This window comes from Scardinius erythrophthalmus (genome assembly GCF_964197995.2).
Source record: "Scardinius erythrophthalmus genome assembly, chromosome: 2".
Classification (NCBI taxonomy): domain Eukaryota; kingdom Metazoa; phylum Chordata; class Actinopteri; order Cypriniformes; family Leuciscidae; genus Scardinius; species Scardinius erythrophthalmus.
The window spans coordinates 44,110,943-44,218,194 of NC_138222.1; the positions used below are offsets into that span (position 1 = coordinate 44,110,943).

At 37.3% G+C, this 107,252-nt stretch overlaps 9 protein-coding genes across 13 annotated transcripts; 5 read left to right on the forward strand and 4 right to left on the reverse strand.

Moving 5' to 3' along the window:
- Nucleotides 1–4,318: 4,318 nt before the first annotated feature.
- On the reverse strand, nucleotides 4,319–8,312 carry polr2m (RNA polymerase II subunit M). The gene is made up of 5 exons (XM_081348624.1): nucleotides 8,180–8,312; nucleotides 6,921–7,038; nucleotides 5,895–6,461; nucleotides 5,183–5,390; nucleotides 4,319–4,932 (listed from the first exon to the last, which is right to left on the reverse strand). Exons 1-5 carry the CDS (start codon nucleotides 8,220–8,222, stop codon nucleotides 4,789–4,791), a joined length of 1,080 nt encoding a protein of 359 aa, XP_081204750.1. The 5' UTR covers nucleotides 8,223–8,312; the 3' UTR covers nucleotides 4,319–4,788.
- serf2b (small EDRK-rich factor 2b) lies at nucleotides 8,249–9,714 on the forward strand. The gene is made up of 3 exons (XM_081348635.1): nucleotides 8,249–8,395; nucleotides 9,119–9,227; nucleotides 9,321–9,714. The coding sequence occupies exons 1-3, from the start codon at nucleotides 8,389–8,391 to the stop codon at nucleotides 9,385–9,387; spliced, it is 183 nt and encodes a 60-aa protein (XP_081204761.1). The 5' UTR covers nucleotides 8,249–8,388; the 3' UTR covers nucleotides 9,388–9,714.
- A 2,503-nt stretch (nucleotides 9,715–12,217) lies between these two features.
- Nucleotides 12,218–13,893, forward strand: harbi2 (harbinger transposase derived 2). The gene is made up of 4 exons (XM_081348658.1): nucleotides 12,218–12,714; nucleotides 12,793–12,908; nucleotides 12,997–13,108; nucleotides 13,191–13,893. The coding sequence occupies exons 1-4, from the start codon at nucleotides 12,282–12,284 to the stop codon at nucleotides 13,595–13,597; spliced, it is 1,068 nt and encodes a 355-aa protein (XP_081204784.1). The 5' UTR covers nucleotides 12,218–12,281; the 3' UTR covers nucleotides 13,598–13,893.
- On the reverse strand, nucleotides 13,836–28,664 carry sema4bb (sema domain, immunoglobulin domain (Ig), transmembrane domain (TM) and short cytoplasmic domain, (semaphorin) 4Bb). Its single transcript, XM_081348645.1, has 15 exons — nucleotides 28,472–28,664; nucleotides 24,847–25,261; nucleotides 21,993–22,153; nucleotides 21,849–21,911; nucleotides 21,659–21,757; nucleotides 20,898–21,009; nucleotides 20,661–20,777; nucleotides 20,128–20,273; nucleotides 18,606–18,781; nucleotides 18,278–18,428; nucleotides 17,959–18,169; nucleotides 17,755–17,870; nucleotides 16,685–16,842; nucleotides 16,516–16,598; nucleotides 13,836–16,432 (listed from the first exon to the last, which is right to left on the reverse strand). Exons 2-15 carry the CDS (start codon nucleotides 25,001–25,003, stop codon nucleotides 15,633–15,635), a joined length of 2,550 nt encoding a protein of 849 aa, XP_081204771.1. The 5' UTR covers nucleotides 25,004–25,261; nucleotides 28,472–28,664; the 3' UTR covers nucleotides 13,836–15,632.
- Nucleotides 28,665–35,790: 7,126 nt separating this feature from the next.
- On the forward strand, nucleotides 35,791–48,962 carry znf710b (zinc finger protein 710b). 3 transcript variants are annotated; one of them, XM_081359025.1, is made up of 5 exons: nucleotides 35,791–35,917; nucleotides 44,756–46,285; nucleotides 47,158–47,349; nucleotides 47,434–47,605; nucleotides 47,696–48,962. In XM_081359025.1, the coding sequence occupies exons 2-5, from the start codon at nucleotides 44,798–44,800 to the stop codon at nucleotides 47,872–47,874; spliced, it is 2,031 nt and encodes a 676-aa protein (XP_081215151.1). In that variant the 5' UTR covers nucleotides 35,791–35,917; nucleotides 44,756–44,797; the 3' UTR covers nucleotides 47,875–48,962. The 3 variants fall into 3 exon arrangements, with proteins under 3 accessions (XP_081215151.1, XP_081215150.1, XP_081215149.1); XM_081359024.1 differs by lacking the exon at nucleotides 35,791–35,917 and adding an exon at nucleotides 43,231–43,528; XM_081359023.1 differs by lacking the exon at nucleotides 35,791–35,917 and adding an exon at nucleotides 44,258–44,465.
- Nucleotides 48,753–56,298, reverse strand: wdr76 (WD repeat domain 76). 2 transcript variants are annotated; one of them, XM_081359027.1, is made up of 16 exons: nucleotides 56,053–56,191; nucleotides 55,343–55,501; nucleotides 55,200–55,268; nucleotides 55,016–55,108; nucleotides 54,847–54,899; nucleotides 54,490–54,601; nucleotides 54,286–54,387; nucleotides 53,469–53,509; nucleotides 53,160–53,313; nucleotides 52,823–52,978; nucleotides 51,341–51,456; nucleotides 51,149–51,244; nucleotides 50,856–51,008; nucleotides 50,433–50,486; nucleotides 49,634–49,742; nucleotides 48,863–49,557 (listed from the first exon to the last, which is right to left on the reverse strand). In XM_081359027.1, exons 1-16 carry the CDS (start codon nucleotides 56,101–56,103, stop codon nucleotides 49,405–49,407), a joined length of 1,671 nt encoding a protein of 556 aa, XP_081215153.1. In that variant the 5' UTR covers nucleotides 56,104–56,191; the 3' UTR covers nucleotides 48,863–49,404. The 2 variants fall into 2 exon arrangements, with proteins under 2 accessions (XP_081215152.1, XP_081215153.1); XM_081359026.1 differs by having other exon boundaries at nucleotides 48,753–49,742; nucleotides 56,053–56,298.
- A 6,570-nt stretch (nucleotides 56,299–62,868) lies between these two features.
- LOC308687046 (retinol dehydrogenase 11) lies at nucleotides 62,869–69,069 on the reverse strand. Of its 2 annotated transcripts, XM_081359262.1 has the most exons (8): nucleotides 68,963–69,069; nucleotides 68,713–68,827; nucleotides 67,535–67,675; nucleotides 64,881–65,072; nucleotides 64,547–64,708; nucleotides 64,090–64,206; nucleotides 63,782–63,986; nucleotides 62,869–63,509 (listed from the first exon to the last, which is right to left on the reverse strand). In XM_081359262.1, exons 2-8 carry the CDS (start codon nucleotides 68,786–68,788, stop codon nucleotides 63,413–63,415), a joined length of 990 nt encoding a protein of 329 aa, XP_081215388.1. In that variant the 5' UTR covers nucleotides 68,789–68,827; nucleotides 68,963–69,069; the 3' UTR covers nucleotides 62,869–63,412. The 2 variants fall into 2 exon arrangements, with proteins under 2 accessions (XP_081215388.1, XP_081215387.1); XM_081359261.1 differs by lacking the exon at nucleotides 68,963–69,069 and having other exon boundaries at nucleotides 68,713–68,920.
- Nucleotides 69,070–70,079: 1,010 nt separating this feature from the next.
- tmed3 (transmembrane p24 trafficking protein 3) lies at nucleotides 70,080–73,191 on the forward strand. Its single transcript, XM_081359263.1, has 3 exons — nucleotides 70,080–70,353; nucleotides 70,566–70,811; nucleotides 70,898–73,191. The coding sequence occupies exons 1-3, from the start codon at nucleotides 70,210–70,212 to the stop codon at nucleotides 71,129–71,131; spliced, it is 624 nt and encodes a 207-aa protein (XP_081215389.1). The 5' UTR covers nucleotides 70,080–70,209; the 3' UTR covers nucleotides 71,132–73,191.
- A 581-nt stretch (nucleotides 73,192–73,772) lies between these two features.
- Nucleotides 73,773–103,135, forward strand: frmd5b (FERM domain containing 5b; the record flags this gene model as incomplete). Its single annotated transcript, XM_081349233.1, has 14 exons — nucleotides 73,773–73,874; nucleotides 88,261–88,365; nucleotides 89,253–89,295; nucleotides 89,441–89,519; nucleotides 89,678–89,775; nucleotides 89,931–90,054; nucleotides 90,204–90,291; nucleotides 90,439–90,527; nucleotides 90,634–90,697; nucleotides 90,860–90,951; nucleotides 94,893–94,967; nucleotides 95,104–95,172; nucleotides 95,265–95,371; nucleotides 101,870–103,135. 14 exons carry the CDS (start codon nucleotides 73,773–73,775, stop codon nucleotides 102,448–102,450), a joined length of 1,716 nt encoding a protein of 571 aa, XP_081205359.1. The 3' UTR covers nucleotides 102,451–103,135.
- Nucleotides 103,136–107,252: the final 4,117 nt, after the last annotated feature.

A 107,252-nucleotide genomic window follows, 5' to 3' on the forward strand; every position in this document is an offset into this window, starting at 1 on the left:
CATACAACCATAATTTCAGCATACATGTGTATCAAATTACCCATAACACTTTCAAGATGATTTAGCCTATGAAAGGAATGGCAAAAAGCTGGAGCCATTAATGGCGACTAAATGATGCTGAAGCATCTCAATGAGCTCACATCAGTAAATTGCGCTAAATGGCAATATAAAAAAAGATCTCATGGCTTGGAATAATTACATTAAAAATCTACTCAGACAAAATACATACAAGATATGAACCCTCTCAATCGAAAAGAGGGTTTTGTTCAGCATGTGAAACACAGAAGCACTGCTGCCATCTGCTGTCTCATCAAAAAACAGTTTTGGCTTGCCAGGGTAGCAAAACACTTTATGATACTGTAAGAAAAGGACACATATTGCAAACAAAGTGGCTAAATAATCATGCTTTTAGGTTCATTAATCTGTCATGCATCCACTCAACTCAACTCAACTAAAAAAGGAACATTCTGCTATTGTTTATTCGCTCTTGATCTTTTTTTTTTTTTCTGTGGAAGCAGTGGAACACAGAAGAAGATATTTTAAGATACATGAGGGTGAGTAAATTATGACAGAAAAGAAAAAACTCTTGATTTGATTCGACTTGGAATTAGTAGCAGGGTATCACCATTTTTATTGGACGTGGTATGATAGTAAAATAATGGTGTTCAATCAATAATTACCTTAGAGTGCTATGTAAATAAAAAGGCATGACAATATGATATACCAAAGATCTATGGCATAATTGTCTGAATCAATCATGGTGCTGCCACCACAGAATTTTTGTCAGGATTGTTAGTAAAGTCAAGTACTAAAGATAGCAGAGATAATCATTTTTGTGTACTTAAATATTCCCATCACAGCACTTATTTGCATGGACTAGGTGAAGGAGCAGATGTGGAATCATGATGTCTTTCCTAATCATATGACAGCACTGCTGGAAGACATCAGGAATGATATAAGCAGTGTTTCTCTCAACAGCAGCAACCTCATTCACAACATTTCCAAAACCAATCCTAGGCTACAGCATAAATCCAGACATCTTTACAGCCAACAGTCAATATTGAGGTTTCTCATTCTAAGCACTGACACACCCTCCCCTTCCTGCAATAACCGCTGTATCAAAACCACACACAAATCAGATTTAAAAGCAAATATATTTATAAAAATGATTCATTGCCATTGTCTTAATTAGTCTATATCCGGTACAGATTTCTGTGTTGGCAACTAAGCACTGTAAAATTAATTATTTCTATCAAACACATTTGAACTACAGAATTAAATGTGGGGGGAAAACAGCACATTACATAGATTTAAGTGATTAGATTAGAGCAGCACGGTTCTCAAATAGGGGGCCGGGCTACTATAGGGGGCCTCAACTAACTTCTAGTGGGGCCCCAATAACATTATATAATAATTACAACAAAAAACAACACCACCACCACATTAAAAATAAGCTGAATTTTGGGGTTTGTTTGTTTTATTACAACAGCAGTACCAGAGGTACATATCAGATTAGATGGGAGGGCCTTTGAATATTGTCTCGGACAAAGGGGGCCTTGGAGTCAAAAAAAGGTTGTGAACCACTGCATTAGAGTATGTGACCTGCTCTGAGCAGTCTTATTAGAGCCCAGATTTACTGTGAAACTGGACCTATAGATAGACAGAGAAAAGATTAAGGTGAGGGACAATGACAGATTTATGTCTCAAAGCAGTGATGTGTCAAAATGCCTTTAAGAGCAGAGCATTATCAAAACTAGGGGTGTAAAGCGGACATTTCATCATGATAAGATTTGATATCAATTCTCACAGCCAGCGATACGATATTTGCCAATACCTCAAACAATTCTGCAATAAGATTATGATTTGATTAGATTCAGGGGTATATTGATTGATTTCTCGTTATTATGATATTATGTGCCTGTTTAACACAACCAGTACATTTTTTTATAAGCTCACAAATGCAACCAAAATATATAACATGAACATTTCTCTGGAAATTGCACATCCTGTACCCTAATTGGGACATCCACAACAACAACAAAAAGTTAAATTTAGTTTTTTAAATAATAAAGAAAAATTAATAGTGGGGAAAAAATCAAGTCACAAATGAGATCAGTGATCTAATGACATGACAAGAGTCAAGAAAGTCTTTCAGGCTTGCTAAAATGGGCAGTGTGTAAAATCTAGTGCAAATCCTCATTAGGAAACAGCAAAAATTAGGTACTCCAGTTGTAGAAAAATACATTAATTTACAAAAATAAATATATATAAAAAGCTGTTGGCAGGGCTCAAAGATAAGGATTTTTCTCTACAGATAATCAAATTACAAGCAATAGCGCAAATAAATAACCTACTGTACAATAGAACAAAGATACAAATTAAATAAACAGCGCTTTTCAGGTTTTTCAGCTAGGTCTAACAGAAGTTTTCAGGGACAGAAATCGAATAAAGTAAATCAAATGTAAAATAACACTACAGTCTTCACTATATACATTAAATATAGATTAATCCCTATTAGAGTTACAAAAGTTAACTTTAAGAGCTAATGCAAATTTACTTACTGAAACACGTGTTGTCTTTCTCGACTGTTTAGATTCACTTACGACATAACCGACTGTTTACGAGAATACTCGCTTGGACATTTTTACATAATTTTGTCTGTACTTTATCCATTCAAGCACAAAAAGAAGGGAAAGATAACTCACTTCAGTAAGTATTTGCGCTCTATCTGAGAGGTGGCTCTCTGTGTACGTGCTTTTGATGTGTGCGCACTGAAAACTTCTCACACAGCGTGGGAGTACCAAAATGAGTTCTCTTTCGTGTCTTCTTTGCTTGAATGTTTAAATTGGCAAGGCTTAAAATACAGGCAACTGATAAAGTTTTGTGAGGATTCAAGCACTGGTCCGATTGGGACAGTGACAGATCTGTCAACTGTCCAGATCGCTGTCCAGTCTTTCACGGTGGCCCTGGACCATCGGGCAGTCCTTATTGTCGAGCCCTGACAGGTGAGTTTAAACGAGAATTAACATTTTGGGGGTAATAGATGGACATTGCGCAAAGTTGAGGAGAGTGTCAAAATAAAGGTGCCTTAAAAATATATATAGGTATAATTTTTTTACGCGTTGTTCGTCATTTGATCGTACTGTTACAACCTTTTTATGTCCTGCACAATTATAATTTAGATCTTCTACCGCAATAAGATGTGTTTTTATTGGCAAGTCTGTTAAAAGGGCACCTCAAGAAAAAAACAACAACTGTATCCTTGAATCCCCCTGACAGCTCAAAAATGTTGCTCATTCTCTCAGGGCACAATTTCACACTTTTGGTAGATCATTTGATAGTTATCTGCAAGACCACTTGCAGATGACTTCACGAGCCGTTCATTGATCCGAGACGATGGGTGTGAGGGTATGTGGAAAGCAAACACTGCAGCTAAAAAGAAACAACTTAAAGACACAGTCAGAACGCATGTCCAACTCAAGCATATCTATGTACTCGCGAGCGAATCTGATCAGCACAGGAATCTAGTGTGTAATTGATAACAGTCTTTTTTCCTCTGTATGCAAGTTAGACTTAATTAATACCAGTAGAGAGGAGATTCTTGGAGATTTAAAGTCTGACATATTTATCACGAGACGTCTGGGTAAAGCACTCTGGAGTTCGTCACACACGGTGTCTAAACACTAACCTGCCAGATGTGTTAGGATCTTTTTTCTGAGGCAGCAGTTCCCATCAACGGGCAGAAGCAATTACTAGAGGTTATCACAGGTCATCAACAGCAGAGCGGCAAGGATTTGGATTTCCTTCCTTCAAACTCCTTTTTCTCCATCTAAATATAAAGATTCCTGAAAAAAAAAAACATTTTTACATCCTAAGAGGATAAAATAGTGAATTTTAGGAATTCTTTATCAGTGTTGATGGCTTTGGAAATTGCATTTACCATATGTCACGTCTGTCTATTTTTGCCATCCCAGAATGCATTGCCACTTCGTGCAGTAACACGATCTAAATACAATCCAGATGTACTCCACCAATTGGTCTAATTCCTTCAAGCCTCGATATTTCACATTACATATATTAATCATCTGAGGCATGTCACAGATTTCTGCACTGATAACAACATCCCTCCCTTCAAACGACGGCTGACTCATTCCAATCAAACCAGTGGGGCGGTTATCAAAACAATGCTCCAAAAAGGGAGGGAGACAGACGTCTCCCAAGCTGTTGCGCTCAAGTGACAAAACACTAAGTGCTTCCACCTTTAGTTTATGAAACTGCGGTTTTTGTTATCCGATTCAAAGAACCAATCACAAGCTTTGGAGGTCAATTCAGAGGGTTTTGTTTTAAATAAACACTAAGAAAGGTCATACAAAAATATTCTATTACCATCTTCACAATAACACATGAAGTACACCCTTGAAGGTACAGCTGATAAAAGCTTCAAATTATATTATTCTATACAAGACAACAGGTGTGGACCTGCCAAGGTAGATTTTCAGATTTGGCTTGCCAAAATAATCTGTTACTGTTGGATAGTAACATTTCCACATGCAAAAATGTTCGGGTTTTCAACACAATAACTCTCAACTTGATTCAACCTGCTGTTTTATCTTCCTTGGCAGAATCTGAAAGCATTGTCAATGCAGTTCATGAAGAGACATCCTCTTGTCGTCGGGCTTAAAAGCCTCTCTCCAGGGTCCTGAAGCATGGGCTCAAGGCCGAGAGCTGGTCCAGGGCAAGAGGCCAAACATATCAGCAAGCCAGTACCCTGCCTGTAGGGCCCCACGGTCAGTCCTCCTCTGAGGAAAGCTGGGCCCCATCATCATGCACCTCTCTGTAGGCCTCCAGTGGGCCTCCTTCTGGGTTGTAACTCTCCATCCTGATACTCAGACCATCTGCCAGCTTCTGGGCAGCTTGTTTGGCCTGCAACTCCTGAAATGAACAGTATACACAATTACATGAATGTACTACTTCCTGAATACACAATGAGGCAGGAACAAAAACACACAAGAGGCAAAAACATATAGGTTTTATACTCTCAGCCAGGAATATTCAAGTAGTACTTCCTCTCAATCTTCCAAAAAGGTTGAGATTTTTGAGGCCTCAGATGCTTAGAAATGTCATTTATCACTTTGATCATTCACATCTCACTTTATCTATGAGAAAGACATCTTCAACCTACCAGGTGCCTTCTGGTCTGCTCTTGCTGAAGGTCAGATGACTCCTCTAATGACAGCAGCTGGGCAGGACTGTAGTGCAGGGGTGGAAGCTTAGCCGAAGTAACGTCATCCAGGTGTTTTCGGTCTTGTTGTCTTCTGGCCTCTGCAGTAAGTGGTGTGGTGCTGCCAGAGGCCTGACTGGGTGATGAAGATGTCGATTTTACACTTAACCTAAAGAAAGCACAGACACTTTTATCCAGAGTGACTTACAGAGCATTTAAACTATGGATTTTAAAAGTTTAAGTATTTCCTGGGACTTGAACCCATGACTTGGCTTTTACTAGCACCATGCAAGGGCAAATTAACCTGAGACCCAAAGCTATATAAGTAAAGTGTTTAATGTTAAACATCCATAAAATCATATTCCTCACATTCTAGATCAGAGCTCTTATTTGGAATTGAAGAAGATTGATGTAAGATTACCCAGACACATTTTTACCCATTTTTTTAGTGCATTAATTTGCAGATTCATTCACAGCGTAATGTGCACCAACAAAGTAAAAAGTCCATTTTTATTACAACTGGACCAATATTCGCATTACAACTATAAAAAACTATAAAGAAACTTAATTTGTAAAGGAAATAAGAAGTGTATTCATGTAGTATTCAATTTCAGCTTATTTAAAAAAGTAAAATAAATACAAAGCCATGCAATGACAGTGTAGTTCCACTAACTGGTTTGGTTTGAATCTGGGCTTCCTCATATTCACACTTTTCTCTGTCCTCTCCAGGACCTCTATGTAATGTAGTTTCTTCTGATGCTGATTACCCAGAAAGGGCTTACTAGAAGGCAGGGTTTTGATGGTGCCTTGGTTGGAGGCGTTGTTACTTTCAGCAAGTGTTACTCGTCCAAACGCCTCCACAAGCTCTGTGTCTTTCATCAGTGAGGCTGGTGCATTCCCACCGGCTGTTCCTAGTGTTTCAGCAGCCTGTGGCCGGGATGTCAAAGACTCTTCTCGGCCAAACAAATCACCATTTTCCTGTATGTTAGCCTCATCAATATTAACATTGGCTTCCTTTCCGTCATGGGATGGAATAATTATGTCCAAATTTGAGCCTGAATGCTTATCTGTGCTTCGATTGGCAAGGGCTTGCTGATATTTAGCCTGTAACTCTGTCCGGACAGAGATTAAATTTGCTTGTTTTCTCTCTTCCTCCTCCAGATGTCCAAGTGCAAGGTGTACTTTCACCACAAAGTCAGCAATCTTCTTTCCCTTATCTGGGAGGCTCTGAACAAATCTCCTGAAAAGATCACAAAAGTACAATTCATATTTAGATATATTTATTTATATAACACTTTAACATTAGAATTTTTTCAAAGCAGCTTGATAGTAATAAATAGGACAATAACAGTGTTGCAAAATTCATCAAATACTTCAACAATGTAACATATTCATTTGTATAACATATAAGGGGTGTTTTTGCTTTGAATTATAAATTGCCCCAACTTTTGTGTGTAGAAGTGTATACTGCCATTCATGGGATGGATGATGCACGTATCTATGATATTTACACGACTAATAAGAAAGTTTACTGTGGGGGCGCCAGTGAGTGAGTGGACCTGGAATGATCCAGAATATTTAAGCAGCACAGTATTCTAGCCAGCAGTAATCTTAATGTAGTTTTATATACATATACTATGATTATATATCCAGGGTAATGGGGCTAAAATCAAATAAAAAGGTAGAGGACATCACTTACTTATTAGACAGTAACTTTTCTTGTCGAGAGAGTATCTCAAGGAGCTCATCTTTACTCTTGCTTCTCAGATCACCCACTTCCCCCTGGCGCGCTGTCCACGCTGCCGACATGATAAGATCTGTGAAGAATGAGTAAACCAAGTACAAATCTTACACTGACATGTTCCCTCTATAAAGCTTCATGACTGATGTGGCGCTAGATATCCACTTATACCGCCATGTGTCAAAATAAGCAACGACAATGAATGAAGTAATCAACGATAATACCGCACAATATTACAAAATAAAAGACCCAAAGCAAAAACTGGCGTCTACCGGCGTCTACGGTTGAACACAGGCATTCTCAAAAAAATAAAATAAAAAAATAATAATGATTGAATAAATAAACGTAATAATAACAACAATTTGTTTAAACATTTTAATAAATAAATAGTTTGGTGTGAGTATTTTATTGTTAAAATGGTCGTTTACACAATTATTCATGAAAGACACAAAAGGTTGTGTGAATTGAAGAAAAAAGCTTTCGGAAGAAAGAAAGAAAGAAAGAAAGAAAGAAAGAAAGAAAGAAAGAAAGAAAGAAAGAAAGAAAGAAAGAAAGAAAGAAAGAAAGAAAGAAAGAAAGAAAGAAAGAAAGAAAGAAAGAAAGAAAGAAAGAAAGAACGACTATTGCACTGGCGCCACCTGCTGGGCAAAGTTATGCACTCCACTGTGAAGGTTCAAAATAACACTAAATGAAATTACATTTATTACAATAAATTACATATTTAATTTTGTCGTATATGACGGATATGGCTATGTCGCTCTGTTGAATTGAGCAGAAATTCACATTCATATAGTTCCATAAATACCATACAAAAATGAATTGTATGCAATATTTCAGTCACTTTCATTGAACAAATTTTTAATAGATATAAATATATTTTAGAATTTAAATATTTTGATTTTGATGAGAAATAATGTTTTGGAAAATATTACCCATGTGGCGCAGGAATACAAAATATTTAAATGTTGCTGTAATACAAAAATAGATATTTGAGATGTATGACGGTACAAATTATTATTTTTAAATGGCAAAATCAAGTAGATCAGAGCTCGTCAACGAGATTCAGAGAATAAAGCGAAATTATTAGTCCCTATTTTAATTCATATTATCTCTGAATAAACGTGCAGAAGTGTGTTTATTTATTTATTTAGTAAAATGTGTTTTTTTTTTTTTTGGTTGTATTGCAAAAATACAAAAATTACATTTTTATAATATACTTAAAATAAAATACGTTGTTGACTCATCTTCATGTGACGTCATGACGTCCACAAGAATCACGAGGGATGTTCACATGGAAACGCGCTGCTGTGTTCCGACACTGCGTTGTCGTAAATCTTCCGAGTAGACTCGGGTCCGCCAGCCATCACAAGTACCAGAGGTAACGCCTGGTTGAGCTTTGCGCTCCGGCGACAACAAAAGAGCGATCATGACGAGTGGGTATTGATTTTTATTAAATCGGTTGACATTATATCAAGCTTCTACTGTTACTAATGTAAGTACATAAGTGGAATCCATGTTTCAGGAGCAATACAATAGCAAGGCTAACTAACTAGCCAGCTAGCTTATTCTGTTTAAAGTTCACGAAAGGAAATCACAAGATTAAGCTTCTAAACCAGGCAAAATGCAGATTTAGGGTGACGTTAGTGAAAACTAATTATTTGTATATATACTACGACACGGAAAACTTTTTAAAACATTGTCAAAAAGTTGAAAAGTTGACCGATGTTTAACGTTAGCAAACTTAAATTATATCGTCAATTGTAATGCAGCATTAATGCCACCCTGGTAAAATACAGCGAAAGTATTTTTTATCTTATAAGACAACAGGATGTTGTTTTTTTTGTGATATCGGCGATAGTAGGTAGTCTTTCGTTTTGTGCGGATGTTGTTATTTTGAAGGCTCTCTGGCGCCTTCATTGCCACGTCGCCTCACTGCGTCTGCCACACATGATTATACTGTACACAGATTTTGATTTACGTGTTATACTGTACACAGCATCAACCTTCCTCGTTCTCTAAATACACTTCTAAAGAGATTTTAAACAAAGTGCCATCTTCTTGTTGATACATGTCCAATCCTGTCTGCAATCTTTGTCTTTTCAAGGGAGTAGAGCATGAACAAGCTATTAAGAGTGTTGAAATCTCTCGTCCTGCAGGGGGAAATCAGCGTGAGCTTGCCCGTCAAAAGAATGCGAAGAAGCAAACTGATAATACCAAAGGGAAGAGAAATGAAGATGGCCTCTCAGCAGCCGCCCGTAAGCAAAGGTACATCTAAAGAGAACAATAACATATAGATGCTTTGAATTACAAAGCGCATCCTACTGAATGCGAATATGATTTATTTTTTTTGTATTTCAGAGATGCTGAAATCATGCAGCAGAAGCAAAAAAAGGCAAGTGAGAAAGGAGACCCTAAAGCCAAATAACCAGTGGATGGGGTTGTGACCGACATGGCATCCAAGATCTTTTTTCCTTTAGTCAAGAAAAAAAAAAAAATCTTTCATTGTGTAGATGTGGAGACTTTGATTCTTTAATGTTTCATCCCAAACTCCATAATGTGCTTGAAAGGGCATATCAACCTCACAGTACATAATGATTTGTGTTCAGCTATGGAGGAGGAGAGAGTTTCTTATGTTCAAATAATCCGAGCAAGCCCAAATAAATGGGAGTCTAAAAATGTCTGGACTGGACTTATAATCTTGTATTTTTGTATAAAGTGCCCTTCTTAATAAAAATGTACATTTTAATTCACACCTACCAATTAAACTGTTATCCCTATAATACTATATGCATGTGTGTTTTAGAATTTAAGGTTTTTAACAACTCACATTTTTTTCTTATCTTTTTTTTACGGAATTGTTGAGGGTTGAAAAGCGTTGAGGGCAAATTTCTCTAAACCATATCACTGTTAAGCAGTTCCAACATGATTATTGACTATTCAAATAATGCAGTACATGTTTCTAATCAGATTTGATGTTAAAAAGCGATGCTTAAAAGCAGTAGTGAACTCTCAGTGCCAGCTTCTCTACTGGCATAAAAGGTACATAAGTAATTTTTTTCTCATTCATCATTATTTGTTTTCTACTTATTCAGAATGTCAATAATTTCTTCATATACTATTAAAGTTGGCTTTGACAACTGTTGGAACGGACTAATAATGCATATGTCACCACTGTTAGTATATTTACATTTATGCATTTGGCAGACTCTTTTATCCAAAGCGACTTGCATTGCGTTTCAAGGTTAGATTTTACATTCTTATCAGTTCTTGCTGTCCCTGAGAATCAAACCCATGACTTTGGCGTTGCAAGCACCAATACTCTACTGTTTGAGCTACAGGAAAGCCTTTTGCTTATTAATTTATATGAATAATCCTGTGTGGGCAGGAAAAAGCATAAAATATGAGGCCTGTGTCACAAAAACAGAAATGTGTGGATTTGCTGACATGTCTTCGGGGGGCGGGGTTTTGCAGAGAGAAGGCGGGGCTAGCGAATCAGTTAACTACACCGAATCGGTTCTTTCGAACAGCTCGTGATCGCTGACATCCTGGCGTTGCCCATATTTACAACAACAAAGCCACGTGTACACATTTTCCTGTTTATTACGGTTTCAATTAAGTTTTAGTAATAAGAGTATTGTAACTGATTGTGTCTAAGTTCAGTTTATTGCAGCAATCAAAATAATTAAGAGTATAAATGTGTCTAACAATAGGAGGATCTTTGTTGACATCTTTGTACGCATGCGCGAGTGGTTGTGTGGCAACAAATCAAACAGTATTGCGGGCTGTAAAGACGCGACGAGCACTTTCAAGAGAGTTAGCGGGCAAAATCCACAATATATAAGCACTTTAACATCTGAAGACCGGAGGAGGTTTGGAGAGAAGCTCAAAATTTGTATTGGTGACAAAATCGAAGTTATTCAAAGCCCATATGAGATCTCCGCTGACTGTGCGTGCAACTCCCCAAACAGACGAGGCATTTATACTTGACGCAACTGTTTTGTTTTAAACTGAACACCAGACCATACAACTGATTTAGACGCGCAAACTGGGTGATGATGAGATGTACTAATATCCGTCTGCTCGGGCAGATTCGGCTCAAAGTCGTGCATCTGCGGGGGCGCGCGCGCTGTTAAGCCGAATCTGCCCGAGCAGACGGATATTAGTTTTTTTTATTACCTTCGCGCTCATGCGGACGCGTCGAGTATAAACAAGGTTTTACAGCTCAGCCACTTGTTTTTTTCATATTTTTTTGCAAGTGGAAGATCTTGGTTTACATTTGGACTTGGATGTGATCTTATAAGCTTGAAAAGGTTGGTGACCATTGCATAACGCAAACCCAGTCAAACATTTGACTGCAGTATCTTCTATTCTATGCGCTTTATAATCCGGTGCGCCCTATATATGAAAACAGTTATAAAAATGGCCATTCATTGAAGGTGCGCCTCTGCTTATAGTGCGGAAAATACGGTAGTCTGGGTGCTGTGGATCGCGGTTTGGGACACCTGAATCAGAACGCGAAAACATATGACTCGGTTGATTTGACTCAGTTTTATTATTTTTTATTTTATTCAATCTTCTATAAATACATCACTAAGACGTAGGCCTACCATGAACAAAATGAGCCTCACAAACTCGATCAGTAACGTTAGGAATCCAGGCTTCGGAGCGTCCAGGTTCAATCGCCTAATTGCACGCAACCATTTCTTTCGGTTTTCGCAATCCTTTTCGGAGGAAATTCGAAAAAACTTTTTATCAGGTCCCCAACGAGCCGTACAATCGACCACACAGCAAGAGTGAACCATCCTCTTCTCTAAATCCTCCTCCAAACGTGCAAAACAATCAAATTACAGGTATCTAGCGGTGTTTCCTGCCACACGATTCCCGTGATGCAACGCGGCAAACATAAACAATGACGTCACAAAAGATCCGCCTATAAACAATGTGTGTGTGGACAAGTTTCATACAAGCAGGTTTAACATTTCTGCTATTAAACATTTACCCCAGTGAAATCTGATTCTTAGTGAATCAGTCTGATTTATAAATCGTTCAGACCAGAAAAAAATATCCGATTCAATAAAAAATCAACTACAGCAGCCTTCTCAACTCAAGAAAGATGACTTTTTATTTTAAAAAGCCATGGTAAAAATAAATGCTACACGTTAAACTGCTCTGGGACAGGTTTTGTTCAAGACACCTCTTGTTCATCGTTCATTCATGATAACAGCTCGTAAACAGACAATAGACCAATCAGCTGTGAGCAAAGTGACACAACTCTGACGTAACCAAGTCCATTCTCATAGTGAGCGTACTAGTAGCAAAATGGCTTCACCGTTTCTGGATAATCCTGTAGATATCGGAGCCCAAATTGTACAAAGGGCTTTACGCAGAGAAAGAGTTCTTAGGGATAAACAAAACCCCCTCGCATTCTCTGACGCGAACTTACACGAGAAATACCGATTTTCGGCGGAGGGAATGTTGTATCTGTGTCGGCTTCTAGAACCCCATATTAAAAACCCGACGCGGCGGAGCCACGCGACCACTGTCCCGCAAATGATTTGTATTGCTTTGCGTTTCTTTGCGAGTGGTACATACTTGTATGAAGTGGGCGATGCCGAGAAGCTCAGCAAGAACACAGTTTGCCGAACAATTCGTAGAGTAGTTCTCGCACTCCAGAGATATCTGAACACTTTCGTTGTGTTTCCCGGTCATTTACCCACTGTGGCCATAAAAGAGGGCTTCTCCAATATAGCTGGTAAGATTGATCAACACACTAATACACCATCAATAATTATCGATATTAAGAGATGGTAATGCTGTGATCTTTTGCAAGGATTCCCTAGAGCTATTGGAGTAATAGATTGCACACACATTCCAATCTCGACTCCAATAAAAGAAATTGAGGCTAATTATCTTAACAGAAAGGCTACTCACAGCCTCAATGTTCAGGTTGGTATATTGCATTTAACCAACATGCATCCACTTTAATTATTGCAATGGTAAAACGTGGGACTCACCAGCAGTATGTTCATTACAGATTACTTGTGACCATCAGTGTATGATCACAAGCCTGGATGCCAGATGGCCTGGCTCAATGCATGACAACCAGATTTTCGAGAACTCGTCGTTGTGCCAGCGTTTACAGGAAGGTATGGTAAAATGGCAACAGTACACAACACTTTACAAAAATGGACTGTTATTGTGACGCGTCTTTTTTCTGTTCATTGACAGGGCTGTTTGACGGTCTGCTGGTGGGAGACGAGACTTACACATGTCAGAGCTTTCTGATGACTCCCTACCCTTACCCTGAGACAACACCACAGCATGACTTTAACATGGCCCTCAGTCAAACCAGGCTCAAGATTGACACGACTCTTGCCATTTTAAAGGCACGGTTTAACTGTCTTCGTGACCTGAGAGTGTCACCAGAGCGGGCATCTCAGATTGTGGGTGCATGTGTTGTCCTTCACAACATAGCCACTATAAGGAAGGAGCGAGTGCCAGATGAATATTATCTCCCCCCTGATGATGATGATGATGATGTTGACCCCATTAATCGGGACCATCCTGCTGGCAGAGCTGTCAGAGATGCCATCACTGCAGAATATTTCACTGACCACCTAAATAATTTTGTTTGAGAGAAATGTTTCATATTAGGCCGTATCAATGCATTCACCTTTATTGTAATTACATTTGTTTCCATCATGTTGATGTTAAAAATGCTCAATGGAAAAGCAATGTCTGGATAATAATAAATTTATCTTGCACATTAATTATGCATTATTCTAAATCTCTGTAAAACCAACTCCACATGTTGTGAATTCTCATATGTAATGTAATATAATATATTCTTCAATCTGATGATATCAGTAAGAATCCTGCTTCTGTTATAATTTTTATACATTTCTTTTTCAATAAAAATTATATTATCCACATTTTTGATTGAATTTGATTTTTCAACTGCATATGAAATGACCTTAATTCAAAAGACGGATACTCGTTCAAGTTTATGCAAAATTTTATTTTGCATGTCAGACGGTGGAGACACTCTTTTCAGACCTATTTTACAATTTCTTTTAATGTACAAACCTTGACTACGAAACCAAGACATTGACAGTGGCCTACCTCATTTACAGCTTACAAATACTGGTAGAAAAAATAAAGTGCGTGAATGTACAATGTAAAACAACAGCAAAACAGTGTCAAAGTATATAAAATCACAATCTACTTTACATTTTCCATTCAAACACACAAGCTGAAAACACATTGGAATGTAACACATGATTAAACAACATCAAACATGTCACAGTTAATGTGGATTAAAAAGATTTTTCCAAGTGGAAGTCTATAATAGCGAAGTTAGTGTTTGTGTCAGAGAGGGTTTGTTTTAAGTCTGGATGACCCATTAACGTAACCATGTTCTTCTACATTTTCTTTTTTAACCCTAAAGCAGATTGCAAATTTGCAGATGTTTTCAGCCTTTCCAACTGGAATCTCCAAATTATCTCACTGTATTAGCCACGTATGATTTCCTTGTACATGCTGTACTGTACATTTACATCAAATTCATCCACAATGTGTATCATTCTTTTCTCTTGCAGTATACCTCACTCTTTACCAAATGCCAACAATACTGTTTCGACTGTAATTTTGTTATATTGTACCGTGTCATTGTCTTTTGTTTCTGTCTGTTTAGACTCCATCCACTGCACTATATGCTGCACCGAACACAAATTACCACCAACCTGTGTGGCAAGACATAACCTCGTACTTGTGCTCTTCAAATGTACATTCAAAAGTATTAAGAAACATTGTTTCTTGATGCTCATACACGCTTGCTACATTTTATCTAAAAGCAAATATAATTTTTTTTCGCATTTAAAATTTCCATACACATCATACCATTATTTAACACCAGGCACTTAACTAATAAGAACACATTTGAATCACAGAATAGAAAACACTAACATACTAATTCCTCAAAAAGGCTAAGAAATTAAAAATTGATTTAAAAAAAAAAAGAAGAAATAAATAAAAATGATAGCAGATTTCTAAAAATGTTTAGAAAGTTGCCAAGTTCTGCGACGCTAACAAGCTCTCTGGTTTGAACTGCCTGGTGTTCAATGCTGGTATAATGACTATTTGCAGAGGATGGGTTGTTGTTTTCATAGTCGGCTTTTAAGATTAAAATACCCTCATTAAACATGCATTGAATCTTTGCACAAAAATGGGAAAGTAATACAAATAGACATATAAAACCTTTTTTTTTTTCACCTTGAGTGAAGCATCATTACTCAAGTCTTGGCAGTGATAAAGCACCAGTACCAGTCACACAAGAAGGCTTGTTGCCCGTTTCTCTCCTGCTCATCCATCTGGTCCACTCTTTCTCCAGTTGTTGTCTCTGACGGCATCTCTGTACCAACACTTATTCAACACAATAAACTGTCATAACTTAAAGTTTAACATTAAAGAGTGAAGAAGATGTGAGAGTGGATTTGAGGGCATTGTCTTGAATAACTCAAATTTGGCAATTCGCACACTGAGCACGTCACATCTACTCTTAATACTCAGGGCTCAGTACGCTTAGTCTTCATGAAAGCTGCCCAAGTGAACATTAAGACTGTTAGATTGTTTATGCATAAATCATATAAACTCATTGGCAATGTCTATGTTTTACACCACAGAGTCTCTGATCTCAGAGCCCAGTCGTACCCGGGGGCGAGGGCTAATGTCACTGACCTCCACATGACTTTCTTTGAACCCATTCTGTGGCGTTTGGGCGAGTGTCTGTGCTTCCTTGGAGTTGAGCTGCGTGCTTGTCTCTGATGGAGCGATTATGTAACCGCAGTTTTCCTCCAAAGTCTGGTAGCATTTGTGGTCGGATGGGGAGGTTGGAAGCACACCAGCATTGAGGGGCACACTCTCCCCAGGCCTGACTGTGCTCTTTTGGGATCCTCCAGTTTGTTCTCCCCCTCTTAGTACCTCCTTCATCCGGCCCCTGTGTCTATAGGCTACCGACAGCCCGAACGAAAGCACACACACAGCTAACAAAACACACACTACTGCCAGCTCTGTGCCATACGTCTTTATGCGAGGTTGAGCAGAGCGTGCCGATTCACCGGACAGGATGTCCGACGATATGCTTTGGATTATAAGAGGTGTATCTATCTGCCCAGTATTGGTTGTGGTCTCGGATAAAGGCTCTGCCTTTACACAGTAATTGGCCAAAAGTTGCCAGAAGCCACGTTCTCCTGACCAACAAGAGAAGACCTCATCTCCGCCTGGTCGGCCGCTGACTACCAATCCACCATCTGAGCTGGGGAACAGGAAGTGACTTACATCTGGCTTGTATAACCATTTTCTGTGGGCATGATTGGAGCGAAGATTGCAGGGCAGCAGGCGAAGGGTGTTAGCTGGGACGATGATGATCTCACAATTAGATGCTTGGGAATTTGGGAAAGAACATGGTAACACTAGAAAGAGAGAAGAAATATATACTATAACATATTCAGACGGATGATAAGATGCTTGTATATGTAAGGATTTGCAGGTTTACCTGAGCTTTCAGAGTCCACACTGAACATTGTGCCGTTACATTTTGATGAAGTGTCAGCCTTCTCAATATCTTGCTGCCATTGTCTGAAACACACATAGGATGGTAAAAGATTGGTATTGGTACTGAAAATGATTCATTCAATAGATCATTTGAAACAGGGAAGACTTACTTTTGTGGTGTGATTCGTGTGACGTCAGTACAGTGTGTTCCTGTCCAAGCACAGTATGGGTCTCTGGCCAAAACACACTCGCCACAGTTGTTATGGTAACTGCAGTTTGCTACAGGCAACTGCACAATACCAGAGTGTGACGACATAAATAACAAACCCTGTTTGTTGAGAGAGAGAGGATTGAGAGTTAGAGAGTGAAATACAATCTTTGTAGAGAACAAGTGAAAGTAAATGTGTAGTTCAAATACACTACTGTGCAAAAGTTTGGTGCGAGTAATAAGTAACATTTTCTTTCTGAACGAGGATACATTAAACTGATCAAAAGGGACGAATTGTTAAGAAAAAAAAAGATACACAAAAAAATAAGCATTATGATAATACTAAGAAATGTTTCTTGAGCAGCAAATCAGCATATTTGAATGATTTATGATATATGAAGGATCATGTGAAACTGAAGAGTGGAGTAAAAGCTGCTGAAAATTCAGCTTTGCCATCACAGAAATAAAATTACATTTTGTCCTGTTTTTTTAACAAATTAAATATAGCTTTGGCAAGTATAAGACAATAGTATATGACTAAAAAAATATTACTGAGCCCTAACTTTTGAATGGTAGTGTATAAAATGAATGCACCTTTTCATAAGTACAAATAAACAGTAACACGTTTTGTTCACATTAGTTAATGCATTAGTTATCAAGAACCTACAAGTAACAATCATTTTACAGCATTTATTAAAATAGCTTCGTTAAATATACCACATATTGTTGTTAATTATTCATGCTAATGAATATTAAATGTAGTATATGCAGAAATTAACATTAATTAACATTAACCTAGGTTAATAAATGCTGTAAAAGTATTTTTTATTATTAGTTCATAGTATTTAATACATTAGTTAATAGTAACAGATTGATCCTCTTTGTAAAGTGTTACTACATAAACACACACACACACACACACACACACACACACACACACACACACACACACACACACACACACACACACACACACACACACACACACACACACACACACACACAAACACAAACACACACACACACACACACCTTAGCTGAATCCAGCTCAATGTGTTGTACAGGCTGTTTTTCTGGGAACAGTTGGATCTCCTCAATGATGTGCATCGTACCAGCAACATTCACAGCCTTTTGCAAACGTCCATCATCTGTCAAATCACAGAGCACAACATCAACAGCTAATTAGAAAACAAATTGAAATCAGAGAAAATCAGACACTCAAAAAACACAACATACCTGTGCCGATGAACATCACATCGTAAGCTCTGTGGAGGCCTTGCACGTGGTGTACAGCGATTTGTGTGTAGTGCACGGAGTGCGTGAAGAGCACAGGCTGACTTTTGACAGCTCTGTCCATCAGGAAGTGGTCTTTCACAAAGTTTAGTACCTTGTCTGGCATATCTAGGGACGAGTCTATTCCCAGCTGCCTTGAAGCATTAGTAATACACTGTAGAGAAAAAAAAAAAAGCTTCACAAAAAGCTTCACAGACACTCAAAGATCCTCCACTTATACAGAACTGGTAAAGTGTATATGTGGGAGTGTGTGTCATCTTACCATTCCAGGTCGTGGTTCAGGTACAGAGAGAGTGTGTGTGTACCACTGCTGTGTCTCTCGGTTCACCTCTTTATAACGGCCAGTAAACGCTTGTTCTACCTGATCCATGCTGAACACACACACTGCTGAACTACCTGCTAGACCTTTACTCCTACAAAACATAGAGAAACAAATTAGAAAAAAAAATTACATTTTAGAACGGACACACTAGAATTTGCAGTGTTAAATTAGAGCAAACAGTTTCTAGTATATTGTATTAGTATAGTATTACTAGTATTAGTACAGAAAAACATTATCTTCCTGTGCCCCTCTCTATTTTTCCGCTCACCATTGAGAAGTGAACACTGCATAGAGGAGTGTGTTTTTCTTGTGTTGGGCTGGAAGCACATATACATCCTGAATGATGTTGAAAGGAAAACCGTCATCGGGTAGCGAACACAAGAGTTGAGCTTTAAGAAATGTGGTCCATTTCTTCTGCAGAACTCTCTCTCCACCTTGATCCTCCTGAGGTTATACACACAAACACACACAAGCAGCTGATTAACACTTTCAACATATTTTCCTCACTTACAATATTTTATAATACCCTGAAAGACCACTAGGAGGCATCAGAACTCCAGCCCTGGTTTCAGAGCATCTTGGGGGGGAAAAAAAGGGATTGTTGCAGTCCTAATGATACAGTGACAGTTTTAGATAGTGACACCACAGTACTGAACGATTATCATATTCATATACTATAGTATTTATTTAATTATCCAGGGTATTTCAAATAATAATATTGTAATGCCTTAGTACATGTCAAAAAACAAACAAGCATGGCATTATCAATGTACTCCCATGGAAGTCAAGGAGGCAGGGAGTGTCAATGGGTGGGAAATTAACACATATGTGAACATTAATTGGGCAGAGTTCACAGCCTTCTGTGATTCACCTTGTTCATCTGCTTCTTAAATTAACATGAAACTAGGGTGACCAGACGCCCCGGTTTCAGAAGTGTCCCAACAATTTACTAAAAAATATGTAAATGTGTGCCAGTTTCATCTGTTAGGCTCAATGACTTCTAATTAAATGACAAGTGTGCAGATTTTCAACCAGCTTTGTCAATCCCAATAGTATATGTAAATGAACAATGTGTATTCTTTCCCCATGTTATCTGCACCAAGATCTCCTGGTTTATTTGTCTGCTAAAGTCCACTGGATAATGCAAAACATGTCATCTGGCTGACTTTTGTTAAAACTTCAAATTGTACATCCGCATTTTTGTATCCCTCATCCATCCATAATATAGTTTAGTAAAGGGACCACCACCAACACCTCTTTTTTGTCTGATTAAAAGAAAGGCTAGCTACTGCATAAACCGTCTAGTTTTAGTTAAAGCACATCTTTCCAGAGGTGAATTACCCCTTTAAGTCAATGCCTTTCTAGGTACCGTCCCTGCCATCATTTGTGCTTCTCAATAGGGTTCTCAAAATGGAGAATGGAGCAATGTTGACTGGCTAGCTATTGGTTTACAATATCTAATGAGTGTACAAAAAAGTTCATACAAAGCCAGAACAAATTATTACACTTAAATTAAAGATTATGAAGACTTCATAATATAATGTGAACTAATGGATTTTGCATTATAACACCAGGAAACATGTATAAAGAAAGTAAACAGTCGATTTTTATTTTTATTTTGACCTTTAGTGCTAAACAAAAAATGAGATGAGGAATCTTTAGAAGATATGAATATACTTAGTGTATACTGATAGTGGATATATTGGGATTTCTGTATGCGTGTTCTTTTCTTTTCAGGTTTATGCTGACTTTATCAACACGGTGTGAACTGCTTAAACACTCCATCTTACCTTACACACACGTGCAATCCTGGACACTATGGTGTTATCAAAGAAGTCGAACTCCTTTCCCATCTCACTGAAGAAAAAATAGATCTGATCATCACTTCTCTCACTGTCTTGACCTGTAATATGAGCAGAACCTACAAACGCTGGGTCTGACGGACCACAGCGCGCACACACACACACACACACACACACACACACACACACACACACACACACACACACACACACACACACACACACACACACACACACACACACACACACACACACACACACACACACACACACACACACACACACACACACACACACACACACACACACACACACACACACACACACACACACATTTACCATATTCCAGAAAACAAAACTGTACAACTGTTTATTTACCATCAGTATCAGTCAGTAATTTTCTGTTTCCAACATGCGTGAGAAAGCATGGTTCTGTAATCACTGATGCTGGCATTTATTTTTAGATATTAATCTCTTAGAAGGTCCCTTGTGAGGAAGTGTGTGTGTTTGTATATATTTACCCTGGAGCCAGTTGAGAGAGTTCTCCGTTTTGAGAGGGGTGCCAGTCCCTAGACTCCTATATATGGTGGGTTCATTTCCCTGGAAGTTACTGACAGTAGCAGTGTACAGTTCCCCATCTATAACAAAACATTCAAGTGCTCATTAACACTAAATCAACCTTTTCATCAAACTTAATGATGTTTATATATGAAGTTCAAACAAAAAGATTGCATTGTTTTTTGCATGGGTATACTCACCCACTGTAATAGCTGTAGATCTGTATTCTGGATTAAATGGACAGCGTCCACGGCCATCCTCCATAACGGGTTCCCCCTTTTCATCTCTTTCCAGAGAGAAACTTGAAATGTTCTACAAATTTCATGAAAAACACAAACACGTCATTCGTTAAATCAAATGACACCAGACACACTTGGACAAATGGGTCAATTACATAAAGCTCAGGTTTTTGTCCTATATATTATTTTATTCAAAAATACATTAGAAAAGCATTTTAAATACACAATGACTTAAATACACCTCATTTTTTAATTTCCATTTTCCATTTAAATATTTCTTTTTGGGGAAAAAGGTAAAAAAAAAATACAGTGAAATAACGGTCCCAAAATATATTATGGTGCCCTGATCAACATCATGAAGAAACACAGCTATATATATATATATATATATATATGTATATATGTATATACGTGTGTGTGTGTGTGTGTGTGTGTGTGTGTGTGTGTGTGTGTGTGTGAAAAAACAACAATAATACAAATTAAATAAATGACACCATAGAGAAACTGTCAATAGACCTTCATGACCATCAGATATATATGAATATCAGATTAGTTTTACTTTTATATTAATACTGTTTATGTAATACCACATTTTTAGAGACATTAAATTTAAATCCTCAAGTTTTTCCAAAACTATGTGAATCCGACATGCATATAGAGAGTACATTTCTAAGAACTTAGTTTTTAAAATAGATTTAAAAAAAGAAGAAGAGATGTCTCACAATGTAAGCGCAGATGGGGCTGAAGGCATATGTTCCACACACATACAGGTGTGTGCTGTTCAAATGCAGTAAAATCTTGATGTAGTTGAAACAGTCAGTCTGAAACACATAAAGGCAGATTATCTTTTAGTTTGTTGTTTTAATATATTATGGCACATTTACATTAACTATAACCGCAACACACTTATACCTGGGGGTCCTTTCCCTTGAAGATACACTCCTTCCTCTTCTTTTCTGGAGTGCTCCATGTGAGCTGCAGAAGAGACAAAACAATGCTGAGTACCATCAAAATGCACTCCTACACACTACTACAAACATTCTCGCACACACTTACTGTTTTTTGTAGATACGTCACACTGATGTTGTCCAGGCTGAGAGAGAATATGTTCTCCCTGGCTCCCACGTAGATCTTGTTTTCATCTGGGCTCAGCAGAAGAGTTGAATAGTTATACACACCATCCACAGAGAACTCTCTCACTGATCGCCCTTCTGCATCTGAACACACCCAGAGGCAAAAATATTACTTCGCACATCTCATAAAAAGAACAAAAATCAATGTTATCCAAAAAAATCTTAATGTTTCGCACACACACACACACACATACACACACATATATATATATATATATTTTTTTTTAAACAGTGTCTAAATAAAGTCTTACAGTACATTCAGAAAGCATCTTGCATTCCTCACATGGAATGCTCCTTCAAAACTACACAAACCTAGCAGACAAACCGACCCTTTAAAATTATGTCGGTTCGCATGTCCAGAAGGTTTTCCTGGCAAGGCACAGAGGTCACTAACGTCAGTGTTTACTGACATAAAACCTTTTACAAGCCATTTGTTCTAAGTACAACCATTACATTTGCATTTCAACCTCAAATGATTAATGAGTATAGCTGTTACTCTGATACAGTACACCAGCCAGGGTTTGCAAATGGTTCTAATAGCTCTTGTAAATGTTTACAATCAAGGATTAAACCCTCCTGTGTGTTTGGCTAAGATGAGTGAATGTGGAACATTTGGAACAGTCTCGTAATGGGTCTTTTGGGAATAAGAAACATCATGGCAGTTCAAGTAGCCCTAAAATTTAGCTAAATTATAGCAGATGAGTGGTAGTCTGAGGGAATCTGGGCCTGCAGAGCTTCTTCCACAGAATGCAGTGCTCATTACTGACATTGCTGCTTTTGTGAGCATAAAATGCCATTTATGCAACATTTCCATTCTTTTTAACTTTCTATTCTTCAAAGAAAAACGAATATCATGGCTTCCACAAAAAATATTAAGCAGCACAACTGTGACATTGATACTACAACATTGATAATAATAAGAAATGTTGCTTGAGCACCAGATCAGCATATTAAAATGATTTCTAAACGACCATGTGACACTGAAGACTGGAGTAATGATGCTGAAATTTCATCTTTGCCATCACAGGAATCTTTGCCATCACACTTTAAAATAGAAAACAGTTTAAAATTCTTATAATATTTCACAATATTATTGTTTACTGTATTAATATTAATATTTTACTGTATTTCTGATCAAATAAATGCAGCCTTGGTAAGAGTTCCTAAACATTTTTCCATTTCAAAATGCCATACTTTTCCAGACTCAAATTTCCAAACCTCTCTGTTTATCATAAACCATATTTAACATTAATGGTTCATACAACATTATTTTGAGCTTTAAATTTGGTATATAGTACTGCAATCTGTAAATATGTTTATTTTCTCAGGGGTCAACATATAGAGCCCCTAAAATACAAAAAAAATAGACTTTTGCATGCCCTTGAGAAACTATTCACATGCGCACGGGAATTTGTTTGCGTGCCAACGCATTACAATTTCTAGTTTTATATGTAATCTATTTCCTTTGAGCGTCACTGCCATCTTACTATAAAGAAAACGAGAGCATGGGTGCATATGAATTAATAGAGATCTATTTGCTCAAAATTTGGCTTTCCTTAGGGTAGTACCTCTAATATCAAGGCCTAATGTCCAATTTAATGCATCCTCTGGGGCGGCAGAGAAACTATGACGCTAAATGGGATGATGGCACAATACAGCTGTATGCATTGTCCTATTTGCCAAGTTCAAGGGTCTATTAAAAAAAGACTGGTATTGTAAAAAAAGTTCAAAAATTGGCTTTCGTTAGGAAAGTACATCATTTTTCAAAGCCTTAGGTCTGCTTTAACACGTACTCTGTGGCGGCCAAGAAACTACACAGCCAAATGGGCTGATGGCGCAATAATGGCAGTCGTGTTTGACAATCACTAAAGAATCACTAAACAGCTGCCATGAAAACACACTTCTTGTATGATACATTTATTTTCATTAAATTCTCAATTTTCTATTATAGAAAACTATAATTATAGAAAACAGGGGCAATAGTCTGGAAATGCAAATATTTTTCCATACACTGCTTTCTTTTTTCCATACCTTCCCAGGCCTGAAAATTACTCAAATCAAATGCCATACTTTTCCAAATTGCGTAGGAACCCTGTATAATATTGTTGCCACTTAAAATGTTCAAGCTCTTTCAAGCAGGATGGATTCTGATTGGCTGTCATTGTTTTATCGTTCATCAGCTGGAAAAAAACCTTCTGAAAGTGATTCCAACGATATCGTTTCTCTGTGCTGTTATCGTTATAGTTCTTCATCTGCTATTTTTTTAGGTTACAATTTATTTCGACGGTCCCCTTTAGACATTCTCTTGGGTATAAGTAGAGTTGCACTTACATGTCAAATAACTCACAGTAGAGTATTAGTTGAGTATTAGGAGTTAGTTGACTGTTAGAAGTTGGGGTAGTAGAATAAGGGGTTCTGGTTAGCAGAATAAGTTTACATGTACTTGCACAGTTACTTATGTCAGTAGAATGTGTGTTGGGGAACCATCAAAACAAAGTGTTAGCAGATAATGAGCAGATGCAGTCTACTAATACTCTGATGAGAGTTAGTTGACATGTAGGTGTAACGTACTTTATTGTCAACAAAATGTCTAAAAGGGACCATCAAAATAAAGTGTTACCTTCTTTTATATTTAGAATTTTTTTAGAACTAGCCTATATCTTTACAATTATAGTTTCATTCTTGGGTGTGAAAGGGCCTTTACAGTAGTAAGTGAAGTGTAAATAGCTTTGGATAAGAAAGCATCTGCTGAATAACTAATTATTTCATGCACTTACTATATGAGAAACTGATGCGTGCTGTGACATCATCTTCATTAACCACGGTTGCTTCTAAAACTCCAGCCAAAAAAGTCCATATGGTCCAAAACAAGAGCCAGAGAGAGTTTGTGGTTTCCATGGATACTTTCCATTGGACTTTCCATTTGGTCGCCATGGTCAACTGCTTTGCAATTGAAGATTGTAATATTCCAGGTATCTTTGGTATTCAAATGAAATGTTTACACCCTGTCGTTGATTCTTTCAGGGATACTTAAGGTCACAGAGACCTTGCCATACTGCAATTATGCCCTCAAAGAGGTCAAAGGTGGAGAGATATCAGATCCTTGTGGGCAAACACACGCTTATTTTAAACAACACATTCCTCCTAATAGAGACTATCCACGTTGCAAACTCCAATTAGACCGTCTGGAATCTGCAGAGGGAGAAACAGAAGCACATTTAAATCACATGATTAAACAGAAACGAACAGACTGAATGATGTGGTTTCCCTGGGAGGGAATAATAAGAATAATTTCATTTTGCTACAACCATGAGTTATAGCCATTCACAGCTGATAAAACCACCTCACGCCTGAATTAAAGAACTCAAGACAACTCATAGATGTTTCTCAGTTCAAAGGAGGCTGATCTCAACATCCACAGCACATGTTTCAGTGTTTTTGTGGGAAAGAGGCTGAATCTAATGTCCTCCTCTGCATGACTTTATCCAAACAGAATTTGGAAATGCATCAACTCCTCCCTTTTGGCCTGATCAGCTTTTAAGGGTGGTATGTCCTGAAAACAGGAAGGCTGTGTAGTCTCTGTAGTCTCAAACACAACACACAAATAAAATTACAAAATTCCATACTGATCACGCTTAGGCTATGTTCTCAATTTCTATTTATTTTGAATTTTTGTATTATTTATTTATTATTATTTTGGAGAAAATGAAAATCAACAGTCAATTCCGAATCTGGACTGCCAGTAAATAAGCTGTCAGTTAGCTCAGGTGACCATTTTGTCTTTAGCAATTCAAACCATAAAACGCAAACAGTTTAGACCATTAAACAGCCCAAAGTTTGGCCATGTAAACATATAACTACAGATGTATACATCAGCAATATAGCCTAAATCGTGCATAGATGTAACAAAGTTCCACCTAAATGCGTGTAGTACTGACATAAGTACGAGATGTACACAAACACCCATACAGTCTGCAGATGTCACATAACTGCCCTGTGCTGCTGCTAAGACTCAAGAGTCAGAATTGGAAGACAGGCACTTCTAAATGATTAAAGACAGAGATAAAAATAAATCAGACTGCGTATACTTTCATAAACTACTGCTACAGCAGACCGGTCATGTACACACACAAAAAATACAGCTCCCTTACTATGAGATCTTCTGCAAACTAATGACCCTCCATTAATGTTGAAATGATCTGACATGAAAGGGGGATTAATAATTTGACCTATCAACCTGAGGATTTTTGTACTCAGGATTATGATTGATTAAAAGTGTGATGTAACTTTTTAACAGCAGAAAATATTATGCAATGTGAACAAGTGTAAACACACAATAAAATCGAACATTCTTAGGACACTCTTAATGAAGCGTCTCACTGTCGCCATAGACAATTGAACATTCTGCCAAACATTACATCTAGAGAAGAATGACACAGATACCGAGGTCAAACTTGTTATCTTTTACTTCAAAAAGATCTCTGATATATGCAATAAAATTTACAAGCTGCCTAGCATCTTTCCACTAACACTTTTATTATACTACTTCCCTTTACATGGTGAGTCTTTAAGGCTTTTCCTCTGGCAAAGTGATAAACCAAATGGAGCTGGTTATCATCTGTTGACTCCCTACTGACTCAAAACAGGAGAACTCACACTATCTTTACCAAATAATATAAACATCAAAAGGTTCTTTGATAGGGCATACAAGGTATTCATTCTCTAGTCCTCTTAGTCTTTGATGCAAAAGGCTGATGCTGTTCTAAAGAGAGCAGATTTTATGTAAACAATAAAGGTCTGCTTTCATGTGCTCCCTTCACTCATCTAACCACCTAGAGGAACTACAGTTTTAACCTGTTTTTTTATATATTTATTTTTAGCAACACTCAATCTTCAGTCTTAGACTGAAAATATTACAACGTATCTCACAGTTTAGATTACGGTACTTGTTTTTTATTCTGTAACTAAAATGGTCTTTTGTGGAACAAAATGTCTTGATCACTCATTTCATTTAAATTGTTATCTTACATGTTAATCATTATCAAACTCCCTCATACTACACTCCAAAGTTACATGATCTGAAGCGTAAACAAAGTTAAAAGTCCACCCAACACAATTAAGCAAGATGATATCAGTTTTCAGATCCCACTCATAATTAAAATGATTAATATCAATGTTAAAGAATGCACTATTTGATTGAAATATCTTTGACATTCAAACAAAGAAAATTCACGTTGTAGGATGGGTTCAGCAAACGTGGGACAAGTAAATTTCAATATCAACTGCCCTTTAAATATCCAAGTAAACAAATGTAGGCTAATAGTCTTTTTTTCATTCTGTACATGCTTTCATTTGCCTGACATATTCATAGTGAACACTAGTAAGCTTCAGTATCAAACTGATTATTTATGAGGGTCTGCTTTATCAGTTTAACTGAATGGTTATTTTAATTGTTTAGAAGGTCATGAATCATTGGACTATTGAGAACATACATTACACTATGTGTATCCTTTGTGATGGTGGTTGGTTTTACATGGTTTCAGGCTGGACAATGCTGGTCATTTGTGGTCAACATGTCTGGCCCAAACTGTAGTTAACGGATTGCTGGACTACCAACTGATGGGCAGCGATTTACAATCTTGATGAAGGTCTAGTAGAGTTGTGTTTCCAACAGTGACCAAGACCTAATTTGACAAAAATCTCAAATCTATAACTGTAGTTTGTTATCAGAACATTGCTTTACTTTAAATGCAGTGGTCATATTTGCTGTAAACTTAAAACCGCTGCCCCAATTATAATGATGATCTGCTCCACGTGATATGATAATGAAACAACAGTTATGAAAAGCAACGCCTATACCATTGATATAAAATAGTCGCAATAATAAATGTTTTTTGATCAATTTAAAGAGGGTGGAAACACATTAAAAATACAGCTTTTATCAGCGCCCCCTTCACAAAAATGACTACTTTTCCATAGTTCACCTACATTTTTAACGTTTATTCTCCCTCACAAGTACTTGTAAGCTCTCGAGCTTTACTTTGCGTGACTGCATGATAACACATGCGCACAATCCAGCACCACCTTGTTTATTTGAGCCCTTTTCCCACCCACCTACCTACATACCCACCCCCAACTAACTCACCCACCCTCTAATACCACTACAAATACACGATACAGCCTGAATCCTAATACACCATATCGCTTATGTTAAACGAAAATAAATTACTGACTGATGGTAAAAAGTGATGTTTTGCAACAGGTGATTTTACGCACCCAGCATTCAACAGATAAACGTGGTCAGTCCTACATATTCATACGAACAATACTGAATCCTAGATCGCACCTCTTGGTCTACCCACTGCCCCCCTCTTTAACTTATTGTTTATATACGTAACTTACCACTAAAGCCAATACATCTCTCTCCGAAGAGACTGCCAGTTGGTGTGATTTGGAAATGAGCCTTTAGATTTGTATTCCAGCATGTTTCCTTCCTCTCGGTCCCGGTTAACTGTATAAAATTCAGCCGCTGATTTCTTTGCTCATGGATCTACCGCTGCGCTGACTGAGACACTCGACACTCCTCCTCCTCCTCAAACCATTGACTGGAGCCACACCTCTAACTAACACACACACACACACACACACACACACACACACACACACACACACACACACACACACACATCACCCTAGAGGTGCTCTCCCTTTATCCGACGAACTCTGATCTCAATTGTAACCAGTGGGAAACTAACAGTAAAAATTTCTCTCTGGTAAACAAGAACCAGAAAGTGTTTTTGTGTTTTACTATCAGGCAATTGTGGAGGACAAATAAATTACATGCTAATCCAAGAATAATTCTGTAATGTAACTTTATTTAATCTAGGCTTTTACTTTGAAATGTAAAATTTTAGAATTTGCTTAATTATAGCCTACTTAGTCTATTTGTTTTTTTTTTAGTTAGTTACTTTACAAAATGGTTTTCCACCGGTCATAAATGTGACCAGTAGCATGTTTACATTATATGATACAATGTATTATAATAAAAAAATAATAGGTCCTTATACCGTCTGTCCAAAATATGTATCTGTATTATTATGTTTAAAGGAATAGTTCTCTTAAAAATGAAAATTACAGGGTGAGCAAATGATGACAGAATTTTCATTTTTAAGTAAACTATACCTTTAACACATCACTTTCCTTTTATGGATATTTGAGGCATACAACTTTCAAGTTTCAGAGGAGCAAACAGGTCATGTGACTATTTAAAAGAGCCAAATAAAAATGTTCAAATCAAGACAAGTCAAGAATCTGCACTTTCATTTATAGTTGACCAAAAAAAATAAAAAATAAAAAATAATAATAATAATATATATATATATATATATATATGGATATATTGGATATATTCATATAGGGTGAACACTGGCAAAGTGGGACAATGGGTAAAGTGGGACAGTTAAGCTTCTTAATTTCTATCTTTACATGCATGTAAAGTTTTACATGATTCCATCACTAAAAATCAACACTGAGCTCATCATAAGCAAGTATGTGATAAAAAAAATATAGATTCTGTGGCTATATGACATCACTTCCGGGGGTGTGGCACACCATATTCAACAACCTTACAATGAACCATGATGGTAAAGTAAAATGACATAGCATTCTGAGGTGAATAATGTTAAGATTATAAAAATTAAAACACTCATGGATCATTTGTAATTGTTATATATTTTGTTATAGGATGTAATGGTGAATCAGAATTTGTAAAAATCACATTCATATGAATCTTTTTTTGTTGTTTTTTATGTGATTTTGACTCTGTCCCAGTTTTGGTCACCATTGTTATCTTGAAAACAAGAACTTTTTAAATGTAATCATATTGAGATCCTTGTTTGTTTGTTGTAGTTTTTTTTTTTAAGTTAAAAATTGTTTAATAGTTGAATAATAGTGCAGCCAACCAGGTGATATATTAGGTTTCTGGTTTTCTGGGACTCCCAAAGTTAGATAGTCCTTCAAATTGAGGAGAATAATTCATGCTCAAAGGAAATTACAGGGGATTAGAGGTAGATCAGCAGCAAGGGCCAGAGCTGAGCTCAGGCATCCATGAAATCTCTAGTAAAGTTACGACAGACTGGCATCAAATGCAGTTTAATGAGCAGTTGTGCTCTTAGACAGGAGTTAGTTATCAAAAGAATATTTTTCAGTCACGGGTACAGTCTTTTCCATCCTCTTTTTACTTACAATGACATTCTTTTGAACCGTTCACTCTATTGTGCACCCTGATAGAGATTCAAAGTTATAATGTTGCTTTGATCACTTGGTATTCATTCACCAACTGCACCCTGTTTGTGCAGAAATAACAGAATTCATGCCGTGGAGAACTTGTGTAAATATAAAACAGTGTTTCATCTATACCAGAGAGAAATATTCTTATACTTCTGCATCATGCTGTACTGTCTTCTTACTCTTACTGAAATAAGCTCAGTGTCTGTCCTTACCAGCATTTAGCTTGTCTCCTAGGTAACCTGTTCAGTCTACTCCACAATTGAACAAATGAGAAATGAGAGCCCTGAGTCATGTGCACACTCTTACACAGTGGACCACACCAGCTTCGTCTACAATTTTAGGTTTGCTATTTAAAGGTAAACTGCAGGTCTTATTCAACATTTTTCTTATGCTTTTGTTCCCTGAACTTCCGGTTTTATCATGTTGAGTCTTCTATCACAGTTGTGTCCACCTAAATTAATAAATGTCATGTGGTTTTGGAGTTAGGCTACACTGCTGCAGTATGGAGTACTGTGTAATTTCACATAAATCTCCCAACACATTCGTTTCTTAGGAAGAGATACAAATGCACAGCTAGATGGATGACTTATGACAATCTATCAAATGTGGTTTGGTGTGTGAAACAATGATAGAGCTGAGAGACCAAATGCATTCAGCAGATAGAGCAGACAACCAAAATAATCTAGACGTGACAGTGCAACTTAAGCACTCTATTGGAGTACCAAAGATATTAGAGAGAGACCTAAATCCTCCCTGCCTCATTCTTTTTTTCTCTCTTTCTCTTGCATATACACTGAGTCACATGCATTTGACTGAGCAAGCTGTCACATTCTCTTCTTCAAATTCAAACGAAACCACAACATCCAAGAGTCACTAAACTGTTAATACTTCTAGGACTCAAGCCAGTTCTAAATCTTGCTGCTGGGCAGTTCTGCCCCTCAGTGCATGGCGTGAACAGTCTGATGAGTTGTGGCAAGGAAGAGGGATATCTTGTGTAAACAGAGGGATTGCATTCCCAGGCTCGGAGACGTGGTGATTAAGAACTAATGTTAGTCAGAGTGACCAGCAGTCCATTTGACAAAATAAATTATGCCTCCAACCAGTTTACAGGACCAGCCACAATATGTCTTAGACTTTACCATAAGTCTTAAAGGGATAGTTCATCAAAAAATGAAACTTTTGTTTGTAATTCTTTCTTCTGTGGAACAAAAAAGAAGATTCTTTGGGGAAATTTTTTTAATCAATAGGGTTAGTAGGGTTCAGTGTTGTTTTGGACTGCACTGACTATTATTGTAAGGACAAAAACAACATAGCAACATTCTTTAAAATATATTATTTTGTGTTTTACTGAATAAAGTCAAGTCGCCTTCATTTATACAGCTCTTTATTGTTTCAAAGCAACTTCACAGCAATAAACAGGAAAATTAAAATCAATGATGCAATTATGAAATAAATTGAAATTCTGCAGCAAAGCAGCTCTAAAAACTACAATAGTGTCATGTTTCAGCTCAGGCAGTTCAGTGTTGATTCAGTTCACTTCAATGTGTAAAATTAATCAATTACGAAATGTGTTCAATTCAGCTGTAAGTAGTAGAAGGCAACAGTGTCGTTATTCAGCTCAGTCAGATGTTGCAAAATTCATCAGTTATGAAACTAATTTCGATTCAGCTATAAAGCTGTGGAGTTAAATAGATAATATTACTGACTATTTAATGTATTTAAACCTATTTTTTACAGTCTATGATTTAAACCCAGCTATGCAAGTTAAGGGGTGACAATAGCAAGGAACCCAAACTCCATAAACAAAGTCATACAGGTTTGGAATACATGAGGGTGAGAAAATAATGACAGATTTTTTATTTTTGAGTGAAGGATTATCCTTTAAATTATAATTTGAATGATAAAATTAGGATGAAATGAGGATGTGACTTTTATACGTATGCAATAAGGGAAAGGTAGTGGAATCTAACACAGTTTCATAGCAGTTTGGTTCTATAAGTGAAGTTTTTATCAAAATGAAACTTGACACTAATGTCAGATACAGGCCTTCATGGAGTCTATGTGGGTCAGCTGTATTCTTGAAATGTTAAAACAAGAAAAACAGTCTAATGATGACCTGACCATGCAGCAAACTCTATGAAATAATGAGCTGTCATAACTCAGTTTGTTTGTTTGTGAACTGTACACATAAAAATAAATTGTTATTTCAGAGTAAAAATGCTGATAATGTTGTCATTACTATGCAAAACCAAAGTATGGGCTTATTTTCTGCTCAGAGGACACTCTTTAAATCATTCAGGCTTGTTTGCAAGATATATTTGAATGAAAATTGAATGAGAATGGATAGTGCTCTAGGGACCGTTACCTCATCTCTCAGAGCAACAAAACAGGAATCAAGTGAGAGAAACGGTGAAAGAAAAAAGGGATGGGGGGTGGGAGGCTGAGAGAAGGAGAGAAAGAAAGAAACTGAGAGCAGGATGTTTAAAGTCAGTGCCCTGGCCTTTTTCTTTAGCTGCTCAACAAACTGATTCAGTTTCTCTGTCAGTAACAGGTTGGTTTCAAACAAGTAAACTGTATATCTGAACATCTTGACAGAAAAAAAAAAAAAATTCTCCGGATCTCTGAAATGAAAGTAGCACTGACCCTAATAAAAGACCAGTCAGGACATAAAGTGCTGTTTTAGACCTCACTTCTCATCATTAGTTCCACTCAGTATGCCCAGGCTTGATACTAATGAGAGTCTTGTCCTAAAACACTAGGCCAGCTCTGCATGATGGGAACTAGGCTAAAACAGACCTGTCAACCTAGCGCTGAATGCCACTCCATTCACATTGTACACAGGGGGTGTTGGGTCACTGAATGTGGGAGAGTGCATGTGCTTCATGTGTTGTGTGTGTGGATGTTCTTTTTATGATTCACACAGCACTGAATTACGGCCAGAAACTCTCAAGCTAATCTCTCCCACTGGATCTATACACACCCTGCTGTGGGTGTGGATACACACCCAGAGAAGGAGAAAGGATTCTTTCACACATTCAGATGTCAAGAGCTGAAGTAATGTTCTGGCTTATAGTACAGTAGCCACCTGTTAGTGTATGTGCTTGTGCACATGTAAACAAGATACTTGTATATGTGTATAAGCAAGCTGTATGTTATAATTCCTGCATTCAGGACACATTTTGAGTCACAATGATTACTCCTTCCACGTGCATCCCGATGGGATGTGAACACTTGAAGCCTAATAAAATTTCTGTAGGGTCAAATCACACGCTCAGTTTTCCAGCTTGGAGGTCCCAATGGTTACAGATGTTGAGGGGACATGATGCAATGCAAAGAAACAGATCTCTATCTCAGTCCAGATCAGCACTAACCCTGAGCAATAACTTCATGGGATTTCAGAAGAAAAAAAATCCATCAAATTATAACATCTTAATTTTGATCACAAATTATAATATGAACTTTTATGAAACACTGTATAAATAAACTTGAATCAAATATCAATATTCGATATATCACAGTTTTATGTGGCTTTACAATTGTTTGACACAACAAATGGTTTACAGAAAAAAAAAAATCTTGTCTGAAACCTTTACCTCACTTATTCTCATTATGAACTTCTCCACAAGCAACTGATCCACAATCATTAAAGCAACAACATGTAACTTTTCAACCTTCATAATATATTTCCAAGACCCTTGTGATAGTACATCGACTTACAATAGGTTGAATGAGACGTCTGCCAGAGCCTGACGGGGTCTGTATCGCTTTTACTGGCACTATGTAACTTCGGGGTGCGGGTAGTAACCAGAGCTCAAAAAGAACTACAAAATTCGACTGCTTTACGGCATACGTCACTTCGCCCACCACTTCCTCAAATGTGGCCAACCAGCGCGTATGTTTTCGTCATGGCTGAAGCAGCAGCGAAACGTAAGAAGTCCAAGGTTTTGTCGGAGTAGAGTCGGAAGAGGAAAAGGGAGAGTGATAAACTGAAAGGCAGGACGAGGATCAATATTGGTCGAGCGTTTGCTCGCTGGCGTTAGCTTATGGAGGAGGAGAGTTACCAGACCGATGCTGACTTGGCCGTCATGCTGTTGAACTAGTAAGTAACTGTAAATTGCTTGCATACGATCTTTAGTTTTTCTAATCTGTTGTCTGCCTGGCTACGTTACGGAAACTATCTGGTCCTCCATTTATTTATCTTCATGAATCAGCTAGTAGATGAGCGAATTATCAATCTGGTAGCTAGTAAACACTAACATGGTAGTTTTAGATGGTTAGGATGCTATCGCTATCATTCTCGTTCAGATTCTACTAAACATGTATAAATACTAAACATGTATAAATTACTAAACATGTATAAATTATGAAAGGGGGAAGATTAATAATATTGTCATTGCCCATATGAAAAAAACCTGCATGCTTCATATACAGTAACCGTAAATCATTTTACGACAGCGGTAATGGACAATTCCGCTTCCAACCTGTAGGGCGACCGCAGAGGAAAAGTTCCATGTTGTTGCTTTAATGCACTTTTTATTCTTCCACTAAACCCTTGCTTTGCACTGTTTTACTGTCACACCTAATACAATCTCTGTACAAGCATGTAATTTAGCCAATATTTGCCAACTTTGGAACCCTGAATTACAGCACTTTACACTCATATTGCTTTTTTTACACACTCAAACACGTCACATGGGTCCTTTACCACCAGTGCAAATGGGAATAAGAAGGAGGCCATGATTGATAAAAGACAATATGCAAATTGGCCAGGATGCCTAGGTTACACAATTGAACCCCCACAGACCAAACACCCTTCTTTCAACAGCAATCATCGTGTTCCCCAGGAGGTCTCCCATCCAGGAACTGGCCAGGATCAACCCTGCTTAGCTTGAATGGGAAACAAGGGGAGAGTTGTAGAGTGATAGCTGCTAGAAGACTTTTTTTTATTACATTAAATACACCAATGTATGGTAATTTAAAATACACTGCTCGCATTTTATGAAGTAATTCACAATATATAATGACAGGGCGACCTCTTCTGTTTGTGCGAGAAACTACACATGCTGCTCTAGCGATGCATAATAAGGGTAGTGAAGCGTCCTCTAACGTCCATTTCATGTAACATTATAAGTCTTCTAATTTATATAAATTACCCAAAACAAAAATGCTAATTGAACACAGATACAGAATAAACATAGGCCTACTGCTTTATGATTTAAATCTATAAATTAAGTGCTTTGAAAAGCATGTAATTTGATCATATTTCTCAATTTCTGTACATTTCTTTTACAAATAGCATTGTCTGTGTTGCCAATGTTTGCATTAAATGCAAAAGGTATGGGCACATATTTGTGTGCCCATGAGCTCCATCATTTACTTGTGACAGCGAGGAGGAGCCCGGGCTGTTTATTCGTTCACGTCACTCTTTCTCTCATTCCCTTCTTCCTTCCTTCCTTCCTGCCGAACACAGAGAACCAGACCAGCAACAATTCAAACTAGAAAGCGACATTCAAATCTTCCAAAGTGTTTTCAACGTATACACCCGATTTTTGGAGCGTGGTAAGTTCGACAACGGTCCGTTCATTATTGCCATAGAAACAGAAAACGAAACTGATCGAATAGCCCCCGAAAAAAAGCTGTCCCACTGTCTATCTATCCCAGCGAAACTCACCGATTTCTGTATAACTGGCCTCAAAATATAATGTGCACTCTGAACTGGATGCTGATATTTACATTTCCGCTTTTCATCTGGCATCTACATTTCGTATTTCCGAGGGAGCGATTCCGTATTTAGGTCATTTTATAGAGCCAAAATGTCGCGGTTTCTTTTTACTTACACATTCTCTCATGGCACAAACAGATGGCGTCGGGAGGGGAATGGAGGGAGTGAAAAAGAGCCGCATAAACGAATAGAGCAGGCCACACTCGCCTTCGGTTAGCCTAGCTCACTGTTTGACCGGAGCAAAACTTAAGGCAGGCCCATCCCCGTGCAGACTGGATTCAAGTTTCCGTCTCTGAAGTTTCTTTTCACAACTCTTTACATTTGGACTGAATGTAGCTGGTGATGCTGAAGAATGTGGGGAAGTTTTAAGATGCAGCTAAGTTAGCTGGCTAGTGAATTTGCTTGGGATTTGTCGTGGTGTGGTTCATGGGTATTCGTTTCCATTTTTATTTTAAAGATAGTGAGTGAATATATTAAACACCGATGATCACTGCGACTGTTTTCCAACATCTCTGAGCGCAAGTCAGGTGGATAATTGTCACGCATCTTCATATCATATGCTCTGCGTGCTTAAAGAAAAGTAACGTTAGCTGTTTAGCTACTTTTACCATTTGGATGACAGTTTGCATCTCATGTGTTCAGACTGACCTTGCATGAAGCATGATGTTTAAATCTGACTTTTGAAGACGATGCTGTCCAAAAATTCATTTATAGGACTATGAAGTGTATGCTTTTGTTAAGTGACAGACCAAAATGAAGATTTCGAAGATAAATTACTATATTACCTACTTAAGATCTGTTCACACCAATAATGATATTTATCACATGCAATTGATACATCGCTTTAAATGCTCAAGCTTTTTTTTCTTTCCAATAATATCATTCATTTGTGTCGTTAAAGGCTCTTCACACAAAGAACAATAACTAAAGTTTTATTAATAATTCTGAAGGCCTATTCACAACAAGCATGATAACTAATGTTTAACTAAAGTTTTAAAAATTATTCTAAATTTAAAAGAATAGCAGAGCCCACACTATATACGATAACTATAACGATAATGGCACAAAGGAACGGTATCGTTGGAATCACTTACAAAATTATTTTTTTTCTAGATGATGACTGATAAAAACATTGACATCCTATCAGAATTCACCCGACTTTAAAGAGTTTGTGAATTTACAGTGGAAGACAAGGTGAATGCTGCACGTGCTTATAATAAACAGTTCCTTATCCTTATACCTAATGTAGTTATAGCTATTCCCTTTCAATATTGGTCTCTCAACGTTGTGTCATCTGTGATGTTTTGGGAAACAAGCTCCCGCCCCCTTCCATCTCATTTGTAGCGCCCGGTGAGGAAAGGCCGCAGTAGACATGGCGTCTTCTGATACAGTGGACTGGTCTGCCAGTCCCATAGATTACTCCGCTACCCACCGCAGCAACACTGCATATGTGGATGAGGAGCTCTTCCGCGTGCCGTCTCAAGCAGTGGAGGAACTCAACCTGGAGTGGTCCCCCATATGGAACCAGAACGCAGCAGGTTGGACGAGTAGATCCTCCAGCCGGGCTACTGACCTCACCCTGCTGGCAACTAACGTGACGGCCCAATTCATCGGCCACATGATGGGGAGTTTGGTTGTGTTGGACTGCCATTAAACATTTTACACCAAAGCATGCCGAAGCCCCTCTTCCTTTTTCGCCCTCGCTTGTTTTCTGCGCAGCGCTCCTCACCCCAACAGCTACCGGTGCGTCCTAAGGACTCGTGGCCCAAATGTCATCCCTTCACAAAGCGTCAAGGTCCACACCTTCCTGGGAAAGCTGTCCCAGTTACTCAGTCTTGAGGAGACTACTGCTTGAGATTCACCATTTCCTTCCCACTGTCGCTGTAGCTTGATGCATCACTTAGTGTTATTCTATATCAGTAATGAGTTGTTTTAAGTGCTGAGATTCGCCGCGTCTATCTCTTGTATTATTCGCATTCTTGGCCGTGTAAGTGCTTGTGAGATATTGTGATTAGGGCTTGAGCACCCTTCACATAACACTGTGTGATTGGAGCACGTTCCCCATAACGTCACAGATGACGCAACGTTGAGATAACTGATGTAACCTCAGTTCCCTGAAATGAGGGAACAAGACTTTGCGTTCATGCAGTGTTACGACTATGCTCAGGGTTTTTCGTGAGTGGCTTATTCAGTAAATGTCGTTCAGTGCTGCATTAATTAGGAGGTGTTCCCACCTCTAATTCATGTGCTTGAATGCCACAAGCTGCAATTCCATTACAGATTTACACAAAACTTTTGCGAACTCTGTCTCGTCTTCTGTCCAAACATACCGCACCATCTATGTCACGTGACCTGTAAATGCGCAAAAACTCCTATCATTGCAGATTTACGAAATATTCCTTTTTCGAATTGCCTGAAAAACAACCGCATTAGAGCGTAAAAACTTTTTTTGCGAAATTGACGTGTTTCCTTTGGGCGTATTTTCAATTCGCAATTACAATTTGCGCAATTTGAAGGGTAATGGAAACATGGCTGTTGTGCTACTATAGCGTTTTTCCAATTAGGCTTCAGTATTTCTAGGAGAAAGGTGTTTCCGAATAGCATCACAGATGACGCAACCGGAGACATTATATTTTTTAATTATAGTTATCTTTATAGTTCTTGTTCTTCGTGTGACAGGCCTAAAGGCCCTTGCACACGAGTCTGACATTATCGCATGCGTTTTTTCGCATTTGTGATTCGGTGGCTCTGAATTGTCAAAACACCATTCAAAATGCTTGCTACGGTTGCGAAAAACGAAGAAAATCGAACCTGATTCGTTTTTTTTTTTTTTTGGACGGACGAAAGTTTCGGACGCGAATTTCGGACTCAGTGTGTAAGGGCCTTTAATTGTACGATAATAGGGGAGTCCAAATCCCAGCTATGACGATAACAACACAGAGGAACGATATCATTGGAATCACTTGAAGACTCGTTTTTTATATCAGATGAACGAAAAAAACATTGACAGCCAATAAGAATCCACCCGCCTAAAGCAGCAGATGACATAACTGCAGCGCACGTGTGTAATAAACAGAACGTTATTGTCCGTTGGTGTCGATATAGTTATTGTTATCTTTATAGTTATCATTGTTGGGGTGAACAGGCTATTGTTATAGGTTAGTTTAGAACGATTATTAAAACTTTATAGTTTTCGTAGTTATCCTTCTTGGTGTGAATGGGTGGTTCACATGCTTAAATCAGTTTCAAAGTCTTCCAAAGCAATGCATTTTGAATAAATATCGAGAATATATGTTTATTTAATTTATGCTGTTTAATGTAAATTCATCTGTCACTATTTAAGTTGTTTATGTAAATAGCAATACTTATGTACAGTACAGTAGCTATATATCAGCATTTGGTCGCTATTATAGATAGTGGTATCGGTCATTGAAAAACCCATGTCAGTCTACCTCTGTTTTTTTTTATTTTTAAAGGCGTGTATGGTAATAAATAGGTTTGATGAGGCAAGGGATGGCATAACACGTAGGCCTACAGATGTTAGTTTGTGTTACACGAGGTGTGAATCACTGTCAATTTTTCGCTCTTATAAATACAGTTGATGAGAGATGTGGGGTGTCAATTAGGCTATGCTCTATGAGGAATTTACCATTTCTTAATACTGTAAAATCACCCAATCCCTGTTTCCCTCTATCAGGCACTCCTTAGTGACATAATCAGTCGTGTTTCACCTAGGTATCTGTAGATGAGAATGATATTAGTGGTCTTTATTAGCATTATAACCTTCACAAATCTAAAAGTCAATATTTTATTAAAGTAGCTCTACTTGAGGTGGTTTGGTTGGGACAGATGGTAGTTTCCAATTCTTGTATACATTTCTGCTTGCTTGCTTGGTGTAATGCTCTATTATTATTGTTCACGAGTTCACACTTACATACAATTAGAGGGAGTAAAGTTGGTGGTGGAGGGATGCTGTTAAACTGTCAACGAATTGAGGTGAGACTGCTGAATATATATATACACCTCTTATCGTGTATATGATTGCTCTCCACTCGTGTTAATTATCTGAACGTGCTCTTCCCGAACTTTGTTAATAAAAAAATCATGTGTTTAAATTTGGACTAAAAATACACCTTTTTCTTATAAAAAGAATGGCACAATGTGTAGATAATGAAGTAGTGCAGATGAACTTAATGTGCTATCATGCAGCAATGAGGCATGGAAGATAATAAACTACAATGGCTGTTCTATATTTGTTAAAAATATAGATGCAGTTGAAACTGTTTAAAGACTTTGCTACATGGGATAACTTTTATGTTGTAATGTAAACCTTATTATGTGATATTTCTGTAGCACAGCATTACGCTTGAATGACCTAGATGCTATTGGAAACATAGTCCAGTGAATCATGCCACAGTGCTCTTTATGTGGGTATTACAGCTACCTGCTGTACCTTTGCTGCTCTCAAAACTGTCTAAATGCAGTCAGGAAAAGCAATCATTCCCTTTTTGTGGTCAAACAAAAATAGTTTCTGTTTGCACGTGGCCAGCATCTATATTAGTTTTACGTTTGAGACAACAAAGACAATTGCTGAGGAGTAAAAATAGCAATGAATGATTTCTCTTTCCATCATTTTCACAAAAAAAAAAAAAAAAAAAAACATGCTTAGTGATACTTAAGTGTTCATACAAGATTTTTAATGGAGATGCTGTTGCAGGGATTGTTCTGCCCTTTCTATTCAAGGTTGTAAGATCTCAACTTATAAGTAGTTTAGATGGTGGCTAGGCTAGTAGATTTGTTGCATGCCTGCCTCTACAGAGTCTGTTTGTATTTTAGTTGAATTGGTTAGTTGTCCTTTGCTAGTGCTTTCATGATTTACAAAAGGATTCAAAACACCAGTTCTGCTACACATTTAGTCAAAACCGATATCAGGCCTCTTATTGTGATCTGTCCTGTGACAGATGAGTTTAGCTCTACTGTAATCAGATTCAGAGAAATATGAATGGGTTTGTAAATGTAGCCTATACATTTTTGTCAGTTCTAGTGTTGATGTAGTGTTAATGCTGCATTTGTGTTTTGACTAGGCTTGAAATGCTAAACACTATTCATAGTAATTGCATATTAATTGTCAAAACATTGCTTATATCTGATTTGCATTTTGTGATTGTCCTTGCTGAGTATTATTCAACTTCTTTGCACACTTGATTTCATAATATTGCTTTAATTCATTACATTGTACCACATTCCTTGGTATATTACTAAGATGTGCAAAGCTTTCTCAGTGGAGACCCTTTCACTCTTTCTCTCTCTTCCTTCCCCTCCCCCAATGTTTTGAATTCTCTCTCCTTTTTTTTCTTTTCCATTTGTTTTCATGTAATACCCCTACAACACACACAGTTTACTTTTTCTCTTTTCTTACTTTTTTCCTCCATCGTTCCCTTTTCGTGTGATTCTCCCTCTTTCCCATTTCTCTCTCTGTATCTTTCCCCTCCCTCCCTCCTCTCTCTCTCTCCCTCTCCCTCCCTCCTCTCTCTCTCCCTCTCTCCCCCCCCCTCTCTCTCTCTCTCTCTCTCTCTCTCTCTCTCTCTCTCTCTCTCTCTCTCTCTCTCTCTCTCTCTCTCTCTCTCTCTCTCTCTCTCTCTCTCCCCTCCCTCTCCTGTTCTCTTTATCTCCTCCCCTCTCTCCCTCGATTGCTCTCTCACCATTTGCTCTCTCACAATACCCCCCTCCCTCCTCACAGGCAAAGGCTTCTCTTCTCCTCCCTCATCCCTCCATTTTCTCTTCTTTCACAATCCTTCTCTCTCTCAGCCATTTTATATGGAGGTATATGTACTTATCTAGAATCCATTAAAAATCAATACTCGCTTAATAATTGCGAATTAATGTAGAAATAAGGTGTAATTATATACCACAGTTATAAATTAACTTTAATCACTAATGAACAATGGACCTTATTCATGAAACGCACGCAGAATGAATTTCTGTATGGATGAATGATTCATAAAAACGGTTTTATATAAATTGCGTTTCAAGAATGGCTTTACGAACATTTCACACAGATTTGTTCTGCTTTCATGAGTCTGAGTGCAAAGCCATATTCATAATTATGTATATATAGTTTTGTAGTTAAATTCAAACTAAATAATGCACACTGATTAGTTGTGATCTAAATCTTAAAAATGCTGCCCTCGGAAGATGCGTTCCATGGTAGGAAGGCATTGGGGCACGTCCTAATCCAAAGTTAGCTTCACGTCCTGTCTCCTGAGATACCTTCATCTGATCGATTTTTGAAGGTAGCATAGATGTATCCTTCGCTGTCTTTGATATCCCACAATCCTGTGCGTTCCATTCTGTGACAGTTGAGCTAGAAAAATAAAGATTTCGTCTAAAAGTTGCGGTTGGTGGTCAGTGTGTTTACCTGTATCTTTTGAATGTGTGTGACAATCACATAAACTGACTCGCATGGAGAGAATGCCATATAAATGTTTTTGAAGGCATATGAAGAACAGCGAAGCTTAAATGCATCATAACAGCTTGACAATAAAAAATGGATTCTCATATGTGAGATCATAAATACACATCACATTGTGTCTGCTGAGCATTAAAACAGAGACGAGCTGAATGCTCCTGTTTCTCAGCGCCGCACAGGCCAAAAGGTCCTCGCCTAGCACAGACTCTCTCAGATGCATGTATGCTCTCTCAGCCTACGAGACATTTACTTGAACCTGTCTGATGATTTCCTTTTTTCCCTTCTGCTTATACATATCCATTTTGTACTCTTTCATTTGATCTTGTATCCGGTTTGTTTTATAGAATATGTCTTCTGTATTTCTCTTAAAATACTTTCTTGCAGCTCGCTTCTGTTTTTACGCTCTGTCAAACACATCTTCTCTTTGTGTGCTCGCTGTGATGTTCATGTATGCCCATACCTTTATGGCTGAGCTCACAATCTTTTCACAGCATAAATGTTTGTGTTCTCAAACGTGTTTCACAAGTGTATGCGAAAGAGAATGTCTGAGTGAGACAGTTGGAAAGGCTAAGAGGAAGAGAAAGACAGAATGAAAGAGAGAAAGAAAGAAAGAAAGAAAAAATTAAAAAGAGGGGGAGGGAGCGAGGGAAAGAGCACTGTGTGTATGTGTGTGCTTGCGCCAGAGAGAGAGAGAGAGAGAGAGAGAGAGAGAGAGAGAGAGAGAGAGAGAGACAGAAAAAGAGAGAGGGGAGTGGGGGAGGGGAAAGCAGAGAGAGAAAAAGAGTGAGAGAGGAAAAAGAGAACACGCATACACAGAGAACAGAGAGAGAGTACGAGAAACACAGAGGAGAGAGTGTCTGTTTTGGTCCAGAGAACATATAATGTATGAAGGGGAGGGCAGCGGGTGAATTCAAACCTGTGACTTTGCCTCAGGATGAGATCTCTCAAACACCTGAAACCACAGACCAAGAAAAATGTGGTGAGTTCCACTCGCAACTGTTCCGATGCTTTCTGAGGGCTTAGTTTGTTTAGCAGATTGTTTGTGTATGTATGTGTGTGTGTGTGTATGTGTGTTCACTAAACCGGATGGCCCAATTAAATGGCCTGATCAGATGGCTCAACATATTTTTGTATATATCTGAATCTGATTCTTGTTTTTAATGACCACAATGTTTTTTTGCAGTGATTTAAAAAAAAAAATGTATTTATTATAATTTGATCAGTTTCTAAATTCGAATTTCAGCTGCTTTTAGTCCTCATTGTCTCTCTCACACCCTAATCCTTCATCTAGCTTGTCTTTAATTTTTTTTCATTCTCTTTCTATTTATTTCTCACTCTCTCTCTTTCTTGCTTGCTTTCACTCACTCACCCAGCCACTCTCTGCCCCTCCCTCTCTTTTTCTACTTCTCTTTCTGTTAACTCACTCATTCTCCTTGCTGTCTTTCTTCCTTCTCTTTCCCTTTATAGTCTGTATAGAATTTCACTGTCCTTTTTAAAGATATTCGGTTGTTCTTGAAAATACCCACTAGCACAGTCATCATTACATAATTACTTTTGTTACATGATTTGCATGATGTTCATGCAGAGTTTGGATTTTCTTAAGGTGTAGAATCCTCCTTAAAAAGGGACGCCTGTCTGAGGGAATGAGGTTTTGTGAGTGAGATGGAGAGGTAGCAAGTATGAATACTAGACAGTGCTGACTGGGTTACCTAGTTTTAAAGTGAGAGTTCACCAAAAAAATCAAATTTTGCCCTCAATTACTCACAGTCACGTCATTCCAAATCTTACTTTCTTACTTCTGTGAAACACACAAGATATTTAGAGAAATGTCTGTTTTTTTGTTCATACAATGGAAGTCAGTGGTAACCAAAACTGTTTGGCTCTTCAAAGTCATACAGGTTTGGAATGAAATGAGGGTGAGTATATTATGAAAAGTTTTATTTTTGGAGAAACTACATTTAAGCCAATCAAATGTAAAGTGTTTTTTTTTTGCACCTCTAGTGGCACCAAACAGAATTACAATTGTTTGTTTTAACAAGCAGCAATATCGGTTCAGCCAATGGTGTGATAGTCATAATACCTTAACCACACAATATCTTTAGATAAAAGTTTGCAAATGATTTTGGGTAGTTTCGAAACTAATAGAGAAACTAGGCATGAAGACCTAGTAAACTTATCTGCATGTGCTTATGTGTGTGCTTTACAGGAGGAGAAGACACAGCGGCTGGTCAGATGTTATTCTGAGGCCATGCACCAGCAGATGGACGCAGGCACGCAGACAGACCCTGTAGTGGTCCTGTCGCTGGCCCAAGCTGCTGTGTTGGGACTCATCTCACAGAACGAGGTCTTTGGCGCCACCATCGCCCCCAACGGCTTCTATACCGGAGACCCCAAAGAGTCCCCCGCTCCGCCAGGTGAGAGAATGGACTACGAGTACGCTGACCAGCTTATAGGTGCCAATGGCGACTATCTTGGAGAGAATTTGGGTGAGGATGGGCACATGCACTCCAGCTGTGTTGAGAGAAGGTGGCAGGGGCAACCTGAGAACAGTAAACCCCCTGTAGAGCACCAAGACATGGCGTTACACGTTAAAGGAGAGGTCGTGACCCCAGGTTTGCCCTCTTGCACTCACATGATGAATAACATGGTGCCCAGAGATAGCATGCAGATGGTGGACCCCTCCAGCTACAGGGTCCTGCCCAAACCCCAACCCAACAACTGCTGCACCACCTGCGTCCGAGACCCCAAGAGTACGCATCCTCCGCCTGACCAACATTTACACCCTCATTCCCACAGCCACACACCTCATGAGGTGCCTTCACGCAACCGGAGCCACACACATGAAAAAGGAGTAGATGAGGTGAGCGAGGATAGGGACAACGCGAGAAATAGCATGGGGAAAGCAGGAAGCGGTGGCGAGGAAATTAGCAGCTATTTTCAGGCTAGCGAGGTCGGCTACGAGGGAGGCGAGATGGAAGGGGTCGGGGACTTCGATGAGAACAGTGAGGGGATGTTCTGGGCAGAGCCTGTGGAAGGGGAGGCACCCCGTGGCCGCCGTATCGACCGACTGGACATCAACATCCAGATCAATGAGTCGTACTGCGTGGACGTTGGCGAGGGCTTGAAGCGATGGAAGTGCCGCATGTGTGAGAAGTCGTACACCTCCAAGTACAATCTGGTCACGCACATCCTGGGCCACAATGGCATCAAGCCACATGCGTGTCCACATTGCGGCAAACTCTTCAAGCAGCCCAGCCACCTACAGACGCACCTGCTGACGCACCAGGGCACAAGGCCACATAAGTGCACCGTGTGCAAGAAGGGCTTCACCCAGACCAGCCACCTGAAGCGGCACATGCTGCAGCACACCGACGTGAAGCCCTACAGTTGCCGTTTTTGTCGTCGTGGTTTTGCCTACCCCAGTGAACTCCGTGCTCACGAAGTAAAGCATGAAAGAGGCCGGTGCCACGTCTGCTCGCAGTGCGGCATGGAGTTTCCTACCTATGCCCACCTGAAGCGTCATCAGGTGAGCCACCAAGGACCATCCACCTTCCAGTGTAGCCAGTGCAACAAGTCGTTCGCCTACCGCAGCCAGCTGCAGAATCACCTGCTGAAGCACCAAACGCAGCGCTCCTTCTCCTGCAGTCAGTGTGGCCTCCAGTTTCTTCAACTGCATCAGCTACGCCAGCACTCTCTAACACACAAGACAAACAAGCCTCAGACTCGCGCTACCAAGGTACAGATACTATTAGTGTGTTTTTGAACAGCTGTATATCCTTGCTGCTGTTGTATTGGTGTCTTTATGCTCTGTTACGGTGTGGTCCCATGCTACGTAAACAATAATTTTATGATAGTAAAATTTTCTGTACTGTAAATCAGCCATAGTTTTAATTATTGGCTATAATGGGTCATTCCAACTGTTTTCAATTTAGATCAAAATCTAGCTGTAACGTAAAGGGCTAGTGATAGATTACGGTATACACTTAACTAACTTATCTAACTTTTTTCTTTTGAATATTTTAAAAGGAATATTTATCTTTCATGCTATACATTATATTACATTACATTAGAAATGATGTCTGTAAAATTGTCTCAGTACAAATACCCATTTAATGTTTTAGTGATTTACCTGACAGTTTGCACTTTGTTTTCTGCCTTTATTCTTTCTTCTTCCTTGCCTTTCTTTTTACCTCTTACCTTTATTACAACCTCTTTACCCTAATGCGATTTTACTAGGTTACCCGTCTACTATTTTCTTTAACTCCTCCCATCTCTCTCTACTCCCTCTGGTAAAGGCCTCTTTTCTCCTTTCTCATCCCTCCATTTTCAGTTCCCTCTCAATTTCACTCAGCCATTTTCCTTTGAACAATGTCCATTGTAGCACAATATCTATCTAGCCAGCTTTAGTACTTAATTCAGTGTAAACACTGCAGTAGAGTAGTTCAGTTGATACCATAACAAATAGCTCATACAGTATGTATACTGATTGTTTAGACTTATTATCCACTGCTGTCATAAAATTCAGTATGATTTAAAATGTACAATTTGCATCAAACCTTTAGCACTTAAGCACATTTTAGTTGTCGGTTGTGCTTTTTTCCTCATTAGGGAACAAAGGGGTTTAAGTGTGACGTATGTGCCCGAGAGTTTACATTGTCTGCAAACCTAAAGAGGCACATGTTAATCCACGCCAGCGTCCGGCCATTCCAGTGTCACGTGTGCTTCAAATCATTCGTCCAAAAACAGACGCTCAAAACTCACATGATCGTACACCTGCCTGTGAAACCCTTCAAATGCAAGGTAAGACTTAAAACGCTCTTCACACCATCTCTTTGACACTTTCACCATCTGGTTTGTAAAGCGCTTTTGATTCATTTTCCACAGGTATGCGGAAAGTCATTTAACCGAATGTACAACCTCCTGGGCCACATGCACCTCCATGCAGGCAGTAAACCCTTCAAGTGTGCATGCTGTTCGAGTAAATTTAACCTGAAGGGAAATCTTAGCAGACACATGAAGGTCAAACATGGAATGGACGTCTCTCCAGATGGACAAGGTGAGAAGAATACAACAGTATTTGATCAACATCCTCTAACATGGCAGTTAAATGTTTATAATATAAATTTAATTTTGTTTTTTGATACAGATGGCCCACCAGACATGGAGCCCCATGAGGACTATGAGGATGAGAACTTCAATTTTACAGCACCAGAGAATATGGAAAACAATGATGCACCGAACCTAACTAAGCTATCTGAAGTGGCCATCCAGGAACTTGACTATTATAATTTTGGAAAGGATGTGGGAAACTACAGTACAGCATAATTTTTGCTGAATAAATGTTAAGGAACAAAAGGCCTGTGCTGGCACTTATTAACCATGAGTTGATTGAGATGTTCCTCCATGAGAACCAATGCTCATCTTTTTGGAGTTGCAAATGAGCAGGTAGTTGGAGGCCATCTTGACCTCCTGGTTGATCTCATTGGGTAGCCACTCCGGTTCTGTCTCAAATGAAATGGGCCGATAGTTTGCAAAGAGTCTTTTAACTCTTTTCATCTCAAACAAAGATCAACGCTGTACAGAATGAAGTGGATCACATGGTTACATTAATACCCGATACATTAGCTTCATGACATGCAGGTGCATACACGTGCAGTCTTGTTAAGGTAATACACGCCGTCCTCCAAATATAATTTTGGTTGGGAATATGGAAATGGGAGGTGCATGCAGCCTTGTGGCCTTCATCAGTGTGGTACCTCAGAACAGTCTGTTGTATTAACTTATTTTCATTTATATTGCCTTTACTTACAGTAACTCAAAGAAACGCACCATGAGATTTCTAGTGTAAAAGAAAAAAACATGTAAGGCCCATGTAAATGGTTGGATATCTGCATGAGTAGATAGGCTTGTGTGGGTAAAAAAGCAAAAAAAAAAAAAAAAAAAGAGTGAGCGTGTGCCTGGGCCCTATGTACCAAAGCTACAGCTCTTCATCGGGTACAGGACCATATGTCACCCATTCCTGAGCACCACTACTGTTGCCAGAATTAAACTAATCTGAAGTGTGGTTTAACAACCTCTTGGATGGAAAAATTACTGTTCTTTTGTACTGATTTGCTATTTATTTTGCACTTTGAAAAAAAAAAAAAAATCGAATAATTACTTGTGATGAGCCTCTTTCATCATTGACTGTTTTGAATTCTGGTCTAACTTAAGGAGATAAAGCCTGTCACATCCATAGTAAATTGTTTCTCAAGGCAACTCTGCAGATTCTTAAATAAACCTGTTTTTTTTTTTTTTTAAGTTTATATGTATTGGAGTGAGTGTGTTAATGGATAATGTGCTAGATTGGACTATAAACTCGTTGCATTTGAACACGTGTTCATTAAAAAAAATACAGGTACAAATTACAATCAGCTACTGAATCACATGGTATTATTTTTAAAGAAAAAATATATGACTAAGATTTATTCAAGTCTATATCCTCTTCTTTAATATTACATGTTAAATGTTATAAGAACAAAAACAAACAACATCTTTTATATAAAACAGTACAAGCAAGTGCTATGTTGTGTGTAAAAAAGAAAAAAGAAAAAAAAAGAGGGAAGCAGAAAACCAAAACCATAAACTTTCTTTGCATTTGAATTCAGGATGAACATGTTCATTTAAAAAAAAATACAGGTACAAATTACAATCAGCTACTGAATCACATGGTATTATTTTTAAAGACAAAATATATGCCTAAGATATGATTATTCAAGTCTTTAAATCTTTAATATTACACGTTTAATGTTACAAGAACGAAAACCAACAATGTATTTTATATAAAACAGTACAAGCAAGTGTTTTGTTGTGCTTTTAAAAAAAAAGAGGGAAGCAGAAAACCAACACAATCAATTCAATAAACAGGTAAATAAATGTATTTATCCTAGTTGATGAAACTCTCGGTAAAGATGTGCAGTCTCCCACTTGAATTGCCTCCAAGCAGAGTGTTCCTGCTTGGGTGGAATGCTGTGATGGAGCACACTGTGGTCAGGTAGTCCATGTTGCGAAATGTGTGAAGGAGACGACCACTCTCGTGATATACCTGCATTTGGCGAGGCCTGTTCACGCTGCCAATCACAAAACAATCTTGGTGCTTGGGGTCCCATACTGCACTCAGCTTGGACAACCACCGACCTGTATGCATGTTGTGCCTACATAGAAAGAATTTAACAGGCTGTTACAATGGACACCTCTGATTTAAAAAAAAAAAAACTAAAACGTTTCCAACATAGAATATTGCATAATCTAGACATCTAGTCAGAATAAAATATGAACACATCTACAAAAGATAAATGCACACAAAATAATGTATTGTTGCTAGTGTTAATAACTGCATTTAAGTTTTTGGCTTGTAAATTTATGATTTTGGCACCCACTTTGTGTAGCGTTATATGATGCTTAGCTCATTTTTGCAGCCCTTTTTACGCTATGCAATTTATTTTTATTTTTTTAAACCGGTCTGTACCATGATTTTTGTAGAGACTACTGTTCAAAAGTTTCGGATCAGTTAGATTTTAATGCTTTAAGAAGTCTCTTATCATCAAAAGTACAACAACAACAGTAATATTATGAAATACTATTATCACTTAAATATTTTCTAATTCTCCATTTTATTCTTATCCATGTTAAAAACCGCTTAATATTTTTGTGGAAAACAATCAAATGAATGCATATTTTTCAGGATTCTTTGATGGATAAAATGTTTAAAAAGAACAGCATTTATGTAAAAAATTATGCAAGTAAAAGTAATGTAAAAACAAATGTTAAAGTTACTGACCCCAATATTTTGAACAGTGCTATTTAACAGATGATTTTACACATATGATAGCACCCATACTTACGCAATTGATTTTATTACAGGAGTGTTGCAATCCATTTGGGAAGTGTTGAATACCCTAAAACAAAATTGTAAAAAGGTTAATAAAACATTTGTATTACAAATTGTAATGCATTTCCAATTCTTCAGGCTCTAACAGACCCTAAAGAGGATAAGCGGTTTGGAGGGTGGCATTTACAATTCTTGGAAGACTATTAAATAATTGAAATACTACTAATTTACTAACTACTAATTTAAATTGCTTTGTATAGTTTAGAACTATAGGTAGTAAGGGGGGAAGAAAAACACACATGGAAAAAATTAATACAAAGCCTATTCAACCTATTCTGGCACATAGCCATGATGCTCTGGCACCCTCTATTGGTACATTTGCAAGAAGATTTAATACAAGCAACTTCTAGCAGTGCCGCTCGTGATCTCTCAGCACCTGATATTGTCGTCCATGCAGGTGGTCAGAACTCTGTTGCCTGTGTGTGGGGAGAAAAAGGCACTGGAGACGCTGCGGCGGTGACCTTTGAGTTCACAGACTGCTAGACTGTTCCTTCGTTTTAGATGACGCAAGTCATATATGTTCACAAAACTAGGAGAAAACAAACAAACATAAAAATATACTTTTGTCTGCAGTGTATGTAATTTACTCAGCAACTTGTGAAACATCACGTTGATCATTATATTTGGTGAAAATGAACTGAAACAGTCTAGTTGAGTGTTATGTGATACCTGCTCTCTGCCACTACAAAGTAATGCTGTTGCACAGGATGGACATGAACACAGCGTATGGGTTTTTCAGCCATGGTATGCAAAGATTCATATTTCCTGCAATCACACATTTCCTTTATAATTTATGATGTAAATACTTATATTTGTATGGGGTATTTAGGTTTAACATTTATGATGGCACATCGATCTCACCCAGGAGTTCTACGGTCAACAACAGCAACTTCTCCATCCCATTCACCGAGTAGTAAAGTGGAGCAGTCGTTTGACAAAAAGTCAAAACTTTTCAGTCCAGAAGTTGAGCGATACACCTGAGTACAAAACAGTAGTTATCTTTAAAAGTGTTGAAGGCTGTACATCTGTAAGATGGCACCAAAACAGGATTAAAAAACAGATATTGGATGGTAAGCTGATTTACTAGGGACACACTAACGTTTTGTTGTTGTTGCAAATGACAGATTCCAATATCTTCACAAATACAAATTTCAATATTTTGTCACTTTTCTCTTTCTAATGATTGTAGCCAATATGCAATATTTTTGTCATTTATACACTACCTTTTAAAAGTTTTGGTCAGTAGGATTTTTTTTGTTTTTGAAAGAAGTCTCTTATCCTCACCAAGGCTGGATTTATCTGATCATATTTACAGTAAAACAGTAATACATTTAATTCTTCAAATAATCAATTACACACTGTTGTAAATATACATGGACAAAGACTATAGCAATAGCAACTTGCTCAATGGTGCATCACATATCACACAATAAATACGTATGACTAGGGTTGGGAATCAAAAATCAATTCCACTTCTGGAATTGCATACTTGTTATAAAATTAACATTTCTACTCCTCTTATTAATTCCTTTGTGTGCATTTTAATGTTATTTTAAACCATTCAAGCGCAAGAAAACATGTGCGCTGTTTTTCTGTGCTGTGCACACATCTAAGGAGTGCACAGAAAGTTCTCTTTCACTTCTTCTTCCACTTGAATGGACAAATACACACAAAATTATGTCGTCGTAAAACAGTCAGTTTTGTCTAGTTGAGAAAGAAAACGCATGTGTATATTGGCTCCGTGCACTGGGTCTCAAAGTGACAGCAGCCCAATATTCCTGCTGCCGTCCGTGTAATTAACATTAATCAAACAACAAAAGAGAGAAAATTCACTCACTGATCTTGACTGAATAACTTTTCTAACTATACTTGTAATGTATATTTTATTTATAAAGCGCAGTTATTTTACATTTGATTACGGTTTCTGTACCTGAACACAACACCTACCTGAAAATCTTAAAACACTGTTTAATTTTATTTGTATCGTTGTTCAGTTGTATTTATTTGTGCTAGTTTATTATTTATTTATATTAGTTGGGCTAGTTGTTTTTGTTGTGATATTTTTGTTAAAACCATAGACAAAGTTCCGTGTGTAAGTGTTCTTAAGCCTATTGATTTTTGTTCATGGTATACAGCTGCAATTCATTTTTTTGCTAAATTTTTTACTTTTTTGTGCTAAATTTTTTACTTTTTTTTGCTTTTTTTTTTACCTTATTGGAATCAAAGCTATGAATCGATAAGAATCGAAATCGATGAGCAGAATCGGAATGGCTTACGTTCAAATGATACCCAACCCTACATATGACCAGTGTAAACATTTCAAAGACTGGCTGTAGTTTCCACCTCATCAAACACAGCCTTCTCCAGGTCCATGCTGCGTGCAGAGCCATCATAGCTGACTGTGATGAGGTTGCAAGGGTGAGATGAAAAGGCCATGCTGGTAATTGCACGAGAGTGGGGTTCAAAGCAGAGTACACCATCATCGCCCCATTTAGCATCCTAAGGGAAACACAGTTAACATTGTACATTATGATAGGCATAGCAGAGAAAATCTTGGAATAGCCATTAGTCACTTAATCACATTCCCACTATCCAACTTTCACAAACATCTCTCCTTTCCCACCATCCAACTTTCACAAACATCTCTCCTTTTTATCACTCCAGTAAACTGTTATCTCACTGGCTTCCAGAGTCCCAGGTGGCCGAACTTGTCTCCTGCTGCCATGAGCAAGCTAGAAGCGGAGGGGTGAAAAGCTGCTGAACAGACCCGACCTTTCACAACTTTCACCACACAACCTTCATCGATGGATAATTTCTGCAGCACTTCTTGGTACCTGAAAAAAATGTTATTCCATTTTTAAAAAAGTGATACGTTCTCATTGCGTATATTGCTACAAATTACTACAAGATTGACCTCATCTGAAACTGACAGAAGAGACACCAAAATTACATGCATAGATAAACACTCTCCTTTTGACATGTTACTCACGATTTGAAATCCAATGTTTCTGTATCTTGTTTTAATGGGACCTATAAAATGTATAAATCATACATAATTTGGGTTAATACGTGATGCACAAGTAATTGGAATATGACAAAATTCCGATTAATATAGAGCTGGTAAGTCCCGCCCCTTCCGTAAAACCCCGCTGGACCTCAAAGTTGAAAAATCGTCAATGCAAGTGAATGGGAGAAAATAATTATTTTCTGGCCCCGTTTGAATTGTGCCATGAATGTGAACATATGTTGTCTGTGAATTTTTTATATAATTTTTCATGTTACGAGTTTGACAGTATATGGTATGATTCTTCGGCTAGCAGTTGTGGAAAACACATAACGAGAAAGACTACATGTCGCCTATGTGACGTCACCCTATAAAGTTGACTTACCCGTGGTTTTCGCCAACCTCAACGATTTTGTCCTCTCCCTGAAAGAAGGCGGTGAAGTGCACCAAAGACACAGCCATGTTTAGCGGGATCTGTGAGCTAGTGTCCGTGTGCTAGTGGTATTGACGTTTCAAACGCGTCGAGAGTTGTAGTCCACAAAGTGCTCTCACACAAAGTCTACCCGTATCAAACTTCTACCCGCTAAATTGTATCATTCTTTACATGAAAAGTTATATAAAAAATTCACAGACAACATATGTTCACATTCATGGCACAATTCAAACGGGACCAGAAAATAATTATTTACTCCCATTCACTTGCATTGACGGTTTTTCAACTTTGAGGTCCAGCGGGGTTTTGCGGAAGGGGCGGGACTTACCAGCTCTATAGGAGTGTTCTTGTCCATGTGTAAAAACTGACCTCATTCCAGAGATTTAATAAATCTTCAGGTACCCTGACATATTCCTCCAGGTTGATTGGATCCAGTGGTATTGGTCCAGGGGCTTTTTTAACAATTCTTTCCTGAAATAAGACACATTTGTTTAATTTCATATCCAATCATTTCATAGTGTTTTGTCAAAATGGTGTTAAAATTTAACATTAACACTTTCAATTGTTACTTACAGGCTCTATGGCAGTAGAAGGGGTCATTTCTAGAGTAACAGCTGTTTGAGGACCCTTACTCTGTAACCGCAGCGACTTGCGAACAGGGAGCATCTCTGTTTCTGTCTTTTCCCTAAATTAAATAATTTCTTTAGTAAGTGAGACTGTGGAGTTTTTGACCTTTAAACATTAGGAGCACTTCAACAGAAACTGTATGTATATATATATATATATATATATATATATATATATATATATATATATATATATATATATATATATATATATATATATATATATATTATTATATTAAAATAAATATTATTTATTATATGCATTTTCATTGTGCCATTTCAAAATGTTACTATTAATGGTTACTTTTTCAGGCCTTTCTGAGTAGGTTTTGGCTTGGGTCTCAGAGCTTCAGAAATCTGCAAACAAGTACCAATGTACTAATTCATTAAGTCAAGGGCATAAAGTAAAGCAAAAGCAAGTTTTATGTGGAAAAACAGCCAAATTACTCTCCTGCCTCACTACAAAGCTTTACCTGTGGCAACTTCAGTGAATTGAGGAAGGCCTGGTTCTGTCTGATATTCTCCAGTCGTTCCAGCTCATATTCAGACAAACCCTCACGATAACCCTGTTTGAGATGACAGAAAAGGTGGATTTTGCCTTTCAGGTGGACAGTGGACATTTTGGAGTAGACGTGAACGTGTAGTGTTTGCACTTACTGGAAGAAATTCGTTGTCATTGTCTGCTTGTGTCTCTTGAACATTTTCTTCTTCCTCACTGTCATTTTTCTAAGATAATATGTAATAGTCAGTATACATGTTCACAAACACAATTAGTGGTTTCATGTTTCATATCTCATTACCTTTCTCTTGACTCCCTTTCTGGTGTTTTTCACCTTAGGCCTAAATGTCAGACATTTTGGGGATAACATTTGTTTCTTTTCTTGTTTTCTCTCTCTAATTCGGCGGGAAGTCCGGCGTACTGGATCGTCCATTCCAGGGTTCTGAGACGGTGTCCTCTCCTAAAAATTATACATTTTACATTCAAAAAAATAATCCTGCTTTAACGACCAGCACATGTCTGCGCTCTGTGTCATACAGGGGGCGCTATAATCACTGCATTGGACTGCAGGAGTTTCTTTACAAAAACAATATAATACTGACCACATCGGTTTTTATTCGTCCGTTACAGTACTTAACTTTATTTTATTCCAAATATAATAGGTTTCGATGCTGTTCAGTGCCTCTTCAGCCATAAATAATCGACATAACGGTTAATCCGGTCAATTTTCTCATCTCGTCGTCAGGAGAGGCAAGCAGTTCTGTCTGGCTATGATTTACTTTGTCGCAATTATTCCTCTATCATAGCGGACCTAAAGTTAAAAAGTGTAACTCGGGTTTGCTTCGGCCATACGTGTAAATCAAACGTCAATCACGCATTCGAGCTACACAGTGCAATAAATAAACTGTCTCTATAACTTACATATGTATGTATGCAAATAATGGCAAGATACTTATACAGACTAGTTATCATCAGCACGTGCTGGAAGTGAGAAACGGGAGCGCACCTCACCTGTAAAAGTTGTATCGTCTTTAAACTGATTTCACTTGTATCTGCATCCATGTCTATGCAGTTGAGGTTATTCAACACACTTCCTTTGAATCACGCTGCTGTTATGAAAACTCCCGCGTTAATGGACGGTTTTGTAACTGTCCCCGCCCCTTTTGTTATGGCACTGAAAGAGTGAAAGTTGATTTGATCATCTCTGAAGAACATCTTGATATTCATCATCTGGGAGGTGTTTTAATGTGCCCTCGTGACGTTTCATGTTTGGGTACTTATTTAACTCTGCTCACTTGCTTCTATAAACCGATGCACGTGAGGTGCAGTAAACGAGCACGGCGTAATAGAAAATGAAAGAGTTATGCTTAAGCTTTTATTTATTTAAGTCATTTGTAATTTAAACCTATTTTTAGACTATGCTAATGTTTTATTTATTATTTTATTCTTGCTTTAAATCACTTCTAACGTGTTTAGTAACCCTTAAGGTTTTTTTTTTCTTTTTTTTTGTATCTTGGTGATACCTAGATACTCTATAGCTCTATAGTATGAATGTATGTAGTATGAATGATATCCAGACATACTAGGCTACATTCACCGTGTTGTCGTTATCATGTGACCTGCAGCATCAGTTATTGCATCCTCTATTATGGTAGCCTACTATCTCATGGGATAGTAAAGTGTACATCGTATGCAATGGTACTTGTATTGTAATGGTACTTTTTACTTACTCGTTTATGATTATACTGTGAATTCAGACATACTTCTTTTATTAAATGCTGTTTTTCGCCTACTAGGGAAGTATGCCATTTCAGACACCACCCCCTGATCCCTAAACCCACCCCTAAACCTACCCATCTCCACCCATTAGATGCTTTTACCCCGCCCACTTCCGGCATCAGACTGGCGCTGTCATCCTCACACTGCTATGACGTATGGTTCCGCGGTTCTGCAGTTGGTTAATATTGAAATTCGGAGCCGCACAGTATACTACTCTTACTACTTTTACAATATCTTTCTATGACATAAATAGTAGAAGAGATGCTAGTATGCAGTTCCGAATTCACCAAGTCTTTGTAGAAATAGTATGCTAGTATACTATTCCATAATATGCTGCTTCAGTTCAGTTAGGATAAGCCAGTTCCAGGGAGTTGTCGCCCTCTAGTGGCTGAGTAGTGCAATTGTACAAACGCATAAAGCAGCTTGGTCATCCGTATAGGTCAACTACTAGATAACTAGAGCTAGTGCATACTAAGCTCTCCTCCTCCTCCTCCCATTATTTGAAGGGATAGGAAAGGCAGAAAATAATCACATCAACAGTTTTTAGCGCAATTTTCCAACGGACAAAATTGCGATTGTTAACTCATGATTTCTGTTCTGTCTGTGCGCACCAATCTTGCACTTCTATCTCCTCCTCAACCAGACCACCTAGAGACTTCGGGTTTTCGGCATTATGTTAAGGAAGGTCTAATCTCGGGAACGCACACACAAAAAAAAAACACTCACTGAGTTTTTATTACTTGTTTTTTTTGTTTGTTTTTTTGTAAACCTCAAAAATATTTACAGAAGTCCTTGTGTGGCTTTTAATTTAAATGGGATATTTAGTGTAAGTATGTTTCAATTTATTCAGTATGATTGTAAAATAGTAATTAATAAAGCCCATTTAAGTAGCTTCAGTGTACCAAGCTGATTTGTAACTTTTTATATGAGTAGCTTCACTGTAGCCTATAGCTGCTTTAAATTATGAATATTTTAATAGTTTTCCAAACATTGATGACAAAACTATGATGACCAAACTTGTGTTGCTTTAACTTATGTTTGTCTGAATGTGAAAGTGTGAAGTTGATAATCGTATTTCTCAGAAATAACCACATTTCATATCCAAGAAAAAAAAAAAAAAAAGACATTTAGCTCCCCCCCCCCCCCCCCCCCTTTTTCTGCAGTTGTTTTTTGCTCACACAGGTATAGCTCAGGGTTATTTTTTCAAAACTTCTCATGTTTCAGCTCAAAGGAAAAATCTGACAAAGGAGTCGGTCGGACTTTGCTCTTTCAGAATGAAACTGTTGTATCAGGCAGAATATAGTCACCTGAAAATAAAGCAAGGAATTTATGTTCTTTACACTTTAACATTTGTGAGTGTGACGATGGATATATAATGCTATAGCTGTTCTTAATGTAAGCTGTTGAAAAACATATAATAACCACTTCTATTTTTAAGAATGAAAATAAAATGACATTTAAAATGACATTTATTGACAATTATTTCTATATGTACTTTGAATAAAACTTAATATTGCAGTATTGCATATATTAATCATAACATGTATGTTCAATAACATTACAACAAGCAGTCAGTCAAATTTCAAACATCTGTTAAATTAAGAGAAAAAAATGCTTCTTGAATAGTATTGAAAGCCACACATGATACATATTTAGTTATGTTGTCCTTAATTTAGATTTTAGATCATTAAAAGGAAATTGCGCAATATTTCTTATTTAATGTCCCAAATGTATATTCACAAAAAATGAACTATAATGTAAACAATAGTTTCAGAATTAAACTTGTTTTAATGATTTTTTTGATGAGTGGTGAACAGGAGATGACTAATAGTAATGCTGGGAATGTGTGTTCTGTAATCCTGCTGCGTTGCTGAAGATGTTTTAGCATATATCCTATTATCCACATGAATGATCCTGGTGTGTGATTTGGACGGAACTCCAGGATCAGATAAAGGACGACTGAAGCTTGTTTGCTTTGCATGCGACTTTCACACCATCCAGAGGAACTCAACTAGATAATTGGCCACAAAGCCCACAGAGTCACTGCCTCTCTTTCCCTGACACAGGCATGCTAAGACATCACTAACCATCACTCGCAAAACAACCAGTCAGGCGGAACGACTGCTCATCTCTCGGGAGTAAAGTTGTACTTGGGAATTTCATTTGATTTAATACACTTTTTAAAATGTAAAATATTTATTATAGCTCTTCAAAAATTCCGTGTTTAGTTATGTATAGAAACCTGCTATAGGCAATCCACAGAAGAGTCTAATAAGGAAGTATATAATGCTTGAAACTGGGTTTGGTTTCTGGGAATTATATAAACTACATCATCTACACCCTTTATGGGGCATCGTCATTTATATCCAAATGTGTTTTCAAACGGTTTTCGTCATTTTTAGTGCACATTTGGTAAAATAACTCAAAGATCAAATGCATAAATGACAAAGTCCTTTTAGGGGATGCTTTCTGTGTAGCAGCACTATTGTTCAGTACTGGCTGGAAGTATAATAGTATTTTTACCTGTGTTTTAGGTTGATGTTAATAAGTTTTATAGAAGACAGAGAGGAAAAGCTGTACCTTTCCCAGAAAGTATTGATGATAGTGACGGCAGTGCATCAGAAAATAAGGTCGTAGTAAGAAAGGAAGAAGCTGAAGATCAAGGAAAATCGAAGCAGCGAGGGTGATGGCAGAGAAGAAGAATATAAGCCATAGATTGTTGTGGAAGTCAGGAATTTTGTAACATTATCCTATGGCAGTTTGGAAGATGTGATCCAGACTACAACCAGAGGTCAGGAAAGAGGCCACTGCCTATTGGTCTCACCACACTGACAAACAAATGATCCAAAAATGATGACTAAACAGAATCGAGTTACGCGTGGAAAGTGTGGGCTTCACTGAAAAAGAAGTGTCATGTTGATTTTCACTTGTGCTACAATCATTGATTTGGAATTCCAAGTATGAAACAATGTTAAATTATTTTTTTATGTTTTTTTGAAACATCACGTCTAGGACATCGTTTCACTACTTTCCTGGCAGCTAAGTTGCATCTAAATTTGTGAAGTTGTAAAATTGTAAAGATTTTGACATTTTCAAATGTAAGTTCCAAATTAAATATAGCAGTGCACGATAAAATGGAATCTTAATAAAGCTTTTTAATGTTTTTTGAAACACTAAGACTTTTTTCACTACTTTTCAGACTGTCATATGCATTTGACTGTCATAGTGAATATGCATTTAAATGTGTGTGAAGTTTCAGACAAGTTTCAGGCAAAAATATTTTACCCTAATAGGACAAAGTCAGTGATAAATGACAGCGCTCTAAAAAAGGTCAAAGGTCAGATGTTGAAAACTAATTATGGAAAATGATTTTAGTGTTAAATATATGTAAAATATAAAGTCATTTATCTTTTCTATCTGTGATTTCATAATTAGTCCCACAGTGGGTTAACTTTGACTTTTATGAACATTTATTAACTGTGAAGTTTAAGTTGATTTTAGTGTTAAGAATAAACCAATGCACCATATTCTGTCAGTGAAGCATTTGTTGAGTCATTGAGAGATGAGCGTGATTTAATTTGTTGGACAGCTGTCTGGGATGTGCGTTTGAATGCGTGTGTATGTGTGCATTTGTGCGTGTCTGTGTCCCCTTCAGCCTATTTTGTACCAGACATAAGCGTTATATATCCCTTATGTCTGACATCCATTACACATGATTGCAAGTGATAAGTTCTTAGTCGCATTGAAGGATGATTAAGCTTTTTACTTGTTTTAACTCGTCTTAGGCTGAAGCCGTGCAGTGAGTTTGTAGTCCCTGGAATGCTACAAACCTGCATTCTCACACCACCTTGAGGCACATGTGTACAATGACAAACACTCACACACACCCTAATAAATCCTGCGATGTGTCTGTGCGTGGGGAAATTTAATGTGATGTTGACTGCTCGGAGCAAACAGTGCATGTTACTGCATGCACCTGTTACAGGGACAGTCCACACACACACACACAAAAAAAAAAAAGAAGAAAAAAGGAAAATGCTCTCATAATTTTACATTTTCTAAAATGTATCAAAAACATGTGGTTTTTGGGACTATACAATGAATGTCAATGGGGTCCAATGTTGTTTTGAAAAAGCTGTTAAACATTTATTGTGTATTCAGCAGGTTTAAAATGACTGAAATTACATTTTTGGGTGAACTATGCATTTAAAGGCTTAGGGTTAGGGTTACTGTTCTATGAATGTTTTACTAATGTTCCCATTAAGTTATGAAAACGTTTTCTTGGTTATGTGAACGTTAGAGCGTCATGTTATCATTTTGCAAGTGTTGCGGGAACGTTACTTCTGAATATTCTCTATAGCTTCTGAACAAAAATGTTTGTGATAATGTTTTAATAACGTTATTAAAGACCAAATAACTTTGAATGTATGTTCTATTAACGTTACTGGAAGAACATTTGTTCATAACTTTGAACAAGAACCTTGCCAGAGTGTTACCCAAAGTTACCGAGAATGTCTCCTATTAGCTGGTTATATAAGTGTGTGAGATTCAGTGCAGTCCTTGATTCAACTCTAAAACTCAGCAAAAGCTTTTCCTTTAAAATTTTCTCCTCCTTGGTTTTCCAAACCGACTCTACATTCTACAGTCTTCTTATATCTTTATCTCTCATTGAGCATTAAGTGACAAGTGATGCTGAGTGATTTTGGCAGATGAAAGCCCATAAAACAACAGCAGGAAGTGTTCTGTCGCTTATCTGAAGAGGGTGTGCCGCAGCCAGGGAAGCAGAAGAGGAGATAGATAGGTATGTGAAGACTGGAATGTTCATTTCAGTCACACCTGGGATAAAACACACCTATTGGACCTGGTCTTTCCCTTTTCATTGGCTGATTTGATCATGACTGACAGCACAACCAACAAATAAACACTCTCTTTTGGCTGCTGAAGGGGTTTGATCTATGATCCGCAATTGTGAACCAATAGCATGTCATGGTTGACTTGCAGATAGGTGGGGTGGAGAGGAAATAAAACTCATCTGTGGGGTGTGTCCACAGTGGCATACGTACAGACTGTGAGTCTGTACAACACCGTGCAGATCTCCTGCCTCAAAACCATGGTTTGTGGAAGGCGGAATTAGACTCATCCTGGCGGAAAGCTGCCGAGAGCCATGGAAAAATCACAGATGTCCTCTCTAAACTGGCAATCTCAGCTGCAGCTACCTATATGGGGAGACATGTCATGAAGACTCAGTTGCTGTTCTTTTGGCTGAAAGAAAAATGCTGGACAGAGCAGGTGGGAACTTGTGCCGGAGATTTGTATGGAAGCAGTTGGAGTTCTCAGTGGGACTGTTGAGTATATGTTCAAATGGTCGCTCACATCTCCTTATCACTTTTCCAGCCCAGCTAAAGATGGTGAATCTGTTGGACGGAGAACTGATAAGGGCATGTGGCTGACACATACAGCTTTGTGTCTGCTGGGCTCTCAGGTCAGGGTGCGTTGGTGATATGTGCACATTTGTGAATGTCAATGACTGAATAACTTGTAGTTGGTAATAAGTTTAACTCAGTATTATTTTAAAAACTTTTCAAACTCTTACTTGAACTTTTTTCCAGATACTGCTGAAACAGCATAATTTACTGTCATTTCATGTCTTACTTGCATACATATAATCATCATGTTTGAGTTTTGTATTTCTAAATTATGGTCCCAATGAGAACCAATATTTATTAATTTAACCATAATTAACTTTTTTTTTTTACTATATTAAAACTGAAATGTAGGTGTATGTATGTATGTTTCAATGTAAACTCGGGCTGCTCATGAGTTGGTGATGTTGTATTTTTAGTCTCTTTTTTTATTCAGCTTTACCAAACAAGACACTTCTCAATCACATTAATTTCTATAATAATAAGTTAGCAGTAGATTAGATTCATTGACTTTGCAAATTGGTAGAGTATGTGTTACTTTTCTTAATACAGACATTATTATCTTTTGATGACAATAATGCTCACGGCTTAATGAAAACAATACCAATAGGCGCAAGCAAGCAAAAACATTCAAATAAACTCTGTTTATGTAAGGGGAAAAGAATTTAAACATTCCAATTTTACTCCAAATGCAACTCATGTCATTCTACAAACTTTACTGTATAAAATGCTCTTTACCTTTAATTTACAATTTATTTAATGTCTTTATTTCATCATTCAAGAATAGGCTTTGTGAATTTTGTCATGAACAGGCTTTGTTGTTATTGTCATGCATAGAATTTTATTGTGATACATGGTATCAAATTACACAAGCGATGGCAATGAAATCTGAATATGAAAGGTATATCAAATGTCTAATTTGTATAGCTATGCAATATGGCTAATAGCATTAAGATCTCCCAATTTATTTCATGCTTAAATTTACACTTCATACTGCAGTTTATTTTATTGCATAGGCATCACCAACCTGACAACTTTGGCTCTCCGTTCTTTATATAAAGTAAGCAGATTAAATAGACTGAAAATTTGGAATGTAAAATTTAGGCAGGAAAAGGCGACACACTGTTTTTTAAATGAAGAGAGTGATTTTCATTGGGCAAGGTGTTGTCTCAAGCCAGGCCCACCATGGAAGCACTGAGATCCCACAGTCTGCGGGCTGCAGCATCATCCCTACCCTGAGGAGCCGCCTCTTTGGGTGCACAATCACTGCAAAATGACCAAAAGAGAGCAATGAACAAAAGCATGAAATGATCATTATTTAACGACAATGCTCAGACAATAGTGTGAATCAAAGCTTTAAAACTGTATGGAAAAAAGTTTTTTGTTTTTTCTATTTTGACCTTATTAAAATTATGTAAAAAACATGTTTTGCGTTGTAACGCTAACTTTAGAAAAGTTGTTTACACCTCCATGCATGCCTTGATGAACATAATCATACTAAATTGCAGTTAACACATGTGACAGAAAAAGCCACTGACCTGTAGTAAAGGCCACTGGTATTCTGCAGACTCTCATCCACCGCACAATAGATGGTGGTCTGTGAACCCTGCCAAGGTGTTTTGACAAAGAAAAAAAAGGGCAAGAACATAAGCCTCTTCCACAGAGGCAGGGCGGGTAAAAAGTGTCGGCCGAGTTCAGTACGGATCACCCCAGGATGCAGAGAGTAAGTTGTCACTCCTGTGCCTGAATGACATACAGGGAAAGTGTTTGAAAGCAGCATGATTGAGAGTGTGACACTGTGATGTTCCAATTCAATAAGAATGAGAAAGTTTTCTTTATAGCTTACCTTTCAGCCTGACCGCTAGTTCACGGGTAAACAGAACATTGGCCAGCTTGCTCTGTCGATAGCTTATGTATGGATCATAGTCTTTCTCCAGGTTTATATCATCAAAATAAATCTTGCCTATCCAACAGAAAAAAAATTGAAATTTAATGAGTTACATGCTTGGGAATCAAAAAATCGAATGTGTCAGATAAACACTTTAAATGTATTTACATTGTAATACATTAAAATAAAATATGTTGGAAAATAATACCATGCCCTACAATGGTAAAATACAATTACCTTACATTTTGTCAAAACTGAGCATCTTGTCAGGGATTTGGATAAGGAGTTCAATTACTGCTTACAATAATTTAAATAATTATGATAAAAAATGATAAAATTATAATGATAAAAATGTGCAAGCTTTTTTTAGGCATAATTCAGCTAAGCACATAAAGACATAGATGGGATTCCACACCTTTATCGTGGGCCAAGCTGGAAACATTGACAACACGGCTGGGTGTTGATTTCTTCAACAAGTCCAGAAGTAAGTTGGTAAGCAGGAAATGGCCCAGGTGGTTCACCCCAAACTGCATCTCAAAGCCATCTTCTGTCTGCCACTGTGGGCACATCATTATCCCTGTTGGCATAAAAAAAAAAAAATCTAATTAAATTTAAATGAATGATTAAGTAAATACATAGGTTTCATTTGCTGACAGAGCAAACCTTGTAATCTTTTGGCAAAAAATAAAACACTTTGTTACTATATCAACTATGTGCTTATGCATTATAATCTGTCTGTCATTCCTCACCAGCGTTATTAATGAGAATATCCAATCTCTCCTCATTCTGCTGTACATCTTTGGCCAGAGCTCGGACAGACTGCAAGGAGGCCAGATCCAGCATCTTCACAACCACGTTGCCATTTCCGCTCCTCTTCCTGATCTCATCCGCTGCTTTGTTGGCTCTGCCCATGTCTCTGCAAGCCAGAATCACCCTTGCACCTGAACAATGGAGGTTTATAAACAGTAATTGTTGTGACAATGCAATGTTTTCTGCAACCATCAAGCCTTCAACAAATACAACAGTACTATAAAAAAAACAGTACTATACAGTACAACAGTACTACTAATACTTTGAAGGGGTTTCATTAGCCTCAGAATAACAAACTGGGCCATGTTAGTGTGGTTTCATAAGTGATGGATTGCTTAATTAAACCAGTTTTATCTCCCCCTGTGAATTTATCATCCTTTTCAAACCCATCGGATATACCATTGAGGGTACTGAATATCAATCAGTATAAAAATCAATCAAATGAATAAGATAGAGCCTCCAACAATCATCTAACAGGCCTGTTTGTGAAATTCAGGGACAGATTTCCATCGGCACTGTTATGAGGGTCATTGATGTGATGCTCATTTTGTGTCTGGATTCAAAAAGTTATTCAAAAAAAACATTAAACATTTAATTCAGACCAACAAATTGAATTGAATACACCTCTACTATGATAAACATACAATCAATTTTAATTTTTGTGGTGGTGTAACTGTCCAGAGATTGTAAAAATAGTGACTTTAGTACTTTTCAGTAAAAATATACAAATCTGTTTTAAACTGTAATATTTGTTTAAACGTTTGTCCTCTAAATCAAGGTCAGTTTTTTGCCAAGTCACTAAAAAAACAAAACAGAGTGGACCTCTTTAGACCGTCATTACCAGGGCCTGACATTAACTTTTTTGCTCACCAGCCACTGTGGTTAGTGGTTTTCCAGAGTTACTAGCCACTCAGCATTTTCACTGGCCACAATTTTGACATCGATACCATAGGGAAAAACTGCCATATAGATATTTTTAATATTATCTAATTTGGCATCCGGTATATTAGGCTGCTGTCACTTCAAAAGCTGACGCATGTACCCATTATACTGTTTTATATAGCCAATATACTTGTCTTTATGTGCACGTACTTTGGTTGCGAGCACAAAATCTGCGGGAATGAGTAAAATTATACTCAATACGTGCAATCCCTCTCTGAAATTCAAGCCCTGTAACACAACAATATTCATCCAGAGCTCAACTCGCTGTCGGAGAGATTATAGGGCTAGAACGCGCAGCTGGTATTGTGCATCTTGCAGAAGAGTTTCAGATATTTTAGTGATAAGTATCGAAAAATCAATACTTTTGACAACACTTCATTGAACTTAGTTTATTATTTCAGAGGTCTAACGTTACACTATCATACTCAACTGCATTTGAGTGACTTGAAAGTTATAAAGTTATTCTATGTGTTAGTTTGTTGTCTGTATGAGACTAGCAGTAAGCTAGATCAACATTAGAATAACATACTGATCATATTCTAACATTTCATCATGTTGAGCTAAATAACATTGATTCGTTTTATGTACATTTGCTCACCTGTCTAATAAAGTGCAAGCGAGAGTGGCGTCTCTGTCAAGTCGTACAGCTCTGTCAAGTCGAAGTTTGTCGCGGATGCGGAGCTCCCAGCATCTCGAAAATGCCACACTGATATTGATCCTTGTCTTATTTCTCCTTTTGTCCCAAAGTCTGCTTGCCATGGTTCATAATGTTTGAACAAAACAACAACAGCGTGCCGCCATAAATTACGCAGTTGTCCACGTCTGTCGCCATGGTTACTATGGCAGTACAAGTGGAAACCAGGGGTAACGCAGACATTGCGTCATTGACAGGCGTCAAGGGATGGGCACTATTTACAAATTCTTGGAAACATTTAGGATAATTTAAGTACACAACTGAAAGAAATATATAACACTGTGCAAGTGGTTTTTGGATATTTTGATACAAAATTCTTACATATTGTACCTTTAAAAGACTACAACTGAAAAATGTATATTATATAAAATTCAACCCGCCAAAGTGACTGCGTTACACGCCACCACTGAAATCCACCCGCATTTGGAGGGTGTTAATGTCAAGCCCTGCTCATTACTGTGTTTTAAGGTTGTCATTAAAGGTGCAGTAAGCGATTTCTGAAAAATGCTGTTGATATTTGAAATCACCAAAACAAACACGCCCTTCCCCAAAAGGATTGCACACCTACCTTTATGGCTCCGCCTCCAAAATTCACAAACAGGCTATGCAACACAGGCACCTTGCCCTAATGAGAACGCCCTTACTGCTGATTGGCTACAAGTGTGTTGTGGTGCTCCGTCTGATCCACTTTCAACAGTGTTTCTCAGAAATCGCTTACTTCAGTTTTTTACATATTTTGGGCTTTTTTTTTCTTTCTTTTTTTTTAAATATCAGATAGGGTAACCTTACCAAGCGTTTTAAACTTGATTTAAAAGGCTAGGCCTATTTTTTTTGTTATAATTTTGAACATCCTTACTGATATAATATCAAAAAATAGACTTGCTATATAGACCTATCATGATGCCAGTTTAACTAATACTTTAAAATAACTTAGGAACTCCATTAAAATGATCTGACCTCTCTTGGCCATGTCCACTGCAGTCTCTTTGCCGATACCAGTGTTGGCTCCCGTTATCAGAACAGTTTTGCCGTCCAAGCGCGCTCTGCTGCGGCAGACTCCACCACCCAGCCATCTCCGCAGGGCAAAGAGACCCACACCTACCGGTACAGCAACATCATTACCTCACCTCTAACCTTTTCCACTCTCTTTTTTTGTTTAGCAAAAGTGGTGTTTAAAAAAAAAATCACAGGGGATAAATATATCACAAATAAACACTTAAGAAAACAGGATAAGAAACTCAAGGTAGAGCAAGGCAATAAATTACATTTTCAAGCAAGATACAGTAAACAGAGATAGTCTACTAAAAAGGCAATTCACAAAAAATATAGCCTAAAGCAACTGAAATTAAACATACAATAAATGAATAAACATAGCCTAAATAAATAACAAGTAACTTAAAAAAAAAAAAAAAAATCTTTAGGAAATCAGGAGGTAACTCTTATGATGAAACCATAATTGTTTTAATTAACAGCAGTTTTAGCAGTTTTCTTTTTAAATGACGAACAAAGGGAGACATTTAAATCAACACAGAAAAGCCTAAAATTGGGCTTAGAATCAGTGACTACATTTATGGAGACCTCTAACCTACTCTCAAAACGTTGGTATCTTTGATAAGCCCAGGCAAAGGTTATCCGATAAACATGCAAGAGGGTCATAGAGATATCAATAAGATAATAAAAGATATATCTTAGATGTATCATTATTTCTCATTAAATATTAACAAATATTGTTAAATATAACAGTGTTCCCACATCTTTCAATCAATAAAATCCCATGACTTTTTTTCTTTTACCTTTTTTAATTTATTTAACATTTGACATATATTGCACGCACTAAACGCACTTTCTTTGCTGAGTCACTGCAAAATGATAGTCATTTACGTTAGTCATCGTTTAGTCATCGTTTAGAAGCGTTTAGTCATCAATATATATATATATATATATATATATATATATATTTTTTTTTTTTTTTTTTTTTTTTCAGAATCTATTTATGAGTGTAAATTATTAGTTTTAAAAGTGCCTCATATTGACATGTTTTTGGTTGCCGTAGGAACCCTTATTATTCTGGGAAGCCATTATATTATCAAACAAGTAATGCAAAACATGCAAACTATGGTTTAACTTTTGCCTACCCGTAACCAGGACAGCTGTGACACCTGTAGGGTGTTCTTCCACAAACTCCTTCGCTGCCTTTGTGTATTCCTGCATTATTACACCTGGTAGATTCACCTTCAACTACTTCAGCTCCTTCAGCATCGAAAGTGTTTACAGAGTACAGACAGACAGAGAGACGGAGAGGTCAGTCACCGCCCACACACACACACACACGCACACGCACACACACAGGAAAAGAGAACTTCGGAGTAAACACAGTGGACTCACGTGCTCCAGCCTCGAATTTCAAAATAAGAGTGAAGGTTGTAAAATGCGGCTTTGGCATACACAGGAACAACAGTCATCAATAGTGTCATAATACATTTGAAATGACTAGTAGTGCTTGCCTACAGTCTGATTTAAGCGAAAAAAATGACACTTAAATTGTCAGGGTTGATTTGTCTTATAAGATAGACTGGTGCAAAACATAGTCAACTTAATCTAAGTAAATATTTCACCTTTTTTCCTCACACAGGATAAATTTGCCTTTAAACATGAAAATACCTTATTATAAATGAATCATATTTGCAGGTCCTTGGCATAACATGTTTGAAAACTCCTGCTTTAGTAAACACTGAGAAAATTGTCGAGACAACATTGTGGCATAGGGATTCGGTCAATGCCACTTACATTTTCTTTATAAGGTCATTGTAATTGTTAGAATAGTGTTTGGGTGTGTATTTGATACTTTCTATTCAGGCGAGGACCTGAAACATGGAGGAGCACATATTTGTGTGCATAACCTTGTACATCATGCCAAGGTTTAAGGCTCCAGCCTTTTTTTTTTCTTCCTAGCCAATGAAAAAATAACAATGATTAAAGGTCAACATTTTGAAGGCTGTGTAGAAAATCAAATATTTGGAAATAAGGATCATAAAACTCCCAAGCTTATTGTAAATTTGTTGTTGATTGCTATACAGCATTAAACAAAGAATATTTCAGAACTCATAGTGAAAAAGTGGGGAAAAAATATGAATATTTATTTTAAGTCTTCTACTTTGTAAAGTAGGCTAATTTATTGAATTGCTTCTTTTTATAGCCTATATATGTATTTCCTACCCCACTTCCTGAGTCTATAACATGAAAACTTTTAACTATAAAGTGTACACCAACTAGTTTATGTACTTGAAACAGCTTTGCTTTGTCGAAGTAATAGAATAAAACCATGAGGTAATAAGAATGATATTATTGCCTTCTTTACTGCCACCTACTGGTAACTGTATATAGAACAGGTCAGTCAGGAACTTAGAATTGAAAATAAGAAAATAAAAATAATCTGAAATGATCTAAAATAATTAATGAAATAATCGCACCTTTATTTATTTTGAAAACTAAAACGCCAAATAACCCGGAAGTGTCCCGTCGTCCTGCCACGTCAGTGGTGTGTCGCTTCAAGCTGTCAAGTAGCAGAGTGAACTCAATGGAGGAGGCTTTCTGTGCATTGTAAAGAATAATAATTTAAGTTTTCTTCCATCATGAGACACCCCTGTCTTTTAATTTTGGCTGTGTACATAGCCTTTATAAATGCTACCGAGTTAACTTTTGAATTGCCCGATAACGAGAAACAATGCTTTTACGAGGACCTAGAACAAGGAGTCAAGTTTGATATAGACTTTCAGGTAACTTAATTGACTCTTTTGTGTTTTGCAATGGTGGTTTATCATTTATCTTTTGCAAGTCCACGTTTGTTGATTATTTGCTTTTTTTTCACAAACAGATATTACCGTGATTTTTGCGGCTTCAGATGTTATTATTCAACACGGTTAAACAACCGAAGATACGATAGCCTATATTCCCAAATTTCAGTATTAATTCTCTCCTTTTCATACAGGTAATTGCTGGAGGAAACTATGATGTTGACTGTTTTGTGACAGATCCAGTGAATAACATGCTGTATCAGGAACGAAAAAAGCAATATGACAGCTTTTCCCATACAACAACCATGAAGGGAGTGTACAAGGTCTGCTTCAGCAACGAGTTCTCGACCTTCTCTCACAAAACTGTATACCTGGACTTCCGAACTGGAGAGGATGCCAGATTATTGCCTGACATGAACGGAGCGACAGCTCTCACACAGGTGAGAAACACAAATGCCATGCACTCACACACAGCATGCACTCTGCATATATGCATTTGATATGAACCTCTGAATAAATCATGCAGATGGAGTCGGCCTGCTTGTCTATCCATGAGATCCTGAAAGTGGTTTCAGACTCTCAGACCTGGTATCGTCTTCGAGAGGCTCAGGACCGACTCAGGGCTGAAGATCTGAATGAGCGTGTGCACATTTGGTCCATTGGGGAGGCCATCATCCTGTTTGTGGTCTGTATTGGCCAGGTGCTTATGCTTAAGAGTTTCTTCAATGACAAGAAAGCCAGTGTTGCCACCAGCACATAGACCTAGATCTCTAGTTTGCCGTCTTCTCTCCTTGAAGATAATCTGCTGATTTATTAGTCTGATCCCCTTAAAACAAAAAGTCTTGACTGTTGCCTACAACCAATAAAAAATAACATTGATGTCAAAACAAAATGCCTTAATTACAGAGTCATGTACTAAAAGAGTCCATTATCTTGTGTTGTATATTCAAATCGGCCTCTATGTGCATTGCTTACTGTTGCAGTAATGGAAATTGACCTGCTGCACTTTTATAATGCCACATCTTACTGTTTTTGGTTTGCACCAGTGTTGTTTGTTTTGTTAACATTGTACTTTATCCACTTGAAGTGTGCTCTTAAATGCATTAATGCAACTTTAAATGCATATGTCTTAACATACCTTTATAGAAAACAATAGTTGTGGTAGTTTTTGTATGGTAACTATAATGATATGATAATGAATGATTATGTTGTTGAGCTGAACCTCTATTTTTCTATTTAGCAAAGCCCTTCTTTGTTTATCCCACATTCAAAAGGGAAAATTCATGCAGGTGATTTATTTATATGTATAGATATATAGATATATCTGGCAAACTATATCATCTCTTAAAGGGGACTTCATCTCTTAAAGGGGTCATGAATTGAGAAATAAAAATTTCTTTGATCTTTTGACATGTAAGAGGTCATTGTACTATAAAAAAATCCTGCAGGTTTCAGAGCTCAAATCTGCCTCGTTAGTCCAAAAACAGCTTTTATTGAAACCCTTCTCCGAAAATGACTCATTTCGGATTACGTCACATTATGACGTACTAATGCGACGAGAGACCGCCTCTAGAATCAGATCAACGCCTATTTCTACATCATCGTATCTTTGGCGCCGCCCGCTGGCACATTACTGTGATGAGAATAGAGATACAGGATCACTGGACTAAAAACAACATTACCTGCAAAGGATCCTAATTCTAGGAAAGTCGTTATTTATTTTCAACTAGGCTATGTGAATGTCTTTTATTTGTTTGGTACTTTTCACTGTGGATTCTTTGGTAAATCAGTCGACATTTACGGCGCAGGCTTTGCAAACAGCCTTTTACTGTAAGATATGGACACGAGTATAACATGTAAGTAGTAGCCGTGTTCTGTGATCAGTGATCACAGAACTTCTAATATGATTCAAGTACAGTCCGACATTCTTTGTCTCAAAATCGTTTATTGCTGTTAATGTGTCAGAGTTCTGGACTCTCACCAAAACTTCCGTTTATCAATGCACGGCGCAATGAATCTCTTAATAACATTGTGTTTGGACTGTTATGATAAAAGCATTTGTGAGAGTGCAGAAATCGAGTTACAATGACGAGATCACTGCATTTGTGTCTGTCATCGGCTACAATGCTCATCGCTGCAACAATTCATGTGGTAGGAGTAGATCTAAATCTAATGCTATAATCAATACTTTTCATGATTATTTAACCTCGACAGCAGTAATTGTAAAAATCTAGTAAAAGTTTTCAGAAGAGTTCCACATGCAATACTCATGTGCGAAGATTTCATTTGCAAAGATGCTAGCCAGTCATAGCAGTGATCGTTTACACCGGAGTCTCATAGCAGACACGACACATCCAACAGAGCGTTCAAATCAGAGGGCTATAATCAGGGTAAATGGCCTTTTATTTATAAATTGACTCTTTTGATGTAAAAATCATACTTGCACTATAAGTGCACACCAGGAAACAAAAAAATATTACAAATTCAGTTCATGACCCCTTAATTATAAATTCTGTCAAGTGCAAACTGCATGCACACAATTGCTGGTTTAAGGGCATACATCATGTCTGTCACATATAATGCCTCTAACTGAAACATCAACTTATTGTGCAATTTTAAAGCTATTTTATAGACCTAATTCATATTCCTCAAATATTTGTTACAAACATAGCCTATCTCTTTTTTTCATTTACCTCAACCCTGGAAGTTGAATTGATTTGTGATTGCATTGATTTATTATGTCATTATTACCTTAAATCAAGTTGTTTATATTCCTGCCTTATGTAAATTGAACAATTAAAAGCAAAGTTTGGGATTGATTTTATGAATCGTCTTAATGGCATATAATCACAGACATAGCAAGAAGATTTTGAAACATCTCAGAGGAAATTAAAAAAAATACTTCTTGATGTAAATAAATATTTGGCACAAGCAAGACCATCTTAACTGTTGATATGTAAACAATAATGTAAAATACATTTTGTTGGACAGAAACTTAAGTTATTATAGTGTTCTTTCACTGATAATAGTTAATAGTCTAAGTGTAAATGATCCTCCAGAGTCCATATGACAAATCTATTTTCATCTACACAGTTATGAACATTGACTCTCACTGGCTTTCAGTTTATGAATACATTTCGCCTCAGCCCTCCCTTGAAATAATGCATGAATATGGATGGGCTGTTGTGCCTGAGCCTATTCAGTGCATTGGACTACCTCCAACGTTGGCATAGAACCACCAACGGCAGAGGAGACCACACCGACCAGTCCGAAGGATAATGATGGGGAGCAATGACTCAAAGGGGCTTCTGATCACCGAGAAGGGTCTGTCTGGCATGTCTGCAGTGAGTGACATGTTGCGCTCGTCCTAAACGCTCGTGCGTCTGTACTGACTGGCCAATATGTTGAGCCGACTGATGAGTGGCAGCGATCGTACTCTTGACAGGGAATTCAACTGTACAGTGCGACTGCTGGACGACTCGGAATACACTTGCACGGTTCAGGTCAGTATACATGTTTTCATCATCACAAGCGGGTTATCCCCATCACCGACACACGTGCTTTAATGCTCGCGCTGCTGATACTGCGCATTCAAGCGGGAAAATCCGCGAGCATCTGTACGAATCTGGACTCTGCACAAGGGCTGCAATGCGTAATGGCTAATTAACGTGTTAGGACATTTCCTTGATGAATGAATCAGCGCTGGTTTCGGTGACCCGTCTGTATCGGGTCACCTGTCACGTAGTGCCTGCCGCCAGCCCGAGAGACCTGAGTCACATTCAGTGGGAAGAGGCACTAGTGGAAAGGTTTCATACATTAAATTGCCTCTCGGGGCGAACTATCCACGATAACAGCTGCTGAAAGCTTGTTGTAGCATATACGTGCAACACTGTAATGGTGATTCACTAGCTGTTCCTGTTCTTCTTGTTTGGCCAAACATACTACAAGCCACATTACCGTGCAATTCAGCTATGTTTCTAGACAAATTCCCAGACTGTTTCAATAGGCTATACCGTCTTCTTGATGCATTTGTTTCCACTACTTGTCTAAGGCAGCCCAAAAGCATGAATGGAGATTAATTGCTCTAAAATTTAGAGTCTAAATGATTTGATTAGAATGTGCCATTAATGTCATTTATTGAGTTGTATTGCATCATTGTATTAAGTGAATAATTAAAAGCAAAGTTTGGGATTGTTATAATGAGTCATCTTAATATCATAGCAAAATCATTGGCTGAGATGCTAAGTTGCCAAGAAGAGCAGTGGTTTTGTGTGTATAAATATATATATATATATATGTTGTCCTTGAAAAGCTAGAGAATGAAAATTTCCCAGGTGGAATGAAAGTGATAGGCATGTTTTTATTAACGAGTTTCCTCCTGGGCTGAGCTATTCACAGATGTTCAGAGTCAACAACAGTTGCTGAAAGATTGCAGAAGCTATAATATGCCTAATACTTTGCAGCTGCTCTCACTCTAAAAACACTGGGTTAAAAACCCACTTTGGGTTGTTTTCAACCCAAGGGCTGGGTAAAAATATGACATGACACATGTTTGGTTAATTTTACCCAGCAAATTGGGTTATTTAACCCAGCATAATGGGTTGATTAATTTTTTACTATAATACTTTCTAATAATTTTTATTTTTTTACTTCATACATAAAATATTGTTTACCGATTAACTTAAATCCTCTAAACTTTTTTTAAATACTGCACACATCCACTGGTTTGCATGATAATTCCTTTATTTTCGATCATATTTTACAGTATAGCATATTTTACATTGTTTTTTAATACATATTGCCTACATTTAAGCTCATTTAACAAATATTAGAAGTAGAAATAAAAACATTTAGAAGTAATTCAAGTGTAATTGACCAGTCTCTGTTCTCGTGCCGGTGTCATGACAAATCGGGTCCTCCCTTGAAATCGGGTCTCTTTCAACTATCAATTATTGATTAGCCTGTACTAATATATACGAACAATATTAATTTTAATATATATATATAGGTTACTGTATAGCCTAGTGCATAAAAAACAAATTGAACATTTATTTCACTTGATAAACTGTTAATTAGTTTAATTATTATTAAGTCTATTAAGTGAATAATTGAACATCATTACATTCTTTTTATAATTGAAATATATTTGGACATTTAACACTTTATTTAACATGTAATTACCTTAAAGATGATTGTAAATGTAGGACAAGTGAAAATGCGTGTATAATATCAGGCTAATTCGGGTATCTGTATGCTATGCTAAGATAACTAATACAGACATCAATAGTTCAAACAGCATTTATCATAGCATGATTTTGTAGGAATTGTAATCAGGCGCTAAAGAAAATACCTATCACCACACCTGTGTGGTGAAGAGATGAGTCCCTGCACCGTAGAGATGAGTCACACCTTAGGACCCTAGTAGTATGCCTGATCTAAAGCTGTTCTTGCGATAACTTCTTGTTGCTAACGTGAGCTGTTTTAGCTTTATGTGGTAGCTTTATGTAGCATGCCAAATCCCGCTGCTATATAGGTCTACAGCTAAATCCTGCTGCTATGTACAAGATAAGATAAAAGCAGTTTGTAATAACATTTTAAGCAGGTAGTCTAGCAGTTTTCTGCCATCAACTAATATATTTATTTGTATAGCGCTTTTCACAGTACAGCTTTACAGAAAGACAGACAGCTATTGTATAGTAATTGAATTGTATATGTAAGCTAACTAAAAAAACACTAAGAACGAGAAATGTTTATTTTTACAATCTATAGCTTCGGTTATATACTAGTATATGAAACATATAAGTTTAGACATGAATGGTCGTTATAACGTAGTTCAAACGTCTTAATAAAGTGATTTTGTCTGACTTGTAACCAGGCACTAAAGCGATTACCCATAAAATGTGCTTTGAACCAATCGGATTGCTTGGGTCCTAAGGTGGGACTCATCTCTAACTGGGACGGGAAGACGACTTCTAACTTCAGACCGCTGCCCTGTGTTTCACTCGTAGCCAAAGTATGCGGTGAAGGCCCCATAACCTGTCCATAAACAAACAGTGAACAGTTCTGAGGACATATTTTAACATCCTAAGTATATATACCGTATCTTTTTGAATAAAATCATAAACTTTTATACAAAGAAATCACGTGAAAAGACCGACGCAAGCCACATGACACTCGTGTAGGTGACTCACATCGCGCCCCTGGATGTTGCTTTGCATAAAATTAAACAATATACAGCACAATAACGAATTTATAGCTAAAATAAAATGTACACAAACCTTCACCAATTTGACGGAGCTGCACTGCTCTCTCCTGAAGAGGTCGCAAAAAGCCTACAGTAAATAACTCGACCCCTGGGTTGTTATGTCTGACCCAGTATCCGGGTTACACAAAAACTACCCAAACACTGGGTTGTTACGTCTGACCCAGGAGCTGGGTAACACAAAATCTATCCAAACAGAGAAAAAAATAACTCTGAAAAATGGCTCAACCCAGGGTTTGGGGATATTTATATTTATTTATATTTATATATGCTCATGTGTCTGAAACTCATTTTGGTGGGACAGTTTACCATGACTGAACTCCACGTGTACAAGTTACTAAAGGATTATGTTCAGAGCTCAGTTGAGGCAGAATTCTTAAACACTGGAACAAAGACATTATTCCAAGAAAAGAAGTTAATGGATTTGAAATAGTAAGTGTTCTGTGTATAAGTTATATATTTGACAACATGAAACATTAACTCTTGGAATAGTGAATTTGGTGGTCATTCATGGTACTAGTTGTTGTGAGGTCATGTTTGTGGTATGTCTGGGAATATCAGCATCAGATTGTGACATTCCATTGTCCTTGGAATTCTGTGTGATGCTGTGGTCTCCATGGCAACAGGCCGATTCCATCATCGGTTCCCAGCTGCTCCTGCTCTCGTCAGACAGGATATAAGCACACGTGTGCAAACACACATACCCGTCTGTTACACAGGATTCATTCAAACATGGCGGCTAGACATTGCAAACAGAGACAATCCTCTTCTGTCCTTTCCGCCCCTGTCCCACTTGGGATCGTCCTCTGTAATTGATTGATCAGGACAGTGGAGTTTGGTTAGTGATGAAATGCTTATTAGTGAAATATGGCCTCTCTCTTTTGAGAGACTGCTGACTGCGTTTGGCTCCTGGCAGTCACACATCAAGAGACCAGATATCTGAGACACTCACACATATACCTTCATTACAGAGCTCACCTTTGTGTAGGTCAGCGGTGCCTCTCAGCTATATTTCACTGCTTATTGTTTGGCCACACATACTACACGTCTGTCAAACGTCAACTATTCAGATGATTCTCTTGTAAAATGTTATATAATTTGTCCTCTGTACCGCTCTTGACTTATCCTATTTTGGCTGCATTGTTCTAATTGGCATTTCAGAGTCATAATTAACTTCAAATGAAAGTACCAGTTGTTGAAGGCATGTCCTCAGGAAGGCACATCTTGCTCAGTTTGCAGTATCTAATTGCTTCTCTTTCTTTCATATCTCACAGTAGCATGCATGAACATGAGGCATTATGATTTGCCGTTGTTTTCATGGGGATGGCATCTCTTTTTCTATAACACAAATTATCAATAACTTTAATCAAATCCTTTGAGGAATGAAAACAATGGTATTGTATTTCATGTTGTCAAATAACAATGGCAATGGTATTGTATTATTGTATTCATTTGTCTGGTTCAGCACATGCAAGTACAGTATGACACATGGGTGGAAAGACAACAATATCTGCAAGATGGTAAATGAGGCACATATTTTGTTTGTGTGCTCATGATCGGAAGAAAGGCAGAGTTCATGTCAGAAACTACAAGCAATGTCTGACAGCGTGTCGGTATATGTTCTCAGATCTCCATTCACTTGAGATTAAATATTCAAATCAGCTCCATATCAGCAACATAATAAATATTAATAAGTTATGCCTTTCAGGTCATGAAAAGGGAAACCCAATAGTGAGAGTTGAAGGTGAGATTTGTGTTACTGTATGTGTGTGTTTGCACATGAGAGAGAAAAAGAGAGAAAGTGACATGGAATGAGAGATATGGTTCATAAATGGTTCTCTTGGTACAAAGGAGGCATAAACTGCTAAGACTTTCCCTAAAGACCAAACCTTTAAGGTTCATACAGTACATAACTCTATCAAGTCAGTTACAATTTTTTTTTTTAGATTGGTCTAATTTGATACCAAAAAGTAAGACTGACTGCCCCTTGACTAAGTGATACTAGTACTTAAGTCATAGTCTTTACATAATGGCTATGTTTATGCAACTGCCTGAGGTTATTGCTTGCTTGCTACTAAACAGTATACTTTTGAGGAAAAAAATGTGTTCATGTGTATTGTGGAATGAAATAGCCTTGTTCTATTGTACATGTATTACGGCTTGGAAATGTTATTGGAAATTTAATTTCTTTTTTTTTACTTAGTAGTCCAGCAGTTGTTGTGCTGAAGAGTAATAATAAGAAGAGTGGAGGGCATTTATAAACTCAACTAACTGTGTAATTTGTAAAATGACCGTAGGGTATGGCTAGTTCCCCTGCCTCATCAGATCAAACTCCACAGTCAGTCTTTCTAAATCTTTTAAATCGACACATGACCATGAACAATAATAGAATGAGAGAAAAAAAGAGTAAAAGAGATTTCATTCTGTTCATGATAAAAGACATACAAATAATTGCAATTATTTATATGATGTGCAGAATATATCAAAAGAGAAAAAGATCTTTATTTTTATTTTGGCTTCTCTAAAAGTGTTCAATACAAATTCTTGTAGCTCAAATAGTAGAGAATAATAGTAACACCAAGTTCCAGAGAATCCATGATCTGTTAAAATGTTAACTTATCTAAGTAATACCTTAAATCTGCCAAATACATGAAAATAAATTAAATTCATTAAATTGAATAAAAGCATTTACTAAATTAATAAATGTAAATTCACCTACTCATTGAAATCACTTACTGTATTGTCTTATATGACTTGGATGGTTAAATATAAAGATGTACCAGCAGCATTTTGTTATAATAGAACTTGCTGTTATGTATTCTGTGCGTAATAGTGGTTTTCTCCTTTATTTTGCTATTGCTCAGATACTGCTTGTAAGATGATCCTTAAGCAATGCATCTAAAAGATAAAATGATTAAATAAACCAGGTCAGGGTGAATTTACACTTTGATGAAAAAAATCAATTAATACACCAGGATGCAAGTCATTCTGTGAAGACATGCTTTATATAGAAGTTTCAGGGGATTTTACTTGGTTACTTCAAAATGCAATGAAATGTTTGTATGAATTAATACACGGTATATATATATATATATATATATATATATATATATATATATATACAAGCACACACATACAGTGTATATATATATATATATATATATATATATATATATTCATATATATATTTATATATGTGTGGGTGTGTATATGTATGTATTTGAAAGGGCTAAGTTCTAAGTTCTTGATCATTTTAGGCCAATATGGCAGTCGCGGTTTCAGTGCTTGCTTCTTGTAAAATAAAACATATTTTATTTAAGCTACTGATATAACTGGATTCATCTCACATGGCTGTACATATGTTTTTCAAAATTACTCTTCATTTCAGTCATCATTTACTTACCTATTAAGTAAATGATGACTGATCTTCTTACCCTCATACCAGTCTAAACCCATTTGCCTTTTTTCTTCTGTGAAAAAAGAAAAAAGAAAAAGGAAAGGTTTAGCATAATTTTCATGTTGCTCTTTTCCATAAAATAAAAGCAAATAGTGAATACAGGTTATTAAACTCCATATAGGATAAAAAAAAAATCACATTTGCTCAGTGCATCAAAACACAGCTAGGAATATGACTTGTAGCAGCACTGACATTTTACAAATTAATAGACTTCACTGTAAGGTATAGGAGAATTGAAACTGAATTCTCGTTTGATACTAACCTACTGCATGCCTTGAAAATATGTTGCTGTAGAGTAAATTGTGGCCATATGCTGTTAGGTGTAGATCATTTTGTCACTCAGATCACTCTGTCCTAATTGCAAGATTTAAATACATGTCCCAGTGCAGCTGTCTAAATCATGATGTGGAAGGTTTGGGGTTTTGGATATAAAATATTTAAAGAGGAAAAGAAAAACTGTTCTAAAAAAGAGAGAGGAAAAGTTTTCATTAAGAAAATAATTCTTCTCCTAACAATACTATTTTTTGGTGTCAAGTATGTAAGACTGGAGAAACTGGAAGACCTGGAAGAGAGGGCTATAGTCTCTGAGAATTGAACTTTCTTGCTATATTACCATCCCCATTCGAGACATGATTACACTTGAGTTGACCACCTAATTTACACATCATTCCCTTCACCCATCCCTACCTGAATTCACCCAAAAATATGGTTTAATATGAACAATTATCAGAACCAGTCGCACTGAGACATTTCAAATGATACCACACATGTATAATACTACAGTATTATACATGTGTGGTATCATTTGAAATGTCTGACTGGTACAAAGTTCTCATTCCCACAGAAGTAAACCAAAAAAGTAATAAGGTGTGGAGAGTTTGGAGATATCTGCTGCGGGTGTGCCCCAAAGTAAATCAACCTCTGTCCGGTGTCCCCTGTAAGTCTGGGACCGTGATTAATGCAAATTCCCACTGTGAACTCATGTTTACATTTGAAAAGAGGTTTCTGCCTTGATCTGAGTATTTAGGGAGATGCTGAAGAAGGCTTATGGCGATTTGTAACTCAAATTAGTGCCTGCATACACTCCGCATCATGTATTTTATGTCAGATTCGCATCTTCTCTCTTTATTTCCGAGAATTTGATGTTATCTTTGAACTGATTATTAAATTGGCATGATAATATTTGCCACTAATTCAAGTGTACGTGTTTTGCAAAGACAAGAAGTGAATTCCCGTTTAGGGCAGCAAAAGTGCTGCTTGACCAACCTAAATCTGGGTGTGTCTTAACTCTGTTTTAATTTAATGTTACTTTAAATAAGTGTGCGTGGGAAACCGCGGCATGGCCAATCCAAAGCTATTATAAGACAAGTAAAGTTGGTTGACTTATCTGTAGTAGTGGCCATACCTCTACTGAAGTAAACGTTACTTTAATTTCAAGTGTATGCAATCACGGGGGCTATACCGTATCTTTGATTGTGTAAGCGTGAATGTGACCGATCTCAGGTATAAAGCAATTACCTCTGTTTGGTGACCGAAGCTGGCAAGCTTGCGATCGTGAGACCCACGTTAAACAAGGCGTGAGGACCTCTGAGCGACATAGCTTATGAATGGGTAAAATATAAGTAAAGAGTTTTGAACAATCAAATGTATTGCTAAACTATTATATAATTGACCAATAACCAATTGGCAATCTAACCTAAATTCGAGGTTGTGATAAAATAGAGTCAGATGGAGTCAGATAAAAGCTTAAATGGAATTAAATTACTTTTCCTCGCGGAAAGACAGTAACACGCAGAGACCTTCACCCGTTCTATCGGAAACCTCCATTGAGACGATTTAGACGGGCTTACAAGTAGTAGCAAGCAAGCAATAACCAGAGACTGCTTTTCACCAAGAGAACCATAACCATCTATATCCCTCACTTTTTTTCTCTCACATTCACATTCAAGCATACGCATACACACATACACGCATACAAATCACACCTTTAACTCTCACAATATATTCCCTTCTCATGACCTGAAAGGAATAATTTATTAATATTGTTTGAGATGCTGATATGGAGCTGATTTAAATATTTAATCTCGAGTGAATGGAGATCTGAGTACATACTGAGATTACTAGTGTCAGACATTACTTGTAGTTTCTAACATGAACTCTGCCTCTCTTCCAATCATGAGCACACTTATAAAAAACAAACAAAATACTTGCCTTATTTACGACCTTGCAGATGTTGCTGTGTATAACATCTCCTGGTGTTTTTCCACCCATGTGTTATACTGTATATACATACATGTGCTGAACCGGGGAAATACTCCACATTAGTGATTATAATGTCTGATAAGCCAGTCTGCTAGTTCACATCTGTCTGTTTAGTCCTGAAAGCTGCTGTTGTGACCCTGATCCTTCGCCTTCCTGAACTGCTTTTTGCAGGCAATGATTATTTTAAAATCTGACTTTCCTCTATCACACAGCTCTAAAGCTTTCTAAGATGCCTTCAAAGTGCTGTGTGATTGTTAATATTTGATTGAGCTCTGATGTCTCCAGAGAGATTCTGAAATATTAAGCAGAAGGCAGGCCAAATGCTCACACCCTCTCTCCTTAATTGTCCTCTGACTGCCACTGAAATTATTGCCACAACCAGGGCTTGGCATAAAAATCTTTTCACCACTATAACAAAAAACCTCATTCAGCAATGGTGTTTAGAGAGACACATTCCCCTAACAGCAAGATTGCCTTAATCAACACAAGAATCTCCATACAGTGGAGGTCGTTTTGTCTGTATCAGTGTCTATTTCGCGCCACAACATGGATAGACTACAACAGGTAAATGTTAGCTGTGTGGAAAATATAGATTTCTCGATTTAAATCGCTACTGATATGGATTCTTAAATCTCAAGATAATTCTTTTAATCTATACTGTTTTCCAATGATGCGTCAACTCACTAAACATTATTTGTAGCACACATGCCACCTATTAATGATAATATTTCAATAAAAAATGGGAGGAGAAACATAATTCTATTATTAATAGTATTATGTGCAATTTAAATGTTTGTACAACTTATAAATAACATTTTATTTGAGTGTTGATTATTAAATCAATTTGTATAATTACTTGATTATTAATGTTACTTGTGGTATGTTCCATTTAGGGACTAATATACACTTTTGGTACCAATATGTACCTTTGGCTTTGAGGTACTATTATGCACTCTAAGAACAAAAGTGTACCTAAAAAAGGTTAAAGCAAAGTCACTAAAAGGCAAGTCTCCAACCGTTAGCCAAAAAATCGCAACGGCTAAAGCTAACGCTCCTGCTTTGGCTGTATGCAGGGAAGGAGACAAAAGGCCATTTTTTAAAAATGTATATCACCACACTGAATAAACAGTTTTGTGAGGAAATAGCTAATTATTTAATGAATCGACAGCCTGTTCGCTAATCTTCAATATGTTTTAAACTAAACAATACTTTCATTGAAAACTATATGTAGATTTCACTGTGATAAAATGTTTATTTTTTAAGAGAAGGCTGAGTGGGGAATGTCATGACAGGTAAGACTCATTCACGGCATTACCACCAGCAAATGTGTAGTAGTATTTAATAATAGGTGTTGTGTAATATTGAATGATATTGTGTATTGTCAAAAGAAAATAAACAATATTGATGTTCCCTTTCAAGGGAACTCAAGCTGCGTCAAAACGCTCTGTGGGAACTCCTCTGCGTGATTGCGTCATGAAGCATGTATAAAACCAGTCCAATGGCGTGACCACACATTGTCCACTATGGTTCTCACTCAGCCATCCAGCCCTGCATCCGGTTGGACGCTATAGTGCAGACATGGCCGAGATCACATCTGTACGCATTTCCCCCAATTGTTCTGCTCCCAGGAGTTCTGGAAAGGGTTCGCCAGTCTACTGCTAGTAGCCCTGTTCTGGACTGCCCGAGTATGGTTTGTGGACCTAGTGTCTCTCCTCGACGGCTCTCCTCTGGAGATTCCGATCGGGAGGGACCTACTCTCTCAGGCGAGTGAGTCGATCTTTCACCCCCACCCAGAACTGTGGAAACTGTGGGCTTGGCCTCTGAGGGGGCCCAGCTCATAAGTTCTGGTCTCTCAACTGAGGTTGTTGAGACCATTCTCCATTCACAAGGAAACTGTATGCCTTGAAGTGGAGACTTTTCACTTCCTGGTGTGGAGAGTACCAGTTTGACCCGGTTAACTGTCCAGTCGGTGCAGTGCTGGAGATCCTGCTGGAGTTCCTGCAGGAGCACTTCTCCGCAGGGTTTCCCCCTTCACACTGAAGGTGTACGTGGCGGCCCTAGCTGCTTTACACATCCCTTTGAGTGGAGTATCTTTGGGGAGACACCCACTAATAACTTGTTTCCTTTGTGGCATTTTGAGGCTGAGGCCAGCAGTCCGCACGAGGGTGCCGACATGGGACTGTTGTACTAGAAGGCCTCTCCCTAGCTCCATTCGAGCCCATTGAGGAAGTTTCTGAGAATATCTCTCTAAAGACTGTCTTTCTCCTCGCTATTTCGTCTCTCAAGAGAATTGGAGACATTCAAACACTTTCGGTATCTCCCTCGTGCATGGAATTTGCTCCTGGTATGGTAAAGGATTTTCTTCACCCTAAGACCAGGTTAAGTTCCTAAGGTTCCTACTAATACTGTAAGACCTAGAGTACTACAGGCCATCTGTCTTCCTCCGGACGTCAGACCTAGAGAAACTTTTTCTCGTTTTACAAATTATAATAAGACTTGAATGACTATGACTGCCATGCACCATGATAGCGTATATAAAGCATTTTAATGAATAAAGAGAAAATGAATAATTTAATTATAAATATTGTATTATATTGTTGTTTAACGGAAAAAATAAAATAATAATAATGATGTGGCTCTCTGGCTTCCAGGTTTCAACAAATGAATTAGACTTGAATTGTAATGATTTTTGACTTCTATGCCTAATAATGATAGCGCTTTTTAAAGAATAAAGGTAAATTAATGAAGGTGCTCTTTTTTCCCCTTAGTAAAGCCTGGGAAAGCACATTCCACAAACATTGCAATCCTAACTGTACATTTACAAGTGATATAACATCAAATATAGAACATTTTTCACAAAACGAACACACAAATCCACAAGAAACATTGTGCAACAACTACAACTGACTGTCATAAAACTCTGAACGCTGGCCACTGACGTCATTGCCATAATATGATAGGCTGAGGTGTATCATGTGATCTAAATTAGCAGTTACGCTTCTTCCAATGTTAAGAGCCACAGACCCTCTCATCTCCCAATAGTAAGAAAATCTCTGGGTAAAGGGTGTACACTTTTGAAAGGATACAGTTCCAGTGACAGCTTTTGTATTTCTTTTTCTGAAATTGAAAAAACTTTATTTTTGGTTTTGGGCTAAATGAAAAGTTTAATTTTGGTTTTGGTAAAAAATTAATTTGGGTGTAAATTCTACCTATTTATTTTACTGAAGGTTCATTAAACTTTAAATCTAATGCCTAATATGCTCCTATAATGTTTCTCGTCTCATCACATTCTTGTCTTGATTCATAAATTGAGTAAATTATAGTGAAATTTGACAAAAAAGTAATGTTTTTCGGGTATGAAACATAGCCCAGCAGGCACTGGGCGTTAATATGACGTCAGATTGACGCTGGAACCCAACGTCGGACAGACATTGGATTTTGGTTGTAAATGGAAATCGGGTTGACATCAAAACCCAATGTCAGATTGACGTCAACATCCAACATCAAACAGACGTTGCATTTTGGTTGGAAATGAAAATCGGGTTGACATCAGAACCTAACGTCAGATTGAGGCCAATATCCAACGTCAAACAGACATTGCATTTTGGTTGGAAATGAAAATCGGTCAACATCCAACGTCTGAAACTGAAACATTTACAAAATTGTCACTAATTCACACGACTATTGATTCCAAAACTGTTTCATTATTCAGATATGAAAGCTTATTTAGCATAATGATTTAGCATAAGTTCTGCCAGGAAGACTCAATTACTATGTCACTTATTACCTTCACATCTATCTAATCATGTCCTAATACTTGCTTTATAAAAGATCGGTACTTACACATGTTTGAGTTCGCAGACGCTGACGCAAACAATTACCTCCACCCTTCCCACCACCACCAGGATGGTCCTGTCCATACCTCTCGGGGGGTCGGCTGCGCCCCTGCCTTCGTCTTCAGTAGATCCGCTACCCTCGGATTATGCACTACGGACGGGGCCTATACGCCAAAGAACTTTATAAATAATTGCTTGCTGGACTGTCCATAAATTAATGCTTTGTTACATCATTCTATCTCCCGAGTCTTTCTGGTAGAAGTAAATTTATGTAAACAAATTCTTCACAAACAGTTCTTCAGGGCTATGGAAGCCCATTTCCGCCACAAAAAAATAAAATAAAAAATCATGCATGAAAAGTCAATATAATGACATAACTAAAATCAAAATTATGACATAACTAAGTCTAAATTATGACATAAGTAAATCTAAGTTATGACTTGCAAGCTCATTGATCTGACGTAACCAACACAGGATGTTACAGCCCGGTCTCACCCCAAAACGTCACATACTGACGCGTCTTGACCAAACGGCAATATACGACGAAAAGGGTACCCCTAAAACGTCCATATGAGACGAAGACATAAGCGCACCAGCAGCGCCTCTTAGCGGTACCCTAACGCATACCTAAACCTACCCATAACCCGAATAGTCACATACGGACGTTTTAGGGGTACCCTTTTCGTCGTATATTGCCGTTTGGTCAAGACGCGTCAGTATGTGACGTTTGGGGGTGAGACTGTGTTAGATGAATTGTGAACAAGGAGTATTTTACTAATGATGAAATTCTTGCCTTATTAAGCATGGAATGGAAAGGCATGTAATAGCTCGGAACGAACGCACTTTTGAAAGGTTTTTACGCAAGAACAATCTTTGGTGCAGAAAGAAACAGATGTGGCTGCATGAGGTGGCTGCTTTCATTGAACATATGAATGATGTTAGAATTTGACATTGTTTGGATTTCACCATTATGACGTCAAGGAGACGTTTGAATAACTTTACAACACAACCTAAAAACCTAAAAAAAAATATATATATAATATAAATATATATATATATATATATATATATATATATATATATATATATATATATATATATATATATATATATATATATATATATATATATATATATATATATATATGTGTGTGTGTGTATATACAGTATATATATACTGTAGGCTAATATACACAAATATATTATATTAACAAAAACGTTTATGTTAGATGCTTTTAATCAAATTGACAGCACTAATATATATATATATATATATATATATATATTTTTTTTTTTTTTTGTGAAAACTGATTACAAAACATAGTTTGGAAAAATGTGGGAAAATTACTTTATAAAACAACTGCAACAATTTCTGTTTTTGAAAGATTACATTGTTAAGGCATATTTACCTTACACTAAATGGGATGTCAGCAACAGTGTTTGGGAAAGTTACTTGTGAAACTAATTTACTCCCTAAAAAAGTAACTAAATGTGATACTTAGTGACATTTTATGGAAAGTTATGTTGCACGTTATTTTGCATTACTTTTTCTCACTTGGGCTGGGCTTGGTTGGTTGTTATTGCAAAAAAAACAAAAGTTAAATTTTTGACAAATATCAAGGCTCTTTCACACCAAAAAAGTGAAATGACACAGGAGAAGAAAGTTCAACATTCTTACTTCAGCAACAAAAACAAAAAATTAAACATAAATGTGATGTTTAACCGAAGTCATTTTTGCTTATTAGTATGGTTGAATTGGATCATCAAAGGATAACCATCATATTTACACAGCGCACACAACGCCAGTCAATAAATGGGAAAAACAAAGTAACTTAAAAAGTAACAAAAAAGTACAGTAACTCAGATATTTTGTTGTAAATTTAAAAGTAATGTGTTACTTTCCTCGTTACTTGAAAAAAGTAATCTGGTTACATAACTCATGCTACTTGTAATGTGTTACCCACTACACTGGTCAGCAAAAGAAGTTGAGTTATGTCCAATATACTGTAGAACTGATATGATCCAATATGATCCCAAGGACTGTATACAAACATTGTGTCTCTCTTTTACAGAGGGATGCAAAAGGTCAATGGTTGTTTGAGCAGGTCTGCCATTATCTAAACTTGTTGGAGAAAGACTACTTTGGCATCAGATTTGTGGACCCAGACAAGCAACGAGTGAGTTTCTATAGTATAAATATAAAATGAGCTGTTAATAAGCTTGTGGAAAATGGTTATTTTTATATTTTGACTGAGGTTGGACATGATAGTTAGGTGGACACCATATTTAATTTTACACAAATAAAAACAAGGCTGTGAGTGTTACGGTCACTACATTTCCCATCATCCTCCCTGGCCCTCACCTGCATGCTCTTCCTCTGCGTTCATTGTTTAGTTTCTAGCCACTCCATTAGTTCTTTTGGTTCAGCTGTATCTTGTTAGTTACTATGGTTACTGTCATTGAGTTAATTTGCCCCAGCTGTGTCTTTTTTCCCTGATCTGTTTCTACATGTTCCTTGTCTTGTATCATATATATTTTTATTTGAGTGTTATGTGGTTGTACTATTTCATGTTTATTTCTAGATTAAAGTCTTCCTTAGTATTGCTTTCATCGTGCGCTTTATCTTAACCACCTCACCGTACAGTTTGTTCAATGGGTTGTAATGTTGGGTGCTTTGATGTTGATTATTCAGCCAATGTAATTGAAAATGTAAAAAAAAAAAAAAAACACAGCACAGCACAACAAATTGACTGTATATTCATCGCAGCCTCGATCTATGTCCTATCAATTTAAATATGGTATCTACCCTGACTATAGGTTCATGCTAGTTCTGACTTGTTAATAACCATGCCTGATAAAAGCAATGTTAATATTTGTGCATGAGCTTGAAGCAAGACACCCAAAGATCACATGCTGATTCAGATGAAGAGCCGCAAGGGGTGATGCAATCGATATGTAATGTTGTGAACAGTCATCAGTTGACAATGATGGTCATAGCATTGTGTTAAACTGGAATTTCTATCTGCATTCTAGACATCATTTTTTTTTTATTTTGTTGTTTCAGCACTGGCTGGAATTCAGCAAGCCAATTACCAAACAAATGAGATGTAAGTCATATTGTATGTGGAAAATCCTTCTTACACTGTGTGCATGTTGTGAAAAGAATAATCTTTTCATTCAAATATCCTTCTAAAAGGCAGAAAATGTATATTGTCTGGTTAATTACATCCACATGGATATTTTGTGTCCTAGCTCAGCCACCCTACACCATGTGTTTGCGTGTTAAATTCTATCCTCCGGACCCTGCAGCTCTTAAAGAAGAGATCACTAGGTACTGCTCATTAACATGGAGTCCATTATTATTCATAATTCACATAGTTAAAGAATCTATAGGAAATCATATTAGACAAGTTACAGAGTCTTACAATTATCTGATGTATGTATGATTAACACACTGACAGTTCAATATATACTCTGCATTATTTTCAGATACCATGTCTTCCTACAGATTAAAAGAGATTTGTATCATGGCCGACTCCTGTGCAAAAGTTCAGATGCTGCTGCATTGGCCGCATTTATTCTGCAGGGTAACAGCAAACCACAGTCACAGGAACCATTCTTTACAATATTTGTTGAATTGTGACATCTCAAGAGTTTTGTTATATGAATGACATTACAGTAAGACAAGACTCTCAAGATGACACTGTTTTTGTTTTATTCTTTCTCAAATTTTTTTTTTTAGCTGAGATTGGCGATTATGACCCAGGGAAGCATCCGGAAGGTTACAGCTCTAAGTTTCAGTTTTTTCCAAAGCATTCTGAGCGCCTGGAGCGCCGCATTGCTGAGATCCACAAATCCGAGCTGACGTAAGCTTACATTCAATTAGCCTGTCACATGCAGTATGTCACTCTTTTTAAAGCAGCGCTGGTGTTTAATGGAGAGATTAAATGTATTTTATGAAATTTATCTCCCAGAACAAACACAGAATATTAACTAGTCTGTTTATTTCCTACAGAGGCCAGAGTCCTGAGACATCTGAAATGAATTTCTTAAGGAAAGCTCAGTCTCTAGAAACATATGGAGTAGATCCACACCCCTGCAAAGTCAGTATCCAAATTTATCAGCTGCTCATATACAGGAAATTATTTCAACACAAGTGTCTGAACTGAAAGTCTTTTAATCTGAATTTTTACATTCACAAAGAAGTGTAAACACACAGATTAATTTTTTATTTATTTTTTGTATGACAGGATGTGTCTGGGAATGCAGCATTTCTTGCATTTACCCCCTTTGGCTTTGTGGTACTGCAGGGGAACAGGAGGATTCATTTCCTCAAATGGTGAGAGGCGAAATTAATCTCGCATATCATTTTCATTTGCTTAGTAGTCAAGATCAAATGACTGTGTATATGAATAACTTTGACAGTATTTTGTCATATTGTACAGGAACGAGGTCACCAAACTAAAGTTCGAAGGAAAGACATTCCATATATATGCAACTTATCAAGAGGTAGGTGACAGCAAGGCAGCCCCAGGTTATGCAGAAGAACAAATGGTCAAAAGTAAGATGAATGCAGACTGATACAGGACCTAGGAATTGATCAGGAAACCAACCTGTTCTATTTAACAACTAAATAATTTCACTTACTGACCTCCTGTGACCTTTACTAAGGATCAGAAGATCATCTTGACTTACTTTGCTCCAACACCTGAGGCCTGCAAGCATTTATGGAAGTGTGGGGTGGAAAACCAAGCTTTCTACCAGTGAGTGTGCATAACCTTTTTGACCTATCAGGCTGAAATTTGGTTCAAGAATTGAAATAGCATAAAAAGAGAAAGAGCAAGCAATCAAGCATAAAACATCTTGCCAATGATTTAATTTAGTTTAAACCAGTGGTTCTCAACCTAGGGTACAGGGACCCATTTTGGGGCCTCAGAAATCTTCTAAAGAGTCTACAGGAGGACTTAAAATGAATTATATGAAAACTTAAAGGAGAACTCCGGTCAATTTTAACATTGAGCTCATTTTTTTGTACATTTGGAGTGCTGTCAATACAGAGAACAACGACAAAAATCGGTGTTGCCTACACCGAGTTATTCTATTTTTAAAATTTGCACCCTATTGACTTCAATGGGGCAAGTAGTAAGCCTGCTTTTTAGCCTCTTAACATCCTTTAAGTGTCATTACAAGTGCACAGAAAATGTGAGTGATTCCTTCCGAGTGAACACGGGTGAATCTGATTGCAGTAGATGTTAGAGATATTAATAAAAATGAAGTTAATTCAGCCAGCGCTCATACCTCTGTTTACATCCTGTTTTCGGTGGAAGGCCATAGTAATCGATTGTCGAGTTCACGCGCATAGGTTTAGTGCCTATGATCACGCGCGTGAACTCGACAATCGATTACTATGGCCTTCCACCGAAAACAGGATGTAAACAGAGGTATGAGCGCTGGCTGAATTAACTTCATTTTTATTAATATCTCTAACATCTACTGCAGTCAGATTCACCCGTGTTCACTCGGAAGGAATCACTCACATTTTCTGTGCACTTGTAATGACACTTAAAGGATGTTAAGAGGCTAAAAAGCAGGCTTACTACTTGCCCCATTGAAGTCAATAGGGTGCAAATTTTAAAAATAGAATAACTCGGTGTAGGCAACACCGATTTTTGTCGTTGTTCTCTGTATTGACAGCACTCCAAAAAATGGGCTCAATGTTAAAATTGACCGGAGTTCTCCTTTAAAGGGGGTACTTCATCGCTGGCATAATGGCTTTCAATAAAACTTGGCTACCTATGCAGTAGAAAGGCGGGGAAAAAATAAATCGGTGCTAAATGGCTAAAGAAAACAGAAAAAAGGCTGTTATCTTCCCTTTTGCCATATAGGTAGGAAAACGTCAACACCCATAATGCACTGGGCATGTTTTACTATATTTGCTATATTACGTCTTAGCAAACTTTTTGTCATAATGGTGTTGAATTGCACTTCCCCTTGGGGGAATCCCCGCCGCCATCTTGAAGTGCGTTCAACAGACCCTCGACCCTTAGATTTTGATGGAGCGAGCCTTCTCAGTAGCTTCATACCAATTCAGAGGCTGCATCCTTCGAAGGCCACATTCAAAGGCCGATTGTGTAACAGCTGCGTGACAAATGCTGTCCCGATTCTAAGGCTCCTTCAAATGCAGCCTCCAAATGTGTCCTTCGTTTCCCGTGCAATGAAGAATACAACAGATGGATTCATGATCTTGCCAGATGGCCTTGCCAGAAATTGCTGAATTACACTTTTAAACGTAAGGATTTGGTTTCAACTTACTGAAATATCTAATGATATACAAATGTAAAAATAAAATAAAAAAAGCTTTAATGCGGTTAAAATGTTGACTTATATCTTACAAAGATTGAGATTGTGATGTCACAGCAGTTCGGACTTATTTTTAATTTATTCCTGAGATGGAGAGAAGTTATCGAGGGAAGGGCATAAAATTGGACTTAAAAGCAGCGCTGAAAGTTTGATTTTGAAGGTTGGAGCTAATCTCTGAGGGAAAGTTGACCTCGAGGGTCAGAGTTGAGAACCCCTGGGCTAAAGGCTGCAAAGAAGTGTAAATATGGAGAGAAAAAAAAAAATCTGTAGTCTTCATGTAGTTTCCATTTCAAGCTGGATGACAACGAACACAGTGTTTTAGGCCAAACGGAGGGTAAAAAGCTGTTTAAGGAGTAGACAAAGTACAATACAATTATTAGTGATAAACCTACCCTTACAATAAATGTTCTTTTAATAACGCCCTGTCGACCTGACTGCCTGTGGGTGGGGATACAAAAATGCGCAAAGTATAATCTGCTGTTTTCATGAAAGCAATATTTCTTTGATATGTTTTGCATGAACAAACATGGATTTAACATGGAGAAACTAGAGAAAACATAGTTCAGTTACATATACTACTGACATTGTAACAATACAAAATTAACTCTACCAGTTTCTGTCAATAAAATAAAAATAAAAATTGTCATAATTAGAGCAAAAATACGAGAGGAAATATATGGAGTTAATATTGTGCCATAATTAAACAAACAAATCCAGCATTTTGCAAACAAACTCGATCTGCTTTGCAAAGGAAAACTCGACTCGCAAACAAACAGAAAGCAATGTGCAAGTACAAAGGTAAATTTGAGCGAAAAATGCAGTAAAGTAACAAATATGTATTGTGTTTTACAAATAGAAATAAGTGATCATATTTCACAAATAAATACAACCCATCCTACAAATTGCATGTAACCTTTGAAAAAATACCAAATCTAGTGCATACAAATGCATATCTGTCTGTTATGATTGTGAGACACTTGACTTTTTATGAGATCTCTCAGCTCATTTTTCTCACAAATGTGTCCAGGCAGATTTTATCACAAATGCAGATGAGCAACGTCTTCTTCTAAAACAGTAGATGGCGCTAAGATAGGAGATTAATTTAGCGCCAGTCTCCCGGGAGAAGCACTGATTTGAAACTTGCCTTTGCCAGAGCTGAGGAAAATGACCGGTGAACAGGTGTGTTTCTGTCTTACTTTATCTATAATTTACCTTTTTAAGGTTTTCTTTTGCAAAATGTTTATTACATATCTAGACAGAAATCCACATTAGCACTTAGTAGCACTTCACTCTCTCTAGGATAGGGGAATCTATAAGCTGAAAGCTCTGCCATCATATGTTGCTTTTTTAAATTTTTTCTGCATCGGACGCATACAAAATGACTAAAATAGTGAATAGTAGATTTCAATTAAATGAAATGTTCTCATTAATTTATGGAGAACGAAAGAAATAGACTCGTTCAGAAACTGTAACGTTTTTACAAAAATGTAAAAAAGCAACATATGATGGCAGAGCTTTCAGCTTATAGATTCCCTTGAGAAAGTGATTTGTAAGTGCTAATGTGGATTTCTGTCTATATATGTAACAACATTTTGCAAAAGAAAAACTTAAAAAGGTTAATTATAAATAAAGTAAGACAGAAACACACCTGTTCACCGGTCATTCCTCAGCTCTGGCAAAGGCAAATTTCAAATCAGTGCTTTTCCCGGGAGACTAGCGCTAAATTAATCTCCTATCTTAGCGCCATCTACTGTTTTAGAAGAAGAAGTTGCTCAACTGCATTTGTGAGAAAATCTGCCTGGACACATTTGTGAGAAAAAAGAGATTTCATAAAAAGCCAAGTGTCTCACAATTATAACAGACAGATATGCATTTGTATGCACTAGATTTGGTATTTGTTCAAAGGTTACATGCAATTTGTAGGATGGTTTGTATTTATTTGTGAAATATGATCTAGGCTCAGTTATTTCTATTTGCAAAACACAATACATATGTGTTACTCCACTGCATTTTTGCTCAAATTGACCTTTGTACTTGCACATTGCTTTCTGTTTGTTTGCGAGTCAAGTTTTCCTTTGCAAAGCAGATCGAGTTTGTTTGCGAGTCGAGTTTTACTTTGCAAAAGCAGATCGAGTTTGTTTGCAGAATGCTGGATTTGTTTGTTTAATTATGGCACATTATTAACTCCATAGAAATATCTTAGCCAATATGGGGGACCTTTAGATATTGTGTTGGACAATGGGGGGCCTACGAGTCAAAAAGGTTGAAAACCACTGGTTTAGACAAACAGTTATTTTTCTTATTTATTTTTAAATCTATCTCTCATTCTCTCCATTTCTTACAGGTTTGAGAAATCAAGTCAAGTTCGCACTGTGTCCAGTAGTAATCTTTTCTTCAAAGGGAGCCGCTTTAGATATAGGTGAGTAGTATCTGCTGTAAGTGAACCTCATGAGTTTGTGAGCCCTGCATAATTAGGCTTGTGTTGTGAATATATGTTAATTAATGGATTAGCTGCAAGCAATGCTAAGATTTTGATTGCATAATTTCCCTTATAGCGGTAAAGTGGCCAAGGAAGTGATGGAACAGAGTGCCAAAATCAGACGAGAGCCTCCAGAGATCCACAGGTAAGTCTTCTCAACACTGACTTGTTTTCTTAACAGTTTAACTGTGTTTGACAGTATGACAATTGTTATGTCACATCTTTTTGTGGGTTCAGGGCTGGGATGGTCCCCAGTAGGAGTTGTCCCTCCATCACTCATGGCCCACGACAGAGTAGCGTTCCCCGAACACGAAGGAGAGCAGTCCATATTTCCATCATGGAGGGTATGCCCATGTGCCTACAAGCACACACACACACACACACACACACACACACACACACACACACACACACACACACACACACACACACACACACACACACACACACACACACACACACACACACACACACACACACACACACACACATTCTTGTACATCTATCTTTATGAGGATATTCATTGACACAATGCAATCTCTAGCTGCTTACCCTAACCTTACCCATCACAACTAAGTGCCTAACCCGAACCCTTACCCTAAACCTACCCTTAACCTAATTATAACCTTATCCCTAAAACCAAGTCTTGACCCTCAAACAAGCCTTTAAAGGGGTCTCAGAAAGTGAAGACTGACCAAAATGTCCTCACTTTACTCTCTTTGTCCTCACTCCAATGGTCTAAAACTCAAACTGGTCCTCACAAAGATAGTTGTACAAGTACACACACACACACACACACACACACACACACACACACACACACACACACACACACACACACACACACACACACACACACACACACACACACACACACAAACAAACATGGTTTTATATCATTATGTAGACTTTAGACATTATCCCCTAACAGTACTCCTAAACACAATCCTCACAGAAAACATTCTGCATTTAAAAAAACAAAACATCAAGCATGATTTATAAGCTGTTTTCCTTATGGGGCCCCGGCCACCTGTCCCAACAGTGTCAAAAAATTAATTTACTATTATTTCCTCCTCGCAATGTAGGTTAAACAAGAACACGAATGTCCGCACACACTTAAGCATATAACTGCTCCTTTTTCATAACAAAAATTGAATTTAATTTGTAACTAGAAAAGTTATGCATTCTGTCTTCTGAATCCAACTCAAGGCAAGATCTGTTGGTCCAAACTCATTGAAATACTGCTATCTGGTGGTATAACGTTGTATCTCCCCTATAATAAAAAGCATCATGGAGATTTTTGGTTTGGTTTATTCTTCCACCATGATTCATTATTGTGGACTATACTGGACTATAACTTGCAGTACTTTTTCAATGCCTTACCATTTTTGCCAATTTTTAGTGTCAGCCACTACAATACTATAGATTTAAAAAATAAAAAATAAAAATTATAATTCACAATTCAGTTCTGTTCACAACACAATTCTGACTGCAATGTTTTTCAAAATATATAATTCAACTTCAAACACATATACAATTAGGCGTAAACCTACACAGAGTACACTACCATTCAAATGTTTGGGGTAAGATTTCCTAGTGTTTTTAAAATAAGTATCTTATGCTTACCAAAGCTGCATTTATTTGATCAAAATGCAATATTATATAAAAAAAAAAAAAAACAGTTTTCTGTTTTAATAAATAAAATTGAAAATTTATAAAATTCAATTTTAAATTTAAATTCCTTTCTGTGATGACAAAGCTGAATTTTCAGCATCATTACTCATTACTAGTCTTCAGTGTCACATGATCCTTCTAATATGCTGATTTGTAGCTCAAGTAACATTTCTTATATAATGTTGAAAACAGTTGTGCTGCTTAATATGTTTGTGTAAACTATGTCTTTTTTTCAGGTTCCTTTGATGAATAGATTGTTACAATTCTCTTTAAACTACGTAAACGTCTGTCAATTTTGATCAATTTAATGTGTCCTTGCATAATAAAGTATTCATTTATTACTGACCCCAAACTTTTGAACTACAGTGTACATAGTCATGATTACAAACCTTGAAGCTGAGAAGATAACAAAAGTGTGCTCTGGATAGGAATACACCACACTCCATCTCCCTCTATTGCTCTATGTGTAACATGAGAGCTGCTCTCATTGTGCACAATGTGACCAGACGTTCACCTGTTCCAGTCACTTTACTGCAGTGCCAAATGCCATCATGGTTTCATTTGTCTGTGTGTGAGGGCACTCGATAAGTGTGCTGTATATTTTGAGTTTAAGGTTAGTTTTGTTTTAGTACCTGCCCTGTACAGAAATAATAAAAGTCTAGTACTTTAGTGAAATAGACACCGTGTGCTTGCAAAAACACACAGGCTACTGGTAAATTAAAAATAATTCACTATACTAAAGCAGGGGGTAAAACTAACAGGAAGTACAAATTAAGGCTTCACAAGTCCTGCAAGTGGGTTTCATGACAATTTGTGTCATGCACAAGAAAATACAGAGACAATGAGGAGTGACAGATTTTACCTTGTCCAACCATCACTGTTATTATTACACTGTCTATAAATAGAGAGCCTGTCCATGTATGTCATGTGGTTTGTGTCAGAATGAGTGTGTGTTGTGTATGTGCTCTTTTGTTACAGCCTATAATGGGTTTGAGGGGGTTGGAGCATGCAGGGCAGCTGGGCTTTTGGGCATAGAGGGACTTTTGGAGCTTTAGGGCTTTAGGGTGTTCTCGCTTTCTCACACTCACTTTTTCAAACACACACACACTGTAGTGTCATGTCATTTTTGTTCAGGAGGATAGAGGGAGGAAAGGGGGCTATTGGTGATACACTGACGCAGGGGTGAGAACATCAGACACTTTAGCGGCTACATTCTGAAACCATGGTGAAGTGTCTCATACGGATTAAAACAAAGGTGAATGTTCACCTGCGGATGATCAACCACTGTTACCGGGATGTGAAGGTACGGGTGTTGACGATGGGACCTAGACTATTAGGGAAAGCTCTAGGAGCTCTGCCTCTGTTCCCTTCCTTGCCCAGCTCCTCCACTTCCTCTGGAGCTTCATCCAGACTTGGTGTTCAACCCACCAGCACTGCAGGTAAAGCTCTAGGTCATTTGGAACAGCTGGGCGTCCAACTTATTTCACTGTGACTGCATTTGAATTTGTTAGTATACAGTGGATTGGAGTGCCACCATTGTTAGCATGGATTGTGTTTAGCTTTTATGGATTGTGGGTGGAGCCATATTTTCCTGTGTTGTTGTGTAGTTCTACAATATACACTAATTATATTTACAGTGTAATCAAAATTATTCAACCCCCATTGCAAATCAGGTTTACTGGCAAAATGTACAAACTTTCAGCTGTTTGTAATGAACAAATCCAACAAAAGTAATTGCTCAACACAAATGTTTCAAGTGGTTTTGCCATTTCAACTGAAAATGACTTTTAATGACTTGTGCAGTCTCAAAACCATTCAACCCCTTCATGGCAAGCATCTTGTATAATCAAGAGATGTATAATCAGACTCCAGCTTCTGGCAGCGTTTCTGAGGAATCTTAGCACGTTCCTCATGAGAAATGGCCACCAGTTCAGTAATATTCTTGGGTTTGTGTGTTGCAACTGCCTCCCTCAAATCCCACCAGAGATTTTCTATGGGGTTCAAGTCAGGTGACTAATGGTCTCTGTAGAATCTTCCAGGACATCCTCTGCAACCAAGCCTTGGTGGAGTTTGAGGTATGCCTGGGATCATTGTCCTGATGGAAGGTCCAATGACACCCTAGCTTCAGCTTCCTCTGATGGCATGATGTTTTCTCCTACGATTTCCTGACTTCAATGAATCTAACTTCACACGCTGCAGGTTTCCAGTGCCAGAGCAAAAGCAGCCCCAGAGCCACCATGCTTAATTGTAGGCAGAGTGTTCACAGAGCCACCATGCTTAATTGTAGGCAGAGTGTTCTTTTCAGCATACAGTACACTTCATTCTTCTTCCTCCAGACATACCGCTGATCCGTAAGCCTGATCCATTGTTTCATAGCTCCACAGAACAGAATCCCTAAACTTCTGTGGCTTAATTATTTGATATTGAGCCCTTTTCTTGTGCTTTGGGGTCAGTAGTGGTGGATGTCTTGGAGCTCTGGCATGGAAACTGCATACATTTAGTATGCGCCTTACTGTGCAAGCTGAAACCTCAATGCCTGTTGCCACCAAGTCTTGTTGCAGGTCTTTTGCAGTCACTCAAGGGTTTTTCTGAACCTGCCTTCTCAGAAATCTGGTTGCAGCTTTTGATAGCTTCCTCTTTCTGCACTGTCCAGGTAGTGTAAACTGCTGTTCCTTTAACTTTGAACTCGCGAACTATGCTTTCAACGGTGTCTCTAGGAACATTTAGTGCCTTTTGCTATCTTTTTGTATCTTGTCCCTTGTTTGTGAAGGGCGATGATATCTTCTCTTAACTTTTTGGACCATTCTTTTGACATATTTCTAACATGCAGTCAAGTGTGACAATCAACAAACCTAGCCAGTACAGATATTTTGTGTTGTAACATGGTTAGTTGTCCAGGGGAAGAAGGAGGCGGGAACCGGCGAACGTTCAACAACTTTAATCATAAATAAACAAACACAAAATGAAAGTAACATAAACATAAATGCACATAAACAAAACATAACTTAAAATAGTACAGGCCTGGTCCTCTCTTTTCCTTCACTGTCGTCGCTCCTTTTATGCTTCCGTAGCTCCTCCGTGAGATACGAGGCCGGTGTGGCGCGCAGGTGAGGCTCATTATCAATCACACCACCGGCTCGCGCTGTTCTCTGTAGGCTCTTTGCCCTGCCCTACTTGCCAGACATGTGTTCTTGCTCAAGCACACTTGCTCACTTGCTTGAGACAACACCTGTTTTGCAGATGTGTGCTGTTGTGAGGGATTCTATTCAGAGGGTTGAATAATTTCGAGACTGCAGAAGTCATTAAAAGTTGCATTTTCAGTTGGATTTGGGGAAACCACTTCAAACATTTGTTGTTGAACTACTTAAATGACTTTTGTTTGATTTGTTCATTGCAAACAGCTGAAAGTCTGTAAATTTTGCCAATAAACCTGATTTGCAATGGGGCTTAATAATTTTGATTACAACAGTATACAGTGCATATTATCAATACATTGGTACCAGTTTAATGAATGTAAATGGTCTCTGTGAATAATAATGGAATGTCACTTATATGTTAACTAGCAAAAAAAAGAAGAAGAACTTAAACAGATTTTTTTTTCTGATTTTCTAATAACTTTTTCTTTTTCTGAATATCCATTATGTGGAGGCAGCTTGGATATTGATGTGCTGAAGTAGATTTGCCACACATTTATCTTTCCATACCAATATGCAACTTTTAATTAATTTACCCATTCTCATACTTTTGAACATTGTTTAGACCAGTGGTGCAGATAAGCTTGTGAAATCAGTACAATACATTAGGATTGGGCAATTACATAATTGACTTGATTTTAATTGGAATTAAAGGAAGTGCAATTTACTGAATTGGTTAGAGAAATGTAACCAGCTTTCTGGGAAATTAAGTTTTCTTCCATCCTGGACAATACATTTCTAAAAAAAAAAAAGTATACAATATATACACTATGTACACTAAGTTTGGGGTTGGTATGATTTTTAAAATGTGTTTTATAAGTAACTTATGCTCACAAATGCTGAATTTATTTAAATAAAAATTTCAGTGATAGTGTGATACTTTAAAAGAACTGTTTTCTATTTTAGCATATTTTGAAATGTAATATGATCCTGTGATGTCAAAAATAAATATTTAGCTGCCATCACTACAGTCTTCAGTGTCACATGATCCATAAGAAATCATTCTAATATACTGATTTGCTGCTCAAGAAACATTTCTCATATTTATCAATGTTGAAAACAGTTGTGCTGCTTATTAATGTTTTTGTGGAAATCGTCCTACACTGTTTCAGGATCCTTTGATGAATCGAAAATTCAAAAGAACAGCATATATTTGAATTAGATTTCTTTTTGTAACATGTATTTACTGTCACTTTTGATTCAATTAAATGCATCCTTGCTGAATAAAAGTATTAATTTATCAAAAACAAATCTTACTAACCCCAAACATTTGAAAAGTAGAGTATACATGAAGTACAAATTTCTGTAGGTGACATTTCAAACATATTTTTTTGTCTGTTCTTAAGACTTAAAACTTATGTTCTTAAAACTTTCAACTTTTTAAACTACTCTAAACTTTCAGGCAATGCTTTGTCAAGCCATCATTTTGGTTCCTTGCTATAAAATGACACTTATTTCAGTTAATTTATACTTCCTTAAATTCATAATTTATCTATTTATACGGTAACACTTTATTTCGATAGTCCACTTTAGACATTCTATTAACTATAAGTAACTTTGCAACTACATGTCAACTAACTGTCATTAGAGTATTAGTAGACTGTATGCTTAATATCTGGTAACACTTTATTTTGATGGTCCCGCAACAGATATTCTACTGACTATAAGTAACTTATTCTACTAACCCGAACCCTAACACCTAACCATAACCTAAGTCTACTACAGTCTACTAATACTCTAATGAGAGTTAGTTGACATGTAGTTGCAAAGTTACTCATAGTTAGTAGAATGTCTAAAGTGGACTATCGAAATAAAGCAATCTTAGCATTTATACTAGCAATCCTGTTTGCTACCTCAATTCAAATTTGAATTTAAAAGGCATTCTAAATTCAATTCTGACTGGTACAAAACCCTGAAAGCAAATAGACATCAATGCATCAAACACAATCACTGAACATCCTTACTCTGTTTCAGGTTTGGAGTCCCTGCGTGACAGTGGCCATTCCACACCAGTACGATCGGTCTCCAATGGCAACTCATTCCTACGCTCCCATGGAAATGGAGCCGAGGGAGGAAGCGGAACAGCTGAATTTTCTGAGGATTCTTACAATCCCTCTGACAGCGTGCTTCCCACACCTGTGTCCAATGACCCCTCGGACCAGGCTCAGGTTCGCCACACAAACGGCCCACGCAGGATCCAAGATGAAGGAGGAACAGAACCGTGCACTCAAAACCAGGCAAGGCCACAGGCCGTTAAGCCCAAAGGGAAACGTTCCCACCTGGAGAAGGTTCAGCCAACCCAACATGGCCCAGAGGAAGGGGTGAATGATTTCATCTGTAGTTTAGCCCGTCTTTTCTTAGTGACTCTGGCTCTGCTCTTTGCCCTCCTTATCCTTCTTATTGTGCTAACAGAATCTGAGCTGGACTTGGCCCTTCTTAGGGACATCCGGAGGACACCCGAATTCCAGCAGTTCCACTATGAATACTTTTGCCCCCTTAGGCGTTGGCTGGCCTGCAAGTTGCGCTGGATGGGTGGGAATCTCATTAACAAATAACTGAGACTTGAGTGCATAAGCACCCCTCTCTCCTGAGAGTGTAGTCTGTAGTAGTTTGAGAGTGGGACGTTCTAAGCATTAATATCATACCATGTACCATGAGGTTAAAACGAAATTACTATTATCTACATAGCCAAAGCCGTGGACTTCCTACCATGCCAAGACGAGAACCTGTGTGTTTCAACTCTAGTTATTGTGAAATTGTTCCCTGCAGCATTTGGGTAAAAAAATTTATGTATAGGTCTTAAAATGCTGCTGTCACCCACACGTCCTTTATCTATAATTTAAATATAATATCTACACTCAAGAAATGTTCAACCAGACTGTGACAAGTAAGACCTCGTACTGCAATCAAAGACAAAGTTGCCATTTATTGGCCAGACAATAGACAGGGGCCGAGACAGCCATAGTTCACCCAAAAATGAAAATTCTGTCGTCATTTACTCACCCTTATGTTGTTCTAAACCCATAAGATTTTGGTTAATCTAATCTAATGAAACACAAGATATTTTTAATAAAACCTGAGAGGTTTCTATGGAAGCTTGTTTCCGCCACTGAATAAAACATTTTAAAAGATAATTGCGACTTTTTATCTCACAATTGCGAGTTTACATCTCGCAATTCTGACTTTATTTCTCAGAATTGCGAGATATAAAGTCAGAATTGCGTGAAATAAAGTCAGAATTGCGTGATATAAAGTCAGAATTCTGAGATATAAAGTCAGAATTGCGAGATATAAAGTCGCAATTGCGTCTTATAAAGTCAGAATTCTGACTATTTTTCTCGCAATTGCGACTTTATATCACGCAATTCTGACTTTATATCTCAGAATTCTGACTTTATATCACGCAATTCTGACTTTATAACACGCAATTGCGACTTTATATCATGCAATTCTGACTTCATATATCCCAATTGCGTGATATAAAGTCAGAATTCTGAGATATAAAGTCAGAATTCTGAGATATAAAGTCAGAATTGCGTGATATAAAGTCGCAATTGCGAGAAAAAAAGTCAGAATTCTGACTTTATAACACGCAATTGTGACTTTAAAACACGCAATTGCGACTTTATTTCACGCAATTCTGACTTTATATCTCGCAATTGTGAGATGTAAACTCGCAATTGTGAGATAAAAAGTCGCAATTATCTTTTTTTTTATTATTTTGTGGCGGAAACAAGCTTCCATAGGTTTCTGTTCCTTCATTGAAAGTCCACGCAGTTTGTCATAAAACAAAACCATTTGAATTGAGTGGTTTATTACAAATCTTGAGAAGAGATATGATCGCTTATATGATGAACAGATTCAATGTAGTCTTTTATTTACTAAATAATGAGTGACACACATTCATAAAGCACATCACATATGGTAAACGTACAGAAGCTCCAATGTGAGAATCAATTATGAGAGATTATGATGAAATATAAATTTTGTGATATGTTTAATTCTGTTCATCATATAAAGTGATCGTATCTCTTTAAAAGACTTGGATTTAACTGCCCAATTCGTATGGATTCATTTCATGACACCTTTATATGACCTTTTTGGAGTTTTGGTTACCTGGAATTTCAATGGAGGGACAGAAACTTCTCAGGTTCTCAATATCTTCATTTGTTTTTCGAAGATTAATCAAAGTCATATGACATGATGAGGATGAGTAAAGAGAATTTTCATTTTTGGGTGAACTATCTCTTTAATGTTGGACAGTTTGAGAGTGAGTTTGGAGGTTTTTTGGATGAGGTATTTTGTAAGTGTAATATGTTGGTACAAGGTGTAAATTTGATCCATATCATATAAACATGATTGTGGGTCGATGATATGGATCAAAGCCATTGACAGTGTCATCTCTTTTAATAGTGCTTCAGTGGTGTTTTGATGAGAATTTAGTAACACTTTTACTATAAGGTTTGATTTGTTAACATTATAGTTATCATGAACTCATAAACTATTTATTCATCTTTATTATGAACAAACATGAATTAACAATGAATAATAGTACACTTAAATTAAAAAATGCTTTAATATGGTTGCTCATTGTTAGTTCATGATACCTAATGGATTAATAAATTCAACCTTATGGTAAAGAGTTACTGAGAATACATTTGTGGAAAGACTTTAACACCAGGGTATGGGTCATCTGAAAATTCCCACTGACCTTTAACCAATCAATCCAGAGCGAGAAACGTTATTCTATCCCATACAAGTGAGCACTGATATTTAGTGGAAGATGGCGGCCTTGAGATTCAAATGTTCTGATGAGGGTGAAGAAAGTGCACTGGATGGACAAAGTAATGTGAAATATTTGAAAGTCTAACCTATTTCTAAAAAAAAAATATAATTATCTATAATTTGTAAAAAAAAAAAAATTAAGCATGCATCGTTATTTTGGAGACCTCATTCTTTCACTTACACAGCCTTAATTTTCAAAATTAAAATGTGACGATGTCTTCTGTAGGTGATGATGAATTTGTTCACACAACTAGTTTATCCAGTTGTGTGATTAAGAAATGATCTTATCCAAAGGCATATAGTCTCAGAATGGCTAAACTGGTAAATGCATTTTCAGTCTAAATCAAATGACATTTTTTTATTTCTGTTACTTTTCTGTTGCTTTCATGAGACACATAGTAAAGGGTTGTATTAGCTGTAAGACAAGTGGCAGAGTAATTTAATTTAAATGACAAACCGATGGTAAATTTAAGACACAAATGTCATCTGTGGAAGTAATCACATAACTATATGCACATTTTTAAATATCTTTGGTAGAAAAGCTTATGTCAAGAAAATAAAAATAAAACCTAACTGGAACTCGTTGGTACTGTCAGTTGTCAGGCCTACAGCAATTGCAAATGTCCTGAAAAGATTTGGGGGTTAAAACCCTACATTTCAAGAAAGCAACATAGTGTGATGTAATTCTTTTATGTGCTGTTGTGTGCTGTGTGTGTGTAGCTTCGTAAAATTGCCTAACTAGAAACAGTATGCAACAATACCACTGATGGCACAGATGAAAACACCTGCATCGAAATCCTAATATGTTTGTCTCTGCACTGGTGATTATGCGATAATAATACAAAAAGAAATGAAGCAATACAAAATGACACTAATAAGCCAGCAGAAAAGTGTTTTGTTAAACTAAAACAACAAGATGGTTGAGAAGTGCATTACAAATTCAGTAACCTAAGAATGTGTTGATTGTTTGTCTGACACTGTGCCGTTTGCAATCGGCAGGTGGCGCTATAAATCAGCTCTAATATACTGTGACTGACTAATTCTTCAGATCTCTCACTGGTGGCGATGGACACTGTTTCAGACATTTCAAATGGTATGTTTCACTCAAAGCAATAGCAGATTGAAATGTTGTATTTCAGAAGACAATCTGAAATGGATAATGAATTACACTGTTATACAATGACTCGACTGTGCCTGAGCCATGTGATCTTCCTGCTCACTGTACAGCATCAGATCATTCTTTTCTGTAAATTACATATTTTATTTTCATTGATTCATACCATAATTTGGTTACCCTGTGTTGTACCAAGAAGGCATTAAAGCAGTTTATTTTTATGTTTTTCTAAAAAATAAAATAAAATAATAAACCTTCTCCAAACCAAATTTAACGTACTTATGCAGTTTTGTGAGTTTCATAAAATCATTAAAAAATAAATTCCACTTGATCTAGGTCTGCAGTAATCGATGTAGAATTGTAATCTTGATTCTACTTTTAGTATAGAAAATTGCCTTGATACAGTTTGTAAATGTCTTCCTCTCAACATTCTTGCTGAACTATTTTAAAATAATTTCCAGAAACCTTGCTGCGATCCTCTGAGACATTGTAGGAACAGGAACGAGGCCTTCTCTAAGTGTTCTTACTTAGGCATAAGAGTGTAGCCTACTGATGTGAAAGTGCATGATAAATGACGTTTAACTAATATCTTAATGTATTTGAGTAATCAATCTGAGTCAACAAGCTAGTGTGATCTCTGCAGAAATCATTGCAATGTTAAGCAATTACCACTAGTCGGCAGAAACACTCCTCTCATCCAAATCTCTCAACAAATTTTCATATATTGCTAATGCTAATGCTAATCTTCGGGCAAACCTAAAAGGGGAGATGAGAGGGGAGAGCTTATGTACAAAGTAATTCATGACAAAATATGGCATGTGCCATATTATCTGTGTAAAGCCTCATACCTCAGACTTGATTTTAGATAGTGGATATTACTGAATACACAAGGTTTTTATTCACAGAAGAGATTAGACATTAAACAGGCAATAAAAGGTAAAAAGTGAGGGGAAATTCATAAAGCAGCAGAATGAACACAACACTGTCAACACTAAATTATCCAGCTTTAGTTCAAGCATGGTACGTCAGATTGCCATCTTAAATGTTTATGTGTTTTGGTCATTTTGGTCTAATTTTGCTCACAGCTCAGAGCAGCACTGGTGCAATGTAACTGTCAGTGCTACAAATCAACTGAATTAACTATAGGCTATTATCCTAACAATGGGCTTTAATAATGATGAAACACACCCAAGCCAACATTTTATTTAAACCTGAGCAAATTGGAGTCAATGTAGAGTATATATCTGTAAAAGAGACACCAGATATTTTATTCCAATCTGAAATTAAGACTGAATTTACCCATTATTTCTATGTTTAATAGTGCCTTATACAGGTTTTTTATATATTTTTTTCTTTTTTCTTTCTTTCTTTTTTTGTGAAAAAAAAACAACAACTTTAATTCAGCAAGGGTGCATAAACTGATCAAAGTAACAGTAAAGACTTTTATAATGTTACAAA

Excerpts from the sequence above, each read along its gene's own strand:
- harbi2 (XM_081348658.1), top strand. The coding sequence starts at position 12,282 with ATGGCTTCACCGTTTCTGGATAATCCTGTAGATATCGGAGCCCAAATT. Across the intron at positions 12,715-12,792 it reads GGGCTTCTCCAATATAGCTG|GATTCCCTAGAGCTATTGGA; the intron begins GTAAGATTGATC and ends ATCTTTTGCAAG. Across the intron at positions 13,109-13,190 it reads GTGCCAGCGTTTACAGGAAG|GGCTGTTTGACGGTCTGCTG; the intron begins GTATGGTAAAAT and ends GTTCATTGACAG.
- serf2b (XM_081348635.1), top strand. Across the intron at positions 9,228-9,320 it reads GCAGCCGCCCGTAAGCAAAG|AGATGCTGAAATCATGCAGC; the intron begins GTACATCTAAAG and ends TTTGTATTTCAG.
- LOC308687046 (XM_081359262.1), bottom strand. The coding sequence starts at position 68,788 with ATGCAGGAATACACAAAGGCAGCGAAGGAGTTTGTGGAAGAACACCCT. Across the intron at positions 64,709-64,880 it reads TATTCTCATTAATAACGCTG|GGATAATGATGTGCCCACAG; the intron begins GTGAGGAATGAC and ends TTATGCCAACAG. Across the intron at positions 63,987-64,089 it reads ACTAGCGGTCAGGCTGAAAG|GCACAGGAGTGACAACTTAC; the intron begins GTAAGCTATAAA and ends TATGTCATTCAG.
- wdr76 (XM_081359026.1), bottom strand. The coding sequence starts at position 56,103 with ATGGATGCAGATACAAGTGAAATCAGTTTAAAGACGATACAACTTTTA. Across the intron at positions 55,502-56,052 it reads AGACGATACAACTTTTACAG|GAGAGGACACCGTCTCAGAA; the intron begins GTGAGGTGCGCT and ends TATAATTTTTAG. Across the intron at positions 50,487-50,855 it reads TGCATGGACGACAATATCAG|GGTATTCAACACTTCCCAAA; the intron begins GTGCTGAGAGAT and ends ATTTTGTTTTAG.
- tmed3 (XM_081359263.1), top strand. The coding sequence starts at position 70,210 with ATGAGACACCCCTGTCTTTTAATTTTGGCTGTGTACATAGCCTTTATA. Across the intron at positions 70,354-70,565 it reads AGTTTGATATAGACTTTCAG|GTAATTGCTGGAGGAAACTA; the intron begins GTAACTTAATTG and ends CTTTTCATACAG. Across the intron at positions 70,812-70,897 it reads GAGCGACAGCTCTCACACAG|ATGGAGTCGGCCTGCTTGTC; the intron begins GTGAGAAACACA and ends TAAATCATGCAG.
- polr2m (XM_081348624.1), bottom strand. The coding sequence starts at position 8,222 with ATGACGTCACATGAAGATGAGTCAACAACGTATTTTATTTTAA. Across the intron at positions 7,039-8,179 it reads AACAACGTATTTTATTTTAA|ATCTTATCATGTCGGCAGCG; the intron begins GTATATTATAAA and ends CATTCTTCACAG. Across the intron at positions 6,462-6,920 it reads GAAAAGTTACTGTCTAATAA|GAGATTTGTTCAGAGCCTCC; the intron begins GTAAGTGATGTC and ends TGATCTTTTCAG.
- znf710b (XM_081359023.1), top strand. The coding sequence starts at position 44,376 with ATGTCTGTTTTTTTGTTCATACAATGGAAGTCAGTGGTAACCAAAACT. Across the intron at positions 46,286-47,157 it reads CTCAGACTCGCGCTACCAAG|GGAACAAAGGGGTTTAAGTG; the intron begins GTACAGATACTA and ends TTTCCTCATTAG. Across the intron at positions 47,606-47,695 it reads CGTCTCTCCAGATGGACAAG|ATGGCCCACCAGACATGGAG; the intron begins GTGAGAAGAATA and ends TTTTTGATACAG.
- sema4bb (XM_081348645.1), bottom strand. The coding sequence starts at position 25,003 with ATGGCGACCAAATGGAAAGTCCAATGGAAAGTATCCATGGAAACCACA. Across the intron at positions 22,154-24,846 it reads ACGCATCAGTTTCTCATATA|ATGCAGAAGGGCGATCAGTG; the intron begins GTAAGTGCATGA and ends GGGTGTGTTCAG. Across the intron at positions 17,871-17,958 it reads TGTGATGTTCATCGGCACAG|ATGATGGACGTTTGCAAAAG; the intron begins GTATGTTGTGTT and ends GTGATTTGACAG.